General features: G+C 37.3%; 14 protein-coding genes, 3 long non-coding RNA genes, 1 other non-coding gene and 1 pseudogene across 27 annotated transcripts; 7 read left to right on the top strand and 12 right to left on the bottom strand.

The window, feature by feature from the left end:
• Positions 1-3,093: 3,093 nt before the first annotated feature.
• Positions 3,094-13,439, bottom strand: LOC121809496. Of its 3 annotated transcripts, none has more exons than XM_042210148.1 (14): positions 13,257-13,439; positions 12,773-13,109; positions 12,441-12,609; positions 12,324-12,373; positions 11,640-11,732; positions 11,475-11,563; positions 11,094-11,172; positions 10,876-10,958; positions 9,219-9,297; positions 7,639-8,338; positions 5,426-5,509; positions 4,662-5,313; positions 4,000-4,083; positions 3,094-3,829 (listed from the first exon to the last, which is right to left on the bottom strand). In XM_042210148.1, the coding sequence occupies exons 1-14, from the start codon at positions 13,286-13,288 to the stop codon at positions 3,691-3,693; spliced, it is 2,670 nt and encodes an 889-aa protein (XP_042066082.1). In that variant the 5' UTR covers positions 13,289-13,439; the 3' UTR covers positions 3,094-3,690. The 3 variants fall into 3 exon arrangements, with proteins under 3 accessions (XP_042066082.1, XP_042066084.1, XP_042066085.1); XM_042210151.1 differs by having other exon boundaries at positions 3,726-3,829; positions 3,980-4,083; XM_042210150.1 differs by lacking the exon at positions 4,000-4,083.
• Positions 13,440-15,830: 2,391 nt separating this feature from the next.
• LOC121809085 (AAA-ATPase At3g28600-like) lies at positions 15,831-17,578 on the bottom strand. Its single transcript, XM_042209632.1, has 2 exons — positions 17,282-17,578; positions 15,831-16,646 (listed from the first exon to the last, which is right to left on the bottom strand). The coding sequence occupies exons 1-2, from the start codon at positions 17,576-17,578 to the stop codon at positions 15,831-15,833; spliced, it is 1,113 nt and encodes a 370-aa protein (XP_042065566.1).
• Positions 17,579-22,953: 5,375 nt separating this feature from the next.
• LOC121808080 (protein OBERON 4-like) lies at positions 22,954-27,981 on the top strand. Its single transcript, XM_042208419.1, has 2 exons — positions 22,954-26,287; positions 27,184-27,981. Exons 1-2 carry the CDS (start codon positions 23,413-23,415, stop codon positions 27,744-27,746), a joined length of 3,438 nt encoding a protein of 1,145 aa, XP_042064353.1. The 5' UTR covers positions 22,954-23,412; the 3' UTR covers positions 27,747-27,981.
• A 2,194-nt stretch (positions 27,982-30,175) lies between these two features.
• On the bottom strand, positions 30,176-32,233 carry LOC121809606. Its single transcript, XM_042210328.1, has 3 exons — positions 32,027-32,233; positions 31,441-31,938; positions 30,176-30,809 (listed from the first exon to the last, which is right to left on the bottom strand). The coding sequence occupies exons 1-3, from the start codon at positions 32,100-32,102 to the stop codon at positions 30,286-30,288; spliced, it is 1,098 nt and encodes a 365-aa protein (XP_042066262.1). The 5' UTR covers positions 32,103-32,233; the 3' UTR covers positions 30,176-30,285.
• An 11,605-nt stretch (positions 32,234-43,838) lies between these two features.
• LOC121807815 lies at positions 43,839-44,834 on the top strand. Of its 2 annotated transcripts, none has more exons than XR_006052049.1 (3): positions 43,839-44,023; positions 44,452-44,607; positions 44,679-44,834. It is a non-coding gene; the product is annotated as an uncharacterized LOC121807815 (long non-coding RNA). The 2 variants fall into 2 exon arrangements; XR_006052050.1 differs by having other exon boundaries at positions 44,449-44,607.
• A 3,563-nt stretch (positions 44,835-48,397) lies between these two features.
• LOC121809614 (cycloartenol-C-24-methyltransferase-like) lies at positions 48,398-53,428 on the top strand. Its single transcript, XM_042210335.1, has 14 exons — positions 48,398-48,651; positions 48,734-48,851; positions 50,010-50,076; positions 50,653-50,726; positions 51,030-51,114; positions 51,199-51,254; positions 51,494-51,548; positions 51,802-51,849; positions 51,934-52,017; positions 52,114-52,230; positions 52,313-52,396; positions 52,487-52,612; positions 52,717-52,814; positions 53,141-53,428. Exons 2-14 carry the CDS (start codon positions 48,769-48,771, stop codon positions 53,202-53,204), a joined length of 1,041 nt encoding a protein of 346 aa, XP_042066269.1. The 5' UTR covers positions 48,398-48,651; positions 48,734-48,768; the 3' UTR covers positions 53,205-53,428.
• Positions 53,429-55,918: 2,490 nt separating this feature from the next.
• Positions 55,919-59,925, bottom strand: LOC121809615 (monothiol glutaredoxin-S15, mitochondrial-like). Of its 2 annotated transcripts, none has more exons than XM_042210336.1 (7): positions 59,776-59,925; positions 58,707-58,779; positions 57,811-57,942; positions 57,520-57,619; positions 57,172-57,238; positions 56,340-56,418; positions 55,919-56,250 (listed from the first exon to the last, which is right to left on the bottom strand). In XM_042210336.1, exons 2-7 carry the CDS (start codon positions 58,767-58,769, stop codon positions 56,200-56,202), a joined length of 492 nt encoding a protein of 163 aa, XP_042066270.1. In that variant the 5' UTR covers positions 58,770-58,779; positions 59,776-59,925; the 3' UTR covers positions 55,919-56,199. The 2 variants fall into 2 exon arrangements, with proteins under 2 accessions (XP_042066270.1, XP_042066272.1); XM_042210338.1 differs by having other exon boundaries at positions 59,780-59,907.
• A 405-nt stretch (positions 59,926-60,330) lies between these two features.
• Positions 60,331-69,769, bottom strand: LOC121809616 (alpha-N-acetylglucosaminidase). Its single transcript, XM_042210339.1, has 19 exons — positions 69,432-69,769; positions 68,838-68,911; positions 68,106-68,317; positions 66,960-67,081; positions 66,220-66,305; positions 65,581-65,675; positions 65,369-65,450; positions 64,870-64,976; positions 64,346-64,376; positions 63,831-63,948; positions 63,223-63,273; positions 62,624-62,733; positions 62,379-62,481; positions 61,960-62,058; positions 61,690-61,800; positions 61,318-61,565; positions 61,010-61,247; positions 60,850-60,928; positions 60,331-60,775 (listed from the first exon to the last, which is right to left on the bottom strand). Exons 1-19 carry the CDS (start codon positions 69,657-69,659, stop codon positions 60,540-60,542), a joined length of 2,430 nt encoding a protein of 809 aa, XP_042066273.1. The 5' UTR covers positions 69,660-69,769; the 3' UTR covers positions 60,331-60,539.
• Positions 69,770-70,248: 479 nt separating this feature from the next.
• On the bottom strand, positions 70,249-71,212 carry LOC121807315. Its single transcript, XR_006051797.1, has 3 exons — positions 71,058-71,212; positions 70,796-70,966; positions 70,249-70,583 (listed from the first exon to the last, which is right to left on the bottom strand). It is a non-coding gene; the product is annotated as an uncharacterized LOC121807315 (long non-coding RNA).
• A 2,507-nt stretch (positions 71,213-73,719) lies between these two features.
• TRNAG-UCC lies at positions 73,720-73,791 on the top strand. Its single transcript has one exon. It is a non-coding gene; the product is annotated as a tRNA-Gly (tRNA).
• A 174-nt stretch (positions 73,792-73,965) lies between these two features.
• LOC121806894 (RNA polymerase sigma factor sigD, chloroplastic-like) lies at positions 73,966-75,741 on the bottom strand. Its single transcript, XM_042207064.1, has 5 exons — positions 75,253-75,741; positions 74,930-75,163; positions 74,709-74,849; positions 74,416-74,616; positions 73,966-74,344 (listed from the first exon to the last, which is right to left on the bottom strand). The coding sequence occupies exons 1-5, from the start codon at positions 75,679-75,681 to the stop codon at positions 74,069-74,071; spliced, it is 1,281 nt and encodes a 426-aa protein (XP_042062998.1). The 5' UTR covers positions 75,682-75,741; the 3' UTR covers positions 73,966-74,068.
• Positions 75,742-76,540: 799 nt separating this feature from the next.
• On the bottom strand, positions 76,541-80,399 carry LOC121809084 (annotated as a pseudogene).
• A 3,288-nt stretch (positions 80,400-83,687) lies between these two features.
• LOC121808071 (26S rRNA (cytosine-C(5))-methyltransferase NOP2B-like) lies at positions 83,688-89,345 on the top strand. 2 transcript variants are annotated; one of them, XM_042208412.1, is made up of 19 exons: positions 83,688-83,835; positions 84,448-84,707; positions 84,797-84,814; positions 84,903-85,063; positions 85,174-85,237; positions 85,316-85,449; positions 85,548-85,631; positions 85,729-85,803; positions 85,908-85,979; positions 86,052-86,125; positions 86,371-86,423; positions 86,879-86,988; positions 87,133-87,201; positions 87,288-87,362; positions 87,962-88,054; positions 88,130-88,209; positions 88,290-88,389; positions 88,575-88,858; positions 88,994-89,345. In XM_042208412.1, exons 2-19 carry the CDS (start codon positions 84,452-84,454, stop codon positions 89,037-89,039), a joined length of 1,848 nt encoding a protein of 615 aa, XP_042064346.1. In that variant the 5' UTR covers positions 83,688-83,835; positions 84,448-84,451; the 3' UTR covers positions 89,040-89,345. The 2 variants fall into 2 exon arrangements, with proteins under 2 accessions (XP_042064346.1, XP_042064347.1); XM_042208413.1 differs by lacking the exon at positions 84,797-84,814.
• A 366-nt stretch (positions 89,346-89,711) lies between these two features.
• On the bottom strand, positions 89,712-95,652 carry LOC121806587 (glutamine--fructose-6-phosphate aminotransferase [isomerizing] 2-like). Its single transcript, XM_042206694.1, has 11 exons — positions 95,315-95,652; positions 94,908-95,080; positions 94,320-94,428; positions 93,726-93,871; positions 92,762-92,923; positions 91,320-91,680; positions 90,986-91,236; positions 90,790-90,904; positions 90,438-90,693; positions 90,191-90,359; positions 89,712-90,107 (listed from the first exon to the last, which is right to left on the bottom strand). Exons 1-11 carry the CDS (start codon positions 95,526-95,528, stop codon positions 90,024-90,026), a joined length of 2,040 nt encoding a protein of 679 aa, XP_042062628.1. The 5' UTR covers positions 95,529-95,652; the 3' UTR covers positions 89,712-90,023.
• A 7,156-nt stretch (positions 95,653-102,808) lies between these two features.
• LOC121806848 (MADS-box transcription factor 33-like) lies at positions 102,809-105,483 on the bottom strand. Of its 2 annotated transcripts, none has more exons than XM_042207008.1 (6): positions 105,260-105,483; positions 104,629-104,704; positions 104,446-104,519; positions 104,261-104,360; positions 104,016-104,099; positions 102,809-103,903 (listed from the first exon to the last, which is right to left on the bottom strand). In XM_042207008.1, exons 1-6 carry the CDS (start codon positions 105,412-105,414, stop codon positions 103,604-103,606), a joined length of 789 nt encoding a protein of 262 aa, XP_042062942.1. In that variant the 5' UTR covers positions 105,415-105,483; the 3' UTR covers positions 102,809-103,603. The 2 variants fall into 2 exon arrangements, with proteins under 2 accessions (XP_042062942.1, XP_042062943.1); XM_042207009.1 differs by having other exon boundaries at positions 104,449-104,519.
• Positions 105,484-112,068: 6,585 nt separating this feature from the next.
• On the bottom strand, positions 112,069-123,624 carry LOC121808034 (protein transport protein SEC31 homolog B-like). The gene is made up of 22 exons (XM_042208368.1): positions 123,046-123,624; positions 122,137-122,200; positions 121,911-122,033; positions 120,832-120,928; positions 120,710-120,746; positions 120,490-120,595; positions 120,320-120,377; positions 119,854-119,951; positions 119,611-119,730; positions 118,629-118,671; positions 117,530-117,639; positions 117,333-117,460; positions 116,677-117,223; positions 116,510-116,602; positions 115,416-115,601; positions 115,116-115,329; positions 114,554-114,660; positions 114,274-114,459; positions 114,040-114,165; positions 113,675-113,957; positions 112,463-112,701; positions 112,069-112,358 (listed from the first exon to the last, which is right to left on the bottom strand). The coding sequence occupies exons 1-22, from the start codon at positions 123,363-123,365 to the stop codon at positions 112,269-112,271; spliced, it is 3,375 nt and encodes a 1,124-aa protein (XP_042064302.1). The 5' UTR covers positions 123,366-123,624; the 3' UTR covers positions 112,069-112,268.
• A 1,459-nt stretch (positions 123,625-125,083) lies between these two features.
• Positions 125,084-128,977, bottom strand: LOC121807302 (probable glycerol-3-phosphate dehydrogenase [NAD(+)] 1, cytosolic). Of its 2 annotated transcripts, XM_042207518.1 has the most exons (6): positions 127,775-128,977; positions 127,020-127,241; positions 126,377-126,624; positions 125,822-125,961; positions 125,606-125,745; positions 125,084-125,349 (listed from the first exon to the last, which is right to left on the bottom strand). In XM_042207518.1, the coding sequence occupies exons 1-5, from the start codon at positions 128,439-128,441 to the stop codon at positions 125,625-125,627; spliced, it is 1,398 nt and encodes a 465-aa protein (XP_042063452.1). In that variant the 5' UTR covers positions 128,442-128,977; the 3' UTR covers positions 125,084-125,349; positions 125,606-125,624. The 2 variants fall into 2 exon arrangements, with proteins under 2 accessions (XP_042063452.1, XP_042063451.1); XM_042207517.1 differs by lacking the exon at positions 125,084-125,349 and having other exon boundaries at positions 125,445-125,745.
• Positions 128,978-129,992: 1,015 nt separating this feature from the next.
• On the top strand, positions 129,993-131,228 carry LOC121807314. Of its 2 annotated transcripts, none has more exons than XR_006051795.1 (2): positions 129,993-130,098; positions 130,614-131,228. It is a non-coding gene; the product is annotated as an uncharacterized LOC121807314 (long non-coding RNA). The 2 variants fall into 2 exon arrangements; XR_006051796.1 differs by having other exon boundaries at positions 130,032-130,090.
• A 5,630-nt stretch (positions 131,229-136,858) lies between these two features.
• On the top strand, positions 136,859-138,962 carry LOC121806581 (cytokinin dehydrogenase 9-like). Of its 2 annotated transcripts, XM_042206686.1 has the most exons (4): positions 136,865-137,601; positions 137,674-138,062; positions 138,151-138,413; positions 138,494-138,962. In XM_042206686.1, exons 1-4 carry the CDS (start codon positions 137,025-137,027, stop codon positions 138,801-138,803), a joined length of 1,539 nt encoding a protein of 512 aa, XP_042062620.1. In that variant the 5' UTR covers positions 136,865-137,024; the 3' UTR covers positions 138,804-138,962. The 2 variants fall into 2 exon arrangements, with proteins under 2 accessions (XP_042062621.1, XP_042062620.1); XM_042206687.1 differs by having other exon boundaries at positions 136,859-137,601; positions 138,237-138,962.
• Positions 138,963-140,393: the final 1,431 nt, after the last annotated feature.

Genomic DNA, 140,393 nt, shown 5'->3' with positions numbered 1-140,393 from the left:
ATGGCAAGAATTTCAAGCTGGCAGGTTATGTGGATGCAGACTTGGTGTCCAATGATCTTGATGGGAGAAGAAGCACAACCGGGTATGTATTTACTTATGGTGGTACTGCTATTTCATGGACTTCTAAGTTGCAGAAGACTGTTGTTTTGTCTACTACGGAGGCTGAATATGTAGCTGCGATAGAGGCAAGCAAGGAGATGGTGTGGTTGCAGAGTTTCTTAGATGAACTTGGGAAGGAGAACAAGAGTAGCATACTCTACAGTGATAGTCAGAGTGCTATTTTCTTGGCGAAGAATCCAGCGTTTCATTCTAGGACAAAGCATGTGGAGTTGAAATATCATTACATCCGACACCTAGTGGAGATGAAAATCCTGCAACTTGTGAAGATACTTGGAAGTGAGAATCCTGCAGACATGTTTACTAGGGTGGTGACCTTAGAGAAATTGAAGCTATGCATAGCTTCAATTGGCCTTGGAACTTGAAGAGAAGGTTAGGCGATGCTAAGCGGATGAAGGGATGAGATCACGAGGAAATGGTTGTTTAGGAGTTGTTAGTCTCCAAGTGGGAGATTGTTAATTATGGAGCCTAAAATATCTCCTACCATGTTTAGGATTTGTTTCCTTGAAGTATATTTCCTTGTGATAGATTTATTCCTTAAAAGATATTTCCTTATGGAATATGTTTCCTAGTTTGACTAGAATTAGGGCTCTCTAGTTACTTATAAATAGAGGTGCTCCCTCATTGTTAAATCATCCTGAAATTATATAGTGAAATCTCTGGCTTGGCATCGCCCCCAGACGTAGATACACATTGTATCGAACTGGGTAAACAACTTCTTGTGTTCATTCTCTTTCATATTCGTGATTGCCTGTGTTTATTTCCCAACAATTTTGAGGCAGGATAATATTATGCTTTTACCTATAACATGTGTGTTATTTTGAGGCATCGAAACTATTATGTGTACAACATGTGTGTTGTTTCAGATTCCATCCATTACAAGTTCCTAATGCCTATAACATCACATTTGTCATTGATTACAGAAAATAGCATATTAGTTGTAGTAGTAGTAGAACAGTTTGAGCAAAATACTCACAAAGCAAAATAACTCAATGCATTCATAGGGGAAAAACCACTACAATATTCCTGGTTCCGTAGTGTATTACACTTGAGTTCAACTTGCATATACTATTACATTGGAGTTCTATTAGTTAAGCTACGACAATAGCCCAAATGACGTACATAAAATGAAAATGACAACCTTTAGGTTCCGGTTTTGACGATGCAAATCTGCGACAACGCCTTGGAGTGCTTCAACTTCAGCGGTTTTGGAACGGAGGCTCTCGTCAAGTGCATCCTGCTTAGCAACTCTATCTCTCAATGCTTTTTGCACATTGTCCCTATCAAGCTTCAATTTTTTGAAGAAGTACTCTTGATTCGGTGACAATGATGGATCAATCCAACGAAAGAATTTGCAATCGTCCTCCTTCCAGACTTGGCAACGATAGAAGCGTCGTCCGGGATTGGCATCCGTATTGGATGTCACCACATCAGCTTCAAGGCCGTGATCACAGACCACTGCCTCAAACCTCGGCCATGTTCTGCTCGAATGCTGGGAAGAAGTGGACATCCTGCATTTGAACATTTGAACATTTGAACATTTGAACAATCAAACCTCATTTGAACATTTGCCAATTGCTCAGTCGAAATCGCTCAATCCGACTACAATTCGGGCACCACAAAATCGCATACTCAAAATTGAACCCAAAATAGGTAATACAAGCAAACCCTAAAATTGAAACCTAAATCGACCCCTAAACCCAACGAAATCAATCGCATGTTCAACGAAACGAACGACCCCTAATATTGCCCCATTAATCGAACCCTAAGATGAAGCAATGGTCTTACCTTGTTATGGGATTTCACGGACAATCGGGATTGCAGCAGTTTCGTAGGAGGATTCGCGATTTGATTCTGAGAATCGCGAGAGGAAGAATCGTGAGAGGAAGAACGACAATAGCCAAATGCTGAATTATAGTTTCGTTTCTAACCTAAATTTTGTTTCAATGGACAAAACGAAGTCGTTTTATCCATATGAAACGACGTCGTTTTGAGTTTTGCCGATGCCTGACACGTCGGATTTCAGGCATGCCACATAGGATTTTAAATTGCCGGAAAACACAGGGTCGGGTCGGGTTGGGAAATAACAGACAAAATGCAAAGTTCATGACTTTATACGCCAACTTTAAAGCTCGTGGGAAAAATCGGAATTCGGGCAAAGTTCGTGACTTTTAAGGCAGTTATCCCTATATTTAATTGCTTCAATTGTTTGTGTTCAAGCAATATTATTATGTATAATATGGACAACGTGTAAGAAAATTACCGGTGTTAGCCGGAATGCTTTTAGTTTTGTGAAACTAAAATTACATTACAACAATTTATAAGCATTTTAACACCAAATTGCAGTGTCGATTATATAGTCTAATTCTTCTTTTTTATTGAGTTTGGGATAGGGGAATGATGTGGTTTGGTGTTTCGGAAAGGAACAATTATTCACGTCTTACTTTGAGATTTTGGTAGGAAATTGCAAATGGAAGGGTTTCGAATAGTTTTTATACATCTAAATTAAATCTCAATAGCTAGCTCACTATATGTAATTCAACGTAATTTTTCGTTCATAGAATTTGATAATGACAACAAAAACACTACCAAACATCTGTTGTAGTCTAGTTGACCGGATACTCGGCTCTCACCCGAGAGACCCGGGTTCATGTCCCGGCAACGGAAGGAATATTTTTTTCACTATTCCAATTTTTATTTATTATTTTAAATAATTTTCACATCAGATCCAAATACATTTCTCAATTTTCAAAGAATAAGTTCAATAGGAAATTGAGGAGTGATGTAATATAATTACTCCAGATTTAAGTCTTCTCTTGACTCAATGTGGATTTTAAGAAATGTACATGAAATTAATAAATAAAAAAATTAGTATAGCTGTGATGATCTCTGAATCCGACTATAAATTACAAGTGTTCACGTGTGCTGTTATTTAATTTACAATTGATACCATTCTATTGCTAAAATTGTCATTCAAATCGGTACAAATTAAAAACTCCCTTTCTAACCCAATTGTCATTCAAATCATTTGCAAAATGAAAACTCCCTTCTAACCCAAGATTGAGCCATTGGTCATAAGGTAGAGCCATATTTTGCAATATTCTGGACCTAAATTTTCAACATTTTCACAGTAAACGTTCCAACTTCCAACTCATCACACAATTTCAGGATAATGGCAAATACACTGCTTATCAATAGAAAAGTAACTTGTTCAGCTAGAAGCAGGAATGGATTAAGCATTTAAGGTTACAACATTGTTCCTTTCTCCGCATTTTTCAGTGACATTGACAGAGTGCAGGAAGTCATGCATTCGTCACGTAACTCAAACTATGGGCACAAATGGCTCTTTCCTGCAAAGTGCCTGCTATCTGAACAACATCATCTGGCTGAGAAAGGATTCACGCAAAAGAGAGAATGGCTCGAGAGAAGGAAAAAAGAGGAGCCATTCGCTCCTTCTCGAAGCTTCAGTCAACACACCATGCAATTGTATCATAGAAGCACGGTGTGTATAAGAGTATCTTTTTTTTCCATTACTGCTCACTTCAGAACTCAAAATCCATTGTGAGATCAGAATCAATGCTTTTGCTTCTGAGAAACAAAACGGATTCCTTGCTTACCAAGTTCAAAATTCTTAGTCTTTCCATCATCTAGAGAGACAGCTACAATTGATTCACCCTCAGCCTCAAAGATATCAACCGCGGTTCCACTATGCCTGGAAAAAGAAAACAGAGAAAGAAAAGAGACATCAAATGAAGGTTTTGATGAAGTTAATTAAAATGAGAGAAGTTGGAAATAATAACGAATCATTGGCAGCCACAAAATGCTTCTTAACACTTCTGAAAAGTCCATGGTGAGAATTGACCTCTTGAGCATGAGCCTTACACAAAAAGTGGTATGAAAAATATGAGGTGTTGGATGAAAATGTTTATTGAAGTCCATCCGTGAATGTTGAGAGCACCGGCGGACCTACATACAATGGGGGAGGGGCTTTAGCCCCTAATGAATTCATTTTTTAAAGTTTTTTCTACTATAAAGTTCTAAAATTTATTCATATTTTATACACATTATTATATAAAAGCCCCTATTAATAATCTAAATTACCTATAAATTTATTTTTAAGGTAAATTTTGAAAATTTAGCCCCTACTCCCATTCAATTCTGCGTCCGCCACTGGTTGAGAGGATACAAATAAAAAATCTACAAATTCGCAATTCTCCAAATGGAGTTTTAGGATAGTTACCTTTTTAAAGTCAATTTTAAACAGCCACCAAGCAAGAGCACATAACTTTCAATTTAAGAATTTCCCCAAACAAGCTGTAAATCTTGTTAATGCATAGCTTGAATATCATAATGAGGACTTGAAACAAGGAAGTATGTGAGGCTCTTCAAATTCGAAAAAACAGATTGAATTTGAAATTTTGGCCTCCAATAATATAATTAAGAACATAAGTACTATGTATGAAGTCCTAGCCATCTCAGTCCTAGTGGAATTTTTATGCAGTTCTTCAGACCCAGATTTTCTGACAGAAGTGAAGGAAACTTACCAGCTATCGTTGGATGACTGATGAATCTCAATTCTTTTCCCAGCAGCATTCTTCCCCAATTTTTGAAGTATCCAGTTGGCATCAGTAAACTCCTTTATTGTGTTATCTTCATGCTGCTGAGATGTGTCTCCGTCACCCAGTGCTGGTCTCCTTCTCTTCGACCTTTGACCCCTGGTATAAGTGATATCCCCCTTTCCAGATAGTCGCAGAGAATCTGCATTACTCATATTACCTTGATCATTTTGATTTCCCGTGTTTGAGTTCTTTGGAATTCTAAATATCAAATGAGGCTTGTGGCCCTCTGAAGAAGCCTGTGACATGGGCGGAAAGCTACTATTTTCTTCAACTTCAACCAACTCACTAGACATGGTAGGCACATCATCTCCACTCTTGATTGAAGAATGTTTGTTCCTCCGAGTACCTGGGAATTCTGGTCCCCTCCTTGCTGATGCACCATCTTCAGTAGTTCTATTACCCAGCAAAGAATGTGCACCCTGTGGATTATCAGATTCAAATGCCTTTGAAAATCCTCCTGCGTGTTTTAAGCTGATGTTAGAGGATTCTGAGTTGACATTTTTGAGCTTTATCAACGGGCCCTCTTTTTCTTGCAATTTGGAGCTTTTGATTTGACCAGCATGGTTCATTTTGTGATCTGCAATATATAGAAGGCAACAAAACCATTTAACAAGGCTGTACAGATAAATTACAGAGAGGAGGATAATGGAGCAGTGAGCACGGCTTTTCTGAAATTCAGCATGTCTTGCCTTTTGTATCCCCATAAGTAGTTGTAGTGCTGGCCCTCTCAATGCTCTCATTATATTTCAGTTGACTCGCATCTTCAGTGCCCACTGGAACAACAAAGAAAATTTGTTTAGTGCGCTATCTTATATTATCAAAAAAAAGCATGACTAACACTAATTTCTGTACAATCTGTTTTTGTCATTATGATAGAGATCATGTCCTTGCTGTATTATCTTCAGTTATTCTTTTTTTCGCTGTGTATTGTGTCAAGAAGTCTAGTTGTGTTCTTTTAGAGTTAGAATTGGATTAGGAGTTTTCTTTTGAGCAGGAGTCGGTCATTGTAGTTTATAAATAGCTACTCTGACCTCTTGCTCTAATATCGAATAGAGATTCTAAACCCACTTTTGGGTCTTTTCCCCAACTTTGTTTGGTTCTGCCTACCTCTCAGAAAATACATCTCAGAACTTTTATTTCAAGCTGGCCATCGACATATATGCTCCAGCTCGAGGGGGAGTGTTGTATAATAAGTATCCCACATCGGTTACGTATCCTAGTTAGGCTCACTTGTAATATGTATAGGTGCTTTGTAAAGTGATAATAATCATCTACTATTTTGAGTAGGTGTCCTTGTTGAGTAGGAGTCAGTTTATAAATAGCTCCTCAACAAAAGAGCAGAGGATCAGGTAAAAATAGATTGGGACAGTAGTACAGTAGGGCTTCTTTGAGGATTTTCTCAATTCTTGGTTCGTTCTCTGTTTTTCTAGTCAGTCTACATCAAGTTATTTCCAGTTCTTTTCTGTAGGTTACTTGTCTGTTCCCTCTGTTCGTTTTCCAGAGATTGATGAGTTAAATATGGACCAATTGTCTAGGACCAAAAGCTAACACACTTAAAATGTGTAGGACCAAATTAAAATGTGCAGGACCAAACAGGTTTTTGTGCAAATGTACATAACCAATTTTGGACTTAAAACGCAGTTGACCATTAATTTTTGACAGAAAAGTTAAATATGAACCAAAATATATTGTTTAGGACCAAAAGGCTAACACACTTAATGTGTGGGACCAAAAAGTTTTTTTAATTAAATGTACAAGACCAAATTTGGACTTTAGTCTTTAAGTATAACATCTATAAATACATTAGCAGTTTCTATATAGACTGTTGACGTTTGGAAATCAAATAATGTCAGCCAGATCAATCATTAAGATTTCACTTTGTGTATATGGTAAGCAGTTAATCTTATGGTGTTTCTGTACAAACTAAAAGTAGACTGCTCATGTTTTCAACCCATCTGAATTTAGCACGGGGAAAGGACCAAGACACTAAGCAGTAACAGGCCAACATCATTTTTCAAGAGAACAGATTTGTCAAGCCTTTCAAGGATATGTAGAATTGCATATATCCTTAACATGGAGGAATGGCATTGCAAAGAGAAAAACAACAATTGAAGAACTGAACTGTGAGTTTATCAAAAGATGCTATAAAAGGAAACCTTGTTCATGAATCACGCCTAGCAAGTTTCTTCAACATGATAAGCTCATCTTTCTTACTGTACCTCTTTAGTTTGAAGCTGGACATAACTAGTCAAAGTCAAGGGACTTTTCATAAATGATGTTTCTTAGATACATTTAAGTACAGACTACAGATAAGGAAATGGAGAAGGTACTTAACATTTTAAACCAACTCAAGTGCAAAATTCAAATTTACAAGGTTTATAGTTCCCAGATTTTTGCCATAGAAATTTCTAGTTTTAAAGATCATCCTATAATTTTCTTTTAAATCTAAGAGCAGTAACATATTTCCAGGATGAAAGTATAATCCGCGAGTTACACGTCCTTATATGTCAGTATGTCACTAACTTCAAAGATCAAGTACCCAACTATATACTGATAAACAATACTCCCTCTGTCCCAAGTTAATTGATTTGTATTTCTTTTCGGGGCACTCATTTCCTTTTGTGGAAAAAAATTAACTCTCTTCTCTCTCATACTTTATTATCTCACAATTTAACTCACTAAACATCTTTTTCTTAATTCTAGTACCCAAAAGAAATGCCTCAGTTAACCCGGGATGGAGGCAGTAGTAGTTTGTATTATTAAAACCCTCTCAGGCTCACTGTATAGCAGATCACAACACCTCACCCGTGGTTTATGCAACCTCAAACAAAGTATACATTCAGAAAAGGTTTACCAGTTGTAAAAGTAAAATAATTCATATATAGCATAGCTGAGTACATACCATTTGAATATCGCCCTTTTTTTAAACTGGAAGCTTCAGATGTAGGAGGACTATTTGCATTCCTATTTCGGCCACCCAAATGTATGACAAGCTTTGGGCCCTGCCCAGTTTTCAGCATTCCACTAGGACTATCCTCGCTATTAGTCAAACTCTGAGGTTTGTTGTTCTTTATTTTGATAGTCCTGGATGTCTTAGTTCCAGCAGCTACAATCACCTCATCAACATGTTTGTGATTAGAGATTGCAGCCTCACTGATTGCTTCACTTAAGATTCCAGCTCCAGAGGAAGAAGTTGCATGCTCTTCAGAAAATTGAATTTTTTCATTCTTGTTATCACTGCTTTTATACCCAAAAGGTTGACCATCAGTGTGTCTGCCAAAATTCTCTGTGTTGGTTCCATTGGTAAAAGATATTTCATTTCCCTTTTTCTTGCCATACTTCTTTTTTGAAGATTTCTTTCCATATTCTTTACTCCTTGGTGATTTTTCATCCCGCCCTTTGAGGGAAAACTTCAAAGAACGGTTATATTCATTCTTTCGTGATGCAGGATCACTCTCTTCATCATCTGAAAAAGGTGAGATGTCAAAAATTTCTTCCTGTGTAGGCAACCCAGCATCTGCTCTCAAGCTGGCTATCAAATCCCTATCAGCTTCATCTCTCCGTTTCCAAAGTTCCTGGACAGCCTCCTCAGGATTCTTAACCTGGACAGACATGGAAGTATAAAATATAATTATGACAAAAAGAGAGCCAGTGATAAAGCATGTTCAGTTCAGGGGGCCAACTAATAGTACGGTAAAACAGGAATGTATAATTTTTACAAAAATGATAGTCACAATAACATTAATAAATTTTTTATGATAACCATTTCGCGTTGATCATTAATTGTTTGATAATGTTCCTTATAATATTTCACTTATATTCTTCATATTTTACAGTAGTAACTATTACACATAGTAACTAACTGTTAACACTTATAGTATGCTCGATATAGTTATGTAGTAAAAAATAATGCAAAAGAAAATCTGCAACCAAAATTATTAGCAAATACTACTAGTATGTTTTAAAGTTTCACATCATAATTTTTTAACTCTAATCAAAGCAAAACATAAGTAATATTTTAATAATTCAAAACAAATAGAAATAAAGAAATTAAAGTATGTACATGAAACTATAAATGTCCAATATAAAAAACTAAACTAATCCCCTCCAATAAAACTAAACTAAGCTTAAAAATCAAAAATAATTGTCCGTTTTTTAAAAAATGTCTAATATTGCATAAAAACACCCTAGTTGAAACGTTTATTTTGGACACGGAGATTAAGGAATGAATGTTTAGTGAGTTAAGTGGAGGGGGAATAAAGTAAATAAGTGAAGAGATATTAAATGTGTTGATTTTTGTCATAAAGGGAAATTACTCAACTATAGTGGGGGGGGGCAAAAAAGGAATACGACTCGACTACGGCGGGACGGAGGGAGTAAAACTTAAAGGTAAGTTATTATAAATTCAATTTTATCTTGACCCAGAATAAAGAACAGTCAGATTTTGCATTATTCAAAACCAACTGTGAAACGGGAAACCACCTGGCAGCTTTCTCCACGGCATGCAGGACAAGCATATTGGAGATTTCCATCGACTTGAAATTGCATATATTTTGCATCACTGGGAAATTAACCATTACAATAAAAAATGAAGTCAATATCTTGAGTAAGAGTCTCAACATTACAAGAGGTTATCGGCGATGTGAATAAGAAAAAAAATCATGCAGATCAAAAGCAAAGCATCTCAAAAATAACTTAAGTTATTATAACAAAATAGTTCAGCTTATCATTTTGTGCTGGCTGAGACTGTTTTGAATTATTAACTTTATTAGATGAAGTCAGAGGTTACGATTTGGTAACTTAGTATAGCTGTATAGGTACTTTAGGCCAAGAGAGAAACACAGTATAAGCTGTTACTAGTAAAACCTGCAACTTCAGTTCAGACGCAAGGCAAGTACTCGGCTAAGAAAGCGACAAAACTCAAGAGGATCAAACAGATATACAAACTCATGATATACAAGGGTAGCTTGAATCAGTAAGATCAACTTCATGTCTCTTCTCATGCAGATTAAGAGGGGAACAAGACATTGCAAACCTTCTCCTAATTCCATGAACAAAAACTAATAGTTCCAGATTTACTGTTCTTTTTTTTCTAGGATTTTTGAATTCATGGTGATTGAAAAATTGGAATTCTCAAATTCAGAGTCTAGAAAGCTGGCCTAAGGCTTGACACTCCACTTTCATCCCACCAATTTTTTGTTTTCTTCTCAAGCTAACGGCCTATAACTCTGTTTAGGATTATTTCTTTTTTGTCCTCCGCTAAGCAAGAATATAGTGACATTATCTTATAGTTCTGGCCAAAACAGGGCCATATATAAACCAAATTGTACCTAGCACCAAATAACATCACTTTCTAGACCATAATGTATTTCTTCCAGAGTGGCTTAGATAAAAAAAATTGTCACCCAGCTGATGCATAACCTTCCTCCTTCCACAAAATACTATCTTATGGTGAAAGGGGGCTGCAATGAGTTGCAACTTGCACTGCCAGAACGAACATAAGGACACTTTCACAACACTTTGGCAAAGGTGAATACAAAAGCTCTACAGTTCATAAAAACAAACTTATTCTATTATATGGCATGAACATTGGTTAAGAAAAGCATCTCGTCACTCTTTCTTTGAATTCATTGTTTCGTTTTCCAACATACGTACTGACATGAACCGATTAGGTGTCTTGTTACTTCTTTTTAAGTTGTTATACAAGATAAATACTCCCTCCGTCCCAGTTTAAGAGTCACATTTAGAATCTACCATATTTGGATATAAAATTTAACCTCATTATTCATCAAATTAACACTCAAATACCATTACTTTCATAAAAATAAAACAAAACAAATTCTAAACATACAAAAAGTCAAAAGGGTCCCACTTTCCACTACCTCACTTCAATTATTACACACTCCAACAACCACTACCTCACTTCATTTATTACACACTCCACCAATTTCTTAAAACCCGTGTCATAACTAATTCTTACTCTTAAACTGGGACGGAGGGAGTATGTAATTTAAGTGGTGAAAATACAAACCGTTGCAGGGTATCTGGGACCAAATTTTCCTCACATACCACAAAAGGATGGAACTAGAATTTTAAAAAGTAAATAACAGAATCCATATACAAGATAAGAAGAAAAGACCTGATGCCATCACAAGGACAGTGCACCCAGTGTTGACAGATATCACAACAAACCATTGGAGTTGACTCGGAATCTCTATATACCTACAGTTTTCAGTGGAACAATATATAATCAGCTTATACTGCTCGAACAGGCTGGGATCTGCTACATCATGTGTCCAGTATGGCAACTCTAAGAAAATGCAAAATTGAGAGAGAAATAAATTAACAGCATTTTACCTTCAAACAGACAGGGCAATAGTTTCCCTTGACAAACAATCTTCCGCAAGCATCACAACAAGTATACCCCAAAAACCACCTGCAACCATTCCAATCAAATCAATAAGAAGTGGCATGCTGTAAAGTTTCTAACCATGGAAAACTACTAATCTCCAACAGATGTAAAGTCAGCTTCCTCATTATACATTGAAGCAGATAAAGATTATAGATGCAGTTCCAAACATAAGAAGGGAGTTCAGATTCACATTCATATCAGGGTACAATTTCATGACCATTATCAAATATCAAGTAATATAGAGAAGCCCAGAGACACTAAAAGAAGCAAGAAAACCTTCCAAACAGAGAACAGAGAGGTACAAATTAGTGCATAAAAATGCATACCGCACACTTAGGCCATTTCCAGGGACAGAGGAACCGCAACTGTGGCAATTTGTATGCTTCGGGCATAAGTATGGCCCATAGCCAACATTCTGCACGAATTGAGAGTGAAATATATAAGCTCATTGATTGTTGAAAAATATTGCCAAAATAAGAAATACAGTACACCTTATGCGGAGGTTGCTGACAGTAACAGTGGAGTGCACCATCGCACCTCTTACAGAACATAAACTTATTTGGATCTCCAGTTTTTTGGCAGACCTATAGTGATCAAAATAGTAAATGTGAAAAAAATATCAAGGTCAAGACAGCATTATTTACCAACCACTAATGTAACTAGAGGCTATATGGGAATTTTAACCAAATAAAAAATCAAACAAATGCAAAAGGAAAAGCACCCCCGTGACATCAATACCTAAATCAACAAGGAACCACAAGCAAGATTCTTAGGTAATAACTAATTTTCTTGAAAATGATGGGCTTAGTACCCTCTTCATCAGTGCATGGAGCATGCCTTAGCATCTTCACTTAAATCCTGCTTAAATAGTTCTACCAGAGTACTGAGATCACTATCTATGAACATCAACATATATCAAAACCCTTTTATGAAGAAGGATGCCTTCCTTGATTAAACTCCTGATTTTCAACTGTTAGGCAAGACAATTATTTTCTAATGTTAAATAATGGTCTCTAACAACACTTCAATACAAGATCCATGACATGTTTTGTATCAAAAAACTAGATACCTCTCCATATTGATTTCATGTGACTCTGTGATTGACGATATCGCAATCTCACAAACGTATCAAAAGAACTAACTACGTGATTTTGGAATAAGGAGACTGCATTTACCTCACAAATTCGACAAGAGGGGCAAGTCCAAGAACTCCAGTGAAAAAGATCTGCATTAAACAATTGATTAGAAATATACAAGCATCTCAATGAAGTTTCTTTCAGCGTGAAAAGTACCTCTATTTCGAGACCAAGCTTTCAGACAGCTCCTGTGATACTTCTTCCCACAACTTTTGCAAGATAGCATCTTTCTTGCCCTTTCACTTCCTTCATTTTCACCAGAGAAGCATAGCTGGCACACTACCTTGGAATTAGAGTGGCCTTGCTCAGCATCTTTTGCAGATACCTGCTAGACAACTCCATCAGAAAGTCCCTCAATGCAATCAACAGCCTAATAAACTAATACTTATATTCCTATTTACAGCCTAATAAACACACCAAATTCCAAAACTTAAATGACAAAAACATGAAATCACTACAATTCCTAAAGCAAGTTATAGAAAACTCACCACCAAATCACCAGACCCAAACCTCCTCGAGTAATCCTCTCCAACAATCGACGCAGCAGCACCTTGCTTCTGCAGCTTCACCCTCTTCAGCTGAGCCGAAGCTGCAGGAGCCTCCGCCTCCTCGCCCCCAAATTGCAGGCGTGGAGGCAGCGAAGCAGGCGATTTAACCGCCACCTTGGGGACCTGAACCTGCACCGTGGCATTCTCCCTGGCCTTAATCAGCCATGGATCACTCAAGAAACGATCAATCGCATGAACCTCCTGCAAGAAATCGCCCCTCCCCTTCTCGCTCTGCAACCTCCGCGGAAAACCCAAAGCGCAGAAACATATCCGCCGGCTGCATTACATAAAATCTCACATCACACAAACGCAGTGGCAAAAATAGCGGTGGTAGCTATATACTCACAAAAATTAGTAAATAAAAAATAAAATAAAATAAAATAAAATAAAATAATTGGGCTGAGTCCATGAGATAGATGTGTACCAGGTAATTGGACAGGCGACATGAAATGCCATATAACAGAGAAGGAGGGAAAATTTTTGGGTGCTAGTATTATTTGTATATAAAAATTTAAAACAAAATATTAACCTTTTGTTTTGGGGAAAATTATTTGGGAACTGAATTGGAAAGTGAAATTCTAGGGTAAGAGAGAGAAGATAATGGACATTGACGATTTGGGAATGTTAATGGGTCGTCGCTTGCAATTATCATAATTATATACTTTCGACTTTGCACCCCTTATTTACGTAAAATTATAATCTGGACCCTATAAAAACTATATTCACATTTGGAACTATTGCATTTGCATACAGTTTCGGCGTTGGTGTTTTTCGACAAACTAAAAAAAATAAGTACTACTCCATAACTATTCACTAACTTAATTACCTCAATATATCCATTTTTTATCCAAAATATGCATGAACTTTCGATCAATTCTAATTGACTACTACTATACTACCAACTCTCTTATATTTACCAAAATATCTATTTTTAATTCTCATCCCATGTTCATTATTTGTACTCCATGTTATTCCGTTCTCTCTTAGAATTAAGAATGGATTGATACGGTATAACATACTAAAACCGTCATACCATATATCATATCAAAACTCGATATAAGTAAAAAACCATATATTTACTTTATTGAAAATTTTGATATACCGGATTTTTAGTAATAGTCAATTTCAATAATGATACGCTACCAAATTTTCAATATACTATATTGAAATTTGGTAAATTAGAATTTCACAGTATATCAAATTATAATACGGTATACCGCATCACCGCTATCGACCTCACTGTTGCCGCCTGCAAGGCCGACACCTTCGATGAGAAGACTAGAAGGCGAATGTGCAGCATGCCCCTCAAAGTTACAGTTTTCTTGAAGGTCTTCCATTTAAAAGTAGCAAAAAACAAAGTTGTTCAAAAACATTGGCAATAATAGGAGCATCCACATCCATGCTCTTGCCAACGAGCACGGATGTGGGCCCGGACCCACTTTTTTTGCCTGCTCTTAGGCAAGAGCACAACACCCACATTCGTGCTCTTCCGCAAGGACGAGCACAAGGGTCCCACCATTCTATTATTCAATTTAAATAAAAACATTTCCACAATATTAAAATTCATTAAAAATACCCAAAATACTATTACTAATTACTAAAAAATTAAAAATTACATAATTAAAATCCTAAAAATTAAAAATTTCATAATTAATGTCTTAAAAATTAAAAATTACATAATTAAATTCATAAGCGGCCGAATTTCGTCCAAATGGATGATGAATGTGTGTATTTATAGATGATTTTGGGATTAAATTTTTTAAAAAAATTCAAAAAATTTCAAAAAATGTAATAAAACAGCTATATTTTTTAGAATCCGAAAAAATATAAATTTTTTATTTTTAGTACTATTTTCAATTTTTTTAAAAAAAGAAAAAAGAAAATGTCAACGGCCAATAGAAACGCGCCACGCCGCCCTGCTCGCTGGCACAGACGTGCTCGTAGCTAAGAGCACGTCCGTGCCAGCGGCAAGAGCGCAGCGGCGGACAGGCGTGTCCTTGCCAGCGGCAAGGACGAACGGATAGCGTAATACAACCGCTGCGGATGCTCTAACCATTGCAATGTTAGTGGATTTTTTTTCTAAAATATTATCGTTAGTAATATTCTATTTTCTCCCGTAATGATAACTTTCAACCTATTAAGAATAAGCGTCTTATCAATTGAGTCGTACTTTACCGTCACACTTGCCATATTAGTTGTTGTTGTTGTTGAAACTGACTCATGTTCGGCATAAGAAACATATTTGTTGAACGGTCTTTGTGTATTTTCTAAAGATAAATAAACAAACTTAATAAAAAAAACAAGGAGTATTAAACTTTAACTTTATATAGGTTTCTCACTTATGAGTGATAAAAACTCTACAACATGTGCATCAAGAAGGGAACTTTGCTGCTGATTTTTTATCCCATTATACTTATTCTTATCATAGATGTGTTCATGAGCTCGAGGTCCCTCCGTCGTGGCTCTATAGCTGGATGTTGCATGACAGACTAGGTTACATTCGTTGATTTTATTCTTGTTTTCAGATTTTGCCCGCTTTTTTTTATCAAAAAAAAATTTGAAAATCGAATCAATCGACAAACCATACCGAAAATATGGTTAATTGAATCACATATTTCAAATTGTGAAAAATCGAGGTTATGGATGGTTGATTAGTATGATTTTTAATTTAAAAATATTATGATTAACCAAATAGACTCGATACCTATAAATAATATAAAAATGACTAAAGTCCCAAAATGGTCCTTAACATATTACGTTTTTTTTTTTTTTTTTTGGTCCAAAACATTATCTTTTGAATTATTCGGTCCCTCACATTTGAAATCGGATCACATTTGGTCCATTTTGGACGGTTCCGTCAAATTTTTGACGGTTTTAATTACCGGGTCACAAATCCGTCACTAATCCGTCACTAACTGGGAGAAACTGATCCGTCACTAATCCATCACTAATCCGTCACAAATCCGTATCATATATATAATATCCTCTACCCCAATGACTATTTCATGAAAGGTTCGACCGAGGAATCCTCTGTTTCAAATCGCATTCCATCTATTTTCTCCTCCGGAGACGAGGATCCCATTAATCTTCTCCGCTGGAGAGGTGTTTTCATCATTGTTGCGTTCAACTTCTTTTGCTTAGCCTCGAGCGCCCTCACCACACTCTCCAAGCACTCCTCTGCATCTCCGGCCAAGCTCCTCGACATCAAATTCTCCGCCACATCCGTCGGCGTCATCTCCACCTCCCCCAACAACCTCTCGATCCTCGGAAACAGCTCATGCCACTCCACCCCAACGTAGTTCTTCGCCAAAACCATAAACCCTTCGAAGCTGCAATACGACAGCTCAATGTGCTTATCCATCCTCCCTCTCCTTATCAACGTCGGATCCAACTTCTCCACATAGTTGGTCGTGAAAACAATGATTCTCTCTCCTCCACAAGCACACCACAACCCATCTATGAAATTCAGCAGCCCAGAAAGAGTAATTTTGATGTTCTTCATCTCATTCTCATCCTCTCTCCTCTTCACTCTCTGCCCCGTGAGGTCGACAGAGCAGTTGATGTCCTTGATCACGATCACCGCCCTGCTGGAGGTCGCGATCAGGAGCTTCTTCAGCTCCGTGTTGTCCTTCACCGCCGTGAGCTCGAGGTCGTAGACGTAATAGCCCAGGAGGTTCGCCATGGCAGCGATCATGGTGGACTTCCCCGTCCCGGGCGGACCGTGGAAGTGGTAGCCCCGCTTCCACGCCCGCCCGATCTTATTATAAAACGCCTCCCCCTTGCTGAACGCCAAGAGGGCCTCCACCACCTCCCGCTTATTCGGTCCCTCACATTTGAAATCGGATCACATTTGTGACGGATTAGGGACGGATTAGGGACGGATTTGTGACGGATTAGTAACGAATTTCTGACGAATCAGTTTCTCCCAGTTAGTGGCGGATTTGTGACCCGGTAATTAAAACTGTCAAAAATTTGACGGAACCGTCCAAAATGGACCAAATGTGATCCGATTTCAAATGTGAGGGACCGAATAATTCAAAAGATAATGTTTTGGTCCAAAATTTAAAAAACGCAATATGTTAAGGACCATTTTGGGACTTTAGTCTATAAAATATACTAATATTACTTTTTTACCTATTTTTTTTAATTTTTATTCTTCATTTCATCTCAAACCCGTCTATAATATGAAAGAGGTATTTATACACGAGTTTAGGATGAATTGCATAACCGAGTATTTATTTGCATTCAATCATTTCTTCTGTCAAATTGTCACAATAGTAATAATTCAGGGTAACAAAATTCTAGGAACAAACATGACAATTGACATATGGAGTACATAAAAATATATCACAGAATAAAATACAAGATCAATTGATCTAAATTCTATTTCTATCATTACCAAGGTTGTCCTTGTCCAGCCATAGACATCCATGCACAGTAAGCACACACAATCTTCTGAGACATATAGATGTACACAGCAAAGGATAGGCTCATCAGAGTTAAATCCTTCCAATCCCCCTTCATTTTGGGACTTAGATTATCTTGCAGCCCCTTTCCAATTTGCTCAACGCCAAACAAAAGTTTCCGCCACCTCATGCCGTTGTCTTCCTTAGCTCCCTTGCCCTTTTGCTCGTCGTCTGGCTTGCGACTCTGGCACGAGACGACGGTGATCATTTTTGTGGCGGTGTTGACTAGAAGTGGCTTGTGTTTGTGGTGGAATAAATGGCCGAGTGAGAGAGCAGCCATGGATGAAGCTTAATTAGCCAAGGCAGTTTATGACATTTTATTCTTGCAATAGGAGATTTATTTGGTGGATTTGAGAAATGAGGAAAAGATATATTGTGCTTTGCCCTTTTTGTTTTTGTTTGTTGAGAAAATATCGTGAAGCTAAAAGGTGAGGTGTGGATAAGATGAAGGTGTGTATGGGCCCCCTTGTTTTGAAAGAGAGCAAAAGGACGAGGGGTTGTCCATGCCAACAAGCAATTTTTCGCTTAAGGAAGTTAAACTCCTCTGCCATATCATCAGCAATAAAATTCCTCCTGCCACATCATCAGGACAAGCAACTGGACAAGTAATAGCCCAGCCATAGCCTAACCACATCATCAACACTAAAAACAAATAAACAATCACACAAAATACGGAATTCAACTTACGACACAGATATGAGAAAATGCATTAATTTCATTTAAATTAAAAAAAGGTACATTAAAAAAAATTACATAATTAAAAAAAACTCTAACGTCGTGCAGTCCTCCGCGTCCACAACTCTTCAATTAAATCCTTTTGGAGTCGAATATGAGCTTTCACTTGGCGCATGTCGGCATGTGCTTGGATGCGGCCGGCTTCATCGTGAGGTACCCCATTTCGTACGTTCGGGGTGGCCACGTCGTGGCTTGGACCGGCTTCGTTATCGTCGTTGGCCCAACTAGTCAGTTGTACACCTTCATCTTCAACAATCATGGTGTGCATAATAATACATGTGTTCATTATATCAACAATGCAATCGATATGCCACAAACGCGTTGGACCCCTAATTGCCGCTCCACGTCCTTGCGCGCCGACTCCTGGCGTTCCGTAAAGTAGGTCTTCCTCTCATCCAATGCGCATCTGATCGTCTTCACAAAGACGAGCAACCTAGGGTATATCACATCCGCCAAGTAGTAGCCCATATCATGCTGGTTCCCGTTGGTGACAAAACTGATGGCCGGACCAAGGCCCTGGTACTGCTCGTTGAAAAGGGGCGACGAGTTGAGGACGTTGAGGTCGTTGTTCGACCCGGCTACCCAAAATATGCATACCAAATCCACAGCCGGTAATCAGCTACGGCCTCGAGGATCATCGTGGGATTCTTTCACTTGTAGTCGGTCGTGTAGAACCCTTTCCAGGCAGCGGGGCAGTTCTTCCACTCTCAATGCATACAATCTATGCTGCCTAACATACCCGGGAACCCATGCTTCCCCCCGTGCATCTGCATCAGCTCCTGACAGTCTTCAGGGGTAGGGCTTCAAAGGTACTGCTCACCGAATATTTCAATCACGCCCTGACAGAAATATTTCATACATTCAAGGGCAGTCGACTCGCCGATGTAGAGGTACTCGTCCCACATGTCTGCCGTGCCTCCGTAGGCCAGCTGCCTGATTGCCGCAGTGCACTTTTGAATAGGTGTGTGGCCGGGTCTACCAGACGCATCGTGCCTGAAGCGGAAACACAAATATCGATGCTCCAAAGCGTTAACAATACGCATAAACAAGGCCCTGCTCATCCTAAAACACCGCCTGAAAAGGTTGGTGCGGCTCCGGTGCGAAGTAGTCGGCATATAGCCGCTGATGTGCAGCTACGTGATCCCGCTCAATCAATGATCGGCGGTGGACAACGGGTCGAGGTCGAGGTACCGCCTGCTGCAAGGCCCGTTGTAGCAGCCGGTCTATCTCTCGGGACGTACAGGCATCCAAATGTTCGTTCAAACGCAGCATTCCCACCACTACCACTACTACTACCACCCGCGTTACTCATTTCGCATTGTTGCTCTTGTACATAAATTAAGATAGAGAGAGTACTCGTTAAAACAAGTGGTGCGAATGAAAATGAAGTTCAAATCGCGTATATATAGAGTTTCGAAAAAAAAATTGCGCTCGCCGGTCGGGAGGCTGCAATAGGAGCGAGCCGATCGGCGAGCGCCCGGGAATCGGCGTGCGCTCGCCAAAATTCTCGCCGATTTGGCGCTCGTCGGCTGCAATAGTTCGGCCAGCGGACCTGCGAGCGCCAAAAATCGGCGAGCCGGTGTGCTCGCCTCTATTGCGGATGCTCTTATACTGTATCTGTCTTTAAAGAATAAATATAAATATCATGAATTTTAATGTATAAATGATAAAGTAAAAGATCAATTAATAAGAGAAAAAGAAAATATAGTGAAAATATTATTAGTGGATTGTAGGGTCCATATTATTAGTGGGGTGTAATTCGTTAAATACTTTTCCAAAATAATAAAACTAGTCTATTTTTTTTTATGGATGGAGTATTAAAAAGTCTATTTATATATATTACTACTAGATTTTTCTTTCATGCTAGGCACGGAAAATATTATTATATGTATTAAATTTCAAATTGTGATATTTTTTCTCTTTTCTTAAAAATTGGTTCCTTATTTTTCTTATTAAGTCTCGAAGACCCAACTTATGAACTTATTTACTCCATAAGGGAAGAATTTACTAATTAAATCATCAGGTATGCTACTACGCCATTTATGTTTCAACTTATAGAGAGTGATTATAGGAAAGTTCATGGATTATGTATGATATTTTTAAAATCCAAGAACTACTGGTAAAATAAAGTCATAATTCATGGATTATTTGTATAATTCACTCTAATTATAATTGCCGATAACAAACGGATCATTCCTTAATTTTTTGGAAGACCTTGAAAATCAAATCACACTCCCGGTCAAAGCTCCGTCTCCCACTATTAATTTCTTGTACACCACTTTCTAGGTCTTGAAACATGTTATTACTCCCTTTGTATATTAACAATAGATGATATTCAATTCCCTCCGACCCAATTAGGTAGTAGTTAGTTGATGATATTTAACTCCCCCGTCCCATTTAAGTTGGAATATTTTCTTTTTTAGAACGTTCCAATAAAGTTGAGTCATTTGTTTTTTAACTAAAAACAAAACATTTAATCACTATTACTTTACCCATTACCTACTTTACTCTCTCTTAGAGTGTCCACAATGGTGGCCTTCAAAGGCCACCAAATGTGGCTCGGCCACCATTCGTGGCTCTCTTGTAGCCTTCACAATGGTAAAAGTCAAAATTATAACAAAAATAACAAGGGCCACCAAATGTGGCCCTTTAAAAAAAATTTAATTTATTTTCTTTTTTAATGTTATTTTTTAATTTAACTATATTAAATTTTTGTAGACTAATAATTTGAGATCTAACATAATTTAATAAAGTTACGAATTGGGGCGAGTGCGGACTCTACGTCTGATTGGGGAAGTTGTCGTATCCCGAGTCTCCATACCCCGGGGAATTACCATCTCCACCTTGCATTTTTTGTAGTGTTTGAGAGTGTAAAATGAAGGGATTGGAAGTGTAGAATGAAGTGAAAAAATGGAAATGGGAGTGTATATTTATAAAAAATTTTCAAAAAAAAAATAATTATTTGCCGCGGCCCAGCCGCGAAACGCGGCTCAATGCAATGGAGGGCCGCGGCTCAGCCACGTCTCTCGCCCTAGGGCCCCGGCTCTCGGCCTCTGCAATGGGGGGCCGCGCACCGAGCCGCGGGCCGCGGCTCCCCCATTGTGGACACTCTTATCTCTCCTATTATATTTTATTACTATCATTTAACTTATTCATCACAATTTCTTAATCTCCTTGTTCAAAAGAAGTGACCCAACTTAGTTGGAACGGAGAAAGTATTTTAATAGTACCATGGAATTTAGAAGATAACGTTTTATATATCAAGTAAAGAGAAAATAATATATTTATATTAATATGAGAGTAAAAAAATTTGAAAAAAATATATAACATCTTTTGTAGGATAAAATAAAGAGTGATGCTAAATGGCCATAATATGGCCAGTCATAAACTTGAAATATTAATAAAAATTTGTGTAATTAATGCTAATTCAACAAAATCGATACACCTCAAAAAGAGTAAACATGTTGAGACTATTGTGTCATTTACTTGAAATATACAACTCCTAATATCTTTTATGCAAATATAAGTATAACCCATGTAGTTGAATAATTTTTTTATATTTTTAATTTATTATGTTCGTAAATGCATTGGTTTCATTTTCTTTTTTTGTTAAATTTTAATTATTAACCATATTATAGTTTGATTCCATATAAAAAATATTATTTTTTTATTATTGCATCATAGTAATTTAGTTTCAATTAATCATAGTTCAGTTTCAATTTTGATCACTAATTTAATTACAATTTCAATGATTATAATTTATAAGTTATTTATTAATTGATTAATTCAAATTTTAGTTGATCTTAAATTTTAAGAAGAATTTTAATTAATCACAGATTTATTAAAATAATGGAGAGTTTAAACATTTCACAAAATATTAAATTGTAATATATGCGTATGCAATACTAGTAATTAGTATAGATGTATCACTAGTATACAAATAAATATATTGACTATGAAGCTATAATACTATATATTTCAATGATCAATAACAAATATTTATTGTTATAAATAAATTCAATAAGTATAAAATTATATAAATCAAATTTCCAGTTTCTCAATCGTATAATTAATAACTGGACTATACACATTATATTTAAATAAATAATACATCATACATAAAAATATATTAGTAAAAATAAAAAATAAAAACTGAAAGAGCTTTAAAACAAAAGAAATATAAATAACGGATTGTGGAATTGAAATTTACTACCGCAATTAAGTAAAAGGGTAATAGGGTAAACATTGTTTAAGCATTGAATAAGGTAATTAAATGATTTCTATTCATAGTATTTATATTTACTAAAATGTCATTTTATGGCCAGCCACATTATGGCTGCATAGCATTTCCCTAAAATAAAAAAGCTAGGTTGATAACTATTGGACAAAAAAGTAAAGTCCTAGAGTAGTTTCCTGGAAGTATGAATTTTATTCCCTCACCAACAACACACGTTTGTGGAAAAAAAATACTACCTCCGTCCCTGAAAGTTTATCCTATCTCATTTTTCTATTTCCGTCCGTCCCTCAAAGTTTGTCGTATTTCATTTTTACCATTTTTTTACAGTGGAACTCATATTCTACTAACTCATTCATACTCATATTTTATTATAAAACTTAATATATAAAAGTATGATCCACAATGCACTAACTTTTTCAACTCATTTTCTATTACATTTCTTAAAACTTGTGCCGGGTTAAAGTGTGCCAATATTTGGGGGACGGAGGTAGTACACAGATTCTTCAAAACAAAAAATAATCAACACGAGTCAAGTAGATGGACTTATTTTGTTGAAATCTCAAAATCACTATATTAATCAATCAATCTTGGACAAAAAAAAGACGAACCAAATCCCCAGGCGGTTTACTTCAACTCATTCAAACCACAGTTGACTAATTTTCCAGTTTCTAACCTGCACCATTAGGCGCACTACGCACCCCATTTCCCTTGACATTTTGCTTGCTTCAGTATTCAACAATCAATCAAGTCTTCATCTTTCTCCCAACCCCACTACTTTATAATTTCCGTTGACGGAACACAAAGCAACTCCATTCAAATTCCCCTCGCCCCGCTTTGCTCTCGGCCACCATTCCCCCCTTCAATCCGCCTTTGCTTCTACCTAAAGCTTCCTCTTTTCTTCCCAACTTCGCTTTTTTTGGTGAAACTAGGGTTAGGCTGGTGCAGTAGCGCTGACGATTTTTCTATTGTTGATTTGAAGATGTACATGTCTTGCCTCAGGTTCAGTCAGCTCAATTAATCGCTAGTTTAGTGTGTGATTTGAAAATCTGATTCGATCTGTTGCTTAATTCTATCAGTGTAGTTGTAATTTAGTATGGTGATGGTATTTATTTGTGATAATTGATTTTTTGAGACTGGAAATTATGAAGAGGTTGAGGTCCAGTGATGATCTGAAGGATTGGGGAAGAAGAGAAGATGAGGCTGCTGCACAGCGTTCATCTTCGTCTTTGCATAGGAGCTCTAACTACAGGTCATCTGATAGTGGGAGGAAGGTCTTGTCCTCTTCAACATCCAGGTATGATCGGTTAGAAGATGAGAGGGAGAGTTCAAAATCGATTAGGAAACGGCCGGATTATGATTTGGAGAGCTATGATAGGAGGAAGAGCTACGATAGCCATAAAGATGGAAATGGGAATGGGAATGATAGAGGGATATTGAGCTCATCGCCGAGGGCTGGTTATGGGATGGATCACATGTATCGTTCTCAGAGCCTTTCTGCACCTAGGAGAGACTTTCCCAAGGGGTTTAGGTCTGAGAGGGACAGGCCTAAAAGGGAAGGCATTGGTGCATCGTGGAGAAGATTTTGTAGTGGGAAAGATGCTGATGATGGGGCCAGGAGTGGCAGTGAGGCGAGTAGAGGAACACGAGTGGAATCAAAGGAAGTTAGGAAGGCAAAGTCTCCTCAGGGATTCAGAGATGCAAAATCTCCAGCCTGGTCTAAGGATTCCGGAAGTGATCGATCAAAGAGTGTTGAGTGCAAGAAATCTGTAGAAATGCAAGTGCAGAGTGAAGGACCCAGCAGTGAACGAGAAGAAGGAGAGTTGGAACCTGATCCTCAACCCGATGTGCCTCCCGCGAAGCCAATTATCGAAGATGAAGCTGCTGATAAGAAAACCTCGCCTGAGAAGCAGCTCCATAATGAACCCCAGGATGAAAACAAAATATCGCAGGACAGGGTGAGTTCCTCATCAGTAGAAAAGGGCAACATGAGTAAATTGGACAGCTGTGATGAGCAAGCTGATGGACAATCTAAGGAGGCTGAAGAAGATGTTGTTAGCCAAAATGGCAATTTGCCTGATTGCCGGGATACATCATTCCAAGTGGCGGAGGGAAACAAAGATGATAGTGATGCAAAAGGAGAACATGGAGGTGGTGACCATGTCAGGGATGATGGAACAGAAGGCTGCTTGGAGGAGGTCGCAGACAGCACATGTGATGCGAAACTGTCAACTTTACAGGAGCAACAGGAAGACCCAATTGTTAACAATCAAGTCAAGACAGATGATGTTGAAGTGGCAGGAAGTGTACAAGCAACATGCAAAATTGAGCTGCCTACTACAGAGAAAACAGCCCCAAGTATGAAGGACAAGGGTAAGAGTGTTGCTTTATTGCCTTCTGATGGTGGTCTCTTTGAAGAGAATTTGGAGGTTGATACTAAACCAAGGGAGGTCACAGAAAGTAGAGACATTGAAATGGAATGCCTAAGTAACAGGGGCTTCCAGTTTTTCTCAAATCATCCAATTAAAAAGTCAGAGAAAGTGGAGCAATCAATGCATAGCAAGCCTAATGATGATAAATTGGCTCTTGACCTTTCTCTTAGCTTGCCAAATGTACTATTGCCAATTGGTTCTCAGAGACAAGCTCCGGGTTCTCCTAGCCGCACAAAAAGTGTTCAATCATTTGCTAGCTCGTTCCGGACAAATTCTGATGGATTTACAGCTTCAATGTCGTTTTCTGGGTCTCAGCAGTTTACTCACAATCCTAGCTGTTCTCTGACTCATAATGCACTTGATTATGAGAAATCTGTTGGTAGCAAGCCACTATTTCAGGGGGTGGATTGGAAAGCCTTGTCTTTAGAGGATGCTACGGATAAGGAGAGTTCTGCTTATCAAGGAATGTCATCAAGAGAAAATTTCTTGCATCAGCAGTCTCAAGTATCCCAATGCAACCCCAGTGGACAAGCTTCCCTGCAGAAGATGGGAGTTACTGGAGGAAGCTCCAAGATGCTGATTGGTCTTGAAAGGCAATTAAGTAGTAAACAGTTGTCTGGCGTTCAGGGTTTTGGCACTTATGATCATGGAGCAGAGTATTTGAAGGACAATAGGCAATCTGTGGCAGAGAAAGATTCTGGTAGTTTACATAGGAACAATGGCAGGCATGGTAAAGATCAAGAGCTGGGAATTGGCACTGACCTTGCCGAGTCTATAGTTACCATGATAGTATCTGAACCAATACCTACAATGGCTCGGAGGTTTAATGACATGAATGCAAAGCATGTGCCATCTATTAAAGAGTTTGCCCGTGATATAATCTCAAACCCAGGTAAGCAGTGGCAGCTGAGTGCTTTGCAGAAGGCATTACAGAAGAGGTCAGACATTACTTTGGACATGCTGCTAAATGCAAATCGTACCCAATTGGAGATCTTGTTGGCTTTGAAAACAGGGCTTCGTGAATTTGTTCTGCCAAAATATGATATCACATCGTCAGATTTGGCAGAAATATTTCTCAATATGCGATGTAGAAATCTCGATTGTCGGAGTCTTCTTCCTGTGGATGAATGTGACTGCAAAATATGTTCGCGGCGGAGTGACTTTTGCAGGGATTGCATGTGTCTTGTGTGTTCAAAGTTTGACATGGCTTCTAACACATGTAGTTGGGTCGGTTGTGATGTATGCTTACATTGGTGCCATGCAGATTGTGGGTTACGCAAATCTTATATCAGAAATGGGCGTAGTGCATCCGATGCTCAAGGCACCACTGAAATGCAGTTCTACTGTGTTGCCTGTGATCATCCTTCTGAGATGTTTGGTTTTGTTAAGGAAGTTTTCCAGAACTTCATTAAAGAATGGACTGCAGAAAATCTTTCTAGAGAACTTGAATATGTGAGAAGAATATTTTATGCCAGTGAGGATGTTAGAGGGAAACAGCTCCATGAAATTGCTGTACGGATGCTGTCTAAATTGGCTAGCAGATCAGATTTTCAGGAGGTGCAGAATCATATAATAAACTTTTTCACTGGTATGTTTGGTCTATCTTCTCATTTGTTTTTTAAAAATTCCTTTATGTACTGCATAATCAAATGACATCATGCATTATATTGGAGCTGGGTAAACAATTGCTGAAAGAGCATTTTATGAAATTCGTGTAGTGGGGAAGACCAAGAGTGTAATATCCTCCTTTGCTCTAAACTTCTGGAAACATTATTTTGCCATCTGTTATTGTTGGTATTGTGTTGAATAATATCTTAGCCGTAGCATGCAAGTTTTAGGATATTCAGAATTTGGGTGAACAAAAGTAGATCCCCTCTCGCCCTACTCTTTTTTGGAAACATTAAGTTGTAGAGATACCAATGGCAGATGTGGTTTTGTTTGTTAAAACTGGTGCACTGGTTCAGTAGACTCATTTGTCTTCTGCTGTTATCTAGGGTTCGTGTATGTTCTACATCGTTAGTAGCTGTAGAACTTGATCAGCATCACTACTCACTATTGATTTCCCCCATTATACATTATCTATTCACATCTAGTTCAGTCATGTTTTTTCAGAGGGACTGTTGCTTGTTTGTACATTTTACAAAAATGTTGCAATTATAATATGCTAGTTTCCATCACCCAATGTCCTAAAGCATCTTTCATTCCCATGCAAATTTGTTTCATGTTTTCAATAGCACTTCAATCTGCTATAATTGTATCTTTTGCTGCTACTAGTTGATTTCAGATTTTTCTTCTTCGTTTTAAGCCTCTTATATTACTTTTGAAACCATATAATTTTCTTGTTACATAAATGTCACAATTGTTCATGGAAGTTAGAGAGTTTCTTATTTCATGCATCAACATGCCATTTTCACATCTACCAGAATATATTTTTAATTGCCTACTAGACGACTTAAATTTGCTTGTGGCTTTCTGTTGTCACAGAATCGGAAAGGAGTGGCAACATTGTTGAAACCAGAAAAGAGTCGCAAACAAGAAAACAAGAAGGCAGTAATGGCATGGCTGGGTCCAGCCAAGGAGCTGGGTGGATGAAGCCTGTTTATCCAGAAAAGGCTCCTCTATTGGGAGATCCGGTCAGTTTACTCCATGACTACGACACCAATAAGAAGGATAAATACACATCGAACATGGACATCCAAAAATTTCCCCAGAAGGAGCCGATGTTTGATGAACTGGAGAGCATTGTGAGAATCAAGCATGCTGAGGCTAAGATGTTTCAAGCACGCGCAGAAGATGCAAGAAAGGAATCTGAAGCTCTGAAACGTATTTCAGTGAGCAAAAGCGAAAGAATTGAAGAAGAATACACGAGCCGGATCAGCAAACTTCGTTTGGCTGAAGCTGAGGAGATGCGAAAACAGAAGGTGGAAGAGCTCCAGGCTCTTGAAAGAGCATATCATGAATACTTCAGTATGAAAATGAGGATGGAAACGGATATCAAGGATCTCCTGCTAAAGATGGAAGCTACGAGAAGGAACCTCACAACATGATTGACAAGGTTAGTGTTGGATGATGAACTCTCGATGTAGCTGAGGGGGCTTCGTCTGGTGGCGATTGACTAATGCGTTAGTCAATTTGTAGATGTTTATCTGTCCTATCTAATGCAGTGTAGTGCTAACTAGAATCTGTACAAAGGGTAAGCTAATCTCCCAACATTCTTTGTTATGGAACAGAATGCAGATGGAGAAATCCGCTATCAATCAAACTTGGTATTTTTTTTCTTAATCCACAATGGTTCCTAAATTCAATTTGTTATATCAGTATTTATAAATTCTTTTATTGGTATGCATTTCGTATTTGTGGCTTTAAAATTAATTGTCTTCGTTTAGAGGTTGCAGTCTGGCAGGATGGAAATTCAAGGTTAAAGAGATTTCTTTTTTACTAATGTGTCACAAATCCAATGCATGGATAAAATAAACTACTACTTGTCATATTAAAAGAATTTCTAATAATTTTCTTGTGAGAGAGTCAGTAATTGTTTCATAATAAACAAAGGCTCCTAACAACACAGAACCCCCACAACATGATAATTTTTCTTTCAAAACATGATAAGGTTGATGGCATCAATTATTTCATTCTGTGTACACATGAAAATTAATCGTGTATGCCCATGCTCTGTATTCGTATACTGTCACTTTGCACATTTTGTTTGTATTTATTCACAGCTCAGTTCCATACTTAATCAAGGATTCAATGTCCCCTGATTGATTATTTTAGGATTTGAATTGTAACAATACAAATGTCATGATTGGTTGAATTGTAACAGAGGTAATTTTAATTTCTTCACATCATGCACTTGTATTGTCTGCAAATTTAAATCCAGATGACGTGATTTTTTCATGTGTGAAAATTTAGGTAAATGTTTCAGATAACATGACTCTATCATTTATTATTTTATTATCATGCTAAATTGGATACTTATAAATAAGGCTAAACTATAAAACTAATACCAGAAAATAAGGTTTGCATTTTCTTAGTACCCAACATTTATAAAATTACATTTTTAATTAAAAAGTTTCATAAATTTCAAATTCAGTCGTAATTTTTAATTTTCTACCCTTCAGCCCCTAAGGGGTGTATTTGTCCATTTCTCGTCTACCATTGCGAGAAGTATTCTTGTCTCTCCCTCCGACCCATTGTAGCTGAGTTATTTCTTTTATTTTTATTTTTTTCAATAAACAACTTATTTTCTCTCTCTTACTTTATCTATCTACATTTTTCTTTTCCTATTTTATTCACCTTTCACTTAATTGTCTTTTAATAAAAAAATTTTAATATCGTGTAAAAAAGAAATGTCTCTGCTATAGAGGGACATATATGCTACAGAGGGACTGAGAGAGTATTACAGATCGAAAATGATTTGAGTTTTATAAAAATTAACAATCAAATCAAATAGATTTGTTTTAGCTAACATCCAGTCTTGGCTTATTCTATATTATTTCGATATTATTTTGTCCATTAAATGTAACCCACTGGTTGCAATTTATCTTGAATATCTTGGCAGGTCATTCTCCCAGAGATTACTTAGACCATCTCCAAGGGAGAGGGTAAATGAAGAGGTAAAAAGAAATAACTATCATATTGATCTATTTTTCATAAAATTCCATGCTCCAATGGAAAGGGTATTTGAGGATGTATTATACATTCTTTAATTTTGAAAATGTATATTTACATCTTCTTGATAGAAAAGGTAAAAAATTAGTTATTTTATTTGCCTTTTTAATTTACCTTATTTCCTTGAAATCCATTACTTTTTAAGAAGGTATAATAACATTTTTGAGAAGGTAAATGAGAAATATACTTTCTCAATATACCTTTCCCCCTTAGAGATGTTCTTAGAGCATCTCCAAGGGGAGAGGTAAACTAATATAACTATTATATTTACCTTTTTTCATGAAAAATCATTCTCCAAGTGGAACGGTATTTGATAAGATATTATACTTTTTTTCCATTTTAAAGAGGTATCTTTACCTCCCATCAATGGAGAGTTAAAATCTTATAACTACCATACTTGCCTTCTTTTAATGAAAAACCCTTATCCAAGAGAAAAGATATTTGAGAAGGTATGACACTTTATATTTTTTAATGCATTTTGTACTATTATTTTATTTTTAAAAAATAATTTAGCTTTCTATATATCTTTTCCGACCCTTTTGAAATGTGTTACTTTTTAAAAGGGTATATTTTACTTTTTATAAAGGCAAATACATAATATACATTTTCTATATACCTTCTCCCATTGGGATGCTCTCTGTCGCATCGTCTTGTTTTAGTCTCAAAATTATTCACCCTATCCTTCTAAATTTCTAATGTGCAGTCAATTGTTTTCTTCCTCTTACTTTATCAGCCTATAAAAGTTAGGAATATAAATACTAGTAATTCATACTATCAATATCAATGCATAATTAAAAGCAGAGAGTTATTGGCAACGCGGTTTTGTATTAAAGAAAGTAGGAAAGGAGAAGTTAATGCAGTTACAAAATCCCTAAGCATTCCTCCTCAACTTCAACAGATAGAAAAACTCCATCACTACACCTTAAGAGGAAGAACCTCAACTTGATCAAGCACAGGCCCACAAAGACTTCCATAGTCTTCAACTTTGGTGTGGTAGAACGAGCTGAAGAATGTCAATCTAGTCCGATCCGACACCGCCGTGAAGTTGAAGCTGAACCTTTCAAACTTGCCCTTCCCTTCCGATTTGAAGGGCGCCTTCATCACAGCCTTGGCTGCAAACGCCTCCACCATCATCGACCCATGGCACCCGTTCTTCGCATCGCCAACCGAGAACTTGATGCTGTAGGCCTTCTTGGGGACGGTCCTGATCACTTGAGCAATGGCGCTCTCTCTCCCTGCGACGAGCTCCACAGCAGACTTGCCCACGGGGACGTTGAAATGGGCAGAGTCTATGAACTTAACGGCCTTGAGCGACTCGATGATCCACCCAGGGAGGGGCGAGGTCGAGTCCTCCTGCTTGGGCGGGAGGAGGACGCCGTGGGAGGAGTTGAATAGGATGTGAGGTCCCTCCTCGAATCCGCCGTTCCTCACCAAGTTACCTGACATTTCAAAAATACATGTTAACTTTTATTTACGCGTAAATGAATTTAAATTTAAAAACTGCGCACGGAGGAATTGAACCTGAAACCTTTCTACCACTTGGCCAACTCACATTAACATGAGTTAGCTCGGTGGTTAAATAGTACTTCCTCCCTCAGTTCCTTGTTAATTGAGTCATTTTTCTATTTTGGGAAGTACCAAGGTAAATGAATCGTTTCTACTTTTGACAAATAGTAATGCTCTGTCTTACTTCATTCACAATACACTTAACACATACTCCCTCCGGCCCATAAAAATGAAGACACTTCCCTTTTTCGCCCAGTCACATAAAAATATCACAAATTCTACCAAAATCATTACTCATATATATCAATTTAATTATAACTTATACCACTATGATCCAACATTAAATACTAATAATAACATAAATCCCACAATCTATTAACATTATTTTAACTACTCTTCTCATCATCTTTTTTGCTTTATTAATTATGCATTAATTCTCGTGCCGTCACAACTGTTTTAGTTGTGGAGAAAGGGGGAATATTTTAATATCTTTGTTGGGCACAAAAGAAAAGAAATGCTTCAATTAATTTGAAGGACAAAGATCTCAGGTTCGATTCGACTGACCTCTGGTGGGGGTGGGGATGGGGAGGGGCTTGATAGCGACGGCGTCGAGGAGGGGCCCGCAGGCGGGGTCCTCCTGCTTTCCGGGGTTGTGGAAGACAACCTTGACGGAGTTGGAGGTGGCGCGGAAGCCCCAGGCGTAGGTATCGCCGCCGTTGCTGCTGTAGAGCGTCTGGAGGGGGAGGTCGCCGAACTGGGACGGCACGGACACCCGCAGCACCTCGTCCTGCGCGCACGTCCGCGACGCGCCGAACGTGAGCGCGTAGAGCGTGCCGTTCTGGACGGGGAGCGTCTGGGACACGGACGCCTCGTTGCCAAGGCGCACGGCGTGGACGCCGTGGGCCACGTTGAAGAACATCCCACCAGGCTGGGGCCCGCCCGAGATGTACTCAACGAGGCCGCGGATCTCCCACTTGGGGAGGGCGTGCCTGCCCTGCAGCACCGTCTTCTTGATGTCCGTCGCCTTTGGGGCTTCCTCGAAGTTCCCATTGGGAAGCAGCCCTGTTTCAAACACCACATAAATTATATACAAATGTGAGCTGATTTGCAAAATGCTGAGCAACTTATACACAAATTGAAGCTGAGATACCTTCGAAAGGGGCAAGCGCGGAAACGACTGTGTAGAGAAAGCAGAGAGAGAGGAAGAGAGTAGTCTTCACCGCCATTTTCTATTTCTAGAGTGTAAAAATAACAAGTCTTGTGTAGGGCTTGGGTTCAGATTCAGGGGGAAGAGTGTTATTTATAGAGGTAGTTGAGGGGGAGTGTGAAAGCAAACCATGTGGGTGGAGTGAATTGAGTGAAGCAGTAAAGAGTGGGTTTATAAATAAATCAGTCACTTTATATTTCTCCTTAATCAATGCTAATTTCGATAGTAATTCCTCTCAATTATTACTCCGACTCATGTTTTCTGCCTGCTTTAGTCACATGCAAAATCAAAATATCGTCTTCTTTTCCGCGCTTTCGTTTTGAAAAGGACAATTCTAGTCACCTGTATATTTGAAACTTTTATTCTAGTATACTTTTTTACTTTTTAGTAGTACCCCTTCATCCAAATAAAGTCAATTGTTTTTTTTCTAATACCAGATTTTATATGGTATTTTATTTATTAAACGGAGAGAGAATAAAAATAAAAAAAGAAAGTAGAAATATTAAATGAGATATACTATAAAAAAGTACTCCGTAGAATACTTCGATTCTTCGAATGAGCGAGACAGAGAAGTAGGAATATATTTAACTTGAATGCTATATTTAGAGCATCCACATCGGCGAGCAGGGACGCGTCCGTCCGTCCGTCCGTGCCAGCGGCACGGACACGCTGTCCGCCGATGCTCGATGCATCGAGCACGTCCGTGTCAGCGAGCAGGCGACGTGTCGCGTTCTGATTGGCCAGCGACATATCCGTTGGAAAATTATTTTTTTAAAAAATAAAAAATAATACAAAAAAAAAATTTCACGATCCCAAAAAAATGACCTTTTTTGCCCGTTTTTCTATATTTTTTGATTTTTTTAAATTTTTTTACCCCAAAATCATTTATAAATACACACATTCATCATCCATTTTTCACATCAAATCATCTCTCATTCATCTCTCGTTCATATTTTTCATACAACTTATCTACACCTTCATCTCTCACTCAAAACCTCAAATGGATTTCACCCATCTCATTACGGAAGCGGAGCGCGAAGAACAAGAATACTACGAACAACATCGTGCCGCTTATGAAGCATATGTCGCAGCGAATACCCCCGCCCCTCCTCCTCAACCAACTAGATCAACTCGCCGCTACATTCATCGTGACCGGGAGGGAGCCCACGAAAGGCTCGTTGCCGACTATTTTTCCGACCAGCCGCGGTTTCCGAAAGATTACTTTATGCGCCGTTTTCACATGTCAAAGCGCTTGTTAATGCGTATTGTCAACACATTGTCCGCCCGTGTTGAATACTTCCAAACAGGTCTAGATGCAGCCGGTCGGCAAAGTCTCTCGGCGTTGCAGAAGTGTACGTGTGCCATCCGACAACTCGCTACTGGGCAAACGGCCGACCTCTTAGACGAGTATTTGCATGTCGGTGAGTCCACTGGAATCCTTTGTCTTAAAATTTTTTGCGAGGGCGTTCGTTCAGCTTTTGATGATGAATTCCTTCCACCACCTATGATTGCCAACGGTTGCTTCGTCTTCACGAAACAGTCCATGGCTTTCCCAGTATGCTTGGCAGCATTGACTGCATGCATATGAGGTGGAAGAATTGTCCGACTGCTTGGAGGGGGCAACACTTAAGCGGCCACAAAGGCGGCGGCCCGACACTTATCCTTGAAGCGGTCGCCGACTACCGCCTATGGATTTGGCATGCATATTTCGGTGTTGCCGGATCCAACAACGACTTGAACGTGCTCTATTCTTCACCCCTCTTCAATGATGTGTTGAATGGTGTAGCACCGGCGATCGACATCACCATTAACGGAAATGTATACCACATGAGTTACTATCTCGCCGATGGTATCTACCCAAGGTGGTCGACTTTCGTGAAGACGCTCAGGAAACCGCAAGACCCGAGACGGGTTCTTTTTGCGCAGCGTCAAGAGTCCGCGCTGAAAGATGCCGAAAGAGCCTTTGGGGTCCTTCAAGCCCGATTCAACATTGTGAAGGCCCCGTCTCGGCTGTGGTACGTGAAAAATATCACCGACGTCATGTACACGTGTATTATCTTACACAACATGATTATAGCTGACGAAGGACCGAAGGCGGCTAGCTTTTACGACGAGGATGAAGTGTTAAGGTTTGTATACTAGAAATCACCTTTCGAGTAATTGAATACCATAAAACTCTAATTATTATTTTCCAATGAATGCAACAGATCATTTTTGTCATAATGTTGTTATGTTTTATATTTAATGGATTTTTATTGCATATTTAAATGTATAAGCGAACATAACAAAGTCTAAGTCTTTGTTTTAGTAGACCGGTTGTGGGCTACACTCAATTTAAGGTACGCGGTCAGTCCTGAACAAAGAAAAATATGACTTTCACAACCCAGATAAGCCTAGACTACCTATCATGAAAGGTTGCAATGTCAGTCCGATTATTTCTAAGCCTTATTGAAATAAGATGACGTTGGTGTGGTATAGCACTGAATGAATCTAATAGCAAGACGAGTCTTTATGCTATCTACTGAAAGACGAGGTCTAGATAATTAATTTCTTAATCAATGTACGTTAGCATTGAGCATACGGTATTGAGAATCTACTACTTTGACTTAACAAAGGTGCGGGTTTTTCGTCACCCAACGATTCAGGTATATTGGGTAGTGGTGATCATTATCTGGCGGTGCTACGATTGCTATTATGTTGAATCGTGCGCGAGGAGAGTCTCGTTTGATAACATCCACAAGAGGAGCTCGAAACAAGGTTTTATTATTCGGAACCTAGCTAGTTGGAGTTTGATTACTCTATGAATAATAAATAAGAGTTTCTTGCTAAGTCCACTCTTGGAGATTAAAATATGTTGATTAATTAAGTCCATATAAGACATTGATTAATTAATGGATGTTTCTATCTTAAGCGCGAGAAATGAATTAAACAAATAAAAGGAAACCCGAAATACTTGTAATTTCGGATTTGGAAAGGTAGTGCAATATTAATTCTGTAGTGGCTGCTTGTAATATTCCAATATAAGCTTATATTAAATTGTGGGTTCAATTTAATTAGTAAAAAGCTAATTGGGTGAGGCCATGTCCAAATTCTTCCTTAGCTCCCTGACTGAGCCCAATATGTGACTTAATATAAATATGAGAATAAAGTAGACAGAAAACACAACTTTTCCACATCATAATTTTCGTCCCCCTCTGTTTAGAGAGAGAATCGAAAATTGCTCTCCTTCCGTGAGCAGATTTATGTCTTCGTTATTCAAGTCCTAGTACACTAGTGAGATTTGCCCACACAAATATCAGTCTACAGTCCGGAACACCAGTCAGAAGATCCGAGGTCGAGTTCTCAAGATCTTCACGTGGAGAAGAAGCAAGCCATCTTCGATTCTTAAGTGAATCAACAAGGTAAATTGGCTAACTCTGTAGTATGCATGTTTTAGGGATTATTTGTACTAAAGCATGTTTAAAATTTAAGTTATGAGCATGATACATGTGATAATTATGCGAATAGAATTTGTTTAAATAATCTGCTAAATAGATCAGTTTTATGTGATCCGTTAGAACGCACGCTTCCGCTACCAACCCCTTCAATTGGTATCAGAGCCAGTCCTTGGCTCTGATTATTTGGATTTAAATTTCACAAAATTCATGTATGCATGTGTTATTTGATTACGAAGCATGTTCTTGTTAGTTTTTGTTTAATTTTATACATGTTGAACTCAAGAACAATCGAATCAAAGAACTTGAATTTTTAGATCGTACGAGACGTGCGATCAAGAAAGGGTAGTCGAAATAATGGGAGCCGAGGGATCATAGGTCATGGGGTGACGCGCAAACGAGCGTAAGCTCGTGCGCGCCGCCGACCGAGACCAAACCCTAGGCGTCACCCCCACCAAGCTTGACACATGGAGGATGGCGCGGTGCGGAAGTTCGACCGAGAACACACCGGAACACCGAGACACCGAACCCCAACCTTAGGCGGAAGGTACCGACCGTCCGCCCCAGACAAGGCCGAGAGCGACGCACCCTAAGGCGTGACGCTGGCTGAGCCAGTGGGAGCGGCGGATGGACAGTGGCCGAGACGGGTCTTCGCGGCTGGCCGAGAACAGCGCCACAGTCGTGCACGCTGCTGGCCGAGAATCGCGGCACCTGACGTGCCAGGACACCGAGACGGAATCAGCTGCTGGCCAAGAGCTGAGGCACCTATACGTGTCTCGCTGGCCGAGAGCTGCCGAGACACCGATGAGCCGGTGTTCAAGCCAGACGGCCGAGAGCATGCGCTTCTGGCCGAGACGCCATGTGCGTCGTGATCCGACGACGAACTCGTCGGACTTTCGTCGTTCATCGTTCGTGCGAACCTCGTGCGATGAGATAACGATGAAAGATATCATTAAAATATCATTATTTAATGGAAATAAATTCTTTTTGGAAGATTTACCTAGATTTTAGGAATATTTTTTTTATTATCTATATCTATGGTAATAAATAATATTATTTTATTCCTAGATGATATGGATGAGAATAATTTAATAGTTTCATAATATTTATATATCTAGAACCCTAATAAGGATAGATATGTATGAATACATTAAATAATAAATCTTCTCTTCCTAATCTTGAACATCGAAATAATTTGAATTTAATTTTTCATGTCTTATTTAGAATTAAATAACTTAATTATTTTAGATATATCTTATAGTAGACATGAATAAGAATTAAATTCTAGAACATTACTTTCCTAAAGGAAGATACCAATAATGAACAAAAGACGTAATTATCCAGCATATTAAATACCAACAGAATTTAATTAAGCCTTAATCTGCCTCAAGGCTAAGGATAATTAAAGAAAAATCATAACCAAAATATCTAAGCTGTAATTACGAACTCAACGTTTGTATATAGTTTCCATCAATTGGTCTGCAATTTATGAAGCTTTTTTCTAATATTATTGCCACCTGCTCTGTGGGGACAATAATCCTAAGAAATAGCGAGTTCATGAGGGCGGACTTCTCAAATATAAATAGTATGAACTAGAATGTGGTTTCTAATATTATCGCCACCTGCTCTGTGGGGACAATAATCCTAAGAAACTGCGAGATTCAGAAGTTCACACATGATTTATGGGATAGCTTGATCTTGTTAGCAGCACATGAGCATTGTTATGGGAGTGTGTTATAGGAATGAGACTCTGTAATGCTAAATTCGATGGTCTTGCTTAGCCAACATTAGGTGGTCATTCCACTCTGTGGTCTCTGGACTATTCGTCGATGATTGTGACCAGTAAAATTGTAAGATTTTAATGCGTATTGACTTCCTCTGGAGGGTACAAAAATTTAATTTTACAGTTGTAAGATTTTGAAAAGTTTTATGGTTAATCTGATCAAACATCTTACATAAGTTTATGACAAATAGTAAATACTCTGTTTTGTAGTGCAAAATCAAATCGTCAAGATGTCGTTCAATCCTCTTTCTGCAATTCTTATAGAAAACAAACTCGAGTGCCAAAATTACATAGAATGGAAACAAAACTTGGACATCGTTCTTACAGCAGATGAGTACATCTTTGTACTCACAACCCCGCGACCTCCAGTGCCGGCGGCTAATGCTGCGGCAGGAGCCAGAGATGCGCACAGACGGTGGCATAAGGCGAATGAGATGGCTAAGTGCTACATGTTGGTTTCTATGTCTTCAGTACTCAAGAATCAACATTCTGCCATGGAAACAGCCGCCGAGATCATCCAGAATCTCAAGAATCTTTTTGGTACTCAGAATCGAACGGCTAAGTCTCAAGCCTTTCGGAGAATCATGTCGAAGACAATGAAGGAAAGCACGTCAGTGAGGGACCATGTCCTCGAGATGATGAGCAACCTCAACCAGATTGAGGTCTTGGGAGGGAGGATCGATCCCGAGTCCCAAGTGACTATTATCCTTCAAAGTCTTCCCCCTAGCTTCCAGCAGTTCAAACTCAATTTCGAGATGAACAAAAGGAACTATACCTTGGCAGAGCTGTTGACTGAACTTCAGTCGGCAGAGGACCTTATGGTCCAGGCTAAGGCGGCCATGATGACTTCGGCGCCTCGTTCCTCTGGCTTTAGGTCTAGCAAAGGAAAAAGGCAGGCACCGAACTCAGAAGCGGCCAAGATGGCTAAGGGAAAGAAGAAGAAGATGGCTAACAAGAAGCCCACGGGGAAGTGTTTCAAGTGTGGGGAAAAGGGGCATTGGAAGCCAGATTGTCCTAAAAAGGGCAAGGCTACAGGTATGCACCAAGCTTTAGTAGTCAAGTCATGTTTGGCATCGACGTCTACTTGCACTTGGGTTATTGACACATGAGCCACTTATCATATTTGTTTTGATCCTGACTTAATGCAGGTGACAAGACGGCTACATGATCGTGAGACCGAAGTCCAGCTGGGCGATGCTACAAAAGTGGCGGCCGTTGCAGTGGGAGACGTTTATTTGCGCTTTAGTAGTGATAGATTTTTGATTTTGAAGAATGTTTTATTGATACCTTCTTTTAGAAGAAATTTAATTTCAGTTTCTAAATTAGTTTTTTATGGATATTCGATTTCTTTTAATGACAACTGCGTTATTAAGAAAGATGGTTCTTATATCTGTCGTGGTATCATGGAAAACGATCTGTACACAATCACATCTACACAGTTTAATAATCGCAAATCAGAACTCAATACAACATCGAAAATTTCAAAGAAACGAAAGGAACCTTCAAGTTCAATGAACGAAACATACTTAGGGCACCTTAGACTTGGTCATGCCAATGAAAGGAGGATCCATTCTCTTGTTCAACAAGATCTTATTAAAGGTCTAGAGGAGGAACCTTTTCATAAGTGTGAGTCATGCTTAGAAGGAAAGATGACCAAGAGGCCTTTTCAGGCTAAGGGCAACAGGGCCAAGGAAGTACTTGAGCTCGTTCATTCCGATATATGTGGACCAATGTCTACTGAAGCAAGAGGTGGTTTTCGATACTTCATCACATTCATTGATGACTTCTCAAAAATTGGATACGTCTATTTGATGACCCACAAGTCAGAGTCTTTTGACAAGTTCAAAGACTTTAAGGCTCAAGTGGAGAAGTATCATGGTAAGAGTATCAAATGCCTGCGATCTGATCGTGGAAGAGAATACCTCAGTGTCGAGTTTTTGGACTACTTATCGGAGTCGAGAATCCAATCCCAATTGACTGCGCCGGGCACGCCCCAGCAGAACGGCGTGGCTGAAAGAAGGAACATGACCTTGTTAAACATGGTCCGATCGATGATGAGTTATGCACAACTACCTACTTCATTTTGGGGACATGCCTTGCTTTCTGCAAGCCATATATTAGACAATTTACCGTCAAAATCCGTACCTACTACTCCTTATGAGTTGTGGACTGGGCGCAAGCCCAATGTAGCACATCTCAAGATTTGGGGTTGCCCGGCTCATGTATTGGAAAAGGATCCAACTAAGCTAGGATCAAGGACGAAGGTATGTTTGTTTATAGGGTACCCCAGAGGGACGAAAGCTTATGAATTCTTTAGTCTCCGAGATAAGAAAGTTATTGTGAGCACTCACGCCACATTCTTAGAGGAAGAATATGTAATGAATCATAAACCCAGCAGTGAAGTGGCTCTTGAAGAGCTAACTTCTGTCACAAGTTCCATTAACCAAGAACAAGTACCACGTGTACAAACAATTCCCAAAACTTCAACTTCTACTCCAAGCATTGTAGTGCCGCGCCGCAGTGGGAGGGCCTCGCGTGAGCCCGAAAGATACATTGGTTTGGGGGAATCCATGGATCACTCCTCGAATAGCAATGTATTAGATCCCTGGAACTTTGTGGAGGCGCTGGCAGATGTCGATCATTGCGAATGGGTGAAAGCAATGGATTCGGAACTACAATCTATGATAGACAAAGACATCTACGATTTGTCCGTCCTACCCAAGGGCTGTACTGCCATTGGGAGTAAGTGGATATATAAACGTAAACGTAGACCCGATGGACGAGTTAAAGTCTTTAAGGCAAGACTAGTGGCTAAGGGGTATACCCAAAAGGAAGGTGTCGATTACGACGAGACTTTCTCCCCAGTGGCCATGCTCAAATCGATCCGGATACTATTGTGTATAGCAGCTTATATGGATTGGGATGTATGGAAGATGGACTTTAAGACTGTGTTTCTAAACGGCGGTCTTGAGGAGACCATCTACATGGAACAACCCGAAGGATATGCCATAAAGGGCAAAGAACACATGGTTTAGAAGCTTAAGAAGGCTATTTATGGCCTTAAGCAAGCATCTAGATCGTGGAACCAGTGTTTCGATCAAACTGTTCGCAAGTTTGGATTCGAAAAGTGCCCAAGTGAAAGCTGCGTGTATAAGAAGGTTGAAAAGGTGAATGTAGTGTTCTTAGTTTTATATGTAGATGACATTCTTCTTATTGGAAACAATAAAAAGATGTTGTCATCAGTACGAACTTGGTTGTCAAACCAGTTCGAGATGAAGGATATGGGAGACGCTGGACACATCCTCGGGATCAAGGTTATTCGGAATCGAGAAAAGAAGATGTTGTGCTTATCTCAAAAACCTTACATCAACACAGTACTTAGTCGTTTTAGCATGCAGGACGCCAAGAAAGGTTTCTTACCTTTTAGACATGGCATCCATCTATCTCAAGAGATGTGCCCCAAAACACCGTCTGAGATACAAGCAATGAGAATGATTCCATATGATTTGGCAGTTGGAAGTCTCATGTATGCTATGCTTTGTACGAGACCTAATATTTACTTTGTTGTTGGCATGGTGGCAAGATATCAGTCAAATCCGGGCCAAGGACATTGGATTGCTTAAAGAACATACTCAAGTACCTTAAACGAACTAAGGACTATGCTCTAGTTTACAATGTAGTCGAGCTATGTCCTTTGTGATATACTGACTCAGATTTTCAAGTTGATCAGGACTCGAGAAAATCTACTTCAGGATATGTGTTCACTTTAGGAGGTGGAGCTGTAAAGAGTGTGAAGCAGAAATGCATCGCGGACTCAACCATGGAAGCCGAGTATGTGGCTGCTTCGGAGGTTGCAAAAGAGTCAGTATGGTTCAAGAACTTCCTTATGGATTTAGGTGTGGTTACGAATCTGTCCAAGAGCATAACCGTTTATTGTGACAATTCTGGTGCTGTGGCAAATTCGAAAGAACCAAGAGCTCACAAAGCGAGCAAACACATAGAGCGGAAGTATCATATCATCAGGGATATAGTGCAGAGAGGAGACATATAAGTGGTCAAGATTGCATCAGAGAACAACCTGGCAGATCGACTCGTTCAAGACCTCAACTCGCTTTCAGTATAAGTGGGAGAAATTTAGACGTGTGCACTACTATTTTGTATACTCGAAAGCTATTTTGAGTATAAGTGGGAGATTGTTAGGGTTTGTATACTAGAAATCACCTTTCGAGTGATTGAATACTGTAAAACTCTAATTATTATTTTCCAATGAATGCAAAGATTATTTTTGTCATAATGTTGTTATGTTTTACATTTAATGGATGTTTATTGCATATTTAAATGTATAAGCGAACATAACAAAGTCTAAGTCTTTGTTTTAGTAGACCGGTTGTGGGCTGCGCTCAATTTAAGGTACGCGGTCAGTCCTGAACAAAGAAAAATATGAATTTCACAACCTAGATAGGCCTAGACTACCTATCGTGAAAGGTTGCAATGTCAGTCCGATTATTTCTAAGCCTTATTGAAATAAGATGACGTTGGTGTGGTATAGCACTGAATGGATCTAACAGCAAGACGAGTCTTTATGCTATCTACTCAAAGACGAGGTCTTGATAATTAATTTCTTAATCAATGTACGTTAGCATTGAGCATACGATATTGAGTATCTACTACTTTGACTTACCAAAGGTGCGGGTTTTTCGCCACCCAACGTTCCAAGTATATTGGGTAGTGGTGATCATTATCTGGCGGTGCTAGGATTGCTAATATGTTGAATCGTGCACGAGAAGAGTCTCGTTTGATAACATCCACAAGAGGAGCTCGAAACAAGGTTTTATTATTCGGAACCTAGCTAGTTGGAGTTTGATTACTCTATGAATAATAAATAAGAGTTTCTTGCTAAGTCCACTCTTGGAGATTAAAATATGTTGATTAATTAAGTCCATAGAAGACATTGATTAATTAATGGATGTTTCTATCTTAAGTGCGAGAAATGAATTAAACAAATAAAAGGAAACCCGAAATACTTGTAATTTCGGATTTGGAAAGGTAGTGCAATATTACTTCTGTAGTGGCTGCTTGTAATATTCCAATATAAGCTTATATTAAATTGTGGGTTCAATTTAATTAGTAAAAAGCTAATTGGGTGAGGCCATGTCCAAATTCTTCCTTAGCTCCCTGACTGAGCCCAATATGTGACTTAATATAAATATGAGAATAAAGTAGACAGAAAACACAACTTTTCCACATCATAATTTTCGTCCCCCTCTGTTTAGAGAGAGAATCGAAAATTGTTCTCCTTCCGTGAGCAGATTTATGTCTTCGTTATTCAAGTCCTAGTACACTAGTGAGATTTGCCCACACAAATATCAGTCTACAGTCCGGAACACCAGTCAGAAGATCCGAGGTCGAGTTCTCAAGATCTTCACGTGGAGAAGAAGCAAGCCATCTTCGATTCTTAAGTGAATCAACAAGGTAAATTGGCTAACTCTGTAGTATGCATGTTTTAGGGATTATTTGTACTAAAGCATGTTTAAAATTTAAGTTATGAGCATGATACATGTGATAATTACGCGAATAGAATTTGTTTAAATAATCTGCTAAATAGATCAGTTTTATGTGATCCGTTAGAACGTACGCTTCCGCTACCAACCCCTTCAATTGGTATCAGAGCCAGTCCTTGGCTCTGATTATTTGGATTTAAATTTCACAAAATTCATGTATGCATGTGTTATTTGATTACGAAGCATGTTCTTGTTAGTTTTTGTTTAATTTTATACATGTTGAACTCAAGAACAATCGAATCAAAGAACTTGAATCTTTCGATCGTACGAGACGTGCGATCCGTCGGCGCTCGCGCCGAGACGGATCGCACCACGCGCGATCAAGAAAGTGTAGTCGAAATAGTTAGCATGTTTGTTAGTTTTCTCGCCCTATCTTTTTCTCATTTACAGGATTTATGATTTTCAGAACGACTATTTGATACTAGGGATATTAATCGGGTCGATTTATCGGGTCTTGGATTAATCCTATTCATATTGTGGACTGATTGGGTGCGGGCTAATAGCATTTACAACACACTCCTTTCGTTTCGTCCTAGGGAGAATTGAAACGTGTGGCAAGCGTTCTGCCCTTGCATAAGTAGCGGATCTAGGATTTTCAATATGAAGATACTGAAATTAGTTATAACGACTTGGAGTTCCTTTTTATTCTCTTTGTCATGTTTTCTTGATTATAATCTTTGGTAATATTTTGTACATCAAATTCTTCCTTATAAACTAAAATAAATTATTTTAAGGGCACCACGCGCGATCGTACCACTCGGCTATATATATATATATATAGGGTCACCTTATATGCACAACACCTCCTTAGTGTAGAAATAGAGACTAAATATTGATCATTGGATTCAAATTTTAATGGAAGAGATTAAACTTACAACATCTTTATTCAGTTTTTCATCCCGTTATTTAATTAGTTCAGCCAAGGGTGGCATGGTCATTTTTTAATTTAGTCAAACATGGTAAACAAAAATCACGGAAGTATGAATTAGGGTTAATCAAATTCACACCTTCGTCTTCCCTCTTCCAACTTTCGCTGCCCCGGTTTCATCTCTCACTACTCCATTCTCTCTAATCAGGTCGACAATGTAGAGATCTCCGACATCGTTTTGTCTTCACCATCCAATTCTCACCATAGTTGACATGAGGCAGAAGAAAATCAAAGGTATCGATGAAAACTTTACAAACTAAAGTCTTGAATTTTGGTTGTCAATGAGCGGAATCTGCGTTCCAGATCTGGTGGTGATGAGTGCAGTGATACGTTAATTTAGTAAGCTTCATGTTTTTTTAACTGTATAAGGTGAATTGATTTCAATGTAAGATGAAGTGATTTTCTCTTAAGATGAAGAAATTATATCATATGATGAAGTTATTTATTTTGGATTGTTGAAATTTTTGATTCATTTTAATTGAAATGTTTCCACTTCCTGGGTGAAGTTATTACATTAAAAGATGAAGAAATTTGATGATAGGATGAAGTGATTTCATACTATAATTTCAAAATTTGATTTATTTCTCGGATGAAGTTATTTCATTATAAGATGAAGTACAGTAATTATAAGATGAAGTGATTGAACGGCGACATTGTAGCAGCGGCGGCGGTGGCACAATACATTGGGGCCGAGTTGCGGGTGAATTTCAATCCGGGACTGACCTCGAGACGGTGCCCGAACAACAACGCTGAACCGCGAGTAGGGAGGGCCGAGGCGCGGTGTTGGGAGTTGAGTTATGGGCGGTAACCGACTCGAGGTCAGTCGGAGATGTAATTGCAGGCGTGAAATCAATGGAGATTAAATTGCAGATGGTGAATGTAATTGCAGGTGCTGAATTGCATATATTGAATTGCAGTCGATGGAGATGTAATTGCAGGCGCTGAATTAAAGACATGGTGTGCGTTAATTGCAGCCGCAGAATGGAAACGTGTTCATCTACTTGCAGGGCGTGAATTGGTGATGGAGATGTAATTGAAGGTGTGAGCGATGGTGTGGAATGCAAAATTCAGTTCCAAATAATCGTGAATCACAATAATGTTGATCCAATCTCCTTAATTAACTTAGCATGAATTATGGAAATGCAATAACAGTATGAATTATGAATTTCCATTACAACCCTTTTGTAATATTAATTGAATAAACAAATGAGATAAAATTGATAATGAATTAACCGTTAGATTAGAATAAAGGGTGGATGAGATTTGTTCTCTAGTTCGGTCTTTAAAATTAGTTCGACATTGAATACAATCCTATATATATATATATATATATATAGGGTTTTGATCCATGCAAAAGCATTCTTAATACAAAAATGCAGAACCAAGCATACAAAAGTCATTTTTAGGTCATTGTAAGCTTATTTTTACGTCATTATAGTAAGGATGACATGAAATGATCTTAACATGACCTCAAATCCAAAGTTTATAATATGACCTAAAACTGCTTTACAATGACCCTCCGTGTTTTTGTTTAATTATTGACCATTGGATTGTCAAATCTCATGGTCAGGATTTTGTATTGAGATCAAGTTTTGTATTGATCATTTTCCTATATATATATATATATATATATTTGGTAATTATCAAGGGTATCCATTTGCAGGCCTAGTGACTATTCTCTGCGCTGATTTGTAGGCATCTTAAAGGATGTGACCACTGGCCCGAGGAAATATATATTGATCAAAGGTCATATCCACTAAGGTTATCTCAAGTCATACCTCTAACTAGTACCACATCTTATTCACTTCAATTTTCAAACCTTAGAGCATCCACAGTGATGCCCGATCTCACGCCCGAGCCAGATCTCGGGCGATCGGGCGTCCTTGGGCATCCACTGCAGAAGTCCTACCATGCTCGTCCTACCAATTAATGACGTTGTTTCAGTCATGTATTCAATAACGTTAGTTTTCAATTTCATCAATACACGATATGTCTTTTCAACTTGATTTTGTTTTTATTGATATTTAATTTTTATTATTTACTTTTATGTTATATTTGCTAATAATTTAATAAATATAATTTCTTTAATACATTGTCTATAGTGATGGATGTATTTTAAAATTCCATTGTATTCTTAAAGCCACTTGGAGCTAAAAGATGTTTTTTTCATGTTAAATATAACACTCTGCAAAAGTTGAAGTGAAATTTTCATGATATAAAAATCTAAAAAAATATTCATTTCAAATAAAGTAATGATAATACACTGTTTAAAAACTGAAATATATTATTTATTATTTCTTAGTCTAAAAACCTTCATTTCAAACAGTGGAAATCATCTATAATTAGTAACACTAGAAAAATAATTTATTTTAGTTTATAAGGAAGAATTTGATGTACAAAATATTACCAAAGATTATAATCAAGAAAACATGACAAAGAGAATAAAAAGGAACTCCAAGTCCTTATAACTAATTTCAGTATCTTCATATTGAAAATCCTAGATCCGCTACTTATGCAGGGGCAGAACGCTTGCCACACGTTTCAATTCTCCCTAGGACGAAACGAAAGGAGTGTGTTGTAAATGCTATTAGCTCGCACCCAATTAGTTCACAATATAAATAGGATTAATCCAAAACCCGATAAATCGACCCGATTAATATTCCTCTAGTATCAAATAGTCGTTCTGAAAATCATAAATCCTGTAAATGGGAAAAAGATAGGGTGAGAAAAACGGAGTAGTTTTTAAACTGAGCTTATTAAGATTATTACTGCAGTTTCTTGTCACCATTTAAAAAAATATTTTAGCTTTAAAAAATTAGATTTGTTTCTTTTAGAAAATAACTAGTAATTAATGGTGCATCATAACTTATAATGTAAAGCTGCGTAGGCGAGCAAATTATTACTATAAATCACTAAATTATAGTAATAAATTCCTTGTCATCGATAATCATGGAAAATGCCTCAACATCTACAAGTGAATAAATGGCGCAATCAATGCAGCAATAAACGGGGCGGGGCGGGGCGGTTGGCCTCATTCACAAAAGGGCCTAAACCAGTCTTGAGCAGGTACAGGTTTTATGCCACCTTGGTAGCTAGCTTCATTTATATTCCTCAACAACCAATTTTTTTATTTTTTTTATGTTCATATATATAAATATTTGTATTTTTTATTTTATTTTCACTTTTGTTGAATTAAATTAAATGAACAATTGCTAATCAAAACAATACTCATGTACGCAATGTAATTGATTTCAGTTAATGATTATTTTATTTTTACTTCTCAGTTTACTGGGTTGTAATTATAAATCATAATTAATGGAGTAAAAGTTTAAGACTAATTAAGATTTTTTTTATCAGAATTAAATTAATGTGGAAGAAATTGAGAGATAGTATTTAATAAAAGTTTATGATCTTTTGATTGGAATTAAATACATTTGGAAGTAATTGAGAGAGATTAATTGATGTTTACTACCATTATGTTTATTATTATTATTATTATTATTATTATGTAACTTTGAATTGATTTTAAATAAGGAACTAAATAGAAAATCAGAGAGAATGGTTTAGGATTTAGGGTTTAGGTAGGTTTGGGTGTGGGCCAAATTGTATTTTGGATACATAAGTGTTGGGCTTATAAAGAGAAAAAAATGAAATAAATGAGAGAGAGCCCAACTATTATTCCTAACTTCAAACAAAAAGAGACAGAAAATGAAAAATGAGAAGCTGTGCACTTATTCAAGAATTTTTCATTTTTGCACTTTTCAAGAATTGAAAATGTGCATGCGATGCAGCGGTGCGTCACGTGCGTGTGTGTAAACGTCGACCATGAAGTGAAGGAGTCAAGGAAGCCAAGCTGCCATCACAACTCACAAGCCTGATAGTTGATTGCATATGATGTCTCAATTTAGACCACATAATATTGTTAATCCTTATTAAGTTTATTGTTAGGATTTGTTATACAGCTCACCTCCTTCCAATAACTTCGACGGGGGGTTATATACAGTGGATGTGAGAAACTGAGTACAAATATAAGAACAGTAGGGCATAATACAACCATGATGAAAAAAGCTAGGGCATGTTCACTTTGGAAGAATTGGACAATTCTTGGCCTAATTGGGGGAATTATGCCCTCCACTAATTAATTGGAGGAAGCCTTAGAATTGGGGTAGGCATGGACTTGGTTTTATACGTTTGCCTCACCTTTCCACCTCATTACCTTTTCTCTCACTCTCCACCAAGAAATGAACTTGGTTAAATTTGTCGATCCATAATTCTTAAAAGATTTTAATCTTGGAAATGTTAGAATTAGAATTCTTATAAAGTGAGAAAAAATAATTATATGGGAATTATAGTATGGCAGGGTCAAGGAATGCATTTGTCTGCAAGTCAAGATACGTGCTGATATTGTTCTCAGTATAGGCATGTCGTCTCCAACAACTTCTTCTTATTCGCTACAGCAAAAGAATGCTGAGAGAGAGAACGTGTATGTTGTGAATACAAAGAGTTGTTGTGTGGAATGCAGGAGTATTCCATCATTCTTGTCGTGGATGTGTATAAAATGAAAATAAATAAAACAAAAAAGGTGGTGGATCCATGAATTAACTAAATATAGTGTTTGAACGAGAAATAGCCGGCCGATGGAACGCACGTGATCGGCCACACTGAACCACTGACACTGTCTCTGTCGCTACACTACACTCCAAATCTTGACACTTGTTGTCACACCTTTTGTTTTCTCTGGATGCATTGCCCCTTTCTCTCTCTCTAGCCATACATATTCATTGCAATTGCTTTTCCTTTTTATTGTTTCCCTTTCTGATCAGATTTCACTTCAAAGAATCTCCTGCAGTTTTGGGCGTGAGGTCATTACAGTTCCTGCATTTATCAATTATAGTGAATTACGTTGCGTTCCTCATCTGGAATTTGTCTCGATTCACGTCTCAGGTCTTCCAGATTCCCCACCGGAATTGTGATTAACCATGTCCAAGGCGGGAACACTGGATCTGGCATCTGGCGTCGGCGGAAAGATCCAAAAATATGATGTTCTCTCCGCTGTTGACAAGTAACCTTTTAACCCTCATCTCTTTAATGTTGTATCTTCAGATTGGGCTGATTGGTCAAGTTGAATCGGTGACATTAACACGATTCTCATTGTTTCTTTGTTAATTAATTCTGTAGTCGCCACGAGTTTGGTTTCAAGGCATTGTCGTCTCTCTGTTAATTCTGAAGCATAACAATCGTCTTCTTTCTGTCAATCTCATGGCATTGGCATAGTTGGAAAAAAACGGCCATCTGCCTCTTTTTTGCTCAATTTTCTTCTGTCTCTTTTTGACCTCGTAGTTATTAGTGAATGAATCTGAATGTGTGGTAGATTTGATCTGATTATTGATGTTGAGTGGAATGAATGCCACATCTTGACAGGTGGTAAGCTGGTCCCATTTGCCTGAACTTTCACTCTCAACTTTGTGGTGTCGAAATACTGAGAATGATGGCGGTCTGTACTTAAAAGTTTAGTGAATCAATATCTTTAATTTTATATATTAATTACAAGTGAACTGTTGATGAATCCAACGAAGATTGGAAATTTTAGGCCCTTTGCTTGGTTCAATCTGTATCGCAGTTTTCACAAATCAGAGATGGTCTCTTTGTGTGTGTTCCCACGTGTGTTTAACCGGAGAGCTAGCAGTCAAATTTGAACAAATATGTTAATTAATTCGAGTACTTATTTTTTTTCCTCGTCTTCTTTTGGCACTGGAGACGCCATTGACTTAAAAGATGTCTTGCTTGATTTACTACCGAACTATCAATCAGTAACATACCATTTTCCGTGTTCAATGCGAGAATGTTGTATTTAGCCTGTATGGTATGGACATGATGTTTGCTGTCCCAAAGCTTTTCTTGTGATTCTAAGAAAGTGTTCTGTATCACTTTTCGCTAAATTTATTAAAATAATCTTAACCATTCAGTGATAATATGTTGTTTTTTAAGGAAAACATAACTTATGATTTGTTTCATGGACTTCAACTAGTATGTATGCATAGTTATTTTAGAAAGAGTGACTAATGAACTTGTTATTTCTGATTCTTCTGATCCGTTATTGTTTTCCTGTTCCATTGAACTTCTTGTCTTTGTAGAATGTAGACCACAGGTTTTAATTGGTTTTGTCATTCTACTATCGTTATCTTTATATTCATATGTTACTCATTTCTTTGTAAATCAGGTACGAGAAGTATCATGTTTGCTATGGAGGTGATCAGGAAGATAGAAAAGCCAACTACACTGACATGGTAAGATTTCTTATTTGTCAAACTGGCTTTCACTTTTGCAGTACTATTAAGCATCACTGACTTTTAGATGACATTTATGGTTACGGAAGTAGGGAGACCACGATCTGTTGCATCTGTGCCCACTCTGTTTTTCAATAAGTCTACTTTTGTGAGATAAATGGTTTCATCTCCTTGTGTCAATTGAGAGCCTAAAGAAAGACTTCAAATTTCTAAGCTGTTTACTTTGCAAAGCAATTTATTATCAGGAGATATAAAGCAAGCTAGTTATATCGACCTTTTAATATTTGCATTGGATCTCAAAGCTTGCAAATTAGTGAGAATGCTAAAGACTTTGGCTGTTGTTGTAGAAGTCAATGGTGTTAGATGCTTTATAGTTTAGTTTCTTATGTTTGTTGAGAAGTCTTGTAACACCCAAAAAGAGTGTGTAGATGGGCCTCCTTTTAAAAAAATTTTAAGTCTTGTCTCCTTTAGTTATGATGCTGATTAATGGCGTTAACATTATAGTATGTGTCATGGTACATAATTTGAGCTAAAATATTACTACTTGCAAAAATGACCTTGCCATTAATTTCCCAGGTCAATAAGTACTATGATCTGGTCACAAGTTTCTATGAGTATGGATGGGGAGAATCATTCCATTTTGCACCCAGGTAAATGATTTGTTGTGTCATAATTACTTGTCTACCATTTTTCTCAACAAGAGAAACCTCCACGCCTTGAAATTATGAAGTATACAGAAACTACTGAATGGTCCAATTCCTTGCCTGTGATTCCTAATTATGCAGTTCCAATATCTGGAACCCATCGCTGGTGGTAGATGCAAGTCAAACACTACATTTAAACCTGTTAATTTGATCATTTTTTGTCAGGGCCCACTGGCCAAGACTGTTTTAGATTCTTTGAATTGCAGCTTGTAACAATCACTGAATCTGGTTAAATGTAATATCCTACAGGTGGAAAGGCGAATCTCTTCAGGAGAGCATCAAGCGGCATGAGCACTTCCTTGCTTTACAGCTTGGCCTAAAACCAGGACAAAAGGTGTTTTGAGTTTCTTTTCTGAGCCAAAATGGACCTACATTTCTTTGCTTTGAATAACTGTGGAGTTTTGTCCATGTCTTGTAGGTATTGGACGTGGGATGTGGAATTGGCGGACCATTAAGAGAAATTGCTCGCTTTAGGTGATATGAGAAATCAATAATTTCTATTTTTTTTGTTATTTGTCAACTCTCTTTTCATCTGATAAGCCATTTTTTTCAGCAATTGAGATGATAAGAGCAATTTCAAATTTTTAGTTCAAAATTTTCATTTCCCCCTCAAATATGGTTTTGCACTTTAGATAGGTGTTGCGCAATTGACCCCTACTTTTCTGTGAGTGTCACTGCTTCCTAACCTCTTACTTCATATTAACATCTTGCAGCAAGACATCAATCACAGGTCTCAATAACAATGAATACCAGATATCTAGGGGAAAGGTATGTGTCTAATCCTATGTTGACAGTAATGTATAACTATATGTGGAAAACTGCATTTGTTCCACTACTATGATTCCATGATTTTGTGTTGGAGGACCTTTCTACTAAGTTACGACTTTAGAGTTATATGTAGATTATGATCTCATATTATCATCATCTCCTATGGGCATCTCGAAATTAGAACTGCATGTTTAATGTTTTTTCTCTTCCTGAGGTCTCAATTTGCATATTTCGCAATTGTATATTGGTATAGGTGCTAAACCGGATTGCTGGACTGGACAAGACTTGTGACTTTGTGAAAGTCAGTAAAGTTGCACTTAAAATCTTAATTCGATACTTATCTTGATTTTCTTATACTCATCTAATAATTCTGTTTACAATACAGGCAGATTTCATGAAGATGCCAATCCCTGACAATAGCTATGATGCAGTGTATGCAATTGAAGCGACTTGCCATGCCCCAGATGCCGTATGAAACTTAAACTCTTCTAAATTTGCGCTCGATGTGCTAACCTTACCTCATAATTATTACTAAGGAATTCCTTGACTTGCTACCTTCCTCCAGGTTGGCTGCTATAAGGAGATATACAGGGTACTCAAACCTGGCCAGTGTTTTGCTGCATACGAGTGGTGCATGACTGATGCTTATGATCCTAATAATAAAGAACATCAGAAGATTAAGGTGATAACTAGTTGTTGAAATGCCTCCTAACATACGCTCCATCACAATTCCCTTAGTTCATTCTAAAATTCTCTGTGTACAGGCTGAAATCGAACTAGGTAATGGCCTCCCTGACATAAGGCTGACAAGCCAATGCCTTGAAGCTGTCAAGAAAGCTGGTTTTGAGGTAAATATCAAACTTTTGACGCACCAACTAACTCTACTGGTTTAATGCAGAAATTTAAATATGATAATTGAATATATCTTTGTTCCGAAGGTTGTGTGGGAGAAAGATCTTGCAGTGGACTCACCTGTTCCATGGTACTTGCCCATCGATGCAAGCTACTTTTCTCTCAGCACTTTTCGCCTAACGGCACTTGGACGATTCTGTACGAGAAATCTGGTAAGATTTCCATTTCTCCACACTAATGCACCATTGCCTGTTCTCATCCTATATAATGTGCTGTCGTGTTGAAGAAGGCCCCTCTTTGATATTTGTCTGTTCAGGTGGCTGCTCTGGAAAAAGTTGGAGTTGCCCCTAAAGGAAGCCAACGGGTTCAAGCTTTCTTGGAGAAGGCTGCCGAAGGACTTGTTGATGGGGGAAGGTAAGAATACCATCCTTTACTAAGTTTCATAAGGTAGATTTATAAAACATAGTATTGTTGAGTAGTTAAAGGATTAGATAATGAAAAAGTTCAAAATAATCAATTCATCGAAATAAACAGTATTACCTCCCCACTCTCTATAGATATCCAAATGTGTGTGCTCAATTTCTGTTTTCCTGCATGGTAAGAGAAGAAAGCAACACATGTTGAGTGGCACCTCAAAATCTCAAACACTAATTATATATGGAAGCTTGATTGCAATGATTTTACCTTTCTCTGTTTTCATATTTCCTCCTCTGATGCCTGAGACAAGCCTTCATCTTCAGGAAAGAAATTTTCACGTCTATGTACTTCTTCTTGGCTCGCAAGCCCCTCAAGGAGGCTGAGTAAATCTGCTGGTGATGGTAGGTGTGTGATATTTGCCTCCCCAGTTAAGTTTGGTGGATTCGAGAGACTGCTAAATTGGTTTGTTTTATTGTAGTAGTGTTAACTACAAAACTAGTTACGTTTTGACAAAGTGCTGTGTTTTGGTTTTGCTTGCACCCCTTCCTGTACTTGATGTTTCATCACTCTGATTTAGTAGAAGGCTTCAAAACTGCAACAATGTCCACTAACCAATGGTGAATTTGTGTAGATATGTACATAATAGTCTCACATTTCCATCACAATAAACACAGTGACAGATTAGGACAAGAGGGTATAAATAATGAAGTTTATAGTATCAGCGTGACCCGTGACATCCTCACCGTTGCCACTGGCCGCAGCTGCCACATGGTGGTGAGGAAGGATGGTAGTGCAAGTGAGATTGAAAAGGGAAATAGAAAATTCTTAATGTGCCAGGTTTTTGGAATCTATTTTTGCTTATAAATTACTACTATGTGAGAATAGAGAAATTCACAGCTGGAATTGCGAGTGCTGCTTCATGTGGTAGTTTTTGGATGTGTGGCACTTACAAATTCACGTTTATTCATCAGATGTTATATAGATTTACAAAAGATTTGATGCTATGCTTTCTTTGATTTTTGGGGAATAAAATATAACACACGCCCGCTCACCTAAATTATTGATGATGATGCTTTAACTACTAAATATAAAAATAGAATAAAAGGGAGATAGATAACTGAGAAAGAATTTTTGTCATGCATTTCTAGTTAGATGGTAGTGTAGATGTACGTATTATACTCAAATGATATCAGATTTAAATAGGAGATAAATAAGACGAGTCTGGTTCTTCCTATATTCACTTGTTGTGGATGAGAGTTTCACCTTTACAATATTAAGTGTTCTCTTCGTGCTTCACCATAAGGGAAACATTTCTCTAGTCATAATATTTATTTAAGAAAATAATGTTTAGAGAGTTAGAGCAAACAAAGTAGATAAGTGAAAAGAGAACAAAATAGAATAGAATAAATGTTATGTTTTGCCAAAAGAAAATAACCCACTCTAAAGTGGGAAGTCTTATATATAGTTAAATACACTATATACTCTTGAACTTAAATTGAGTATATAATATTAATATACTTAACAGATAAACCTAAATTTTACCACTCCAAAGTAAGACTACTGTAATATGTATAGATTTGGTAAAATATTTAAAAGGGGTCAAACATCTATTAGTTTTTTTTAAAAAAATGAGTTTCTTTTTATCTTCTGAAATTGGGTGTAATACGTAAATACATTATAGCCAATTTTAGAAGAAAAACAAAAGTGACTTATTGTTAATACATGGATGAATCTCTTTCAAGAATTTTGCCAAGTTACTAAGAGCGCTCTTAAAACACAATCACTTCATTGAATTGTAAACATTAATCACGGTACAAATAAAAAAATAAGCATATTTAACCAACATAAAGTTGAAATACAGAATCAAATGGGATTATTGAAAAGCATATTTAATAAAGTGATTAGTAATGCAAAACCACAACGTCGATCTCAACACTAGCCGCCCCCGTCGTGAAATTGAGATAGTACACTTTGGTGGTGGCCGCCCCACGCGCCAACCGGAAAGCACCCTTGTCCCCGACCACCGCGGCGTCGCAAGTGCGGCTGGAGAGCGGGCAGCTGCCCTTGATCTATTGCCATGGCTACAATCATCCATTTCCAAAATACTAATGCTACAAAAATATTAACTTTCCTTGCCATGGTGATGGTGGCTAGCTCGTGTTTATTTGTGTATATCAATTTGGAAATTCTCTAGTGTACTTATATAATGAAAGTATTGATTTTAAATTAGTAATGAATGTTAATTAACATTCTTATATACTTCTCTCGTCTCATTCAAATGTCTACTTTCTTGAATGATATTAAATTTTAATTACATCAACCCGCATGATTACAATTGTTGTTGCTATTAAATAAATAAATAGGTTATCTTTTACTTTTATTTTTAGGGATTTTGGATCCTAAAATCATTAACGTTCTCATAAAATTTTGATAAATTATAAAAGTGGTAGAAAAAATCATAGGCTTTGGCGTTGGTTGTTTTTTCCTATGGTAGGTCAGAAGGCGGATCTGGCTAGATTATATGACATTTTTATTTCTAGTTGTCGCTACTTCTCTTCACACGGCATATGATTTTGAAGACTCTAGGGTTAAAAATTAAAATATTTAAGAAAAAAAATTGTATATCAGCCATTTTTACTCAAATATGTAAAACATTTTTCCAAATACGCAGACCATTTCCGCTTTCCTGATTCAAAGTATTATATACTAGAAAGCTTCAAACTATAATTCGTTCGTCAAAATTCTTAGGTTTATCAAAAAGACTTGGAAAGGAAACAACGTTGAAGGTTTTAAATTTTTTGTGTGTAAATGCAGACTTTACAATTGTCTAGATCTTATTTTGCCGGAAAATTTTAAAAATTGGGTCCAACTGGGAAAAGAAGCACGCTATGTTAAAGTTTGTAGTTTTTTCATACCACTTTTTATATAGTTTATGAAAAATAGCAGATCTTTTTTGAGAAATTAATGGTTTTAGAGACCAAAATATTTTATTCTTATTTTTTATTTTGTTATTTCAAACTCTGATACATTACAACTAGTAAGAGGTAGGACAGAAAAAGGGAAAAAAAGGTTTAGGTTGTGGGTGAAATATAAGTCGTAAATAAGTCGATGTACAAGGATACTAGTATATCGTGAGATAGTTTCAATAAATAAACAGACTACTTATGGTAGACGTACCAAAATAGAAAAATGAGACTATTTTCCGTCGACGAAAAGATAATTTAGAGTTCAAAAACAAGGCAAGAAAAGAAAACCAATTACATTATTGGAAAATGCCAAGAATATCTAGTTTCATTATTTGCCATGTCCAGAGCAGCAAATATAATCTGAGATAAAGGGAAAGGATCACCCCGTCGGCCAACAACTGTGTATAAATCTGTTTTTATTGCTGTTTTTCTGTATCAGCTTTCAGTTTTTCCTTCAATTCACCAGCCTGCATTACAAACCAGAGTATTACAACAAATAGGATTCGCTGATCAATCGAGAAAAAAAGGAGAGGAAAGCAAAGTAGAAAACAAAAACCTGATGCATGTTAAGAATGATATCAGATCCTCCAACAAACTCCCCATTGATGAATATCTGAGGGAATGTTGGCCAGTGGCTGCAATGGGTAGATACAAGCATAAGCATTATGTATGAAACAAAGCAAGTTCTATGCAATGTTTTCATTAAATAGCATAGCTCTGTTTAACCCAATGCTTAGTGAGCTGCTCAAATAGGTATATGTCTTGGTAGATTAAGGGCAGAAAATGAAAACTTGGATCAGCTTAATGATGTTAAACACTTCCAAAAGATTAGGCTTGCATACTTGCACATAGAATGAGTTCACAAAATCTACAAAACAATTCACAGAACTTGCCTTATTCTTACCTCCTATAAACTGGTGGCACTAAATTTGATAAACTAGCCGGCAATATAATTAATAATGGAGTAATATATAATACAAATTTCAGGGACATTGTGTGCAAATAAAATTTCTGTCTTCCTCTCTTTACCATGTAAGTTTCTGAGGCCATTTCCAAAGTAACAGAAATGTAGACGTAAAAGTCGCTGATAAATGCTCAATTTGAGCAGTAGTTCAGTTAGAAAAAATTGGTTAGTTAACATCTTCATAAAGGTTCTATCCAAATTCCATTTACGTCTATCATATCAACTGAAGCACGTCAGATGTTTAAAATCACAAAAACCACTCATATATTTTACTCCATGGCATAGGTTTAGGTTTCTAATATATGAAACACTATAAAATCTCCCTATCAATTTCTTATCATTTTCTCTGTGAAAAGCATCGACGACAATTACTTGTTTGAAACTACTCATCACACGCTCCAAAACATTCAAGTCGTACAATTACCTGAAGGATTTTACAGCATTCTTTAGCTCGAGGTCTTCTAATATATTCCTTGAACCTAGAGGAACATCTGCAAAAGCCATAGGATCAGATAAAAGCTGTCAGTGTAAACAGATATAGTACAAATGGATTGCACTAAGTAGAAACAAACGTCCTAGGTAAATTTTTTTATAAGCTGATGGATAGTGCAGATACTAAATCAAGCTCTGAAATAGCTCTTTTCGTATAGTACCCAACACACATACCAAACCTAAACAAAATGACTGGTGCGAGAAAATGTTGTATGAGATGTTCAAGAAAGGAACAAAGTAAGAATGCAATGCACAAAAAGAAATGTTCTTGATAACTTACTATATTCTCTTAAAACCCTCACTGCTAGTGCACTGAATCCACACCGAGGGAGTTCTGGCACCCCTTTCATGTATATCATCACAGGGTTTTCTTTGATATCCTGTGTATTCAGCATAAAATTACGAAAGGAAATAAATGAACCCTAAACCCTAGAAAACAAGGTGATAAGAGAAATGACTAATAGGAAAAACAAAATTTCATAGCATTCTGAAATTTGATAGCACCAATTCTTTATATGCTCAGTGATTCACGACCATGTTGCAGAAGTTTGGCAAAACTCAAGACTTTTACCTGCTCAACAATGTCCTTCAAGGAGTTATCAGAAGTAACTTTAGTCGTGGGTCTGAAGTCTTCATGTGTATCAGAATCACTGGGCACAGAAGTGGAAAAACGATTTATGCGCTGATAGAAGGATCCTGATACCTACAGGGTCAGGGTGTAACACAAGTTAGATGAATATAAGAATCAGAATTCGGTAAACTATCACATTAAAAGCCTATTCAGCATCAAACACTTCGGTTGGTAAGCATGCATTTCGTACAGGCTGGAAGACTATGTACTACAATAAACTAATTCCTGGTTCAACACATATTCCCAAGACATGGTTGATCAGATAACAAAAACAGAAAAATAAAACTAATTACAAGTTAAATTTATCTCATGCAATAGGAATACTGAAGCCGAGGCTTCCTATTTAAAAGAGTACGAAACCAACAAACAAACCAAACCAAAACCGAAAAAGATGGGGTTTTTTATATTTTTGTTCTAGACCACAATTGTCATTCCTAGAGTGTACTGGACTTTTTTTTTGTTCCGGCTTTAGGAGAGACGCATGACCCTCATGCGTCACCCTTTAATGAAACGCATGACGATTATGCATCTTTGTGCAAATCACCCGGTCGGGTGTTTTGCCACTGCAATCTCACAATTCGAAAAAATTGAGACGCATGTCCCTCATGCGTCTCTCACAAAAACACATAATCGTCATGCGTTTCATTAAAAAGGAGACGCATGAGGGTCATGCGTCTCTCCCAAAGCCGGAACAAAAAAAAAGTCCAGTACACTAGAGGAATGACAATTGTGGTCTAGAACAAAAATAGAAAAACCCGAAAAAGATGCAATGAAACTGCATATGTATCTGGGAACACGTACAGATCTTCAAGCAACACAAGACTAAATAAGCTTACAGTTGAAGCAGCTGGAACTGCAGCAATGCCTTTGTATAGAATACTAGCTAAAGATCTCGCCATTCTCCCAGAACTGCAAATAAATGCAATTATAGAAATTAGAGAGATTATTCCCAAGTTCCGGCAGTCTAATCGTCATTACAGTAAATATTCATCTCGAATATTAATTATAAATTTGCATCATTCAATAATATATTAGCTACACAAAAAATTAAATGAATCGAGATATAATCTAGATCATCCACTTCCATAGGCTAATATCATTATTGATGAAGACCAACATCATTTTTCCCTATTCAAAGTATCAAGTTATTTGGTAATATCAATGTAAGATGTTTTTAGGCTAGTGTGGCCCTATATGTATATATAAGTCCAGATTTCAATCCTACAACCATGTGTAAGACAAACTCCCTGCTATATAATCTCACATGTTTGCAGAGAGTTGCCTTTATTCTATATATATCCAAATTCTTGGATGACTATATAACACTTAGCTGCTTTTTCCCGTTTTCTCTCCCTAATTTGAGACAAGTCATTTGCTTTTGCTACCATTGAAACCAAAATAAATATGACCTAGAAATTTACATGCAAGAAGATCTAAATTATCAAAAGGCAGTTCACACTAAAATTTACAATATGCTAATTTTTTTTAATGTATAAATTGCTCAATCAAGGAGCCAGAGATAGTCAGAATTTATCTCCTTTTTCATCTAAGTTTCTCAGAAAAGTGTAAACACGGAAACACTATCAGTAATCGGTGCACAGCACTAAAATTATTAAAATGAAACTCGGTTTCAAATAAAAACTCAAATATTATCGGATGAATTAATAAAAGACAAAGTACTTCGATTTGATATCAAGAAACTGAAATTAATGGAACAAATTTTATAGAGTATGGTTCTTGAGCGTGAATACGACATCTTATATTATATCGAGATACAATCAATGTTCCCAAATTGCATCTTCAAAATCGAAATAAGAAAATCATAATCTGACAGTGAACTTAAGACAATTGCATCATTGAATAAAATCAAATATGAAAACAAAACCCAGTAGAATTAGACATTACCTACTTTTGGGATGGAATTAGGGTTTTACAAGCTGCCAAGCCAACGGAAAGAAAAGAGCGAGAGGCGCGGGGGCGACTGCGATATCTCTACTACTACGTTACTGTATTTGGAAATTGTAATTATTTAATAATATTATTTTTCAGAAATCGTTAACTAACTCAAGAGTTATTTTTTTAAATACAGTCATAAATCATTTTTTCATAGAAAAGTGTAGGGAGACTGGCGACGTATGAAATAAATAGTTCCTGACTTCAAAATAAAATATTATTAATAACTTTAAATACAATTTAACACTATGATTTACAATTTAAAAGGATATTTACTAAATCATCATAATGTATTAATCTTCTACGATATTATTTTTATGCTTGATTATACTACTCCATATTTCAAAGTAATTATAATTTTCTTTAAAAGAAAGCTTAAATAATATTTAAAATGTATTGAATTGAACATTTCACTAAATCATACTACTACTATTATTTTGTTTTTTTTAAATGATCATTAATGATTCTGTATTTACATGGACACCTATTGAGCAGAGAGGAAATATCTTATCAACATATCCAATAACATTAATTGCAATCTTGCATATCTGGTTACACAAATAAGAATCAAGATCTTACACTCTTGAACATAAATGGAAAGATAATAATTTTGGCTTGTTGCAACTAGCATTTCATTGCTGGACACTGATACAGTATCAGAAACAATAAGCCACTGTTGTGGCAATGCTCGTTACCCGCGCCTCGATACACATGTCTTAGGTGAAGTATTTGTGGTAGAGCTTCCGTGCTATAGCAAGAGCGTCGCCCTGCGCCTTCACTGGGTAAGCCTCAACTCCCGCCTGCCACTGCTTCGAGTATGCAATCCACTCTTTTCTCCACTCCAACAACTCGAAGCCCTCGTTCTCTTTCAAGCTTCTCAGCAAACGCATAAAATACATGGATGCTCGTGGAAGATAGTACTTCTCCAACAGGCCGCTCCAAAACTTATTCGCTGAGGTCCACAACAATAAAAACGGTGATCAAGTTTTCACAGATAAAAAGTGAGAGCAAACTAAAGGCTCTCACCATAGTCGTGAAGCTGGCTCTGCTCGTACTCAGTGTTGTCGTACCACATTGTTACTTGTGTCCTTGCATTCCACTCGTACTAAATCAATCACATAGATATCAACTCGTGGCGAATGATTAGTTGGTTCATCAAAGGAGGAGGAAGAAGAACATTTCTAACCTGTTTCCTCTCATCTGCATTGAGGGACAACCCTTTTGCACTTTCAAGCCAAGGACCGAGTAGGAAATTATCATCCGTGGCGAGAAGTTTGTCGATGTCTTTGATGAGTTGTAGGAACTTGAGAGAGTGGATGCTTAAAGCCTGTGCATCCTTGTGTCGGAAAGCATGTATTGCACTCAGATATACCTCATTTGCAAGCTTCGAGAGCGACTGCCTCGTTAAGTCAACCAAATCATATCTGAAAGGGAAGCAAGACTCAGCAATACCGACGTGCTTCATAATGGGTACTGAGAAAATAAAAAGTTAACCTGTATGTCGGAATTTCAGCAAGTTCGTCTCCAGCATCAAGGAATAACTTCAACACGCTGATAGAGTCCTGATTGTTGTACCATAAATGGGGCTGAGGCAAGGAAGAGCTTGTTTCGTGGAGAAGGAACCTTCTGTTTGGTTGCATACCAAGGAGCCCGTGCCTCTTAACAACCTCACGTGCATCATGTTGGTTATTCACCGATGGATCCCAATCAGGAAATTTTACTATATAATCCGTGTTATGGTCCTGCGTCAAGAGAATTTTGCATCCGTGCAATTAGTGAAAAGCTCATCAATGTCTATATAGCAGCATCTTACTAATGAAAGAATTGTCGAAATGTACGAGAAGTGAATAGGCATAACAAACATACTGCAATTCCATCGGTGCAGTTATAAATAGAGTGATGAAGAATCTTCCATGCAGTCTCGACTTGTTTAACAGATTTACCATATCGTCTCCGGGAGTAGATTGTCAGCCATTCCTGCAAGGTCAAGTCAAGAATATCGGAATCGTTACTCAATACTAGCATGAGTGAATATTGAAGAACAGCTCCAAGCATTCTACTTATTCAAACATTATCACTTCAATTAAACTGCATATGTTAGACAATCATATAAACTGCCAAGTAACCAAGGTTTACCTCCAGGTTGAATCGACTACTTCGAAACGCCATTTCCGACATCAGTTCATATACAACAGGATTGTGTTCTATCCCTTCCATGCACATGCCTACACCAATCTGTCCTGGAAGAAGAGATTGTGACACTGAGAATCCTAAACTAGAAATTAAAGTCAACTATAGACAGTGGTCAATACCTGAGACCACTAGGCTATGAATGATAAGCAATACAATTTGGAATTAAAGCAATTGAAATTTAATACTCCTTAGACAAGGAGCTTAATGTCTAGAAAATATCATGATAAATTCTGAATTTGTAATTTCTTTTACAGCTTAAACTCTAATAAAAAACAGAGTAAAAAACCGAGGTTAATGCTTTCTATAAAGCACTAAACACAAAAGTATGTTGAATACACGAAAATTTGAGGAACAAAGCCTACCATGGTGGAATTCTTGCTAAGACGAGCATCAATTGGGCCTGAAGCCACTGCATCTAGAATGCCATACATCTCAATGTTTCCACCAAAGTTATGCAACATACACCTGTTATGTCATGTATTAGATGTCACAGGATGATAAATGTAGATTAGATTGGATCTAAGTAACTAGGAAGTTGATGGATGAAAAAAAATAACAAATAGCTTTGTCCAAGTAAAAGATAGATAAAGAATATTGACAAAGTTACATGCCATATGGAGTGTGGTAAAATTGGGACGATGATTTCCAAACTGGTTTGACCTCCGCAAATAGATCAAGCACTATCATTTTCCCAAATGGGACAGAATGTAGGAGGGCCTGCAATACATAGAATAGGTTCAGCACGATACTCGTCTCTGTAAAATCATCAATGCATGACTAACTCATACAGTGGCTACAGCCCAAGCCATTGTGATCTAAGCATAAAGAATTACAAAGAATGGACAAAAGCTTAAAATTAGGCTATGAAGAGAGAGAGCAGAAGAATCAGGCTTATAACAAGCATTCAAGCAGATTTATCTAGTTTGCATATAGCTCTAGTAACTCAAGGATTTGGCTCAAGTATGAGTCTATAGAAGAAATAGATGGACATGATGCACCATAAATTATCATTTGGTTTCTCGGCGTCGGGAAATGATAGTAAGGGTTTGACACACATAAGCATACACTAGCATTCGTTTTTTTACTGCTTTTGGGTAATGACGAGAGTTGAGAACATACACACAACTCACTACATTATTTACTGGACATATGAGACAGTATATGAACTACGTGACGACACTTTTCTAACTCAAGAATAGCTCATACCTTCATTTGTGGGGGCTTCCAAAATGATGAATCTGAATAAAAAAGCCAACCCTAGAAGTAGAAGGACATCAAATGGTTAGAGTTAAGCAGTAGACCTGGAAAAGCATAGACAATTAGGCAACTGCTTTCTTTGGAGAGTACATGCTTTAAGTAACTCTTTGGAGGCAGGGGAAGAAGGATGAAAATTAATTAACAATTGTAGTCTTTGCATACTGTTTATATATAAATTTTAAAATTTTGCAATTGTAATCTTTACATAATTCATTGTGTCAGTGTGACACTTAAGAAATTTAAGATTGACTGAATGTGGTCCATTTATAATACCAGATACATAGGAATAGAATTGTAATCAACAGTCATGATGCTGACAGCTTAAATGAGTAAAAATATTAATTAAATAATATGCCAAAAAATCTACTATCTCTGCATTCTATTGATGCTTGGGAATCAAAATTTGGTTTATAGAGAAAACGACTTTGTTAACTGACCTACCAATTCCATTAACTAAATTCGAGTACTTAATAAGAGACCTACAGAAGATCTATAGAAAGCCACCAAGGATATTCAAACAGAACAGAGATTAAGTCAAAGCATGATTGACAGCATACCTGCATCAGCCACACTGCATCTTTGTCGGCTTTAGACATTGCTTTATATACTGCAGAACCAAGGGTCGAGATGTACGTTGGATCATCGGTAGGTGGAGTGTTCTCATTAAATGTATCACTGCAGCCCAATAATTCGTAGTTCAGAACTAGGGACGCACCCTTGGGGGTGAGGCAGGGAGAGTAAAATTTGGACATGAAATAACAAGAATCTTACGTTGCTTTTTACAACTTACTAAACACCAATACTGTATAAGTACCAGTGTGCCACAAAACCAAACCAGCATCATGTTGGTGTTTCCGGAATCAGAATTCAATATGTGTTCATTACTAGTGAGTGTTCTTACTTGGTTAGAGACAGGTCAGAAAGAATGGTTCTATATTAACAAAGAGAAACCATAAACCTTTTACATTACCTAATTTAGTTTAACCAGTGCTGCATGAATTACTAACTGACTCAGTAACTTACTGAGCTCAAAGAAAAATGAAAATAATCCAGAAAATATCAAGAGAAGTACCAGCTATAAATGTCTGTGACATCTCCATATTCTGCAGAAATAAGCGACCCATATAAGTAATTTTATGGATGTTAACAAGACATATTAGAGAATCCATATGAAGAAAATTGAACCATTAGTGCAAGGACCAAAAAAAAGAACCTATACGATCAAGCAGCTAGAGACAGGCTGATCCATACATGAATTGTGACGATAGAATGAGAAGACCTTCATTTTACTAGGCTATGGCCTTATCCATTTGCAGGAATTTGTTGAAATACAAACACAGTGATTTTCTTATTAAAATGTAGATCTCTCTTCAACCATAAAAACCTCAAAAATTTATTTTTTGTTAGTTGTTTGTATTGATTTACAGTTTGAAATAAATAACAAATTCAAAAACACTTTGATATTGATTTAACCTACCAATGAACTCCAGACAAATTCAAATGAACAGTCATTCAAATTACACTTAAAAGACCAATTTTTTTGCACAGGGGCATAACATTAGAACGAGTAACAAGCATAAGTTATATGTAAATTACCTTTAATCTGCTGTATCATGAACGCTTCTCCAATTTTTACAAATAAAGGATCAGAAGGATCTAGAAGATAAGTGCAGCACCATCTTGGATCACCATTAACAGTGTTCCTGTAATTAAACAGAAAAATGACTTTCTACACTAAATATAATAAATAGACATGTACAGAGTTTCTTTTTTCACACAGATGGTAGCATTTCTGATGCAAAGCCAACGACCTAAAAGAGCAAAACAAGAAAGCGCTATGGCATGCTTCGAGAGGAAAAACATCTCAAACTATCATGTATGTTCAACTATACTACACATAAAAGAATGTTTTCTCCTTTTTTTGTGTGTTTGTCTTGCTAAAGGTACAATAAATGTATGTCCTGTCCAAATATAATAACTAAAGTCTATATTAACTGAATCAGTTTATACGTGTCACTATATAAGAGTAGTATTTGCAATTAAGGCAGGGGAACAGTGCATGTGATAAAGAGGTGAAAAGAAAAAGAGGAAATACCAATCCCCAAGCCTGCTTATGTTTGCCGAGGGGAATATTGCTTTTAATGCAGCTGGAACATTCCCAGAAAATGACGGAAGAACTATCAAGACAACATTGTATGGATTTATCATTGATGGTAACATAAGACTCCACAGTGACTGTACATAGATAAGAAAAGGAAAAGGACAAAAAGAAGAAAAGGTGTACATGGGAGTAAAGATGAAGCATACCTGGGGTCATCCCAAGCTCTAGCATTCGATATAATATTTTCTTTTGCAACATTAACTGTTTATCTAACCAATTCTGAGTTAAGGGGCCACCCCATCTGCAATAAAAGAATATTGAGGTAAACCTCTTGAACTAATAAAACCAAAATCCGGATGTAAAATAATTGCATAGAAACTTTCTTTCTGTTGATTTCTATTACTGAGCTAATAAACCATGCTGTTCCTTTCTAATATCCTCATTTTGTTCTCCAAAATGAACATTTTCATAAGATGTGAGATACACAGTATCCTAAACCTGTGTGCTATAGCTCATTCATTGTAAGAATAAATAAGCTTAAGGACGGCACATATTTCAGAGTTGAGAGTTCAGTTGTAAAAAGAAATTAACTAAATAGCACTACAACTTTGATAACTCTCTGCATCATACTCCTCTAAGGGGGATTTCACTATTTACATAGGCTATAGAAAATGAAAATTGTATGATATGACTAATATTACTGAATTTAGTTTATTTGACAATCATCTTATGCCCCTACATATAACAGTAGAAATTCAAAACAGGCCCAAAATAAAATTAAAAATAAAAACAACAACAACAATAACAATAAATCAATGAAAGAGAACTGCAAAAGGAAGAAATACCCATGTAAGTTTCCCATACGTGCCCAAGCAAGAAATGCAGGTCCACCAAAGAAATCATTTAACTGATGCTTAGTAATATTGAAATCCTGAGAACAGAACACATATATAAAACAGAGGCATCAATTTCTACAATAAAATATAGGCATGTACTAATGCAACCAAGTATGTAAATGAACTAACATTAAGCTTCAAACAACCAGTCATGAGCACTCAGATTGGTATCACTCATCAAGTTGTGAACTGGCCTTCTATTTTTAGTGTTCTTTTCTTTTTATATTTCTAAGGGAAAAAGTAAAGACTGGACAAAATAATTTATAGCATCACCAGTAATAACATGGGGTTGTGAAACAATATAGTATTATAAACTAGCAAAGTCCATCACTAGTACCAATAAACAAAAAAAAATTGGGCACATTGTTTGATGTCTAGAGTGTGTGTACGTCATGAGACGTAATCAATTTTATGCACATAAACCAAGGCATTGGTATAATCAATAGAAAATTTAGACTTTGCAAAATCCACGAAACAGGATAGAAGGTAAGCAAGAAAGCAACTGAAACAGAGCACATAAGTGACAAAATCCAAGAAGCAAACTAACACACAAAAATAGTAGTATCTCAATAGTTGAAAAATCATCTTTCAATCAACTCTGTGAAATTCAAGGAGTACATGACTAGGTCGGTAACTGAGAAACTTGAATCATAAGATAGAAGGAACGAAAAAAAGTGCCAAAAACATACTGTAAAAACTTTTTGCCAAATAGCTTCCTGTCCTGTGAATGCCAGAGGAAGGTTAACTCCTTGAAGTGCCATCCAATCGACCTCTTTCTCCCACCTTTCCCAATCCCACCAGACATAAGAATCTGTGGATAGAACCAAACCTGTTAAGCTATTCACAGCAGTAATTTTATGGATATATAGACAAACAAAGATAAATAGATAAAACATATCAGCATTATACAAACTATGGTCGAATAACTCCAGCATCCAAAAACATAGAAATGTCGTTTAAGTACCAGATACATGGCAACCTTTTAGAAAGAGTATAAGATGATATACTCAAAGTGATTGAGCAAAGACAAATAAAAGCATGATGACGGCAGCTACTTAATTTAATATTTTCCACAAAGACTACCCAAAACACATGTTCATCAACCGTAGATACTATTCTACTTTTGGTTTTCCATTACTAATGATCGCGCTGAGAAGAAAGTATTAGCCACTTGACACTTCTCGATATTCTGCCATGCATATCACATCAGCTTGCTGTTTTTCTCCATGATGATTCTTAGAAGTAAAAATTATAAGTTGAAGTGGGAAAAACCAAACAGCTTAGCGAATGAGAACGAGAACCTATAGCAGACAACTTCGACCATCAAAAAGAAAACAACAATGGTGAAAACATAGGTCTTTATGACTTGAAGAACTAGTCAGTACCGGGAAGGAATAAAATTACTGAATCAAATAAATTTTCATATTTATTACATTCATGTAAGGGAATTCAAAATACACTCTCCATCCCAGTTATAGAATCAGCCTTGAGTTTTCATGTAAGATTAAAAGTAGTGCTGAAACAGTAAATTGTACTCCTTTAAACATCATAAACCTTGTTTAATGCCTATTAGGAGTAGTGTGATAACTAGAGTTTTCAAGATTACATGGGGATATTTATGTAAATGATTTTTAACATCAGATAGAGAAAAAGAATAATATAATAGGACGTCACAAACATGAAGAATGAACTAAATAAGTGGGACAGAGAGAATATAATGAAATTGGCATGCTGCACAACTGGATGCATTCATCTGATACAGGTCAACCAAAATGTCAGGCCAAAGACTCAGAAAGTATTGGGTAATTGAAGCATAAAATAAAACAACTTCATACAGCTAGATGTGACAACATTTTGGTAGTAGTTCCACGGCACTGGGCGCTGAACCATCACACCCTCATCTTTCACCAGAGGGAGTGATCCTGGTGAGGGAACTGAACCAAGCTGTACGCCACCAGTCTTGTCCCAAGACACATGAGCTCCACACCAGTATTTTAGATACCAATGCAGTCCTGATGTGATATCCACTGCAGTTGTTCCTTTTATCCTGTATTAGCAATAAGAACGAGTGAAACATGAACACATATAATCAGAGAAGCCTGATCATGGATGAATGTTAAGACAATGAATTTTACAATATTTATTAAATCTCCGCAAGCAACATCTGTCATGCTGCCGAAATCTGAAGTGACATGCTACAGAGATTTACATAAATAAATATTACTCGTGTGTATAGCTGGATCTTTAGAAGTTGGCAAGAAATCTTACTAGTTGAATTATTGAAATCATCCATCAAAAAAAACCTTAAAGGAGGAGTATATTTAAAGTTACTTAAGGCTGCATTTCAGTGGCTATATAAGGCTGAGAGACCCAATTTAAGGAGAGTTCTTATATGACCTGAAATAGGAAAAAGTTAGCAAATAATGAATACTCATAGAGATCAAATGTCAATCCGCATTCCTGTAAAGGTAATTATAGAAGCATCGAACCACACCAATTTATGATATGGAGGGTGCCAAATGGAATGAACCTTGGAAAAGGACTGTAAATAATCAGAATGTACCTACATTATTTCAGCCGAATCTCTATTTGAGCTCTTGCAATTGCTAATCTGAAAGCAGCCATTTCCACCACAGGCATCCTAGTATTACAGATGAATTGCATACAAGCCAAAATATAGTTAAAACAGGAAATACACAAAAGAAAAAAAAAACTTTAAACTAAAATACGTATACCTGCACTAAGATAACAAGAAATAAATCCAAAGAAGCCAAAACAAGAAGAAGAAAAGAATTCCATCATGTCACAATCTATACCAGCACCAGCAACTAATCATCCATATAAAATTTTAACCAATTTTTCAAGTGCTTAGTTTGCAACAAATCAAACTCTGAAATTACTTTCAGCACAAGAAGTTGCAACAGCATTGCTATCCTCAAAAAATTAAACATGATTCCAATTGTTTCCATCAGTACTAACAGAATTCACAATAATTTTAGACACTCTTACCAGAGAGACCAACAATTTTATTTTATTTATCTCACCAACTATAAAGTTTCGTTCTTTCATCTTTTAATAGGCGAAGCCATAAAGTTAAACAAACAAAACAAAAATTCTCACTCTGAGTGATTAGAATCCAAGAAAGGTATGCGTAATCACACCTTTGGGATAATCGAGAACGCAAAACTTGATGAATGGGTAGGAAGCAGTCTCTGGAGAACACCTCTGGCCGCGGATTCTTGGTCTGTTGGAGAAGGTTTATTACTGTTCAATCGGTTCAGAATAGAGTGTATTGGTTCGGATTGCTCAACTGAATGTGAGCAGCATAACAGTACTAAGTGTAGGAAAGTTATCGCAAACAACAAGTTGAATTTCTTGTTGGATTTCATGTTTATTGATTATCTCTCTCTTCTTTCTATCTGGGTGCCATTAAAATGTGAATTTCTACTGAAAAGAGAATCCGATAAATCCAAGAAGGCAGATGCCACGCTTTCGTTTTCTTCTTCTTTCTCCTTTTTTTTAAGTCCTTTATCAAGGGAACATCTTTTTGGTCCAAAAACTTTACCAAAGGATCATTTTAGGATTATTAATTTTAAAAATATCATTTAAGGTCCATCAACTATAAGTTAATATCACTTGAAGTACTTTTTACTATTTCCAAATTTTTTTGAATAAAAATACCCTCAATACCTTAAAGGGTGTATTTTTTATAAATTTATCATATACTCATATTTTTTTATAAATATCTTTACAATATATTTTTGACAAATTTTCTAAATATAATTTGACCTTCAATATTATCATTTAATTTTGTGACGTGCAAGAAAAGATCTTTATTCAATTTTTTATTATTAAAAAAAGTTCTTTATTCAATTTAAAAAAATTAATATAAAAAATTGAAGAAGCAATTTTACTTGCATGTCACAAAATTAAGTGATAATATTTAAGGTCAAATGATATTAATCTATAGTTGGTGGACCTCAAATGATATTTTCAAAATTCACGGACCTAAAATGATACTTTGACAAAGTTCGTGGACCTCAAGAGGCCTAAAAGTGATGCCCAAACTTTCAGCTCTCTCTCTAGATATTTGGTAAGGCTGCTTAGCCGGCCGATCCTCCGTTGCTCTGCAATTATTCCTCAGATCATATAATCCTTCATATGCAATACAGTGAGTCTAATCGTAGTAAAAATGCCTGCAGCGGATGGCCAATGGTGAAGCCTGGATGTAATGTAACAAAATCGAGCCCATTCTCTCGCGCCATTTTCCATGCGGCTGTCTCGGCTAGAGTTTTAGACAGAGAATACCAATCCTGAGCGATTATTTCCGTCACTGATTGATTCATAACTGCTGAATGGAATATAATTTTTTTTAAAAAAACAATATGTTTTGTACTCCCTCCGTCCCGGGCTACTCGCTCTTTTCCTTTTCGGCACGGAGATTAAGGAATGTATGTTATGTTAATGTTATATACTCCCTCCGTCCCGCACTACTCGCACTTATTAGATTAGGGATGAGAAAAACCTGTGGATCAGAAACGGAAAGGGGCAACGGGTGACGCAGTGTGGAATACTGTTTGGCAGCCATCAACTACAGAATCGAAGGATCCTTCCTCGAGTAAGTCGGCTTCGTGTAATCGCAATCTCTGATTAGCTCCTTCGAATGATGTTAGATGCCCAACCTTGCTTGAGTCACCTGCAATTTTGTTGATTTTACAACGCAATTCATATGCGATTATGAAGAATTGTGAGAAGATTAGATAAATTGAGAGAGAGAGAGGACTGACCTGACGGTGGCCCTAAGAGCGTCCACTATAAGGTGGACGCGGCGGTCGCCGCGAGCGGGGCGATGGAGGGGCGGAAGGCGCGGCGATTATAGTGGATGGGGTGTCCGCCGCGAGGGTGGACGCGGCGGGTGGGGTGGAGGGCGGCGGACGAGGCTTCGCCGCGAGTGGGGCGAGGACGCGGCGTGTAGTGTATAGCCGCGGCTATTATAGTGGCGGAAATCCGCTGCGGCTATAGCCGCATTGTTCGAAAAAAAAAAAATTTCATTTTTCATATCTATAAATACCACTCTCCCTCCTCCCCCACTCCCATTTTCATAACATCCATACACCCACTTTCTACAAAAACACTCTCTACAAAATGCACCGAGGAGACGACGAATCACCCGACACTGAGGAATCGGGATATGACAGCAATCTATCTCAGCCGTCGGCCCATCATTCGCCGGCATCGGGTTTTGGCGGATATGCTTCTCAGCTGTCGGGATTTGGCGGATATGCGGTTCCGTCACAGTCTTGGAGTTGGAATCAATCTCCACCACCGTGGGCATCGAGTCCACCCCTTCCTCCATCTCAGTCGTGGAGATCCTCACCAACGTCGCCCGCTTTACAACGGAATCTGAGTCGTTCCGCTTTTGGAGATTACCGACCCAACCTAGACGCGCTTCACCTGGCGCGGCCGGGTTCCCCTTTTCAAGTCAGCCAATCTCCGATCACCGAAGCAGATCAAGACGCATTTGATACCATGCTGGGTCTGCTCAGTACCGGCATCCCAGATACGCCGGTAGCGCGGGTGGAAACACCCGTTCCGACCCGAGGAGGTGGCGGCAGCCGAGGCTCTGGTGGCGGTAGGGGCAGAGGCCCTAGGGGCGGAGGCGGCAGTCGTGGCACCGGCAACGTCGGTGGACACTCGGGCAGCTCCCCTGGCATTGCGAGTAGCGAGGGCAGTGGCCCCGGCGGTAGCGGTGATCAGCCCGAGGGGTCCAGCCGCGGCAAGCCATACAGCAAAGACAAGAGCATTGCCGTGGCGAAGGCGTGGGATGCTATCACTTCGGACCCCGTGGTGGGTACAGATCAGGAGTCGGGGAGCTTTTGGAGGCGCGTCAGGATGGCATACGAGGAATTGAAGCCCGACGGCGCCGAGAAGCGCGACCCAGAACAGATCCGAAAAAAGTTCGGTAGGATACTGCGGGATACCAAGCTGTTCGCGTCCATATACGAGAACAACCTTCGCCACGCCGAGAGTGGCAGAAGCGCATAAGATGTGAAGACCCTGTCGGAGGGCCAATACGCAAGACGGGCCAGCCGAAGTTCACCTTGTGGGAGGATTATCTTGTCCTCACGGATTGTCCGAAATTCAGGTCGATCGTGGCGAACGAGGTGGAAACAGCCGGTGGCCCGAAGGGCACAAGGCACAACCTTGCCGGGGAATACAGCAGTGGGAGCGGCTCGCACGAGTTCGAGCAGTCCGACGAGCAAGTCGAAGAGCCAGCCGCGACTCACATTAGGCGACGACGGCCCATGGGACAACAGGCCTCTATCCGCAGAGCCAGAGGAGGTAGAAGTGCTTCCCGCCAAACGGCGGCCGCGTCCGGATCGCGCATCCCCCAGTCTGCCCCAATCCCACAGCCCACGGTGCAACCCCACGAGGTATTGGCCAATAGCATAGACGTAACGTTGATGCAACAACTGCAAGACGTATGCAGGTCATACGCAGGGGAAACTGACCCGTACGTCAAGAACGTCTACAAGAGGCTCATCAATCGGCTTGAGAGTCGACTGGGGTTGGTTGATAATGCGCCTGGGGATACCGCGGCCGGCAGCAGCGAGAGAGGAGGAGGAGGAGAAGAAGAAGAAGAAGAAGAGGAAGACGAGGAAGCCGACTCCGACACCGAGTAGACGGTGCCGGAGTTTTGTTGTTGTATTTTATTTTCATTATTCGTTGTATAATTTTACCGGTATGCAATACAACGAATATTCGGCCTAATTACCTCGTATTCTAGTTATTTACACTGCGATTATTTAAATTACACTTGATTGAAACTAAAAAATATTTAAAAATAAAAATTGATTATAAAATTTTGGGGCTATTGGAGTTGTCCACTATAGTGGCGGAAATAGAATTTTGGGGCTATAGATAAAAAATTGAGGCTATGGACAAAAAACTGGGGCGGGGCTATTGGGCGTGTCCACCTTATAGTGGACACCCTAACAGTGTAGCCACGCTCGAGGAGAAGCTTGACAAACCAGGACGCAATGTAACCGGATGCTCCTGTAACACATACTACCTTTTCCAACCAACCAACCAACCAACAAACTATACCAACCAACAAGAAACATTCACTTTAATCGCATATATATTCGTTTGTTCTCACAATCTTTCTTCTTGGAAATCAATATTTTTTTAAAAAACTATTTGAGATTGGGAAAAAGAAGTATTACAAAGAGGAAACTTAAATGTGATAGTTTGTTCGAGCTCCAAAGAAGTGGTCTTCCCCTCCACGAAACACACATAAAGTTTAGTGTTTTTCTCTTCATCTTTATACAAACAAAAATGTGATAGTTTGTTCGAGGTCCAAAGAAGTGGTCTTCCCCTCCACGAAACACACATAAAGTTCAGTGTTTTTCTCTTCATCTTTATACAAACAAATTATATCAACACCAAGCGTTTGTAGTCCAACGGTTAGGATAATTGCCTTCCAAGCAATAGACCCGGGTTCGACTCCCGGCAAACGCATTATTTATTTAAAATTTGTTATTTTTTTAAACTCGTACACAGGGGAAAAGGAACAACTCCACCACAACATAACACTGGCTGTACCAGTATCTTTCAAAACCCAAACTTGCTGAAACTTAAGCGAATATAGAAGAAGCCTTTCAAAACCCAAACTTGCTGAAACTTAAGCGAATATAGAAGAAGCCTATTTGTAATAGGCACTATATATTGATTCATGATAAATTATAAGCTTGAATTTGTACATTACAAATAATTCCTTATTTTATTATACTTGCAACTAGATAAAATACTTGAGATCATCTTCTTGGCTTCCCTCCCTCAACTTGGCCAATGCAACAGTATTAATCTGCCTCACTCTCTCCCTCGACAGCTTCAGCAATCTCCCTATCTCCTCGAACGACCACAGCGACTTCCCGCTCAACCCGTAGTGCAGCCTCAGGATCTCCGCCTCTCTCTCGCACAACTCCTCCATAAGCTTCCCTATCTCCGCCCTAACCATCTTCTTCTTCATCATCATTTCCGGACCCAGCTCTTCCGGCCCCGCTATTATATCCTACACAATCCAATCCAATCCAATCAATACTGTTTATGTCAACATATTCTTTGAAATGTGAGTTAACCAACCTGCAGGGACATGTAACCATAGCTGGTCATGACTTGATCAAGCGAGATCGGACCTCTTTTTCCCTCGATAGCAAGCCTTACAGCTCCTGCTTCCACGTCGATAGCTTCTGCGATCTCTTGGTACGTAGGAACCCTAGCTAGCTCCCTGCTTAACTCGTTGCTGGCTTCGCAGATTTTGGGGATCAGCTCGCTTATGCTGCCCTGTACATGAGAAGCTAACCATGTATTCACTAATTATGATCCTCAATCATAAGAAATTAAGCAACCAATTTGCTAGAGCAGAGGGTTTGTACCGGTAATCTGATCATCTTCGACTTGCTTGCTACTGCTCTGGTGATGGATTGCCTGATCCACCAGTAAGCGTATGTTGATAGCTTGTAGCCCTTTTCTGGATCGAATTTGATCGCACCTCGAAGAAGGCCGATGCTGCCTTCCTGCCAAATCGAGATTCAGTGAGTAATTTAACAACAGTTTGAGTTTCAATCATGTTTAGGAATGCTGAGATTGAAGAGACCTGAGCCAGATCCTGCAAGCTCAATCCTCTGCCTAGATAGGAAGAAGCAATCCACACGACGAGGCCGTGATAGCAGCTAGTGATTCTATTCTCTGATTCTCTCCCATTCCACATGATCTCGTCTAGTTTGCGCCGGCTAATTCCGGCGGCCATGGCCCATTCATTTGAGGAAACTTCATCTCCCCCTTTTTCCGCTACTAATCCTCTTCGCACTGCTTCAATTCTCTCTCTTTCCTGTTGCATCAATTAGTCCATCAGAGAGAGAGATTTGGGGAATGATGAGAGGCGAAATCATTAATTCATGGATACACGTACACTCATACCTTGAGATACCTGGAGAATCTCGCCTCTTCTTTAGGGTTCATGAATCTCGATTTTCCCGCCTTTTTGGCCGGCAACAACGCGATCTCTTCATCCTTTTCCACTTCCACTTCCTCTCCGTCGTCATTGCATATGCGATCCAATGTATTTCTTCTTTTCCTTCTCCTTCTCCTCCTCCTCCTTTTCCTTCTGATTATAGCTTCGTCGCATTTACTCTCTCTCTCCAATATCCTGAGGGGCGACGGCGTCGCAGTTCCGGCGAGCTGCAGAAAACCGCCAGCGGGCAGTAGAAATATATCTTGTTGAAGCGCGGCGCAAGTGTAAGTGGCTGAAGATTGAGGGAGACTTGAAATGCAGAGATGTGATGAAGTGAATAGCATATTTGGCAATTTGGGTGAATGGTTTGAGCGTATGGCGATGGCCAGATGCATTTGTGCCGGAGCTGATGCCGTTAGTGTTAGTGTGAGTGTGGGAGAGATTGAATAACTGTGTCCCAGAATTTTTGGAGTTTTTTTATGGTTTTATTAGCCTCATTTATTTCTACACTTCGTAGATATTTTTTTCGTTTTTTTGTTATATGGTGAATTCCTTTTAATTAAAAAAATCTACAACTCCGTTAATCCATTTGTGTGCGTGTTTATTTGATTTACAATGCTATTTTAATTTTAAAACTCAAAATAGAGTAAGCCAAAAGATATTTCAAAACCCATCACATTCTGAGTGAAATATACTCATTTTGGATTTATATTAAAATAAATTTAAATCATTTTTTCTAGTTCTGTGAGTGAAAATATTAAATGGATGGAGAATATTTTTCAAAATTTGAGTTTAGTAGAAATGATTAAAGTAAAATCACTTTTTAATGTGATATTTACACATTTGAATTTAATGTCAAATGAAGTTTGAAATTTATATTTTTAATTTAAAACATGGCTTGCTTTGTAGGTAACCAATTAAGGGCTCACTGTTATTTATACTCGGTATTTAATTTAATGTAGGTATATTGTCTATCTTTTTGTTTATATGTTATATCTAATAATATTGAATTCTGTATAAAATTAGTAACTGAAAACTTGGTAAAAATGTTGTACAGTTTAAAATATATATTAGTACATGATTGAAAAAATATAGTACTAAAACATAGTACTAGTATGGAAACTGAAAAGTATGCACATATATTTTTTGTTTTGCATTAAAAATTGTATCTTTCCCAAAATCCATATTTTTATAGAGCAGGGATCTTTCACAAAATCCATGCTTTTATAGGACAGAGAGAGTATACTATTATTATTATTATAAGAAAATAAATAGGAGTTGGGCTTTAAATCCCAGAAAAGGAATTTATCCTCAAATGTCAAACAATCGAACTGTACCTCTGCCTGAAAATCAAATCAAACAATACATTGGAGTAATATATAAACAAAGATAATTTCCAAATTCATTTTTCTTTGGCATAGGACGGTTCTTGACTGTCAAATCCATTTTGCCTATTCTACACTGATTGATACATAAGATACTCTACAAAATTAGATGGAATGTTCATGAGAACTTGTACTTGAGCATATCTCTGATGTTCAACCGAATCGACGGCCCCATCGAGGAGCATACATGAGCACTTTTCCAGTACACACCTTTTGCCCCGTCGGCTTGTTTGATTCTACCGATTTCTGCAAGTTTTAATGGCAATTACTCGAATGCTTCTAGCATACAACACGTGAAACAAAGATCACTTACCACAGCTGCAAGAAAGTTTGCAATGAGGTCTTCCTCTGAAAAATCTGCCTTTCCGAAAGGTAAGTGGACAATCCCAGTTTTATCTGCTCGGTATTCAACTTTTCCTTTCTTGAATTCTTCTATTGCATGCGATAACATTTTACATAGTGGGAACCTTTAAAAACTTATCCAAATTCATCGACCCCAAGCATAAGAATATTTATCTTCAACAATTCAAGGATAATAGTCTTCAACACCATGAACCACAATGGTAGGTAATATGTCCAGTTTCAGTATAGTTTCTCACCATATACCGATATTGATTAACTTGTTTGCTAGTATGAAATGAGCTGAGTATCTGAGAGCGTGTACCTGTGGTATGTTTGTAGTCACTGTACCAGCTTTAGGGTTTGGCATCAATCCTCATGGACCTAGAAGTTTTCCTAGGCTTGCAACCTAACGATGAAAATATATGTCAATGGGGATCCATGCGTCAAAAAAAAGGTTCAACGAACAACCATAGCCAGTGGTGCAATTACCATAATCAATCTTTATCCTAGGGATCTAATCATATCATATACTTGGGAAATTAACAGTGTTAGGATAAATCTTGTCCATAAACAATAACTAATGATCAGAATTCTTAAATATAATCAGTATATATGAGAGCAACTTAATAGGGATATATATCATGACCTTAGGCATCATATCTGGCGTTGCAATCAGTTTATCGAAATCCATGAATCCCCCCTTAATCTGTGCTATCAGGTCTTCTCCACCAACAATATCAGCTCCCGCATTTTTCGCCTCATCAAACTTTTCACCTGTGAAAGAAAACCAACTGGGAAAACGAGGCTAACAAGATAATATGGCATAATAGATCCAATGATAGAGAAAAGGAACACGTCAGGGAAATCATCTCTATACGCAAGATGTATGATTTCGTTATGGTTGTTGCTAGTAGCTAAGTCAGCATGAAGCTTAACAGGAGTGTGCTTATTCCACTTCCGAAACCAGGAAACCGACCGAGTCTCCTTTTTGCCCTTCATTTTAATTCATTCACATATTTCTCTCATGCTGAAGTGCGTTAAACTTAACAGATAGAACGTATATGCGATTAACTTGTGTAAGAAAAGCAACTTTAACAGTCTGACCAGTTCCCTTCGGCAGATTGACCTATAATAGTATTGCAGTAAAGAAAACATTGCATCATACATTATCAACAGGCAAAAGGTTCCAACCTTAGTTTTATTATTGAACAAAACAATGCTCAGAAAGCTTACAGTTGCCCTCAGTTGTTGATCATTATACTTGGGATCAATATTGAGGCGGAAATGAGCTTCCACTGTCTCAACAAACTTTGTGCTTGCTGATTGCTTGGCCAATGATATAGCTGTTTTTATGTCACACTCCTGTTTGATTTCTCTCAATGTTTGAATTCCCAAAAACCTCTTCGACCTCGTCTGTCAATTGCAAGGCTGCAACGTTAAGGATCCAGAAACTCGATAGTAAATTCTAGCTATGATGAAATATATGTAGTTCCCAAATTGGACAATTCGTGTACTACCACACAGTTGCACACACTGCTGCTTTTGCTCGGACAGATGACTAAATCACGAAATTCGTCTTACAAGATTGCAAATAGTATAATATTTTGTTAGGTCATTCATTCATTATACTGTTGCACAAACAAAAATCAACCAAGCAAAACAAACTGCAGCATTGTTGTAATTGTAACTAGACTTAACAAACCACAGTTTCCCCCAATTCACACTCAGTGATCATCAAGAATAAACTACTGCATAAAAGTATAAAACACACATTGAAGTTAATAGAATTGCCTAATGCGTCTAACAGTTCTAACAGCAACAGCTGTAATATCATATTAGTCCCAATTATCATCTACCAAAAAACGAATTTAAGCAAGGTAAAAAAAATGGGGGAAAAAAAGGAAAATCCTTATTCCGTACATACTCTGTCCCTATTCAAAGGCAGCGCAGCCTTGCCTTTCTTGGGCTTGGTAGCAACCGCCACAGAGCCACCGCTTTGTTCTTGCTGCTCCTCCGTGGCCTCAATCGCCACCTCATCTATGGTAGCTACGGCGGAAACGACGAATGATTTTGACAGGCGGACATTGTCACATACCCTATGGCAGTGGAGAAGTGACGGAGAGAGGGATAAACTTTGGGCGGCAGTGGAAAAGAAATGGTTTTTCTTGGTGGGTTTTGGGAATGAGAGGGAAGGGGAGGCGGCGGAGGGACGGTGGAGGTCTTGGAGACGCGGCGGAGGAGTGAGAGTGAGAGCGGTGGACGCCATTGTCGAAGCAATGTTTTGGTGTCCATTATAGGGTGGACACGCCCAATAGCCTAGCCTCGCCCCAGTTTTTGTCCATAGCCTCAATTTTGTTGTCCACAGCCCCAAAATTCTATTTCCGCCATTATAGTGGACACCTCCAATAGCCCCCAAATTTTATAATCAATTTTCATTTTAAAATATTTTTAGTTTCAATCAAGTGTAATTTAAATAATCGCAGTGTAAATAACTAGAAAACGAGGTAATTATGGCCGAATATTCGTTGTATTGCAAACCGGTAAAATTATACAACGAATAATTAAAATAAAATACAATTACAAAACTCGGCCACCGTCTACTCGGTGTCGGAGTCGGCTTCTTCATCTTCCTCTTCTTCTTTTTCTCCTCCTCCTCCTCTCTCGCTGCTGCCGGCCGCGGTATCCCCAGGCGCATTATCAACCAACCCCAGTCGACTCTCAATCCGAGTGATGAGCCTCTTGTAGACGTTCCTGACGTACGGGTCAGTTTCCCCTGCGTATGACCTGCATACGTCTTGCAGTTGTTGCATCAACTGCACGTCTATGGTATTGGCCAATACCTCGTGGGGTTGCACCGTGGGCTGTGGGATTGGGGGGGGCTGGTGGATGCGCGATCCGGACGCGCCCGCCGATAGGCGGTAGGCACTTCTACCCCCTCTGGCGCTGCGGATAGAGGCCTGTTGTCCCATTGGCCGTCGTCGCCTAGTGTGAGTATCGGTTGGCTCTTCGACTTGCTCGTCGGACTGCTCGAACTCGTGCGACCCGCTCCCACTGCTGTATTCCCCGGCAAGGTTGTGTCTTGTGCGCTTCGGCACAGGAGCTGTGCCCACCTCGTGCGCCACGATCGACCTGAATTTCGGACAATCCGCGAGGACAAGATACTCCTCCCACAAGGTGAACTTCGGCCAGCCCTCCGTATGGTATTGGCCCTCCGACAGGTTCTTCACATCTGCTGTGCTTCGGCCACTCTCAGCGTGGCGAAGGTTGTTCTCGTATATGGACGCGAACCGCTTGGTAGCCCGGAGAATCCTACCCCACTTTTTCCGGAGCTGTTCTGGGTCGCGCCTCTCGGCGCCGTCGGGTTTGAACTCCTCGTATGCAAACATGACGCGCCTCCAAAAGCTCCCCTCGGCCTGATCGGTACCCACCACGGGGTCCGAAGTGATAGCATCTCATGCCTTCGCCACTGCAATGCTCTCTTCTTTGGTGTATGGCTTGCCCCGGTTGGACCCAGAACCAGAGCCAACGCCTCGCTCCTCGGAATGCCGGCCCCGCTGCCCGTGCGCCCACAGACGTGGTCGGTGCCACGACTGCCGCTTCCGCCCCTACCGCCTCCGCTACCTCCTCGGGTCGGAACGGGCGTTTCCACCCGTGCTACCGGCGTATCTGGGATGCCGGAACTGAGCAGACCCATCATAGTATCAAATGCGTCTTGATCTGCTTCGGTTAACGGAGATTGGTTGGCTTGGAAAGGGGAGCCCGGACGCGGCTGGTGAAGCGCGTCTAAGTTGGGTCTGTAATCTCCAAATGCGGAAAGACTCAGATTCCGCTGTAAAGGCGGCGGCGTTGGAGAAGACCTCCACGACTGAGATGGAGGAAGGGGTGGACTCGATGCCCACGGTGGGGAGATTGATTCCAACCCCAATGCTGGGACGGAGTCGCGCCAAAGCCCGACGGCTGAGAAACATATTCGGCAAAACCCGACGGGTGTGATGGATTGCTGCCATATCCCGATTCCTGATAGTCGGGTGATTCGTCGTCTCCTCGGTGCATTTTTTAGAGAGTGGTTGTGTGGATAGTGAGTGGATGAATTTTGTGAAAATGGTGAAAAATAAGTAAGGGGGAGTGGTATTTATAGAGGGAAAAAAATTGAAAATTCGCAGCAACCGCCGCGGCTGGTGTCCGCCACTATAGGCGCGGCTATAGCCCCCCGCCGCGTCCTCGCCCCTCACCCGGCTATCGCCGCGTCCGCCCCTGGGGCAGACAACTTTGCCACTATAGCCCGCCTGCCCCCGTCCACCCTCGCGGCTATAGCCGCGTCCACTCCATAGTGGACACTCTAAGTGAGGTTTGTGTGATGATATAAAGATTGGTCGATTGGTTTGGATATCCAAATGAAATTGCGGAGTGCTGATGACTGATAAGGATGCACTTCAATTTGACATTTTTGTCAATTAAATTCTGAAACCTCAATTCCACAAGAGTTTACTTTTACTTATCATGTAAAGTTAAAACACAGAATTAATAGTGGTTAAATTCTTCGTAAGATTCAATTTCTGTTGTATCTAAATCTTTTTAAGCCTATATATATTCATAATCTAATAGTACTACATAATATTGATTTCAGAGCCTCTAATCCTTCTCTTCCTCTACACATAAATTCCTTCATCTCTTATTTCACTCTTCGGAGTAGAGTTCTGCAAATTCAGACAAGAGAATACTAAATTATGCACAATTTAACCTTGATTTTATTTGTTTTACCTCGTGTCAAGTACTTTAATTTATTGTTTTTACTATATATCTATGAGTAGTTAAACATCTTTAACTATACTAGATCTATCTTTATATACACTTAGGGGTGAGCAAAAAAACCGAATATCCGAACCGAACCAAACCGAAAAATTGAAATTCGGTTCGGTTTTTTCAGTTTTTCGGTTCGGTTCGGTTTTGAAAATACAAAATGAATAAAAATATTAACGAAACAATACACTTTTTTTTCTTGTAGTAGTAGTAATATTTTTCATGGAACAACTTTTATATTTTTAATAATAAAATCTATAAATTTAATTAATAAAATAACTACCTATAAGGATTAGCAAAAACATTTTAATATACGGAGAAAAATATAACAAGGAAATCCTATGAATTATACAGTACGCATCTTTATCTTTATGCATGTAAAATCAAAATGTATATCTATGAATTAAAGAATAAATTTGCGTCGGCGGTGGGGAATTAAATACTTAGCACTGAATCTAATGGATTAACTGTTAGGAGTATAATACATTTTTTGTGCAGGTTTATTATATTTATTTATAATATCTATTGATTAACTGTGTATCAAATTCAAAGTCTTGACAAATTTTTTATGGTATATGTGAAAACAAATAAATCAACTCAAACAATTATACTATGATTTGACAAAAGCGCAGCCATGTGCAGAGCTAATGTCTGCAAATATGCAGCCATGTGCAGATTAAAAATGACTGAAATGCCCTGCAAGGCATAAGGGTATTTTAGTCTGAAAAATGGCTACAAATATACGATATGTGATTATGTTAAACGCTAGAGACGTGTGGCGATATTTTTTTTGTCAGGGGTCTGGAGTGAAACAAATGGAAACGTCAGGGATGGTTTATGTAGTTCACTCTTTATTATTTTATACATCAAGCTCGAAATCAATAATTAATACATTATAACCAACGGGTCGCAGCGCAGTTGTCAGCGCGGAGCTGTGGTGACCTTGAGGTCACGGGTTCAAACCCCGCCACCCGCTGGGAGACTTTCGGCCTTAATCCGCAAGCCCGGTCGAGCAGGATTACTGTTAATTATGTTTTAAATATTTTTAGATTTAATTTCATGTTTTAATTTGGTACGGTTTTAATTCTAGTCCTGCCTAACCCAAGTGGATATTCATTTCTCATGCTACATATAATGTCAAATACACACATATAATGTCATTTATATATACAACTTATGTCAACTACACACACATAATGTCAACTACATATACAATTCTATAATGTCAACTACATATACAACTCATGTCAACTACACATATATAATGTCAACTACATATACAACTCATGTCTACTACATATACAACTCATGTCAACTACACACATATAATGTCAACTATACACATATAATGTCAACTATAAGTTGTTGACATTTGATATGCATGCTATTGACATTTGATGTGCAGGCTAGTGACGATAATACCCCCGAGTTGACATAATCTACTTGCAGTTGACATTTCGAAAATGTTGCGGATGAGTGGCTGAAAATACATCTCAATTCTTAATTAAGCTAAAAAATCTCAACCTAACAGGATCAACCTAAAATATGTGATATCATAAGCAATTATGTTATTTATTTAAGATTAGGACCTAGTTTATAAGTTTTAATGTTTTAAACAAACAGAACGCAAATAAGTCGATGTTCAACATGCATGATGACTAAAAAAAAGACTGTTAAAATGTTGAAAATAAAGACTGTTTAGATTAAAATACAACAATATAGAGCTTTAAAATATGCTGCAATCATTTTGCTTTCATACATATTAAAAGCCCAACAACAATAGGGTTGAATTAATTTGGGCTATCCAATAAAATATTTGGAACAAATAAATAAATATAAATATAAATATATCCTTTTTGGCCATCCCTCTTTGGTTAAACCCTATACCCTAATTTCTTCTCAAAATTTCCGGCTAAACCCACCAATCTACCACACTACAGCCGCTTTTTCCTCCTCATTCTCTGCCACTTCCTCCGTGGGCTTGTGCTCGCCGCTTTCAAGGGTATTCTATTTCTTCATCAGGTCAACTTCCTCTTCACCGATTTTTCTTCCCACCAGTCCTCTTTATTGAAATTTGATGCCAAGTTGTTTAATTTTTTCATTGACTAACGGATGTAGTGTATTTTTGTGCAATCTTTGTGATGTACTGAATGTGACTGGAATCTCTATGCATGTAGTAAAAAAATTGATGAGCATAAATGAGTGAGAAAAAGTCTAGATTATATGTGTATTTATAGGATAAAGTAGTTTGTTGGAGCCCAAATCTTATGCTCCAATGCTTAATCTCATGTGTATTAAGCACTAATGGCCATCAGATTTCCTCCAAACTCACGTCTTTCATATAAAAATCCCTATATATTTGTTATTGTTAAGCAAGTAGTTGGTGGCTTTTACGGTTAATCTAGACGGTTTGTAAGATTACTTGAGAGATAGAACACTATATCTTGCAGATTTCACAATAGACAAATTGGTGACTGCATTGGTATACATATATAATGAGAGATAATCTAACGATGTTTTTGGGTTTCTAATATTGCTAAAAACCGTGGGTAGAGACTTGTCTTCCGAGACATGCATTTTTATTATTGTATACTTTTTTGGGTTGTTAAGATTGTATGGGGCTTGTGCATGCAGTTTAATGGCTGGTCCAAAACTCAACAAGAAGAGGGGAGGTAGAGCGGCTAATCCTCCACCGAAGAAGAAGCAAAAGGCATTGCCTACTTTAGAAAAAGAAACTAAGGAGGAAATGATATTTGATTCTGATGGCTCTGAAGAGCCAGAAGTGCTTGAGAACTCAGATGAGGAAGATCAGGGAATGGACTCTCTCTCGGATATGTCATCAGATGGTGATGATGTCTATGCCAATGATATCCTCCAAGGAAGTGATGATGAAGGTATTTTCTGCTATTTGTTATTGGACTTCAGTTGGGATAATATTTGTTTTCCTAACTTTCTCATATGATTTCTTTCTTCTGTTTTTTAGAGGGGAGCGGTGAAGAAGGTACTTTTCCATTGTGATTGGACGTAGATCAAGACCAGTCTATAATCTCTCCGTTGTATTATAAATTTCGTATATTTATTTTTGGCAGAGCGGGGAGCACAGGGGGACTCAGATTCTGATGTATCTGATTTTGAGAAGGAAGCAAGAGAAATTGACGAGGAAAAGGCACGGGAAGAAGTAGATGCAGAAGCAGAATTAGAGCTCAACATAAAAAATGAAGCTAATGAGTTTGCTTTACCAACTGAGGAGGTTTGGTCTATAAAATACTCTTGTTTCTTGGCAAGGATTACACTTACTGGACAAATAATATCTACAATCTACCTACCATGCTCTTTTAACACTTTCCTTAAATAACTTAGGAGCTTGAAGAGGAAGCACAGAGACCCCCAGATTTGTCCAATCTTCTAAGAAGGATAAAAGAGAGTATGTTTGGCTTTATCTCTATCTTTTGATAGTTTAGATGCTCTTATAGTTTGTTGAAGTTCAGAGTCTCACTTTCAGTTGTACGAGTGCTTTCGAATTTCAAATCTTTGAGGCAAGAGGGTGCTACACGCAAAGATTATGTCGATCAATTGAAAATGGATTTAATTTCTTACTATGGATACAATGATTTTTTGATTGAAGCTCTGGTTGAGGTAATTCACTTTTTCTGTACATGATTTCTTTTGACAATCCTTGATTTCATGACTCATAGCTTGTAAATTTGTGATTGTGATTTGCAATGTTTATGTAGTTGTTTCCGGCTGTTGAACTCATGGAACTCATTGAAGCTTTTGAGAAGCCTAGGCCTATCTGTCTTCGTACTAACACTTTAAAGGTGATATATCATTTTAAATCGACAGTCCTTGTGCTTCTTATATCTTCCCGTTGCCAAACAAGTGGCTTCCTATTGATTCATCTGTTTTGTATCTTAGACTCGACGAAGGGACTTGGCAGGTGTTCTTTTAAACAGAGGAGTCAACCTTGATCCATTAAGCAAATGGTCCAAAGTAAGTTTTTTATTTTCAGTGCGTGAATATTTGGCTGCTTTATAAGTTTCCTTGTTCATAATATTAAAGGACTAATAACGAAGTGTTTGTTCTCATTTTGCTAGGTAGGATTAGTTGTGTATGATTCCCAAGTTCCAATTGGGGCCACTCCAGAATACATGGCTGGGCATTATATGGTACTTTAAGTTCTCTATAATCTTCCCATAACTTATCATATGCAATGAAGCTTATGGTTTATTAACTTACAGCTTCAAGGTGCAAGCTCTTTTTTGCCTGTAATGGCACTTGCTCCTCAGGAGAAAGAGAAAGTTGTTGACATGGCGTGAGTATTTGTCATCCAGAACTACTATGCAATTATTTATGCACTTTTCGTCTTTATTCTAGTTTCATATCATATGATTCCTGTGGAAACTATTTCTTTTTGTTTCATTCTCCCTTCGCCCTTTCAATTCAAATAAACTTTTCACATATCCAGTTTAACTAAAAACAAAAATGTTTGTCTGTTATGGTACTAGTCTGCTGATTCTGTGTGCTCTTCCCTTCCTGACTTAATTGGTGCATTTGTAGGGCTGCGCCTGGTGGTAAAACTACTTACATTGCAGCTCTGATGAAAAATACTGGTGAGAAATGGATTTTAATGTAATCCATACTGATTTATGTTATATCTGTTAAAATGTTGCTTTTATGCTTGTGCATTGTCTTCACTTGTAGAACTGAAAAATGCCTTAAATTGGAGTTGGTACAGTTGGTATCCTTCTGAAGTTATGTCACTGAGGAGCCACCATCCTACTTTTAAAACATGTTAAAGTAGCTTATAACCAAATCTATTCTTTGTAAAATAATTGTAAGCTACCGCATTGCCTCGAGCTCACAAAGTGACAACTAGTATTCTAGCCTATGTTTGAATGCTTATGAGCTATCACTACCTCCAAAGTTCAACTGTAATGCCATTGCTTGGGGGAGGAATCAGTCGCCTTTCTCCTAAAACATAGTATTCATAAACAGTTATTACATGTGCCAATGTCATACTTGTTGATAATACTATATCTAATTTATACATGTTCTTTTCTCAAAGGTATGATCTATGCAAATGAGATGAAGGAGTCGAGACTCAAATCACTCACTGCAAATATACATCGGATGGGTGTAACAAACACCATAGTTTCCAACTATGATGCGAGGGAGGTTGATAATCATCCTCATTATTCCTAATTCTCTTTAGAAAGTTATTATATACACGCATTTGTGTCTTCTTTTATTGCCCTTTATCTCTCTCCCCCTAATATATTGATATTTAAATATTTTTTCTCTTTTCTCCATTAAATTCAGTTGCCTAAAGTCCTGGGAAGCAACTCTGTCGATAGGATTTTATTGGATGCTCCTTGCAGTGGGACTGGTGTAAGCAGTCAATTTTATTTTAAGATGCCTGCAGCTTGTTTTGGACTCGATATGATCATATGATGAAAAACAATTCGATGTTTTAGGTTATATCTAAGGATGAGTCTGTCAAAACCTCAAAAAGTGCTTTAGACATACAAAATTGTGCTCATCTTCAGAAGGTATGCTTCTTCTTGAATCTGGAAAGTTCGCAATTCACTGTTCTTTTTTTTAAAAGCCATTCTTCCCGTCTCCAATTGATAGTTTGAACCACAAATAATCAGTAGTACTAGGACCTGTTGGTATTGCTTTATTTATTTTTTATAGCCCAATCAGTTTGTTGGATCTAGAGAATCTATTCTCTTTTATTATTCCATATATAGATAGTCTCCAATTCTGTCATTGCAGATGTTAAAATTTAATGAAATGCACATGAAATTCTAGCTAGCAAACCTTATCTACCATCATTTTCTCTGTTAGTTGTGTTTAATGCATCAACTGCACTTGAGAACAACTCTTGTTTCATTTGTAATACTAATGCTGCTTCGAATACTTGTTATGAAATATCTCATTGTTTTGGCATCTTTTATTGGAAGTCTCCTACTCTGGTTAAGAATAATAGAAATATTATGTCTTCTCTGATTATAAAAGAAAGTAATTCTAATAGATGATAATGTTGGTAATAAAAGTTACATTTTATATGTTTCTAGTCAATAATTGTGCATAAGATTTTGGCCCTTTCGTTTGCCCACAATTCTTATTATTTTCTTTTCTCTTGCAGCAATTAATACTGGCTGCAATAGATCTTGTGGATGCCAATTCAAAGTCTGGAGGTTACATTGTCTATTCCACATGTTCCATTATGGTTGCTGAGGTTTGTAGCTTTGAGAATACCTATAGGATCTCTATTGCATTCTGCTCTCTTTTTCTGAACTTTTGATGTTTTCAGAATGAAGCAGTCATTGATTATGCACTCAAGAAGAGGGATGTTAAACTTGTTCCATGTGGCCTTGATTTTGGACGTCCTGGGTATTGCCTTCAACTCATCCTAAAGAATGATTAGGTTAAATGAGTTTTATGTTTCTGACAGTGTTTTGTTTTGGTTCCAGATTCATTCGCTTCAGAGGGCATCGTTTTCACACTTCCTTGGACAAGACAAGGCGCTTTTATCCCCATGTCCACAACATGGACGGATTCTTTGTAGCTAAGGTATATCTCATACTCCACAATCCCTATCTACCAATGCATATATTAAGGCATCACTGAGTTGAATGAGAGATTAATATGTGGAACTATGTCCATATAGTCCAGGTTGATAATACTATGTCCATATAGCTCTTAAATAGATTGTGCCAACACTGATATTTTGTTGTACATCTGAATTAAATGTGCAGCTAAAGAAAATGAGTAACATGAAGCCAACATCTCAACAGTCTGACGACGGAGAGGTGGAGGAGGAGGAATCTGAGTTGGTTGAAAGCAATGACCAGGAAGAGGGTGTCAAAGAGAAGAAACAGTTCAACAAAGGCTCTAATGAAATTGCCACAGAAAAGGTTATTAAAGAGAAGAAACAATTGAACAAAGGGTCTAGTGTAAGTGGGGCAGGGAAACAACCACCTTTGATGGAAAAGAGAAAGAAAAAGGAATGGCCTTCAAGAGAGGAAATTGCGAAAAACAGGTATAAATTCTATAATAGGTCTTCAATCTTTGCCTCTAAGAATCTGTTGTTGGTTTCCTAAGAAGCCTATATTTGACACTAAACTCGTCCATCCAATGTGTACTATAATGTTTTTCTTGTTTTGTTTGTTTGCAGAGAAGAGAAACGGCAGGCTTTAAGGGAATCAAAGAGAAAAAGGTAAGGTGGAAAGCAGTTGCGGATCAACTTTATGTGCCTTGTATTTTATGCACAGAAATGTTGTTGTGAGTGATCGGTGCCTTCAAGCAAAAAAGGGAGAAAAATACCTGAGTTTCGACATTGGAGATGTCGACTACCTGTTGTGTTACTGTGTAGGTTAGAACTGGGATGATGATGCTTATTATAAAATTTTGACTCGATCTTCAAGATTTTTGGATCATAAAATTTGTAGGGGCTGGCTGTGTCATCATAAAATTGTGTTTGTAAAATATTAAATGCGGATTCAGTATTTATCATTTTCTTGGTTGCCCTTTTTTAGCTTAATGACGATTCTTAGAGCACGGTGAGGGGCATGCTTGCTGCTGCACTCGTGTCGTTGGCACTGATGAGCTCTTCGCTAAGAGCTCCGTCAATTGCAGCGGAGGGGACGCATGACATTTTCTGACTGGGTTAAATTTATTTTTTTCTAAAAATTCGGAAATAATCTGAAAAATTACAAAAAAAATTATTTTCAGATTTCTGAAAGTATAGCTTAAAATTATCTAAAAATACCCACATTTATCATCCATCCTTTACATCAAATTATATCTCTCTTACCACCTTCATCTTCCTCCTTCACTCAAACACTTTCTCTAAATTCAAAAATGGATCCGTACGCAGATATTAGACACGCAGGTAAGAAGCCAAACATTTGTTTGAGATAATGTTAGTAGTAATCTGTCGACAATATCAGTTGACAAACAAATTTGTATAGGACAATCTCTACATGAAGCAGTTATCCTAACTGATTCTAGCAGTAAGAAAACAAGGTATGTATAGAGACAGCAGCAAAGATGATTCGACTTTATAAGCGTTGTCTGTCTTGATGCACTGGGGAATACGATGCGACATCTCAAGGTTAGATAGTAGGGGTGATCAGACTGTTGGATCTGAGGTAAATGACATCACCATAGCAAAAGATATGCAGGTTGATTCCGAGCTCATTTCCTCATTGGGTTGTCACGCTTTTTGCAAGATTTCGTGGTTGATCGACGTTGTATCCACGGAGAACAGTCAGATGATATGCCAAAAGCTGCAGTCAAAAGTTAAAAGTCAGCCCGTTTCATGGACTACGAGAAGAAAGTGAAGTAATTTAGATCGAAAAGAGGATGTAACCTGTAGAGGAACTATGTTGATTACTGGCTGCAGGCAGTCCTCAACCTGAGGAACTTCAACTACGCGGCAAGATCCGCCAACAGTGACAGATGCTGCATCGCCTTTACTACACATAACTATAAGTCGACCTTTCCGAGCATGAAGTTGCTGAATAACAGATTGTTGTTTGCTGAAAACGTAACTATGTTTTAATATGCTGGAATTCAAAAGCACAATGTGGAAACATAACTTTACTAGGAAAAGTAACCTGAAACAAGCATCACGGGTAGCAATAACAACTATCGGAAGGGTCTCATCTACTAAAGCCAAGGGACCATGTTTCATCTCCCCAGCAAGTATTCCTTCACTATGCATTAATGATACTTCTTTTACCTTCAAGGCACCTTCCAATGCAGTTGCGTAGTTGTACCCTCTCCCGAAGACAAGAAGCGACTGTTCTGCAATCAGTAATTGAGCAAGATCTTTCATTTCCTCGTCGAGTTTGAGAACCTCTTTCACCTTATCTGCATATTATTGAATCAGGTACTGCGATCATGACACATATCTCTACAACATTTTCGACTAAGTAACATGTGGAATGATCAAAGTATTGGGCTTACTCGGTAAATCAAATAGGCCATCTATTATTGCTTCCCGTCTTGCTTGGCTAGAAATTGTGTCATCTCCAATTGCCAGAGCAAGCATAGCCATGACAACAATTTGGCTTGTGTATGCCTGTTAGTAGAATTACTTAATAAGATAACACAACCGCTATATGGTGACAAATGAGAAGAAAAGTCTGCAGTTTTTGTTTACCTTGGTACTAGCTACCCCTATCTCACAACCTGCATTTATGTGAACTCCACAGTGTGTATGCCTAGCAATTGCGCTGCCAACAGTGTTGGTGATGCCAACGCATAATGCACCATTCTCTAGTGCATATTCTAGTGCCTGCAATGTGTCCGCTGTCTCCCCTGATTGACTAACAAAGACAATTGTGTCTTCTCTGTATATGGGCCCTTGCCTATCCACCAAATCACTAGCAATCTCCATTGTCACAGGGATACCTGCAAGATAGAATTAACTTAGTTAGGGAATCAATGGAGCCTTACAGAGAATATGAATTATACATATCATGACCCACACAGACCAGAAAGTTCTTCCAAAATTGGCCTTGCAGCTAAAGCTGCATTATAACTTGTGCCACAGCCAATGAAGACTATTCTTCGACTTCTCCGTATCGTTCTAAGGTGATCCTTTAATCCTCCTAAAAGAACACTCTTTGCTTTGCATGATCCTCCGCGTATAAGCCTCCCTCTCATTGTTGTGGTAAGAGATTCTGGTTGTTCATGAATTTCTTTCTGCATGTAGTGCTCGTATTTCCCTTTATTTATTTGCTCAACTTCCATTTCCAGAACAGAGAGTGCACGTTGTACAGAAGCTGGCCGCTTTAGTTTTTCATGACCTTTTTCTTTAGCATTCTCAAACTTGAAAATGGAAGCTCCTCCATCCTATTACCGCAGAAACCAATAAAAGTGAGGCCCAAGTGGGGACTTCAATACGATCCATCCTGCTTAAGAGAAACTTCATAATTCTAAAACCAACATTGCACATTGCATCATTGGATCATTGGAAAACTGGTTCTCCAGAAAAAAACTGGAAATTAGAAGATCTTTCATTTCTTTTAGATAAATTTTAGCGATTACAATAATGAAGTTACTTTCTTTTTTTACAATATTATTCTCTGAAGTACGGTGTTTTCTGTTAAGGGGATTAAGTCAAGTGACAGTTCCAAAAAATGAGATCTTTTAACATATCTAAGCAAGGAATAACAAGGTCTGAAGGACGCTCCCAGGCTCCCTTTTTCCTTAGGGAGCCTATCAAGATAATGGCCAATAACACAATAGAGTAACATTTAGCTAATAAAGCACTAGATCACATCATTTATGTTTTGCATAAAATACTTGGAAAAAGGTAAGCCAATCAATGACCTCTAAAAAATTAACATTTTTTTTAAAGGAAGAACTATCTACCACAGACTCAGTGTAGCACCATCAAAATTTCATAAATGCTTGAAGGCTGTAGGAGATACTACCTCCGTCCCACATTAAGTGTCACATTTAGTGTGAGCACGAATTTTAAGAATTGTAAAGAAAAGTAGGTTGAATAAATTAGTAGACTATGGGTCCCACTTATATATATTAGTTTTACAATAAAATGTGAGTAGAATTGGTTGGTGGAATGTGGGGTCTACTTACCATTTATGGTAAAAGTGAAATGTGACTCTTATTGTGGGATGGACCGAAATGGCAAAATGTGACTCTTAATATGGGACGGTGGTAGTACATAATACCACTTCTCAAGAGAAGGAGTAGGAGTAAAAGATTATCTTCATCTCTTCACCAAAATGAAATAGGAAGAAAAAGAAGAGACGAAAAGCTGAATAAAAGATCAGGGTGACAGTTTGCTCTTAGTCCCTACAAATCTTTAAACGCAAAATTGACCAAATGACACTCCAAGCTTGCTGAAAGTTAATTGTAAGGGATACCATTATAGTATTAAATAATAGAGGATATCTTAACCCAGTTGTACCTGGATATGGACAACTTCACCATCCTCAATCACCAAAACCTTTTTAGTGTGCTCCACCAGAGCACTGGCATCACTTGACAAAAAGAGTTCCTTCGGCTGCCCATTGCTTGAAAGAAATTTTGTGTCATTAAAAGATGCTCTGATGGGCTCTTCAGTTAACTCCTGCAGTAAGGTGAATGCCATTTGTTAAACTATGTATTTAAGATTACAGAGCTCAAAAATTTGTGTTCATGTGCTGCCTCGGAACAAGCATACAGGTTAGCAGGATACAAAATTTAGAGGAAATTATGTGATCACTCTGTTAATCAAGTATTATCTTGGAAATGTAGAACTGAAAAGTCTGTTGAGGAACACTAGGTAATACATTTCAACAAGTAGTTGTGTACGGAATATAACTGAAAGGAGATGCATCCCGATGGACCCGATCAATATAATGAACCCTTGTTACCTGCTCTCTCAATTTAAAAATATTACATGACCATCTGTAAAAGGATGCAGCAGCCTTAACATACTGATAGATATGAATCAGAGGACACTAATTCTAATTTAATGAGATACGGTTCTGAATCCAAATTTAAAAGATAAGTTTGGTTGAAAGCTTGAAGAGCAGTCTCCTGTCTCCAACTAAGACATGCACCTCTCTCTTTAACAAGAAAGACACTTTCAACTGCTCTGTAGAAAAAGATTTCCACCCCAACCACACAATTACATTATGAGTTCTATGTGATTCTTTTGTCATGAGGATGTGTCCTAACTCCTACGGTGAATGAGAGTCGGGCCATAACTAATTATTCAAAACACAAATCAACATTTACCAAGTTGATAATCAGAACAAGAAGCATAAACACTTTACAGGAAAGGAACTAAAATGGTTCAAGGAACTTCTAAGAAAACACTGAATTACCTAAACTAGTAATTTAATAAGGTATCTGTTACAAGAGAGCCACACATTATTATGACTTACTTTTACACCAAGGAGCAACGGACTGCCACGTTTGCAAGCAATCAATTCATTCGGATAATGAGTGCTTTTGAATATCAGAGCATATGCTCCTTCCAGATGCCTCATAACCTCTAGCACAACTTGACTGAATGTGACACTCTTGTCATCTACACAAATTCACTTGCATTAGAAAAAGGATACAGTAGAGAACAAGTAATCAGTTCGAGTACAATGGAGAACCTCAGAAGTCAAACTAACTCAGAAACACCTAATAAAATGAAACAAGGGCAACATGGATGTATCATATACTATTCGGTATTCACCATGAAAACCATGTGGAGTTGGATGGAGTTATAAGCTAAATTAGGGGTGCTTTGAGGTTTGAACCTAAATTGCAATCACTAGATTAGAATATCCATATTTTTATTTTTTATACAAATATGAAATAAAAGTTCTCCCTATCATGAAGAATTAATTTAATATAAATGTCTAGAGTTATTAATACTTTAGTGTTCAATTGAGTTTACTGAATTATGAGTTTTGTGAAGTATGTGTATAGTATCTCGTCGTCAACTACATTATAACACTACTTTATTTACAGTTGCCAGAAGATACCTTCCTCATTTGCATTGTCATAGACAAATTTGGCAAGCTTCGGAATCACTTCTGTGTCAGTGTCAGATTCAAAGGTGAAACCATGACGAACTAGTGTCTCTTTTAACACCTAAAGAACATAGACCAATCCATCAAATCATAAATGAGAAAACTGAATATCTGATTCCTGTAAATAAATTAAACATAAGCAGCGGACGAAAAACTCGACACGTGCTTGGATTATTAATTTCAACATAAAATCAACTTTTACCGAAAGAAGTAAGTTAGGAAACTGTTTTAGTTACTAATTATGTCGACGTCGGGTGAACACCGTTATCAAGTTCTTGAAAGAGAATTTAAAATTAGGGACAACCCAGCAATGATCATTTATTATCCTTGTCCCATTAGATAACGTAAAAAATATATTGCCCAACTAGCAGAAAGAAAATGTCAATGCATTAGCCTTCGTAAAAATTTATACCAAACAATAAATCGTAAAGCTATCAAAGGCTGTAGCAACAACTACATTCATACTATAAATGGACTGAAAGAACATCTGATGGCATAATGAGAAAATGTAGTATTTGATATTAGAAAATGCTAATGAACCTCATAGTTGGTTATGACTCCATTGTGAACAACTAAGAACTCATTTTTTGAATCAGATGTCTGAGGATGGCTATTCCTTGGAGCTGGTTCTCCATGTGTAGCCCAGCGAGTGTGTGCTATTCCAGCATGAACTGAGAATGACTCCTCCAAATTCAAATCGGTAGCAGCTACTTCTGAGAATATATAAAAAGAAATCCAATGACATTAAAAAAAAAAGTCTCCTGAATGCAATCAACTACAACTAACAGTTGAATTACCATTTCACTACTCAAACGGAAGTTTCCTATATGTTTTGCAACACAAACTAATAGATTAAAAATAGTACTGTAGTAAGATTGAAAATAAAAGCGACAACAGTGTTTCCCTCCAAAAAATAAAAATAAAATTGAAATGGAAGGAAAATGTACCGTGGTAGACAGATTTGACGAGGGATTCGATGTTGCCTTCCTTGCGGAAGACGAGGGCGGGAGGGGGGAGGGAATCGGAGCAGGAATCGATGGAAATTCCGGCGGAATCATAGCCCCTGTACTCGAGGCGGCGGAGGCCGTTGAACAAAACCTCGAGGATGTAGCGGCGCTCTCTGCTGACGTTGAAATTCAAGTAGGCGAAAATTCCGCACATGATTTCCTTCAATTTTCGGTTTTGGAGTGAGAAATCAATAGCAACTGAAAGGAGTAGTAAAAGATTGAATTGAATTGTGTGATACTGTGAGTCTGTGACAGGTGTTCTGACCAATGGGAGCCTTGCATCTGTGTCACTTGGATTTGGAAATTTATTAATGCATGTTTTCTTTTGGATTCATTTCCCTATTTTCGAATTAACACCGAATACTCGAATAGATTTTACTATACTGATGGCCTTACCACATTTTATATAGTTTTATTTTATGTCTTAGGCCAAGAAAATAAAGTAAGATTAAGAATAAAATAATTTTAATTTTTAATAATAAATCATTTTGATTGTAATAAACTAAAAAAAATATCAAGATGGAGGGAGGGAGTAACAAAATTTATACTTTACCGTCGATCAAATTTTATTCTGTATGTTTCATTAATAGAATACATAGATATTACCATCCTACTTCATTCCATTCTTTTCTTTTGTTCAGTATTTTATTCTTGTTAGAGAAAAATAATCAATTTCCCCAGTGACGGCGAGCTAATCATGCTTGTTTTAATCCCTCTGTATTTTAGGAAATAAGAAAACTGTATGACGGCGAGATAGTAATGATGCAAACACAGCAGCGGTTGCAGTAAGAGTAGTTAAACTAGTTTTTCATACTCCCTCCGTCCCAAGGAAGATGACCCTTTCCTTGAGCGGTACGAGAATTTATGCAGTTTTATTTTGTGTGTCGAGTGGAAAGAGTAAAGTGAGAGAGAAAGATGATTTCATTTTTAGTAATGAGTCATCTTGGTTGAAACAAACCTAAAAGGAAAATGAGTCATTTTTAGTGGGACGGAGAGAGTATTTTTTTAACACTTTCACGGCGAAGGGTTAGGCCGACCATCAACTTGTTCATTCCACATCAACACGAGAATTTATGCAACTTTATTTTGTGTGGAGTGGAGAGAGTAAAGCGAGAGAGAAATGTGATTTCATTTTTAGTGATGAGTCATCTTGGTTGAGACAAACCTAAAAGGAAAATGAGTCATTTTTAGTGGGACGGAGAGAGTATTTTTTTAACACTTTCACGGCGAAGGGTTAGGCGGACCATCAACTTGTTCATTCCACCTCAAAACAGTTGACAATTGGGTGCTCAAAAGTGGCAGGAAAATATTTTGTTTCCAAAATAAATTTTGGTGGATATTCAGTTCCATCACCTTAATCTATCATTACACTAAATATGGATTATATTTATTTGAAGTATCACAAGTCATAATCTTTAGAGAAATTCAAATAATTCATGGCACTAATGGAGAACATTCATGACAATAATCTCAGTGATGTGTTCTTGGATTAGTTGGCAGTAGTGGATATCCAATCTCAATTGACTGCGCCTAGTATTCTCGTATAAAATGGCGTACCCGAGATGAGAAATTGAACCCTTCTAGAAATGGTTCAATTCATGATGAGTTTTGCACTTGAATCCGCAACTTATAACTTGGAAGATTTGCCATGTACCAAAGGCGTCATATGAGTTGTTGACTGGTCACAAAATTAGTCTAAGCATCTTAAAGTATGTTGTCCATCACGTGTGATGGAGAAGGGGTTTTTTCGGGTTTAGGCTTTAAGGAACCCAAAACCCTAGGTTCCATACAAATTGACACCTAAGGCCATCTGCAACGCTGTCTTTTATCCGTCTCTTAACCGTCTCATCCCTAAACTATTCATGGGCTCCACTGTACTTTTCACTCCATCTCTTAATTAAGAGACAGAATCTGCAACCCTCCATCTCTTATACGTCTCTTAACCATCTCTTAACTTACTATTCATTCAGTTTCATTTTTTATTTTTATTTCCAACAAATTCAATTAATAAAAACACATTTCATTAAATAAAATAAAATTACAACTTAAAATTCTTAAAAAATGAAAAATAAATAATTTAATTTCTTCTGCCAAATTTTGCCCAAATGTGCTCCATTAGATCATCTTGGAGTTGGGCGTGGGCGGTAGAATCACGTGTCCTTGCCCGAATAGACAACCGATCTTGCAAAGACGGATGCACTCCACTGCGAGGCGGACTACTTGCGGTAGAGCTTCCGGGGGTTTCAGGGTCGAACCAATTTCTCGCCTTAGGTCCTTCGTCGACGACAATCATGTTGTGCAAGATTATGCACGTATACATGATGTCGACCGTACTCTCCATGAACCACGTACGAGCCGAGGCTTTGATAATGTTGAAGCGCGCTTGGAGAACCCCGAACGCCCTCTCCACATCCTTGCGAGCAGCCTCATGCTTCTGCGCAAAAAGAGCCTGTTTTTCGTTCACCGGCCTGTTGAACGTCTTCACGAAGGTTGGCCACTTCGGGTAGATGCCGTCGGCATGATAGTACCCCATTTTATACCGCCGGTTGTTAACGATGAAGTTGATGGTCGGGGCTTTACCATCCAAAACTTCGGCGAAGAGGTCGGATTGGTTGAGCACGTTGACGTCGTTGTTCGATCCGGGGACCCCGAAGTACGCATGCCAAATCCATAGCCGATAGTCGGCAACGGCCTCAAGTATAACGGTGGGGTGGGTGCCTTTGTGGTGGCTCGTGTATGACCCCCTCCACGCCACAGGGCAATTCTTCCATTGCCAATGCATGCAATTGACGCTGCCAAGCATCCCGGGGAATCCGTGCACTTCTTCGTGAAGGTGGAGCAGAAACTGACAATCTGTCGTGCTTGGCTTCCGGAGAAATTCGTCGGTGAAGGCTGTCCGGACGCCTTTGCAGAAGTTCATCAAGCACATTCTCCCAGTGCTTTCTCCAATGTGGAGGTATTCGTCGAACAAATCCGCCGTTTGTCCAGTCGCAAGCTGGCGGATTGCTGCAGTACATTTCTGCAGCGTCGTGTGGCTGGGACGGCCAACGGTGTCGAACCCTTCTTGGAAGAACTCTTCCCGGGCTGCCAATGTATTTGCGATGTAGAGAAATAGCGGTCGCCGCATGCGGAAACGACGACGGAAGTAGGTATCTCTCTATACCGGGTTATCACAGAAGTAGTCGCGTACTAACCTTGAGGCGGCTTCCTCCCGTTTACGATGGATGTAAGTCCGGGATCGTCTTTGGGGCGGCGCGACTACCTCCGCCTCCCTACGTCGATATTCTTCAAGTGATTATTCCATTATTCGACGCATTTGCTCAAATGGATCCATGAATGTATTAACTTTAGTAGAAGAATAAAAGAGATGATCTGAGATGAAAATTGGAGAGGAAATGGAGGTAATTTGAGAAGAATAGATGTGTGTTTGTGTGTAATGAGGATGAAATAAGAGTATTTACAGAGTAAAAAAAAAATTAAAAAATAAGGAAAATGACCGTTTTTTATTTTTTATTTTTTATTATTAAATTCGATTTTTTTTAAAAAAATGATTTATTGCGTCATCGTGACGAAACCCACTCGCGGGTCGGCGAGTGGGCGTCACGCATGGCGCCGGAGCGCGTGGCGAGACAGCTCGTGTGCCGTCTTGGAGGGACGGGCGTCTCGGCGGGCTGGGGACGAGACGGGACGCTGCAACGCGTCCCACGCCCGTCTCGTCTCGGAGGGACGAGATAAGGGACACCCGCGAGACGCGTTGCGGGTGCCCTAAGAGACTTGATATTTGTATGTTTGTAGGATATCCCAAAGAGATAAAAGGTTATAAGTTCTATAATGGATAGGTCATTTTTGTCACTCGAATTTAATCACTTTTTCATGCTATAAAGATCCAAATTAAGCCATATTTTGTCGTCATCTAATTATATCAATGGTATTCTTGAGCCTTTTGACGATGCCATTCAAATCTGATAGTTACATCATTACATGTTATCGAAATTAAATAATTTGTGATATTATGAGAAATAGTTTATAGATAATTTAATTTATTTTAATTTAATTGTGACAATCAAGACTAGATCCATGAGTAATTGTTTCTATATCCAACCAACGTCGCACAACACCATATTTAATTCAAGATTAAAGTCCCAAAATGATCCTTAATATATTGCGTTTTTTTAATTTTGGTCCAAAACATTATCTTTTGAATTATTCGGTCCCTCACATTTGAAATCGGATCACATTTGGTCCATTTTGGACGGTTCCGTCAAATTTTTTACGGATTTAATTACCGGGTCACTAATCCGTCACTAATTGGGAGAAACTGATCCGTCACAAATCCGTCACAAAATCAGTCACAAATCCGTCAGTAATCTGAGTAGGGGAGATTTATTGCAATAGGTAGGGCGGCGGCGGCGGCGAATCAGAGGTGGAGGCGAGAAGGCGAATCAGAAGCAGAAATCCCTTCCCCAATCATCACGGAGAACAAGTCCAACGCTTCTTCTGCCTTCCCGTTCCTTGAATACGCGGTGAGCATCGCGTTCCAAGAGCCGCCGTCTCGGCTCGGCATTTCATCGAACAGCTCCTCTGCATCGTTCACGCAGTGGCATCTGCCGTAGCTCTCGATGGCCCGGTTGAGCAGGAGGACAGGCTGGTCGGGGTTGAAGGTGACGAGATGAGATTCGAGCTTGCGGGTCTCGATGATAGCCTTGCTCGAAGTGCAGATTCGGAAGAGATGAGCGTAGATTGAGAAAGGCAGAGGCGTCGCGGAAGAGAAGCGAAGGTTAGTTCCTTGACGGCGAGCGGGGGGGGGTGCGCAGCGGTGGAGGAGCGAAGGTGGCGGCTTAGAACAGATGCTGCTTTCGAGTATTTTATTACATGAGTTTAGTGACGGATTAGTGACAGATCAGTTTCTCCCAATTAGTGACGGATTAGTGACCACGTAATTAAATCCGTCAAAAATTTGACGGAACTGTCCAAAATGGACCAAATGTGATCCGATATCAAATGTGAGGGACCGAATAATTCAAAAGATAATGTTTTGGACCAAAATAAAAAAACGCAATATGTTAAGGACCATTTTGAGACTTTAGTCTTAATTCAATTGACCCCATTACTTTATAGTACAATAGTACAATAATTAATTATCCAAAAAATTGTCACAATTTATAAATAAACACATGTCCGTGAACTTTTCAAGCCGTATTAAAGGTTAGTTTATCTCTCCACACAAAATTAGTTTTGATAGTGTGCTAATATAGATGTTAATGTAAAATAACATTTGTAAAATTAGCAAGTAAAAAGAAAATTATTGAAGTACTGTGAGCAATTTCATGGGAGACATGGGAGTATTAGAAATGCTCCACTTAAAAGTGAGACATGTGAGTATTTCTTTTTGGAAATCCCACCTAAGGTGAGCAATTTCATTTTTTTGACAAAGTACTCATTTCATTCTCTCATAGTTGAGACAAAACTTTTGGCACCGAGTTTAAAAAAGAGATGTTGAATGTGTTAAATAAATAAATAAAAAAGTAAGAGAGGGAAAATGTAGAGAGAATAAAGTAAAAATGAATAAAGTAGAGAAAATAAAGTAAGAGAGAGTAAAGTAAAAAAGAGAAAAATGTTAGACTATATATGGAAATGACTCAACTATGAGAGAACTTCTCGAAATGAAAAAATGACTCGACTATAAAAAAAATGGAGGGAATATAACATAATTATTCTCTCTTATTTATTCTTTTTCATACTTTGTTCTCTATTCGCTCCTCTATTTTCTTTTTTCTTATACTTTATTTTCTCTTAAAACTTTCATTTTTTTAAATCTCATATTCAAATAAATGTCTTTGCTTACATTAGTATCGATGGAGTGTAATTTTAATAGGGTAACGTGGAATAATTGTTAAGTTACAAATGTAAGTCATATTTATGATATGCATCAGACATGGTCAAGTCACTGATTGCAAAATGTTATACTCCCTTCGTCCCTCAAAGTTTGTCTTAATTTGATTCAGCATAGATTTTAAAAAATTATTTGACTTTGTATTAAATGAAGGTGTGTAGTGGAATAAGGGTCACACGTTAATGAGATTGATGGTGTATTTAATATCTATTTTTGGTCAGATTCTAAGTGGGATAAACTTTGTGGGATGAACGAAAATGGTAAAATAGAACAAACTTTAGGGTACGGATGGAGTAGTAAATAGTAAATATACCAGATTTTCACCACACCCTCAAATAAATACTCCATTTGTGCTCCAAAGTTTATCCTATTTTACCATTTTCGTCTGTCCCACAAAGTTTGTCCCCCTTGAAATCTTACCAAAAACAGACATTAAATACACCCGCAATCAGGGACGGAGATAGCGTTGGCCAAGCCGCCGCTCAAACGGAGGCTTAGCCGGCGTCAGATCATGTTGTGTTTTGAGATTAGAGAAAGACCACAACTGCATCGGCGTAGAAAGAAAGAAAAATATGCAGATGGGAGTAGCTTTTACTAGAGGGAGGAAGAAGAAGATGCTGCACACGTTTGTAGGCTTTGATCAATTGGGCCTTTTAAATGGGTTTAACTTTTGATTAATTTGGTGAAATGACTCAGTATTAAACGATTTCAAAAATTAATGAACCAAATTAGTTTTGAGATTAATTACTTTATTTTGTTAAAACAATTAAATGACTTTATATAATTAATGCCTTATTATATTTAGTTGGATTCACCTAAATTATTCTATTAGTATAGAGTACATAACATCAAATTAAAAACAGTTATTCGAATAATTTATTGTTTGAAATACAAAACATCAAATTAAAAATTAAATAACAAAATTACAACAACTAAATTAGTTTGTATTCTAATACCTCTTTTTATAAATGTATTTCGATTTAATATCTCATTGGACTAATTTTTTGATTCGTCAACATTTATGATTGCTTGTTTTCATATTTCAAACAAAATACGGTATTAATTTTTTCTAAAGTTGATTGCATATTATTAATTTTTGGTTTGGTAAGATTTGTTACAAATATATCCGAATAATAAATCAAATTAAATAAAATAATATATATATATATATATATATATATTAAATTTTAATAATAATATTATTATTTTATTAAATTTCAGGACCGGCTAATTTTTGTTTCTGGTTCCGTCCCTGCCCGCAATCTTCTCAATGTGGGACCGTTATTCCACTACACATCTTCATGTGATACAATGTCAAACAATTTCTTAAAATATGCGGCGAATTAAATTGGGACAAACTTTGGGGATGAAGGGAGTAGTAAATAAATAAAAGTAGTACTAGTAGTACTATTATGTAGCCTTATAGATGAATTGGATTTATTTTATGTCTTGGACGTTCATACAAATCAACGTTTTCTTTTCACTGTAACTATTTGAGTATTACATACAGTTCAAATTAAAAATATTTGTAGTAGAAGAAGTTAAAGGCATGACATTAGAATACTAGCTAGTACTATAATGTTTACAGTTTACAGATGTCTTTTAGTTTCAACTTTCAGCTTTACTTGCCAAATTTGTGTTTTGGGATATTTTATTTTATTCATTTTTAACCAAAATCTTGGTTAAATCCCTCGACCCCGTCTCAAAATTCTCTGATATAAACCAACCAACCTACTTACTGGATGCTCGGAGCAAGGAGCAATCTGCGCAATCGTTGTCTCTGCCATGGCATTGCCCCATGCCTGCGTCAGCTGTTACTACGTCTGCTATGCCGAGGATCCCAAGAACCGCCTCTTCGACCGGACCAGATCGACTTGATAAAATCCGGTCCTCGTCCCCACGCCGAGAGTTCCTAGGAGATTTCAAAGTTAGCCTTTTGGATTTAGATATTGATGTACATATAATAGTATAACATTGGATTTAATTATTAAGTTGATTTATTAATAAGAGGAAAGTTTTATTTTCTTTTTAGTACTCCTATTATTTTTAAGTTGTTGTTCGATAGTTAGTCTTATTCACACAATTAATATAGATACACTTTATTGAATATAATAAATACTACCCTATCTAATCCTTTAAAATCTTACACATCCCATTGTTTATAGATTTTGTTACAACAAAGATCATGTCATATATAGGATATGTTTCAGCTACTTTTTCAAAAAAATTGATGATCATTACTTGTATATATAACTTGTATTTCTAGTAAACACCAAAAAGACGAAAACTTGTGTGTGCTATTAAAGCCTAATAGCTTAATGCCATTGTTAGCAACACTAACTAGTGTTGCTCTTGCTCCCAGAATGGTTCTTGGAACTGTCTTTATCAGCAGGCTTCTGGGGATTGCGTTGCGTTGGAGATCCGCAATCACTGATTTTAGGCTCTGCAGAACTAGCTGATGGGGGAGATATTTCATTTGATGCATGGTGCTCTGGTTCAGAGCTACCGGTGATAGCAAGCTGTGCAGAACGATTGGTATGTGGAAGAAGTCCTCTATCGTGCTCCGTTGCAGGGCAGTGAATTGAAATTGGCATCGGATAATAAGCTCTTGGATAAAAGTTTTGAAGCTCTTTAACCTGAAATTTTGTGCAAAGTGAAACAAAAAAAAAATGGTTTGTCTAAAGATACTCATAATTCATGAGCAACAGTTAGTTATTACTAATAACAAAGTGTAGGAGATGAATTTACCTGTCTCTGCAGCATCTGGTTTTTCTGCACCACTAGCTGTTCCTGCTTTCTTGATTTTTCTAATTCATTCTTCAACAGTTGCATCTGCAAAATAGAACATTCTTTTTGTTTGATTGATTGATTGATTGATAAATGAACTTAAATTTAAAGGCCGTGGACTCGGATTGGTATTGGCCATTAACCACACTACCACTAGGCCAACACTCGCACACAATATAATAATTGTATCAGCATAAATGTCAAACCTTCGTATCCTTAATGAACAACATCCCTTCTTTTAATTTCTTTACAAGCCCATTTAATTCATGTGAGCTCATCCCTGTTAAGTCTTTACCAAACAATTTCCTGGACATCACAACACGAAAAGTAAACTGGATATTCTCTCAAAATTCATACCAATATTTGAGATTAGTAAAGTAAAGTGTATAACTGCCTTGATTTGAGTTCGTCTGCCTTCTGCTGTCCGGAGACACCAGCCTCCTTCGGCACCTCTTCCTCGGGGTTCTGTTTGTTGTTTAAGAATGATAACAGAGCTTATTATCCTCTTGTGTTTCTATTTCAGCAGAGTAAAGCAAATGATAGAAGTTAGTTTCTACCAAATATATATACATACCTCTTGATTCAACTGCAATGCATTACGATTTTTAAGCTGATTGCACATTTTGTATCTTGTTAGAATTTCCTGCATGCTGCGATAATTAAACATATATAGTTATTAAACAAGCAAAGGTCCATACCAAGATGCATAAAACAATCTATTTTTCGTGTGCACATGCTTAAGGCTAACTACTCATGTAAGAGAGTTTAACAATCTCTCTCTCTCTGTTTTTTGCGTTTTTTCATTAAATTTTTTGCTTTTAACCAAACCAGCAAACTCAATATTTAGGTAAAACTTATAATTTCTTGTGTCTTTTAAAGAGACCATTTAATTGGCGTTTTTAGGATTTTCTCTTATTCACAAGATTTTTCCAAATCCACACAAAAAATTGAATTTAGACTTTATACTACTACTAGAGATGCCTAACATCAATCAAACCAGTTTAACCGTGGTAAATTGGGGATATTTTCAATTACTACTAAAATTGAGCATAAAATTATCAGATAATAAGTATAATCATTATCATGAGAAGCAATGAAAACATAAAGAACCTGATCAAACCCTTGAAAACTACTACAAGAGTAAAATTACGCGGGAAAATAGGAATTGATAAGCGAGAAATCAAAATTGAAGAAAGGAATTGTACCTAGAATTAGTAGCAAATTCATGGACTTTGCCATGAGAGGAAATAATGATAATGGCGATTTGAGCATCGCAAAGAACTGCAAGTTCTTTTGCCTTCTTGAACAAACTCACGCGCCTCTTGTTGAAGCCAGCTTCTCGATTCTCAGACTTCGCCATTCTCACAAATAAGAGTAGAGAGAGAGAGAGAGAGAGAGAGAGAGAGAAGAGAAGGATTTCGAATTTATGATTACACAATTAAGCAACTACCCGAATTTATAGTGTTAGGGTAAGGCAGTATCTGCATGAAACCAACCCTTTTCTCTTTCCTAATCTTTTTTTTCCCTTTTATGTTGGTATGTAGTAATTATTCGTACAAGTTTTTAGGAGGTCGATTATATTAAATTAACTAGACTTTGCATTTATTTATTAATTCTTAAAATATCATCTATACATATCTATTACTTTTAGGTCACGTAAGCTGTAATTATAATTTGTTGATCAAACCGAGTACGGAAATTATGAACAAGATAATTAATAGAGTGAACTACCCTAAATAGTCCATGATCTTGTTAAAAAATGCATCAATGGTCCTTAAAAATTTTTATGCACTTTTGGTACAATAAGACTAATGTAACCATAGACACCAAAAGTGTAAATTTTTAATGTTTGAGGGCATTTTAGACTTTAAATACTAGTATACTATTTTTGTATTTTTAGTTACTCCTTAAGTACTACTCCTAGGTGGCGTTCGGTTGCCATGACTAATATCATGAGACTATCCATCTAGGATTAAGTTGTGAGATTAGTTGGAGAGCATGAGACTATCCATCTAGGATTAAGTTGAAGGGTTCAATCTTATGAACCAAACATGATACATATTTAATCATGAGATTTAATCTTGCCAACCGAACACCCCCTAGTATACTATTTTTATATTTTTATTTACTTAAAATAGTTTATTGTCGTTATGAGTTTAAAAATAAATACAATTTTAAAATAGTTTAATTATACTTTATTTATTTTTAAAATTAAATATTATTCATTATAAAACTCAGTCTATATGAAGAAAAAAATAAATCTAATAGTAACCTTTTTTTTTAATAAAAATATTAAAGTGAATTATAGAGAAACTCGTTGCATGTGATTTATTTTCACTCAAAAAAATTTAATTAATTTCAGAAGAAAAAATATTATATTGCACTATAGTTAATTTTTTACTTAAAAAATGTTACGTAAATATTTAAATGTTACTATATTAAGTGAAAAATAAATATTTTAATTACATTAATCAAAATTACGTATAGTGAGAAAATATTTTTAAAGTATAATAATTAAAATTTAAGTGAATTATATCTACCGTAAACTAAAACGAACTCTTGCAAACATTTTTAATAAAAATATTAAAGTAAAGTAAAGTAACCTTTTTATTATAAATCTCAATCTATGTGTTATTTAAGTAATTATTGAAAAATTTAAGTGAATTATAATTCAAAATAAAAAATTTATGTTGTAAAAATATAAAATCAACTAGTACCAAGAAGGTATATTTTTTTAGCCGAAAATGTGTTTTGATATAAGTCCAAAAAAATTCCAAGAATGAAGAGGTACCAAAAATGTGATTTCCAAAGACAAAAAATGTCCTCCATGACATTTAGGGGATTTTTCAAATGTAAAGGGGTATAAAAGACCTACAGGTACTAAAAATGTGATTTTTAAGGACCAAAAAGGCTATAAAATTTTTTTGGGGACCATTGATGCATTTTTCGACAAGATCAGTGACTATTAGGGTAGTTCAGTCTAATTAATATTGGTTTACCTATATACGGATTATATAAATCCAAACGTTTATAGTAGTAGTATAGTATATATTTATGCTCGGTTAATGCACATTGGTTAATTTATTTTATATATCTAGTTTGATTGTAGTAATACATTAAAATTATTACTGAAATTTTTAATTTTAAAAGTTTTTTAAATATCAAGCAGCTCAATTTTTAATTTTATTCATATATAAAATTATATAAAAATAAATAAATCATACTTTGATTTTATAATATTTAACTAATAATAATTTTTATATATTAAAATCAAACTAAATGTATAAAAAATAAACAACACTAAACATGTATTAACCAAGATGATGCTCATGTAACTTACCATTTTCCATAAATTTATCATTAAGAAAAAAACACACACAATGTACATAATATTTTGAGATATTCACAAGAATCACCTAGTTGGTTTGATATTTTTTATACTGTCTAAATATTTATGTTACATAATGTCTTAGAGCATCCAGGCGCGAACGATGGCAGATGCATTGTCCACGGACGATGGCGTCGGAATACGCATCGTCCGCGGTATCGTCCGCCCCATTGCGGGTGAGGCGGACGATACCGCAGACGATGCGACGCGTTTTCTATTTATATATTTTTATTTATTCTAAATCTATATATATCACCATTCCAACTTCTATTTCACTCTACACCATTCTCTCTTTCTCTATTTCTCTCTACAAAATGAATTCAGGTGATTTTCCAAATCTGAATAGTCTCGACGGATTGCCAATGTTCGGTGGTGGTGCCCGGTGGCCAGGTACAGACCCTGTCGAATACCGGCCCTTTGATACACAGGGTTCCATCGAGTCCAACTGGGAGCCCAACACCCAGTACGATCCGGATTTCACCTCGGATTCGACCGGGCTGTCGGACATGGAGTCGTCCCCTGTCCGCACCTCTGCCTCCGTCCCCAAGGAAAGGAAGAAGAAAACCAAATGCAGAGCGCAGAAGTTGCCGCCTCCAGAGAACAACGAAGAATTCGCCCCAGGGAGGACGAACTACACCCCCGAAGAGACCGTTCATCTGACGAGGTGTTGGGTTGATATTTCAGAGGACCCGGTGTTTGCCAACAAACAATGGCAAATCGCTTACTGGGAGCGCATAACTGAGCGCTACAACGAAACCAAGCCGGCGGCCGCGTACAGGTGCAGGAGGGAGCAGCTTTGCAAGCACTGGGATCAGGTAAAGAAGCAGCTCAACTGGTTCTCGGCGGAGTATATGAAGTGCCTAAGGGAACAGGGCAGCGGCGAGAGTTTGTCCGATGTACGCGATAAAGCGTTGGCGTCGTACTTATCAATGTACGGCGAGTTCAAGCACTACTCCGCCTGGCTCATTGTGAAGGACAAGCAAAATTTCAAATTAGGGATTATGCCCATATCGTCTGCATCGAAGAGGACGAAGAACACCGCTATCGGTGATTATACGAGCAGCGACAGTGGCGCACCTCCGATGGACCTCAACCAGCCGATGTACGAGGATGAGAGCTCTGGCATACCGATGTCTACCCGGCGTCCCATTAGCAACAAAGCTGCCAAGAACAAGGGGAAGGGGAAGACGACGACCTCACAGAACCCGGCCATGACTGCGACCCCGATGCCGACCGCGACCCCGGCCCCGGCTTCGTCTGCGGCGCATGCCTACGGGGACTTGGTGAGAGTCGCTGCCTAGAGGAATTTGTTGGACACGCACAACGCCCTCAGGCAGACCACTGACCGGGGTGAAGCCCAATACCTCAAGTAGATGATCGGTGATATCCAACGCCAGTTGGGAATGAACTAGATTAGTAGTGCACTTGTTTTTATTTCCACTCTTTCTATCTTCCTATCGTTGTAACCTTTTTTTAATTAAGTAAATGTAGGGTTTGCCTTTAATTTGTGTTGATTTTATATTTTGCTTGACATATTTGTATTTTTATTTTGCTTGACATATTTGCAAATATAAAAAATAATAAAATAGTAGTTAAAACTATAGGGCGGACTATAGGACTGGATATAGGGCACCCTACTGCAGGTGAATGGATAGGAGGATAAAATGTTGACGTTGCGAGCTATAGGGCACCCATGGTGGATGCTTAAGGAGTAATTTTGAATTACAAAAATCAAATCTACTTTTAAGGAGTAATTTTGAGTTACAAAAATCAAATCTACATATATATAGTAATTAATTGATGCTGATATTAATTTTTTCAAGGGATATAGTAGTTAAAGATATGGTAAAATACTAGTAGATCTTTAATTTTTCGGTCAAATCTGATACCAACAGGTCAGCAAAATCCACATGTATACAACAAAACATGGTACTAAAATTTATCTCAACATAATTTATCAACGAGTTAGACTTCTTAAAAGTTTTACTCCCTCCGTCCCCAAATAATATGCAATTTGGGTTCGGCACGAGTTTTAATGTAAAATTGATGAAGTAGGAGAGAGGTAGAAAGAAAAGGTAAATAAAGTATTGTTAATGGAGAATGAGTCTCATCTTATTAGAGATAAAAGACTTTCCAAAATTAGAAAGTGCATATTCTTGTCGGACGGACTAAAAAGGAAAGAGTGCATATTCTTGAGGGACGGAAGGAGTATTTGTTTATAATTTTATTGCTGAGGAAATTGTATACGAGAGTGATAATATGTATTGTCAATAAATGCTACTTCACCCGTCCCTGAAGATTATGCATTATTTCCTTTTTCGTTCGTCCTCAAAAAATATGAACATTCCAATTTTAGAAACTCTCTTTCTCTCTAATGAAGTAAGACTCATTCTTTATTAACAATATATAAAAAACTTCCTCGATCTATCACTCTCTTATTTTATCAATAATGCATTAAAACCCATGCCGAACCTAAAGTTCATACTCTTTGAGAAATTATAAGATAAAAAACGATTTGAAATTATAAGTCTGGACGTCTCTAATCAATATATGATACGGATATATCTATAGAAGATCTCATATCTCTATCATTTCTTATATTATTGATTTAGCATATCTTTTTCATATATTTTGTCTTGCTCATTGAGTTAGTATCCACTATTATAAATAGTGGACATTGTTATTCATTTCAATCAATCAAGAAATATCAATTATCCTTCTATTTTATTCTCACACTCTCTTCTCTTTTCATCGTGCACAAACGCACAAACCCTAATTTCGACGTCTGATTTATCGACGGGCAAAAGCTCCCGTGACAATTCGACGCGGAATCTATCGTTGAGGAACTTTTTCCTTAACAATTGGTGCTTTCATTGAGAAATAACCATTCGTGTCTCGTATCAATATCTGTGCTTCTGGAATTAGTTTGTAAGATAAAATTGATAGAAATCCATGGGTTCCATCCTAAAACCAATTGGTGATAGAAGGAGGGGTCCATGAGACTTATATACTAGTTTCAGTTTTCTCTCGACACCGATGTGAGACAGTTATATGTTATATTTTTAGTTTCAATTGCCAACACCCTCCCTCAAACCCTTTAAGGTGAACCTTGGAGGGGTTGGGCTTTTTCTAATCGATTGGACAATCGGCCCAATTTTTTTTTCAATCGGTTGGACCACTTGGCCCAAATTTTTAAGTCCAGATATACTGCTGGGTCAGTCATTTTTTCGGTTTCGGCCCAGATATACTGCTGGGTCAGTTAAATTTGACCCACAGTCGGCGACCCACTCTGATACCATGATAGAAATCCATGGGTTCCATCCTAAAACCAATTGGTGATAGAAGGAGGGGTCCATGAGACTTATATACTAGTTTCAGTTTTCTCTCGACACCGATGTGAGACAGTTATATGTTATATTTTTAGTTTCAATTGCCAACAAAAATAGGGATTAAAAATATAGGCAGACATGTTCGTTATTCAAAATGAACAATATGGGCACACCGATTCATGACTATGGTACAATAGTTATATTAGTTAACAATAATTAGGAATATGATTATGTACAATAATCATATTAGTTAACAATAATTAGGAATTTTAATTTGTTAACTGTTCCTGTTAATTTGAATACTTTATTATTTTGATACTATTAAATTACAAGTATTTTAGCTTACAGACTAGGTCATGGGTTTACAACATAAATCACATGAAAGAATAATTTATTTCATGTGCATCAATTTTCTATTTCACGATTGTAGTTGTATTTAAGATAAATGTGATTATAAATTATTGGTGGTTTATTTCCTATACTTGCTCATAACTCATATAAGCATTATACATATATTAATTTGGTGATGTGGGCAAATTCTCGAATCAAATCATAATAATTACAATAAAATGATCAAATATCTATTAACATTGTATAAAAATGTCATCACTAATTTAAGCATTAAAAAAATGATGAATTCAAAAACTACATAGGATATCATGAAAAATTAAGATCTAATTGAATTTTTGAGGTGGAGTTGTTGATTTTTGTGATAAGAGTTTAGGTGAGTGACACCTAAATTGTAAAAAATATAGCTGAATTTAGGAAACTCGAGCCTCGAGTGTGGATGGGTGCAATAATTTAATTTCGAGAAAGGACTTTGGAGGGCATATTAATTACTACTACAATATTTCCACGACTTGCATAAAAAGAACATGTTTCTTTTTATACAATGTCCATTGCAATTTTATGTTTGTTAACTTGTTTCCAAATGTTCATAAACATGGGCACTTAATTTTATGGAGTAATATTTTTGAGTTTGGCTGCATATGATAATTGAACATTTTTTAATGGCGCCAAAAGAATAAAAAACAAATAAGGGGGCTCTCATCAGAGACATGTTGATCATTTACTACAATCAGAGACGCAACAAAAAAAATTTACTTTTTTAATTATACAAAAGTCAAGTAAAGTAGAACTGAAAGATCTCATCAAAGATACAAGTAGTTTGCATAGACATGCCTTGAAAAAAATTACAACAGTGCGTTGTGAGTAGTTAATCAAAAGAGTATCTACATCTCAACACTAAATATTTTATGTGATAATTGCCGCAAAAAAGAAAGAAAGAAAAACTCTCAGTCTGTAAAACCATCTAACGTTGGAGTTGTTATAAAAGAATCCAATGAAATTGAAGAAAAAAAGATGCCATCTCCCAATAGAGTGAAACAAGAACCTGTATGCTAAATTCTTGTGTACAGAGCTCTCACTTGAACATGAATCAACAACTACAATTTGATGCTACATCACAAGTACTGACGACCTAATCGCCTAAATAATTTATCTGAAGTTCTGTCTGGTCTTGATCATTCTTTTCAATGTTGCTAACCAGAAGTTGCATTCATCCCAATCACTTGTTGTGAGGTGAACCTATAGCAAATCACACCATTCACATGCAAAGGCATCAATGAAAACGGGGGGAAATATATCAAGAACCGAGAAAAGATATAGCTGTTGGAAATTTTCTCTTGTACCTGGATCTGAAGGGCAGTGGCAAAATCACCTTTGTCCAGTGCTTGACAAAGCTGTACAAGCTTTTCTGCAGCATTTTTAGATATGTCTCCACTATTAAGTTTCGCAAACAGGGACCCTAACTTCTTTGAGTTGTCCTCTATTTCACGCTTCTTTGCGGGATTTGCTCTTGCTCCTCCCAATGCTTCACTTGTCTCGTTAAAAAGTCTTGTTAGAGTTGCAATGACGGGCTTCTGTTGTGCTGTAGGAGATTTTTAAAGTTGTCAGGGGAGATGAGCAAATGGAATAAGTTTTTTCATACAAAACTAACAAACATAGTTTTGCAATAAACATCCTGGTGCTAAAAGTGAAACACAATACTGCATCACTTCAAGTGTTTACTAAAGAGCCTCAACCTTAATCATGAAGGTCAAGTACACAGGCCCAATATATTCCCATAAAAATAGCTCACTGCTCAGAAGTGATGCATCACATGGTGGGAAAATGATTCTCTGCTACGCTCAATCCTTCACTCGCTTATAGCTCACTGATCATATTGATTCTCAATCTGCGTTTTCACTTCTGTCAACTTGTCTGAGATCCAACTAGTTTAATTTTTCGTTAAGAACCGTAGGCAAAGATTTTCCTAATTAACAGAAGAGGATATTCCACAGTTAGTGGCAGTGACTGAGTTTTGATTAGCCTTTCGCTTTACTTATTATAGTAAGCCCTTGCCCTCTTGTATTTTTGTATCTATTTCTTTATCCCTCTATGCAGGTTATTGGTGAACAAAATGCATGACATGGAGATGGATTTTACTTTGTTTATAAACGTAGTATAAATATCTGCATGGACAGAAAAAGGAAGCAAGAAAGGTAATTATGTTTGAAGTGAGATTTAAAAAAAGAAGGGAAAGAAATGTACGAAAAAAAAAGATTAGTGTAAAAATGTTGGAAAAAGGAGATTGTTTTTATTTGTTTGTGTATTTAGAAGTTCAGAAGACATGGAGAAGTTTTCTTGAGATGTTCATGTCAGAATTAGTTCATGTGGCTATTTCCACATGCTTCTTTTCATCTTCTTTGCATTATTATATTCCACAAAAGTGGATCAGGCCTCTTAATGAGATAATCCCAGATAAATCAAGCAAACCACATGATCTGCATCTCTTTGATAAGCTGCTTCCAAAACTCCCAAAGATATAGGAGTATTTAATTAAAGTGGGAAAGGAAGCTTACCAGGAACATTTGATGTATCAGCAGTCTGTACTGTAGGAGGGGGAGCAGCAGGAGTAACTGGTGGTTGCATTGCAGCTGGCGGAGAAGGACTAGAAGGTTGCACTGGATTCATACCAGGTCTTTGGACCCCTGAATTGCCCATTGGCATGAATCCTGTAGAAGGTGGGGTAGGAGTCATAGCCTGGGACATCACTTGCCCAGTAGTTGGCCCCACTTGAGATGTGTTACCACCATATGCCGACATACCCGGAGCACCAGCTTGAAAACCAGGATTAGCAGCCCCCTAAATAATAGAATTCGTGCACACTAAGAAATGGTGATTAACTTTGAAAGAAGAGGAGTGAGAATTAAGGAGGCTAGCATACTGGATATAAATGGGAACCCAAAGTGGACGGCTGGTGATATTGCTCTGCATTTCTCAGTAATGGAGGGTTTGCGGGAATAAATTTCGCAGGAGGCTGAGCATTAACAGAAGGTGGAGGAAAGTTTCCCTGAAATGATATTGAAAGCAGATGTTCTCTAATCAGATTCCAACTTCACTACAATAACCCAAACATATATGCAACTCTACAATAGAAACAGCACCACACTGGACTCACCACTGGAGCTGGAGTTTCAGGAGAAGGGACAAACATAGTAGGCGGAGGTGTATTAGACTGTGGAACTGGCTGATAAGCAGGAGGAGCATTATAAGCTCTTCTATACGAAACAGCAGGTGGCTGCTGATAATTATCACCATACTGATTGCCCGGAATGATAGGTTGGATATGAGCTCCTCCAGTATCCTGAGGAGGATACAATGTAACATTGTCTAAGTTGAGAACCATATATATCAACCAAATTAACATTTTAATCAAAGCAGGATGCAATAATATAAACCTGATAATGATGTTGAGAAGTGCCAACACTGCTGTAACTAGTATCATATGCTGCTCCAACTTGCAATTGACTATTATCATAAGTTGCTGTATTCACAATCTCTTTCTCTGAAATATAAAATATGGGGCACAAACCCTTAGAAGGTTGTGATGTTTTTAATAAACAATTTATTGCAGCGAAAAATGGTGTGGAGTGAATTATACTCCCTCCGTCCACGAAACATAGTCTCATTTTGCCATTTTGGAATGCCCACAAAAAATAGTGCTATTTCAAAAAATAGAAAGTTTCTCTCATATTTTACCCACTTTTTCTCCTCTCTCATACTTTACCTACTTTTTCTCCATATTTCTCTTACTTTACCTACTTTTTCTCCCCTCTCTCTTACTATACCAATTTCTCATTAAAACCCGTGCCGTCCACAAATGGGACTATTTTTTTTGGACGGAGGGAGTATTAAATATTCCAACTGGTTAACACTTAACAGTTACTATTTGTAAGAACAACTAGGAATCCAACAATAATTTGAACGAGCATATAAAGATGAAATAGCATAACCACAGACCTTGCTCAGTCGAACGAGCAATACGGTCACGCAAGATAGTAATTTCAGCCGACAATTCTTCAGTCCCCAGAAGATTCAAGTACTCCATTGCCGTAGTTAAAAGCCCTTGACTTGCTAATATTTCAGAATATTTCTCAACTAGCTTACACATTGAATCACTAAATCGCTTTTGCCCAGAAGCCAAAGCAAAGACGATAGTCTTCTCCATTAAATCCTTCAAAGATAAAACTATAACATGTGAATTCATCTTTCCACTGAGCTTAGACCCTTATCAAATAACACTAAGTCAATGCAGCTTACCTGGAGACGGTCTACATAGGACTTCCCATCATGTTCTGCTGACAGGCTCTTTGACCAAATTTCCACAGTTTTGTCAATGTTTCCAGCACAAATATAACACAGTGTCGCGGCAGTTGTATCACCAGAAGACATAAGTCTAGCAGCAAGAGTGTCACATAATAGGGTCCACTCATCTGTCTGTGAAAACTGGATAACAGCAAACAGAGACCAGGAATAAGACATGGCAGGTTGCTTTTTAGACTATCACAAACACAGAAAAGATTCACTTGTGGAGTTAAACCCTTAGATATGCTCCACATAGAATACATGTGCACAAAATGCTGACAATATCCATAAAAGAGTCATTCATGACCAATACCATGTAACAAAATTTTTAAGGAGATTAATAGGTTGAATTTTATATTTTCATTACAGAGCACTCGATGAATAAATCTAAACTCATAATTTATAACATGCGACCCCTTATTAGTATTGTTAAGTATTTTAAGATGCAAATTTAATCATTACAAATGCATCTAGGGATGTATTCTACAAAAATAAAAAATCACACCACATTTCTAACACATAGCATTTGATAATGCCATAATGACAATAATCTGCCATAGACAAGCTTCAAAGGCCTAGACTACGAGTTACCATTTTAGTTTCAGATCATGAATTGGTTACCTTATCACATAAAATGGAAGCAAATATATAGTAAGAGAGATATTGTGTATATTTCCAGACACAGATGTCAATCATGTCATCGTATACACCTCTGTAAAAGAGCACAATCATTAAGTTCTATAACATGTTATCTGCAAATTTCTCCACTTTTCGAATGTGAGTTCTTAATCACGCTATAGATTAAGCAGAGGAATACAGTATAATGCCTTGACAACCAAACACTAACCTTTCCTACTAAAGAAAAAACAGTGACCCTTAAGAATCAGAGTACGAAGGCAGACAGCAAGTAGAAGCTATTTGGGTCTTAAATCTCAAAAGTACAGAATATAAAATGTGTTTTACAAAAATAGGCTGGATGTAATTGTAACCACAATTTAGAGGTTTGTAATGTAAACTCCAATTTTGTTTACAGGAAATGATAGACTTACAGTACAAAAGAGAGCAAGGGTTTCCTTCCATGATTTCAGAGGTCTGGTGTTGGCTATGCTCATTAAGTCATTGTTTACCATTGCAGAAACAACCTGAAGCAACTAAATATTAGTCATTCTACAAAAATAATAACAAACCAGCAATATTAACAATAATGACTCCCCACCTTTAGGTAGGGAGAGAGACTTGTCCTAAGGTACTGGTCACGTGTGCTCTCCCACAATGAAACCCCACCAACGTGGGCAATGACCAAGGCATCTGCCAATCTATTGGCAGAAATGCACTGTGCAACTGCCCCCTTATAGTCACCAACAACTAAAGCACGTTGGACAGCATCATCAAATGAAGGATCAGAACTGTCCTCCCGTTCGTCAATTTCTTGATGGGATTCTTTTACTGAGTCTCCAACAACTTCATCCTTAGAAATAGCAACAGGTGTATCTGCCTTGGGGCTAGGTAGATTGTTAAAGAAATCTTCCCCATTGTCAGTTGCAAATAAGGCAGATTCTCTGTACCCAGAAACACCTGTTTTAATTGTTTTACTCTCATCAAGACTAAGAGCATCTACCTGCTCAGTGACATCATTCAGTTCAGAGTTGCTTTCTTCGATAGGCGGACTGAAACCAAGATGGGAAAGCAGCTTTGACCGTGCAGTTCCATCCTCATTGAACATAACCTTCATGAAACCCCATGTTTCTCTTTCCTCTTCAGATCTGACCAGGAAATAATATGTGAAATATAGGCCAAAGAGTAACTATGCATGCATGCCATATTAACCTAAAGCATGCTGATGCTATCAAGTCTAGAATGAAGAAGACATACTCAGATTCTTGAGACTTCCTTTCACATAAAAGTTTAAGAGCTGTTCTATCCCCATTTTGTATTGCCATTTCAAACTCTGAAGATTGACTAATCAAACCATGTTCAGTGACCAAATTGTGCACAAAGATCTGGATGTACAAAAGGCTGTCAGAGAGTGTAATATATGCCAACAGAAACCTATAATGCTGTAAGCGTACCTCTGAAGATCCAGTAGAAGATTCAGCCGAATTAAATGAAACAAGCTTTCCACCAAAGCCAAATGAAACTCCAGCTTTTCGCTTGTACCACTTTGGGGCCCTCAGAGGTGCTATACAGGAACACAAGACATTGCACATAAGACTAACCCAACACATAACAACAGAGTGCAAGGTAAAACAATGTAGAACATTTTCAAGATAATACTACCTCCGACCCTTAAAATAGAAACTTTCTAAACTTTCTATTTTAGTAAGTGGACCCCACAATCCACTAACATTAATTCCACTACATTTTCTCTTCCTCTCTCTTACTTTACCCATTTTTCTCTCCTTCTCTCTTACTTTACCCATTCTTTTCTCTTACTTCACCAATTGTGCATTAAAACCCGTGTTGTTTCAAAAGTTTCTGTTTTGCAAGAAAGTTGTCACTTTTTTTTGCATTTGTTTTGAAAAAAGCATAATAAATAGTTAAGAGTGGGTGAATAGTAAAGTAAAAGCGAGAATAATGTAGAGAAGAATCTCGCTTTTACTTTACTATTTATTACAATTTTTTCAAAACGAGGGCAAAAAAGAAGTGACTCGACTTTCTTGGGCCAGAGTGAGTACCATTTAATTGCCTCCCTCTCCCATCCAGAAAGAGAGAAATGATATCAAGAACAAACATATTTTTAGAAGTCTAGTGTCTTCTCAATCCTCTTCTGCAAACTATTGCAATAAACTTATAATAGAATTTTCCATAAAATGCTTGACATGACAGGCAAAAAGATCTAGACAAATATTTGATGGTGGTCTCTAAGCTTAACTGCAATGATAATTTGATACTGTAGCAGTATGTAAGTTAAAAATTAAAAAAGCAAAATGATGGAAGGAACAAACTATAAAGGAGATACAACATGCAACTCTATTGATTTTTAAAATTTGTGACAAGCCAATCTTAATAATAGGGCATCATGACCAATCAAGGGGTAAATGTGAAAATGTATTAGCCATGTAATGACCCAAGCAAGTGTACATTATAAGACTCTTTACTTACTATTCAATGTTTCCCACAGAGAGATGAATTACACAATGGTTTTGTTATCTAAAGAATTGAAGTTACCTGCACCAAAGTCAGCCTCTCCAAGACCATATCGGCCAGCACCCTGCAGTTGACAGAGAATAATTGGTGCGGAGTGAAAGGCGGGCTTACCACATACATTTGCTAATAACAATGAAGAAAGCAAAGATAGCAAATAAACAAAGATAAATACTTTATGTGACTAAGAGACCATCCTCCAAAAAGGCCATATCAAAAATAGATGAGCAACTACTCTTCAAGAAAAATAGTCTCATTTTTCCGTTTTGGTCCATCCTCCAAAATTAGACCCATTTCTACTTAAGGAAACTCTATCACCACATTTTCGCTCTCTCTCTCTCCTACTACCCAAATTTTCTCTTTCTCTCTCCTACTTTACAAATAGTGCACTAAAACTTGCGCCTTCATCAGATGGGACTATTTTTTGTGGACGGAGGGAGTAATACTAATAACTAATCAAATCTAATGATGCATATTAATATCAATACTCATGTTGTCGAAACAGCCTTGCCCACAAGGATAGAGTGGAGCGACCAAGGGGACTCATATTCATGATAGAGAACATGAATCAAAGTGTAGATATGCTGAAACTCCAAAAGAGCAATGGGCGTGAGCAATTTGATGGAGCACAATGGATACAATGGAGGCAGCAATAAAGATTTGATTTTTTCTGAGCAGTGGCTGCGGCACAAAGAGGCACCACTAGTGTTGTTGGGAGCGTGGGGCGCACAGGGGCAATTGGGTAAAAATCTGGGGTGCAAGGCAATGGGCCGCAGGGGTGACAAGGTGCGCGCCCCACGAATCGAGACACTGTATTCTGATTTAGTCATTTAAGGTTGGATGTGATTTAATATATTGCAGACTTAGATGTTATATTTAATGAGTTTGGAACCTTTTTTCCGAACTCACGCCAAATTCAAAATTTGCTGCAATCATGTAACCACTAACCAATGCATACACAGAACACCAGTAGCCACTAAAAGAGTTCCATGAGACACAAACTAACCTCAATGTTATACAGGCTGACTTTCCCATCAAATGAAGATGCTGATATGACTCCAGGAATTTTCGGATACCAGTGAACATCAAAGTTCCAGTTGGTTCCAGCAGGTAATTCAGCTACAATCTACAAAAAAAATTTATGTTGAAACTGTCATGTGTTATAGAGCTACTAAAACTAACCCAGGAAAGGAATCTGCATGAAAACTATAATACTTTATTTAAGTAAACATAGATAATCAAAACTCGCCTCTCCAGATATTGTGTCCCAGCAAATAGTGCGATTATCTTTGGAACAGGTAAGCAGATAAGAGCTGTCAATAGGACACCAGGACATAGCGATGACACCTGTTCACAATGATACAGTCTAATGAAAATTTACCAACAAGTGTACATCAAAAAGTCTCTACCTATCAGGCCTTATCAAAAAGGTTACTAGGAACCCAAGGAACAAAAGAAAATATCCTGCTCATAGAAGCAAGCATCTAAGAAGACCTATTTCCCAGTGTGAGGAGACCATCAGAATAGCTTACTAAGCCATCTGGAAGCCATACAACTTTGGAAGCTTGATTCAGACCATAACAAATCAAGTCATAATATAATCGAGAACTGAGAGATCACAATGAGGATGAGAGTGAGACAGAGTAGAAGCCTATTGAAAACTCAAGTTAGGACAAAAGTTATGAAATGTCAGAAGTGAAACTCGGAAAATTTACCTTTGGTGTGTCCTACAAACTCTTTCACTGGAGACATTATATTGCGCACATCCCACATCTGAAAATGACAAGCCGCAATCACCAACAGACACAAATTTAAGCAGCCTTTGAGAAAAACAATAATGTGCCAAACTGCCAATAGCTAATGTAAGGACGTATGAATTCCTTACTTTCAGAGAAGGAGAATTATCTTCATCAGAAGCGACAATAAGCTGAGTTGCAACATCAGGATTCCACTGCAAAACAGAGCACCTCCTTCTAACTGAATCTGCGAAACTGCAAGGGCATGGATGGCATACAGAAGATCATCAAAAAGATGAACCTAAAGGACATCAGTAAATTGCTCAAAACGCAACAATGCAAACATTAACTCAAATGCAGACAACATACTTTATAACTGGCTTTTGCTTCCTCAGATCCCACACCACTGAAATTACATTTAATCCTTGTCATTCCAATGTATAATGTAGATTTGGAGGAAAAAAGATCCATCAGAAGGGCATTGTTTTCACCTGTTGTCCCATTATAAGAAGTGGACGCCAGGATCTTCTCAACCATTCTGTTCCAGGACAAAAACGAAATTTCACCTTGTGATGCAGACCCACTACCCTGTTAACATTGAAAAGGTTGAGTTCTCATTCCCGATCCGGGTGTGGAAATAACCGACAAGAGAAGTAGCATAGTTTAAAACCAATATGCCAAAAACTTTTTATGACTAGAGATCAAAAGCAAAATCTATCTGAGAGAATAGAAAAGGCAAAATAGAAATGGAAAAGCTCGATAATATATGTGGGGTCAGTGAAAAAATTATTGTGGGGTACACATGTTTAAAATGCAATCATAAGAAGCATTCCACAAAGTAATATTGCATCATACACCATTCGGTTTCTATCTATCTTGAAGAAAACAACTTTGTATTGAGCTCATTGTTAGCCACAGTTCACAAGAACATTCTTTAGTCTTGGTAAGAGGGGAAGGGTTAAGGAGGATGCCAGATTCTTGTACAAGACTCAACATGCACAGGTGTATGGCTATCCCAAATTTCCAATAACAGGAGTTTAGTAAGGGAGTGCAAGACAGAAGATCGTCTAGCGGAAAATATTCAAAATGGATCTATATGTCACTAATTTATTCCTTTTTATTTTCTTTTTTACTTTTTCATTTGGGAAATCAAACTTTTTTATGATGGATTTAATTGATTGTCAATCAGAAATTCATAATGTTACTCTTCAATGAGACAGCTACCAGCAAGGCTACAAAGCATATTTTTGCTCTGGAGAAGCATATGAAGCCTAATTCCTGTTGGATAGAGGTAGTTCTTTTTTCTTCTAATAAAGTAGTTCTAGTTTGCACCAACAAGGTAAATGCTAGTAAAAAAGACACAATATCAGTGAGTCAGCTCTAAGTGAATTTTTGTAGATAAAAAAAACGTTACCGAGTATTCATTAGAGCCTAACAAGGCTACAAAGAAAATGGAAGACCAAAAATCACATGATTTATGCAGACAATCACAATATGTTTCATAAATTTCTTGTTTTCCACATAATTAGTTTAAAGACCTTGAATGGTGCTAAAGCTAATCACTGCATACCTTCAGTGCCGGAAAATGGTTAGGCTCTAATGGTTTGGTCAAATCCCAAATAGAAATATCACCTTCATCAGCACCAGAAGCAATAAGGTGTGGAGTAATAGAATTAAACTCCAACCCCCGAACCTGAAACAAAATTAAAAACCACCAAGATATCCACCAGTCGTATAATTAACATGGGATTCATAAAATGCATTAATAATATAGAACAAGGACAGTAGGAACTCACAGGTCCTTTGTGTCTTGTAAGATTTGTGACCAATGTATTCTCACTTGTATCAGAACCTTCTTTACTGGTGTCAGAAAATCATTAACATAAATGATATACAGATATAAAAAATAGAGGTAAAAAATACTTAATAAACAGAAATCAGGATTTCTAAGCCAAATGAATTAAACTGTTGCCAATAATATTTATTTTCTAAATCAGGGAAACATTAAAAGAAACACAACCAAAGAATAGCACAGCCAAGCCAAAAGCCAAAAGTCGGTAACATCATGTAACATTCTTATTTCTTTGGATAATTATCACTCCCTCCGTTCCATAGTAGTAGAGTCATTTCATTTTCTGCCCCCATTTTAGAAAAATAATTATAAATAGTTAAAGTGGAAAATGTGTAAAGTAAGAGAGAAAAAACTATAGATAAGACTCTTTTCTACATTATTCTATCTCTTACTTTACTTTCTCTCCACTTTAACTATTTATTATCATTTTCCGAAAACGAGTGCAGAAAATAAAATGACTCTACTAGTGTGGAATGGAGGGATAACATATGAAAATCAGTATTTATTAGTAGTTCTCTTTTAGAATGTGTTTCCTGATTTAAATGTTTTGCGGCAATCATTGTTGAAATTGTTCACATTCAAATTTCTTGAAACAGCCCAAACAAGATAGAACTATACAAATTCATTTCAAATGGTATTATGGTATATATACCGTCTTAATTCATGAAATAAGCAATCAAAACACTCGTCACAGTAATCACATGCAAGCTGCAATGAATCAAATATAGCACCAACCACGCGACCATTAAAAAATGCAGCCATAATCAACACCCCGAAAACAAAAAAAATGGTAAATGGGGACAATTGAAGAGAAGAGGGACCAAAAGAAGATTTATGAGTAAATAAAATTCACCAGATCAGGGGCTTAGGATTCCAAAGCCCAATGTTGCCGTCGACAAGACCACCAGCAATGAGACCGAGCGGATACTCCTCCGAATTGGCGGAGGCTTTCTGCCACGAAATCCGATTGAAGCGCTCAGAGCTGGGAATAGTGCCCGCCATGATCAACTGTCGATCGTCGGAGACGAAATCAAGCTCGAATATATCGAGATTGGCAGTGGAGCTGAATTGTAGATCCACCGCCCCGGCCATGGTCCCGGCGGCGATGTACGCACCGTCGGGTGAGAAGGCCGTCGAGGCCGATCTGTTGACCGACTTTATGCAGCCCGCCATTGCAAAAATGTATGATCTGTCAAACGAGATGCAGCTAGTTATTGGAGGAGGGATTACATAAATCAATGGGCTACAGATCTAGGTTTATGGGATAATTGAGCGTGGATCGAGGGAGAGTGAGAGAGAATTTTCTCTGTATGGGTTTGTTTATGTTGATTTTGTATATTTTTAGTTTTCGATTTGCCTCTCTTCTCTGATCTCTCTGTGTTGGACTTCGATTTTGGGGATATCAGAGTGTGTAGAGTGAAGAGGGGTTTCGATAACAGGAAGGACCCGTTTTATAGAGTGAGTGGGTTATAGCAAGAGGATTAACATAGGATAAAATTTTCGGGCCAAATGTAGGATTTATGTAGGATAAAATAAACCCACAAGAGGATAAAATAAACCCACAAATTTTGTGGGTCACATTAACTAAGCCCAATAGTGAAAACGGGCACTATTCACGCGGGCCTGGCGGGCCGCCGCAATTTTTTTCGGGCCTTGGATTGCATTTATCCAGGCTGAAAAATTGTATCAAACATTGGATTGTGGTGGGTCCCACCAACCTTAACCTTGGTTTATCACCTATAAAACGGGTCCGAAAGGGTAATACAGGGATTTACGTCATTTAGCATTTGGAAACAGTAGCTTGGACGAATTATGGTGCGCCGGAAAGACGAAACTGCCCCTCTCTCTCAGTCCTCCTCACACGTTACTTGACGTTTGGTTGTCATAACTAATATCATGATACTAACAATCTAAGATTAAGTTATGAGATTATTTTAGATAGAGGGGGAGGTTATGACTAATTATCATGAGACTATCCGTCTAGGATTAAGTTGAAGGGTTCAATCTTATGAACCAAAAATGATATATATTTAATCATGAGATTTAATCTTGCCAACCGAACACCCCGCCGGTAATTACGATTTTCTTCATTTATAGTTCCAAATGAAAATAGACTTTACAATGTTTTTATAATTAAAATATATAATTGATAAAAATACAGACAGTGTTCCAAATATGAATATATAAAAACGGTACTTCCAATCGGACAGTGTTCCAAATATGGTTAATTCCTGTATCTCACCCATTCAACTAATAACTGAACCATCATTACGTATAAAGTCACTCACTCTATTATCTATTTGATCTACATTTAAAAGCTTAAAATATTTGACAAGATTTTAGTTATTTTGTAATACCTACATGGTATACATAATACAAATTGAAATTATAAAAAATAATTATATATATTTAAGTTTTTTTCTTGAATGGGTGAGATACAGGAATTAACATCCTGAACGGGGATGTTTTTTTTAGTATTGATTGATAATTAGTTTCAAGACTTTATAATAATTTTAATAAAATGAATAACTATACAACTAAAATTTACCGTAATCATAACTAACTTAATTCAGATCTTCGTTTACGTACTACAAATTCAAAGATATTGTCATTATTTTTCATCTAAAATGCTCACACATTTTATATAAAATAAAACTAAAAAATAAAAATAAATGTGCTATGCGTAGAAATAGAGACAAAAGAAGAAATTATATAGTTAAAAAAATATTCCATAAAAATAGGAATGCGTTTTCTTTTATCAATTTCATTGTCAATTATTCATTCTTATATTTAAAAAAAATAGGACTGGCAGATAAAATTAGTGCAATGTCCATGGATCAAACAAATATGATTATAACAAGCACAATCAATAACAAGTACAATTATTTGTGGCGAACAAAACTATAATAATTTACTAAAGATCAATAATTTAGATCAATAAATTTTCCCATCTTTCTTTTCACTTCCATAATACCCCTCTAGATCTATAATAATCTACTAAAGTTCAATAATTTAGATCCCTAAATTTTCCCTTCTTTGTATTTACTTCTATAATACCGTTAAATTATTTAAAAATAAGTTATTTTTCTTCCACTTCTTCTCAAGGCAGCCATTACACGCTTCACCTCCAACTTCAGCCAAGAATTGGAGTAGTAATCTGTTGCAAGTGTTATAAAAATTATTAAATGCAATAATAAAGGCCAGAAAATCATGTTGACTGAAGCTTGCTAGATGCTTTAAGAAAGTTGTAAGTTGGTAAAACAAAATTCATATCAGAATCAAAAGTTACACTTAGATTGGTGAGCTCTGTAACACTTACATAGGTAAACGTTGAAGAGAACTGAATAACACTTCCTAACAACGCTAAAATCCATTGACAAACCAAGATTCGAATCGATAGAACTGGCAACTACCTCTATCTAAACACCGATGTTAGTTCATGAGTAGAGAAGGTCTATAGATGGCGTGGCGCTGGGCGATCTCAATGCGCTCTCGAGGGTCGTTCATGGTTTCATCTCGCAAGGCTTGAAGAATCCCCTCGCATGCCAGCTCCCTACCAACACACAAACAATCAGATTACATTGCTAGATGATGAGCTACTTGCAAGATTCAACGGACTTTGTCCCTACCTCACTATCAGTATTTTGTACAGTTTCTGCAAGATTGGACAGAGTTCCACTGGTGCAATGTGCGTCTTTTCACTAGGGTGCATAATATTTAAACGAGACTGACTCAGCAGCTCGTAGAAAGCTTTTACGGCTGAAACCCCCTGCAAACCATCACCAAACTCATTGGAAAGCGGAAACAAATGGCTGCCACATCTTGTATGGCAACGAAAAGGGAAATAGAAATAAATCACATGATAGTGCTAGTAACTCTAACAAGACCGGGAATTCAAGTTGCAAGAGCCAGTCCAACATTGTATTTGGTGACCATATGCATACATGGTTCTGTGGAAAACTATTAGCAAAAATGCCCCCGTTTCCCTAGGTTTAGTCATGTCATAAGAGTGAACCAATGTATTACTATGTAGTATTGCAGAGAGACTCTCCAAGGCTATGGAGATCGTGGAGTATAAAGAATTAGATTTGTTCTGCAATCAAATAATCGAACATCTCGAGTATAATCACAGATGGTCATGAGGAGATATCAGCATCACTAGTTAGGAAGCTTATAATGTGTACCTGAATCATTCCCTTGCCTTTTATACTGTCTCCCATTTCAAGGTTTATTTCACCTTTAGCCAACTTCTGACCATACCATGCATTACGACCCTTCAACAACGTTACATAAGTATCAGCCAATAGAGGACCTGCAAGCCTCTCAGGTTCCTCTGCCAAAAGATGGGTGATAAAGATCATCTCTGATGTGCAGTGAGCAAAATACACAGACTTGCTTGTTGCACTCTCGTTAGTTAGGGCTGCAACCATCCCTGTCAATTTTCCAAATAATACCTATAAATCGTTGGTCATGAAAAGATCTAGAATTGAAAGAACAAAAACATAGAATACCAGAACACCATTCAATTTTGAATATACAGGTAAAATATGACAGCACAACTCGGCACAAGTACTAATATTACTAGATCCCGAATGAGACCAAAAAACTAGAAGCTCATATCATGAAATTCTTCTGCATGTTGTGCAATTAACATCATCAAAGAATCATTCAGATAGTGTCATCTACTGATGAAACAAAGAAGTGGTATTCTAAGATGAACGGAGAGCAAGTTTATTAAATTCAACAGTCTTAATTATAGGGAATTTGAAGCACAGTTTTAATTCGTCCGCTCCATTTTATTTTTAAAAACTGAAAAAGGAAACTTACCCGCGCCAATTGCATATACGTTTTTCAAACCCCCCATAACTTCATGAGTAACAAGGTCACCGTTATCCCAAACAATGAAATGCGGCTGTCTAAGAAACTTCGCCAGTGGTTTTCTCCATTTTTCAGCTCCACATATCCGAGCATTAGCATATTCTTTGTTGTAGATCTCCGATGCAATATTAGGTCCTCCAAGATATAGAATATTTTCCATAGGAATCCCAGCTGAAAATACAGATGCACACATGAGAAAGAGGGAAAATACACTTAATGCAAAATGAATATATAAACCCAATGCAAGACATGTAGGAACGAATGTTTATCGCTTACCAAAATACTAACACAAATAAATCATCAACAGGCAGCATACATAATAGTTTCAACAATCTGCTCACAACCATTTCTTTCTTTGCTTTATTAAATTTCTCAACTGAAAAATTAGAGTGCAGCACTCAGGCTTACATTCCTATGAAACAAGCACGGATCAATTACAGAGCACATAATCTGTAATGCATAAAATCAGCAATATAAACGAGTAAAATCACCAAGCATTAGTTTTCTAATTCACCACTGGCTATAAACCCTTCCCACTATCGAACACAGACAAATCCATTCATGTATAAATCTAGCACACTAGTATTATTATAGCAAACAGTTCAAAAAAGTGAATCATATCAACATGGAATCATATCTCACAAACTTAACACAACTACATAATCATCATATACAACATCAATGAATCGAGGAAGCAATCTTACTAGCTCGATTAATCATCTGAGTCGGAGTAACAATCCTAGGTTCTGGCTCCAACTCCGCCTCAATACCCTTCGCCAAAGAGATGATAACCGGCACACTAATCCGTTCCTTCCAATACCTACTAATCTCTTCAAACACCTCCCTCGTCTCAGTCGATGGCAATCCGTTGATAACGACATCAGCATCCCACACAGCCTCCTGCAAGTTAGTCACAACCTTCATAGGGCAAAGCGGGGTGTCAATCATATTCAAGCAAAACCCGTCTTTCAAAATCTCATCCGCATACAGAATCCGATCACCCAGCCTCCCCTCCACGTACTTCAAATACGCGCATCGCCTGAGCAGCCTCCGCAGCACCTCCTCCCTAGAATTGATCACCTCGAACAGATGTTCCGCCGTGGCTCGATCAACCGACCTCCCTGCCCTCCTCCATATCCTAATCTGCACCTTATCGCGGAAACCCCCATACGCGTCTTGCAGCATTGCAGCAAACACACTCCCCCACGCCCCCGCCCCAACCCCCACAATCCTCAACGGATCGCCGTCGGATTTCCCAAACAAACGACGGATTTCATCAATCTTCTCCTCTGACACACCATTTGCCACATTAATTGCCCCATTCGTTAAACCATTACCACCATCACTAAGCCCCTCAGCAGCTCCCACCATTTTCTACTCAATCACTTTACAACTTCAACTACTACTGCTACAATCCAATCAAAATACTGAATTAAACAATATCAAGCGCCAATTATTCAACTAAAATTGAATTTAAACACTCAAATAAGAAGGGCACGCGGTTTTAATTTTGAATGTGGGGTTTTACACCTAGAGGCGATGACTAGCGCCAATCAGGTGAATTCGGCACCGCATTGACATGAAGAAACCGACTGGCGCCTACAAAAATTTAGAAGTAAACGGAGTAATGGATTTCTTTCTCACGTCGGTTGGAGATCATGGCACTGTCGCAAAGTAACAGCATTTATTGAAATTATCGAAAAGTTGGGACTTGGGTAAATCCGTCAATTGAAAAGGAAAACTTTGGCGAACTAACTCCACCTAGAAAAGAGTGGGCTTAAACAAGAAAATGGGGAAACAATCTGCGTTGTCTTTTGCTGACAGTGTTGAAATTAAGGCGGTGGTTTGCCTTTTTTTCTTTTGCTTGCAGTGTTAGAAATTGCCCACATTTCTTGATGAGAAAATTGAATGTAAAAGTTTGCGTGTGTTTAATTCACTAGCTAATAAGCATACTAAAATGACATTATGATATGGTATATTTAACTGAAAGATAAATAAAAATAGATTAACATCCAAACTAATTACATGTGACATTCACTCTTTTGGTAAAATGCGAAAATATGGTACTCCCTCCATCTAATAGAAATAGATTATTTGGGATTGATACGAATTTTAATGTTTAATTCATAAAGTAAGATAGAAGGAGAAAAAATAGTTGAAATTATATAGTTGATGGTGGGTCAATAAATGATAAACTAAAAGAGAAGGAGAAAAAAATTATTATAAATAGACATAGACTATTTCTATAGGATGAACGAAAAAAAATATGACATATCTCTATGGGACGGAGGGAGTAACATTTTTTTACTTTATATCCATAATACTTACTACGTCCTATTTTAAGTGTACATTTTTTTAGATGTTCCACTCTAAAAATCACATTTTTAAAATAGAAACATCATTTTCTCTATTTTATATTCTATTCACTTATCTCTTAAAAAAACTACATAAAATCTCATTCCGAATAATAAATAGTTCACTTATAGTGGGATGTATATGCATCCATATATTACCTCCGTCCTTCAAAAATAATATTTTTTAAACGGCACGAGTTTTAATTTAATGAACAATTGATAAAGTAAGAGAAACGAAAAGAAAAATGAGTAAAATAAGAGAGAAAAAATGAAAAAGTAATGGAAATAATGTAGATGGATTGTAGGGTTCATGTCTAAAAATGGAAAGATTTATATAAAAATGGAAAGATTTATAAAAAATTAATTTTAAAAAACGACCTAAAATAAAAATAGTTTTTATTTTTTAAAGGACAAGGTAGTACATTTTTGTGTATATCCCTGTTAGTTCAATTGCCTCTGAGGTTAATTTTCTTACAATATTAATCATGATGTAAAATATTTTTGCCCATATGGAGTATAAAATATACTAGTAAGCTTAGTTTTCATTTTTTGCCACATAAATAAATGAGTTTGAGAGGAGCATGTGATGCCGTTGCAGTTGCAGTTGCGGAGGAGGAAGACGAAGATGCAGATAAGGATGCGAACATAAAAGGGAAGGGAATTATGGTGAACAAGTAAAACAATTACTTGCTTCTCTTACTTGGACAGTTTGTGACTCTTTATCCGAAAATATTCTTTGTCTATGAATGAAATATATGTTCCACCAAAGACTTCTTCCTATTTGGAAAACCAAGAATCTTAAAACTAGACGATTGGTTCCTGAAATTAAAACAGAAGAGATCATACATAAACATAAACGATCTCCTCCTCCTCCTACATATAATCTTCAAATTCGAGTTCTCAAGGTTGAGTGAAGTAGGAAAAGTTGAAAGCCTAGAGATCAGATGGTGAAAGAACTGTGTTGAACTGACTCTGACATTGAGAACCTCCTACCCAATGAGATCCTTCCATATTTTCATTTTAGACTCTATTTTGTTTGATATTTTTAAATTCATGCTTGACTGCCTCTTTTCTGTGAATTCTCAGACTACCTAGTTACTATTTGAATGTCTATCCTTTTTCCAGATGAATTGAGGACACAGATTTTGTACATGTTTGGATTAATTTATTTCTGCTATGCTTGGTGCAGCCTTCAAGTGGAAGAATCCTCGTTGCTTAGGGCTATAGCCTATTGGTATGTGTGATTTTATGTTTCTATAAATTGACAACAAAAGAATATGGTGCAGGTCATATAACTACTACTTTCCTTTTGTTGCAAATTCTTCAAACTTGTTTGCGTTCTGATTGGTGACTACATCGTCAACACTCGATGATGAATAAAGTTCTCATCTTCTGCTTATGGCAAAAGCTACGTTATTGGCTTCGCAATCCGGGACGATGCAAGAGAGCCGTTGATTATAGTGCCAAGTATATTCAAGTGTGGCAATGATAAAAAGAAGAGAGCATTAAAATTTGTATGGTTTGGAGAGTTTCTTGACTTTGTGTTTGGTTCCCACTTGACCAACAATTTGTTACTACTTCTACTATGTTGTAGTGTCAGCACAAAAGCAAAAAGGAGAGATGCTTCTCAACAGGAAGACTAGATTCCTACCATCATAGGTAGAATTAGGTTGTCATTTTACTTTCAGGCATCATTCAAAGAGTAAAGCATATGCAGATTCTCAATCCTTATGTATATATGGTAATATTCTTAGCTTCAATTTCTGTATATTTCTTGCTACTTTTAGTTGGTTACAGCTTGGAATATTGCACTGCAATCCCATCCACTCCTTGTGTATAGTGTTAATAGCTTGTGACTTCCAATTTGGAAGAAAATAAAAATCTGTCACTGCTGTTATAACGACAACACCACCCAATCTGTAAAGGGCTGTGTTACAAAATTTGCAGATTTCTGAATATAGTTATATGAATTATCAATCTTTGTTTTACTACTAGTAAAAAGTTAAAACCAACACCTTGGAAAAGAATCAATTAAGAATTATATGTACTAGCTAGTATAATTAATATTCTCACTTAAATAGTGAATTTATTAAAATTAAATTTTCTTCATAAATTCATGATCCGGCTGATGCACAGTAACAGGAAAAAAAGTACTAATATTGAATTGATGTTTTAATTAATTAGGCCGAATCATTTATTCAATCAAGTTGAGAATTTACAGATTATAGTATTCGATTTATTTGAGCAATTGAGCCTAAGAAAATTATGTGAATGTGCATTTTATATTCAACTATATATATCATTCACTTAAAACAAACTATTTAATTTATTCTCAAAATATAGTACTATACATACATAAAAAAAACATATACCCTACTATGGATTCATTCACCCTTAAAAATAGGTTTGAACTGAAAAATTGCAAAATATCATAATTATAAAATCTAATTGAATTAGGCTACTTAGAAATTAAGAAATTGAAACGGTATGAAAAAAATGATTGTAAAAGTAATATACATACCAATTAAATTTGACACATGAAGTGAGATGCCAAAAATCGAATAATAACTCATATGCAAATCATGTGCTACTTTTCTTCGTAAATCGTAGGTTAAGCGTAAATTTAGGAAGTTAAACATACTAATTAGGACTTGAGGGGCACGATTAGCTAGAGTCAAGTTCTGTTCCTCCCAACAAACTGATAATTGTGAATTTAAAATACACAATCAATCATATCATATAACTATTACTACTTATTAATGATCTAACATAAACTATTCAATGAGCACAAGTTGTTGGGCTGCATCCAAATATAATGGAAAGGTTCTAATCAACTATCATATAAAAATAAATTCAGTGAATGCAAAGTATCAGGACAATTGAAGTTGTATACATGCAGTATCTCATCAAAAAAAATAAAAATAAAAATAAAAAATAGCATCATATGTCTTTGAACAAATAGTACTTAATTTAATTTAAGATACTTTTGCACTATTATTCGATATCTTTTCCTTTTAACTTTTTTGCCTTCAGACCTATTTTATCAATCTATTTATCTTTATTATTTCCCGCTCTTCTCTATCTTTTCTGATCCATTTCTTCTGCCACTTTATTTGTTTAATTCCTCTCTTATCTCCATAGTTTCTCTATTTTTAATTTTTCATTTGTTTTACTTATTATTAGTTATGCTTCATAAATAATTAGTAATTTAAAACAATGAACAGAAAACAATAAACAACTGGTTAAAAATTGATTTAAATTTTAAAAATCATATTTCAGTTTAATTAAAAACAATAACATTATAGAACTATCGTTACCAAGTAAAAATGAAATTGTATAATTAAAAAAATGGAAAGATAAATGAAATTGAAAAAACAAGAAGAAAAAAGTCTCTCGAATAAACTTTTAAAAATAGTTACATGATTTTTACGATTTAGAGCCAAAATTAGTGATTAACCGCAAGTTCTCCATTTGAAAAATATTGAGTGAGCCACAAAATCTATGATATGGAGTACTAAGGTTATGGCCTATATCTCTCTCAAGTCTTTAATAGGTGGATTTGTATTAAATTGTTGATAAACTCTGTCGTTTGTGTCGTTCTTATCTTGATTGTAGTTAGTTAATATATATAATTTGTCTCCTAATTGCTAAACTTGTAATCATGTCATAATTGTTTTGTTCGTTGTCAGGTGCAAAGGGCCAAATATATCAATAAATTCCAACATGTCAATCAATATATATGTAAAATATTAGGCATGTGATATGCACCATTATTAGGTACAAGATCACCACATAACTATATTTGGATTTGGGGACACATGCACATACCAATCTCTTAATTAACTGTTTCTTACAGTTTCGTATGCCTAATCGATCACGTAATATATCTCTTTCTGTTTACAGCTAATAATCCATTTTTGTTTATATAATTCTTAAAAATTAGTCAACTTCCATTCATATTAGTTTCGATCTATGATAAAGTGAACCTTATTTTCTATTATCAATCTTTCAAATTTTTCTTTATCTATCTCATACTTTACTAATTTTATATTAATCCAGAACATTTTACTATAATTTCATTTTTCAGTCCCCTAACACGGGTGATATGGGAAATTTGGTCATGTCGCATGCAGTTCTTATGATTTATTCTCTAAGGAAGACTAAATAGCAAAGAAAAGTTGTTCAAATTTGGTGTTATTGAAATTGAAGATGAGTAGTGTACTTTGTGCAAGGAGAATTCATAAACTATTGCACACCTCTTTTTTAGGACGAGATTTCATGATGGTAGATATATATAAGATTGTTTTTTTATTGTTCTCAATAAAACTTTTTTGTGTATTTTTTAAGACTAGAGTGGATAAAATGATATACTCTAAGTGGCGGATTTAGGGGTGGGAGGGGGTGACCGCCCCCTACCTGCGACTAATTTCCACTTATCCGCCCCTTCTGTTTACATCCGCGCGACGTCGCCTCAAAGACAAAAAATATAGCCATGTCCAACCAAAATCAAGCTAGTAATATATATTTTGCTTCCTCTGTTTTCGAATTCTGGATTCGCCATTGAGTGAATATACCAGAAGGTAAGTGAAAGATTAATGTGCCACACCCACACATATACTATATACTACCAACATGTGTTGAATTTGTAATGATACCCGACATGAGATGATAGAAGGATAAAAAGTTTCAATTTATAGGTAAAAATGTGACACCAAGGCATTGGTTTAAGTGGGGATGAAAGCGGTGAAAGGACGTTGTCCTCATAGGTTATGATTTAATCCAAAAACAATATATGTGCCCTACCAACCCATCGATACACATATCTATTTCATAAGAAACTCTACACTAAATATCTAATTAAGTTTGTTACTTAGTGCTACTTTCATTGAATACCCTTAATTCATATAATCCACACACTGATTAATTGCCATCACCAAAGTCCAATCAACCAATCAAATTCATTAAATACAATGGTTGGCTTCCCAGACACAATTTCATTTGCGTAGAAGGTTATGAAAGCATCTATTACATAAATTTACCCCAAAAACAATGGGAAATTGTACTAAGCATGTGGTTAATATATGATTTAGTGGTCAGTATATAATTATATTTATTCATCTTTAGTATTTATATTCACGTACATTAACTTTAGTGATGTGATACTACTTTATCAACATATATATATATATGCAAAATAATATGTGAATAGTACTAAACTACATCATTAAGAATATATTAATGTGACAAGGTTATGGAATTATCAAGGCAAAAGTAGTCACCATACGTGTAAGGGAAAGCAATTAAGTGATCAACTTTAAACTAAAATAATAGGATAATTGTAAAGCAATTTATGACCCTGTGTATATATATGAAGATGGATTTAACCATAATCCATTTCTTTAATGATGGTGGGTTTCCTTCTAGAAAGCAAATGTAATCAAATTAGAGATTTGATTTTGCCCACAGATAAAATACAAATACAAATTATATGGGTAGTGAGTAGCTAGGTTTACTAGTTCATGCATTACATCAAACTAAAGTACACAAAATCTGATGAAACTGAGTGGAAATTTTACAGCAGATAATTGCACTGGCAAAATTAAATATTCTAGGACTGCATAAATGGAATCTTGATTGGGGACATTGATAGGGATCCCTTTGAGGTTACCATGCTTTGTTGTCTTCTATAATCACTTTGCCATTTATTTATTTTTATTTTTATTTTTTTTACATTTGTGGTCCCATTTTATCATTTTGTTTGAAAAATACTAAGTATTATGTAAAGAGATAATCGCTAACTATGTCCTTAATTGAGTTATTAATACACTGACTGTTCCCATAAAGAGACTATAGTAGTAATAGAAAAATAGAAGTACTATGTTTATGTGCAGAATGTTACTAATATAATCCTATTCTTATTTTACCTTTCCACCTGAACTTCCAACTAGAGGACACAAGAAACTCTCACTCCCAACACTACTCCACCCCACAAAAAACAATAACCCAAACAACCCTTTTCAGTTATCAATAATATACATATATAGGCCACTAATAAGTTGTGAAAAAATAAAGTTAAAAAGGTTAACATAAGTGTATAGATAAAAGATTTCATGTTTAGGTGGTATAATATTGAATGTTTGTGTACTCCCAAAGATGGGAGACATACATAGAGCTATGACTGCTGAAAGATTTTGTAAAAGAACAAACTATTTTGCTCACTGCAGATTGATTCCCCCTCTTAATAACATTAACATTGATAGCCATCACTCTGTCTCTCTCCCATCATCTCTCTCTTTCCCTCATGGGAATACTTACTACTAATTCTTCATCTCATCCTATGTGTCTGTGCCTCTATGGCTTTGGGACCATGTTTCTTGCAATTTCAATGGACAGAATAATATCTCTGTTCTCAACTATATTGTATCTACCTCGATAGCCCACAAGGAATAAAATCTCTTTTTTCCACAAGAGCCAGCATGTGTCTTGAATAATTTTGGACATAATTGCTGATTGGTTTATGCAACAGGACCAAACAAACAAAGATGAGATAAATTTCAAGAAAAAGTAAATGATTTTGTGTGTAGGTCGAAAAAGAAGGTCCCAAATCGCAATTAAACTGAGAAACAATATCATTTGACATGAAAATTCACTATGATTTAGCAAAGGCAATACAAAAACGAGTGATGCTAAATGGCCATAATGTGGCCGGCCATAAAGAGTTAATTTAATCCATTTACATGTATAAAAAAATTAGAATTACCGATATAAACTTATATGTGTGTGAATGGACTTGTGAGTTGATACTTATCTTTGAATTCCATTACGTAAAACACATTAATATCACGAATTAGTGTATACGTTGAGCAACAATCAAGAAATGACAGTAGTAATAAGTTGAGCAAAAACTACGAAAGAACAACACTAACATGTTGAGCAACATATAATGAAGATTATATAAAAGTAAAATCAAGTAGTATTAAACCATAAATTTGAAAAAAAATCAATTTTTTTTATTATTTAATTAATTTATGGCTGGCCATAATATGACCGCATAGCATTATTCTACAAAAACATAGTGGGATTACACAGCTTACTGACAGCCTGAAAATGAGTACTCCATATAAATAAACAGGAGATCACATTCTATAAATGGCAAAATCATCCTTAGCATTGGTAAAAAGAAATTATTATGATGCATTCTTGTCCTTGATGGGAAAAGGTCAAAATCTTGCGGCAACTGTGTGAAAAGCAACAAGATCTATCAAAATCTTTTCTTTCTTGTGACTTTCTTTTTCTATTATTTTTTACTTTAAACGCAAGAAGAACTCTCCTAAAAAGGGAAGTCTCTCCAATTCTCAATACTATTAGTAGTATATTTTAATTAAGGGAAAAGAATAATTTTAAATTGTATCCCATCCAAGTATGCAGTCTACATACGGATTCTCATCACTGGTTGACCAAAACTCAACTCTTTAAATCTCCCCCCTCCCTTCTTTCCTCAAACTCCACAAAAACAACAACAAGAACATACTTTTGCCTTAACTTAAGAAAAACAATTTAACATTAGTATAATTTTCCCTTTCCTTGGACTTCTAGAAACATGCTTCTCAAACAACATACTACAACTAATATTCTTTCCACCACAGTTTTGTTGCTATGCTGCTGCATGCCTCTCTCCCTCCCCACCGTCCCAATCCCGGTTCACGGCCGCTTCACCTTCGACGGCAATGAATTCGCTGGCCGCGATTTCGGCAACCAGCTCCATTCCCTCCCCTGGGCCGTCCTCCACCCTAAGAAGGTCTCCGACGTGGCCTCCACCATCAAGCACGTCTGGCATATGGGCCTGGCCTCTGCCATGACTGTCGCCGCCAGGGGCCACGGCCACTCCCTCCTGGGACAGGCGCAGGCGCCCCACGGGATCGTGATCAGCATGGAGTCCCTCCGCGGCGAGATGCAGGTGGTGATCAAGGGGAAGTCCCCCTACGTGGACGCCCCCGCGGGCGAACTCTGGATCAATGTGCTCCACCACTGCCTCATACACGGCCTCGCCCCCAAATCGTGGACCGACTACCTCCATCTCACCGTCGGCGGCACCTTGTCCAATGCCGGGATCAGCGGCCAGGCATTCCGGCACGGCCCTCAAATCAGTAATGTCCACCAACTCGAGGTCATCACAGGTTAGTATTACTATTATTATTCAATACCTCAATCAAAATTATGTCAATAAATCGATCAGTAAATGAATGCAGGGAAAGGGGAAGTGGTGGTTTGCTCCGAAGAGAAGAATGCTGACCTCTTCCACGGAGTTCTTGGCGGGCTCGGCCAATTCGGGATCATAACCAGAGCAAGAATCTCCCTCGAGCCAGCGCCTAAACGCGTCAAATGGATCAGAGTCGTGTACTCGGATTTCGCGACGTTCGCGAGAGACCAGGAGAGGCTCATATATGCAGAGAAAACATTTGACTACATAGAAGGTCTGGTGATAGTGAACCGGACCGGTCTAATCAACAACTGGCGATCATCGTTCGACCCACAGGATCCAGACGAAGCCAACCAGTTTGTATCAGATGGGAGGACTCTCTTCTGCCTTGAGCTCACCATGAACTTCAACCCCGACGAAGAAGCTCATATAGATAAGGTTAGATATCATTCACATTACACTGCACAAACCAAGAAAATTGAGTAAATGTGTGAAATCTTGATTCTGATTTTGTTTTGGTATGCAGGATATAGAGTCGTTATTATCTGAATTAAGCTACATCCCATCAACACTATTTGTCACACAAGTTTCATATGTGGAATTCTTGGACAGGGTCCACGCAGCAGAGCTCAAACTGAGATCAAAAGGGCTATGGGATCTCCCACACCCATGGCTCAATCTCCTCATCCCGCGCAGCAAAATCCACACCTTCGCCGACGGCGTCTTCGGCAACATTCTAACCGACACCAACAGCGGCCCCGTTCTCATCTACCCAGTGAACAAATCAAAGTAAAAATCAACACGCTCTTGTTTTTTTTCGTTCAGGCATTTCGTCGAACATATTGTGATCGCTGCCTTTATTTATCCAGGTGGGACAACAGAACGTCATTTGTGACGCCGGATGAAGACGTGTTCTACCTCGTGGCGTTTCTCCCGCACGCGGCGGAGAGCGAGGGGCTGCAGCAACTGCAGGATCAGAACAGGAGAATCTTGAATTTCTGCGATTCGGCGGAGTTGGGAGTGAAGCAGTATCTGCCTCACTACGAATCGCAGGAGGAATGGAGGGCCCACTTCGGGCCGCGGTGGGAGATCTTTGCGCAGAGGAAATCGGCATATGATCCTCTAGCGATTCTCGCTCCGGGACAGAGAATTTTCCAGAAATCCATATCGATTTTATGACAATGTCTGAAAAGAGAAAAAACGATGATACAAAAAGCTGAATGTGGGATTAAAATATTGTATTTATTTTTAGATATTTAATTATCGCTATTTTTATACCTTCTCAAAACAAAACTAATGTAATTAAACTTTATTTTAATAAAATAAATAATTAATTAATCAAGCTCAATAATAAATAATTATTTCATCGTAAATGTATTGGATTATATTTTGCATGAATTTTTTTAATCAAAGACAATTAGTGTGGGCAAGAGGTTTATGCAGACTCACAACCTGTGACATATTTTTGCATGGTTATGTTTTCGTAATTATTGACACGTTGTACTTATGAAAAGATTATTTGAGAAACATATGAAACTCGTAAGTATTACTTAAATGTTTTTTATAGAAAGATTACAGAAAAATTATAAAGTTTGGCTTTATAGAATATTACAAAAACTAAGCGAATAAATTCAAATTCCATTGAACGCTTACATCATGAAAAACACGTAAAGATAGGCATCAAATATAAAAATAAAAGATTTGAAATCACATAAAATTATACTCTTAAGAAGCAAAATTTTACATATTTATAGTAAGGGGTCAAATTTTTCCAAGAAGCAAAATTACATGAATTGAACTATTGAAGTATAAAATAAATAAATGTAACATAAGTTGGCGCGAGTAAATTCACATATTTTTGCGAGCATTTGCCGAGTAAGTTTGGCTTTATAACTCATAAAATAAAAAAAGTAGTCAATACAATTGGCGGGAAATAAGTCGTGCGAGCATTTACAGAGTGTAGCTCAACAAATCATTTTTACAATTCATAAATAAAGAAACTGTTGAGCAATGTTACTCAATATATTGCACTTAAATTTACCGAACTAAAACCTATTAATAGCAAATGATATGATTCTAATACTACTATATCACAAACCTTTATCAAATGTGAAATCTTTGAAAACAAAGAGAATATATATCTATGGGCATTTTAATGGTAAGACTAGTTAGGAAAAATGTTCCAATAAAATATTTTTAAATTGCTCTATATGTATTCATGTCAATCCCTAAGGTTCATGTTTGAAAGGTGAAATAGAATATCATATCCAAAATGAAGTAAAAGATGGGATAAAAGATGACTAAAATGGATCATTTTTATAGTACGGAGGAGACTGAGATCTGATATTGAATCCTCTAAAGTTGTAGGAAAGAAATTAGGCTTAAAAAGGACAAAATATTAAAAATATAGCCAAAAGTCGTTGGGCAAAGATGACGGATTGCTAGGTGGGTCAGACCAACTAGCGGGGCCGCTGAAAATGTTCTACTGTATTAATTATTGATGATGTCTACATATATATGGTCTCATTATTGTACACACGATAAACAATTAAAAGTTATAATGAAGGGGAAAAATTAACTCCATATTTGACTAAGGGCATCAGTAACCCCGTCCCCATTTCCGGCACCAAGTCCCCTCCACGTCATCATTCTTCTACAGTTGCGGCCCAGACCCTAACTGCTGTAACCCTGCAGGTTGCGGCCCGGCCGCAACTAATAAATGACACTATTCACAACTCTAACCTATTTTGAAAGTAAAATAAAAAACAC

Source organism: Salvia splendens, chromosome 6 (genome assembly GCF_004379255.2).
Source record: "Salvia splendens isolate huo1 chromosome 6, SspV2, whole genome shotgun sequence".
Taxonomy (NCBI): Eukaryota; Viridiplantae; Streptophyta; class Magnoliopsida; order Lamiales; family Lamiaceae; genus Salvia; species Salvia splendens.
The sequence above is the reverse complement of the archived record's forward strand: the minus strand, read 5'-3'. Positions and strand labels throughout refer to the sequence as shown.

Coding starts and splice junctions, on each gene's coding strand:
- LOC121809496 (XM_042210148.1), bottom strand. CDS start 13,288: ATGGCATTTCATGTCGCCTGTCCAATTACCTG. Junction 10,959..11,093: donor ATTGCCCTGTCTGTTTGAAG/GTAAAATGCTGT, acceptor TGAAAACTGTAG/GTATATAGAGATTCCGAGTC. Junction 5,510..7,638: donor AAAAGGGCGATATTCAAATG/GTATGTACTCAG, acceptor TTGTTGTTCCAG/TGGGCACTGAAGATGCGAGT.
- LOC121809085 (XM_042209632.1), bottom strand. CDS start 17,578: ATGGCTGCTCTCTCACTCGGCCATTTATTCCACCACAAACACAAGCCA. Junction 16,647..17,281: donor TCTATATGTCTCAGAAGATT/GTGTGTGCTTAC, acceptor GGACCGAATAAG/CGGGAGGTGGTGGAGGCCCT.
- LOC121808080 (XM_042208419.1), top strand. CDS start 23,413: ATGAAGAGGTTGAGGTCCAGTGATGATCTGAAGGATTGGGGAAGAAGA. Junction 26,288..27,183: donor TATAATAAACTTTTTCACTG/GTATGTTTGGTC, acceptor CTGTTGTCACAG/AATCGGAAAGGAGTGGCAAC.
- LOC121809606 (XM_042210328.1), bottom strand. CDS start 32,102: ATGGCGGTGAAGACTACTCTCTTCCTCTCTCTCTGCTTTCTCTACACA. Junction 31,939..32,026: donor CGCGCTTGCCCCTTTCGAAG/GTATCTCAGCTT, acceptor TGTTTGAAACAG/GGCTGCTTCCCAATGGGAAC. Junction 30,810..31,440: donor CATCCCCACCCCCACCAGAG/GTCAGTCGAATC, acceptor TTGAAATGTCAG/GTAACTTGGTGAGGAACGGC.
- LOC121809614 (XM_042210335.1), top strand. CDS start 48,769: ATGTCCAAGGCGGGAACACTGGATCTGGCATCTGGCGTCGGCGGAAAG. Junction 51,115..51,198: donor GCCTAAAACCAGGACAAAAG/GTGTTTTGAGTT, acceptor CATGTCTTGTAG/GTATTGGACGTGGGATGTGG. Junction 52,231..52,312: donor AAGAACATCAGAAGATTAAG/GTGATAACTAGT, acceptor CTCTGTGTACAG/GCTGAAATCGAACTAGGTAA.
- LOC121809615 (XM_042210336.1), bottom strand. CDS start 58,769: ATGGCGAGATCTTTAGCTAGTATTCTATACAAAGGCATTGCTGCAGTT. Junction 57,239..57,519: donor GAGGGTTTTAAGAGAATATA/GTAAGTTATCAA, acceptor TGGCTTTTGCAG/ATGTTCCTCTAGGTTCAAGG. Junction 56,419..57,171: donor AATGCTGTAAAATCCTTCAG/GTAATTGTACGA, acceptor TACCCATTGCAG/CCACTGGCCAACATTCCCTC.
- LOC121809616 (XM_042210339.1), bottom strand. CDS start 69,659: ATGAAATCCAACAAGAAATTCAACTTGTTGTTTGCGATAACTTTCCTA. Junction 68,318..68,837: donor AGAGATTCGGCTGAAATAAT/GTAGGTACATTC, acceptor TTGCTAATACAG/GATAAAAGGAACAACTGCAG. Junction 61,566..61,689: donor ACTGCACCGATGGAATTGCA/GTATGTTTGTTA, acceptor CTCTTGACGCAG/GACCATAACACGGATTATAT.
- LOC121806894 (XM_042207064.1), bottom strand. CDS start 75,681: ATGCATCTGGCCATCGCCATACGCTCAAACCATTCACCCAAATTGCCA. Junction 74,617..74,708: donor CGAAGATGATCAGATTACCG/GTACAAACCCTC, acceptor TCTCATGTACAG/GGCAGCATAAGCGAGCTGAT. Junction 74,345..74,415: donor ATGGTTACATGTCCCTGCAG/GTTGGTTAACTC, acceptor TGGATTGTGTAG/GATATAATAGCGGGGCCGGA.
- LOC121808071 (XM_042208412.1), top strand. CDS start 84,452: ATGGCTGGTCCAAAACTCAACAAGAAGAGGGGAGGTAGAGCGGCTAAT. Junction 85,450..85,547: donor TGATTGAAGCTCTGGTTGAG/GTAATTCACTTT, acceptor ATGTTTATGTAG/TTGTTTCCGGCTGTTGAACT. Junction 88,859..88,993: donor GAGGAAATTGCGAAAAACAG/GTATAAATTCTA, acceptor GTTTGTTTGCAG/AGAAGAGAAACGGCAGGCTT.
- LOC121806587 (XM_042206694.1), bottom strand. CDS start 95,528: ATGTGCGGAATTTTCGCCTACTTGAATTTCAACGTCAGCAGAGAGCGC. Junction 91,681..92,761: donor GTGAAGTTGTCCATATCCAG/GTACAACTGGGT, acceptor CTGCGGTAATAG/GATGGAGGAGCTTCCATTTT. Junction 90,360..90,437: donor ACCCGTGATGCTTGTTTCAG/GTTACTTTTCCT, acceptor TTACGTTTTCAG/CAAACAACAATCTGTTATTC.
- LOC121806848 (XM_042207008.1), bottom strand. CDS start 105,414: ATGGCGAAGTCTGAGAATCGAGAAGCTGGCTTCAACAAGAGGCGCGTG. Junction 104,520..104,628: donor CATTGCAGTTGAATCAAGAG/GTATGTATATAT, acceptor AACAACAAACAG/AACCCCGAGGAAGAGGTGCC. Junction 103,904..104,015: donor ACCAGATGCTGCAGAGACAG/GTAAATTCATCT, acceptor ACAAAATTTCAG/GTTAAAGAGCTTCAAAACTT.
- LOC121808034 (XM_042208368.1), bottom strand. CDS start 123,365: ATGGCGGGCTGCATAAAGTCGGTCAACAGATCGGCCTCGACGGCCTTC. Junction 117,461..117,529: donor CTTCTACTGGATCTTCAGAG/GTACGCTTACAG, acceptor TTGTACATCCAG/ATCTTTGTGCACAATTTGGT. Junction 114,166..114,273: donor CTGAAACTCCAGCTCCAGTG/GTGAGTCCAGTG, acceptor ATATCATTTCAG/GGAAACTTTCCTCCACCTTC.
- LOC121807302 (XM_042207518.1), bottom strand. CDS start 128,441: ATGGTGGGAGCTGCTGAGGGGCTTAGTGATGGTGGTAATGGTTTAACG. Junction 127,242..127,774: donor TCAGATGATTAATCGAGCTA/GTAAGATTGCTT, acceptor CTGTATTTTCAG/CTGGGATTCCTATGGAAAAT. Junction 125,746..125,821: donor TACAAAATACTGATAGTGAG/GTAGGGACAAAG, acceptor GTGTGTTGGTAG/GGAGCTGGCATGCGAGGGGA.
- LOC121806581 (XM_042206686.1), top strand. CDS start 137,025: ATGCTTCTCAAACAACATACTACAACTAATATTCTTTCCACCACAGTT. Junction 138,063..138,150: donor AAGAAGCTCATATAGATAAG/GTTAGATATCAT, acceptor TTTGGTATGCAG/GATATAGAGTCGTTATTATC. Junction 138,414..138,493: donor TACCCAGTGAACAAATCAAA/GTAAAAATCAAC, acceptor TTATTTATCCAG/GTGGGACAACAGAACGTCAT.